We start from the raw sequence: 141,655 nt of genomic DNA on the forward strand, positions 1-141,655 counted from the left end.
GGAGAGCAGGCTGCCAGGGCACCCCAGTGACCTGTGTGGGGAGCTCTGAGGGCTTTAGTTAAAGATGGATGGGTGGAGACTTAGCAACCAGAATGAGACTGTCTTGGTAACACCAAGGGAGGGAACAGTCCGAGACCGCCACGGAGACGTCGTTAAGGGAGCTGGCTCTCCTCGGGGACAGCCCACGTCAGTGTTGACAAAATGAAGCTCCAAACAGTTATTGGGAAAATAAAACTATTTCATGTTTATACCTCGAGGGGCTGAGAGTCTTGGATCAAATCCATTATATTTAAATATTTACATGCACAAATATGCTTGTTTCTGCATAGATCTTTCTCAGAGGATGTGAGTGCCATGGCTGCCTCTGTGGGGGAGGGCGACGAGGGAGATCTGCTTTTCTTCTATGCTTTCATGCCTTTTGAAATTTTTATGCCATAGGCAAGTATTACAATATATTTTTAATTAAAGGGGGCAGCAGTGTTTTTAAAACTTTGTTAAAGGGAACTGGATGAGGCTTTCCTGTGTCCGACCTTAAACTAGAATTGCAATGGACTTTCTCTTCTTGAGGCCCCTGGTGGAGGAGGGGGCAGTGGGCTGCCCGCCCAGCAGCCCTCCACGGGCAACGGTGGGTACCCGGAGTTTGCCAGCTGTGCCGGGCCGGCCGACTGGGCGTGTGTGCCAGCTGTGTCACCTTCCTGGGCAGCAGCCACTTGGCCACAGGATAGGAACCAGCCCATCTTTTGCTCACAACTGGGTTTTCCTCACCTACTCCCGGGACTGTGAAAGAGGAGGGCCCACGGGGTGGGGCTGTCACAGCACCCCCTGCCCAGAACCAGCACCCCCCAGATGTTGGAACGCCAGCCAGAGGGCCCCTGCAGAGCTGCAGGTCTAAAGCCCACACTTACGGATGGGGAAACTGAGACCGAGGGAAGGACCGTGACCTGAACGGAATCAGGACTAGAACTTAGGTCCCTTGCTTCCCAGGCCAGAACTCTGAACACACTGCCCCCAAGGAACAGGTGACAAGGGAGGGTCCTCCAGCGCAGATGGTGGCAAAGGGGAGGGGGGTTTAAACGGGCACCTCTCACTCTGGGGAGGACCCGACGGCTGCCTGCCTGTGGGAGCTGCTCGTGTAAAATAACCGCCCCCTGGGCTGCTGCTCCCACCGCAGGCTCCGTCCCCCATGCTGGCCGTCACACTCGCGCACACTCTCACAGCTGCCCCTCCTCTGCACCCACGCTGCCTGACCCACTGGGATGCGGTGATGGCTGGAGACACTCGGGGTCCCCGGGGAACGATGACCATCCGAGCTGGTGCCGGTACAGGTGCAAGGGCCTTGCCTGCCCCACTAGGCCATGAGTTCCCAGAGGGCCTAGGCCACAGGTGCTCCCTACCCCCGGGGGGACAGTCAGGTGGTACCCGGTGTGCCCCCCGAGACACAGGCCCCGAAAGTCTGAGCTGGCAGGGCTCGTAGGCACCACACGCTGCAGAGCATAAAACGGTGGAAATGGGCTCCATGGCCAAATACATGTGGGGCACCCGTACAAGTACGAGGGAGCCAGCTTCTCAGTGGGGCCTCCCAGAGCCTTTCCCGTGCTAGCGAGCACTGTGGCTCTCCCTGACGGGGCCAGAGAGGGCTGTCGCCACAAACTGAGGCGACCAGGGAATCCACTCAGAGTGGGCAATGCATGCTGGGAAATGCTGGGACCAGGCCCACCTCACAGAGACCTGAGGTCCACAGGGCAGAAGGGCCAGCTGGAACAGGGCTGAGGACGGTCGTCTCGCACCTTTGTGCACTTAGAAATAGAAGACCCCTCAAGACACTTCCATCAGTGGGAAAACGAACACCTGTGGGATTTTATTAGAACAAGACCCCTTACTGCCACCTGCTGGACACATCTCACAGTAAACGCAGGGCTACCATGCATGTGGGAATGCACCCTCTCCCCCAACGTGCTCCTGTCCTGTGTGCCACCTGTCTGGCCGCCCAGGGGAGCCCTGGGCCCCTCTCCGCCTGCACGAGTTCTGCTGCCCCAGGGCAGTGGTCTGCACTGACCTCCCGGTATCACCCCGGCTGGGACACATGCTTCTGCACCTCTCACAGGCAGCCAGGGACATGGGGGCCTCACCTGCCACCCTGGCCGCACATCACCAAGCCCACAGGAGGCTCAAATGACTGGCCCCCAAACACGGCCCTCGCAGGCTTTTGCACTGAGAGCACTGACTTGGGAGCAGGGCCTGAGGTCCAGACCCAGCACGGGCCTGAACTTGCTGTGTGACCATGGGGAGTCCTCAGCCCTCTCGGGGCCAGCTTTCCCCTCTGCACAGTGAGGCAGCTGAGCTTGACCATTTCCAGGAGCTCAGAGTCCTGACAGGAGCCCTCCACCCCGCAAGCCCCTGGAATTTTGAAAAAAGCAGGAAGGTCACTCCCATTGGTTGACAGAAAGACAGTCCAGAAGACCACAGAATACAACCTGGAGTTTTTTATTAGACTAGGAAATATAATTTATTTCATAAAAATTAATCTTGTTACAATAGGAATGCTAAATGTTATTTACAGGTTGTAGTTTACAGAATCAACAGAGGTGGGACCAGGGCCATTCCCGCAGCCCTGCAGCCCTGGGACACGTAGCCACGCCCGTGGCCAGGCCGGGGGGCCAGCCCTTTGCCCCCAGGAGAGCTACTCCCTCACCCCAGGCTCCTGAGTCACCTCCCCTCAGAGGGCCTGCTCAGGGACCTGGCTCAGCTGCCTGGTTGCTGGGGGAAGGGGACAGGAGGCCCCATGTCGTCCTGGAGACAGGAGGGTTCTCACGCCCTCAGAAGGACCCCCGGCCGGGACTCTGGATCCTGGGCACTTCAAGAGAAGGCGGAGGGAGAGGCACGTAGAAGATACACTGACTGACCCTATGGACTCAGAGAGGGCAGAAAACAGGCAAGCCGACCTCTGGGTGTCCCAACTTGGGACTCAAGGATGGCACACTCTCACACAGGTGGAGACACGTTTCTGGAGGGGAGCCCTGACGCGCCCGCATGTGAATAAAAGCACACACACACAGAGCAGTGCACACGTGCGCATGCACCAACACACCCCGGAGACAGACATAAACACCCCAGGGAGGGCCACACAGGCGCGGCGTCGGTACGCAGGCCACGTGGGGCTGTAGTCACAGCACATGCGGTAGATTGATGGAGACACTAAACCCTCTCCTGGCTTTTCTTATAAAGCTGAACAGCCGGGACCATCCCAGGGGGCTCCCGCCAACTGGTCCTGTGCTCCAGGCCCTGGCGCACAATTCCGAGGAATCAGACTAGTCCTTGCAGGCACTGAGCAAGCAAGCTTCTGAGCATGGCAGGCAGACCGCAGGAATTTCTATCCACTGGGGTTCCCACCCAAAGCCTAGACCCACGGCGTGCCAGAACCCAGAGGGCTTCGGACAGCAGCTTTGAAGCCTTCTAGCGATAAAGAGGAAATGAGGCCGAGAAGGCCATCCTATGCCTGAGGTCACATAGTTTAATGGCAAAGCTGAAGACTGAGGTCTGGTCTTGGGACTCCAAGCTGCCTGTGGGCATTTCAGAGCCTGCGACAGGCATGGCACCAGCAGAGCCCCTGGTGGCACTGGTTCGACTGCCCTCGACTCCATGCTGCCTATCCCACAGCGGGGCAGGGACGCCGGCTGGGACTACAGCCCTGAGCCCTGCTCTCCTCTCAGGTGACCAGACTTTCAGAGGCTGGTGGTGCCCAGGCTGGTTCTGGAGGAGGTTTGTGGGCCTGCTGGGGCAAGCCCAGGGTCCGTGCCCAGGCCTGGCAGGGGAGCTGGCGTGAGCCTTGCCTGGGTGCCGTGGTGAGGCCTTTGATGAAATCTCTGTGCCAGAGGCCTGGTCCCACCCATTGTCGGACAGCTCAAAAGGGACGGGGATGTATCTCTCCCTGACTAGGGACCCTGCTGGCCCCTCAGAACATCCTGGAATAGGCTGCTGAGGGGTGCCAGCCCCTCCTCTCTGGCAACCCTTCCTGTTCAAAGGTTACCTACCACAGGAGCTCCCAGACTACAGAGGGGGGGAGGTGCCTGCAGAGATCAGAGCTGAAAAGATTGCCCTCCACCCTCCCTCCCCCACTCTGGGCAGGTGGGAGGGCATGTAAAGCTCAGCCAGGCCACCCACCTCCCAGCCTCCCAGGCGGCGAGGCTGCTGCTAACGCATTCCTCAAAGCCGCACCGAGGCCCAGCTCAGGCTTCTGCTGCTGAAGGGCCCCTCTTGTCCACCCCTTCTGTCTCGTGGAAAGAGACAGGTGGGGTAAGGGTGAGTCCTGGATTCCTGGGATTTAAAAGAATACCAACCTGCTCCAGCCTACCTGTTCTAGAGGCTCCTGGGAGGGGGTGTCCTGGTTGGCCCCACCTTAGGGTGAAGCAGAAGAAGTGTCCACAGGAGACTCTCATCTCCCACTTCTTTCTCTGCTAGGGCTCCGCTTCTGGGCCCTATCTCCTCCCAGGAGCCACCAGACCATGGTGCTGGGAACAGTCTCCCTGGCGCACGGCTGGCCCGGGCGGCCCTCGCGTCCCTCGCGTCCCTCCCAGGGCCCAGAGCAGTCTGGAAGGGAGGGAGAGCCCTGCTCACTCCAGCGCTCAGGGCTCCTTGGCTTTATGAATTCAGCGTCTCCTTAAGATTTTAGAGGGAATCATGTACCATGGCTAAATCCCCACCTGAGCCTGTACAACTGGGGAAACTGAGGACTTGTAAGAATTCAGTCTGAGATGGAATAATCATTAGCAGCAAAGTGTCCCTGTTCAGTCTCCCTCTCTCCCTAGTCTCACACGCACATGCACACGAGCACACACGGACACGCTCCTGGCCAGAACCGTGAATGCACCCACATTCATCCACACTCAAGAAAAGAGTTTTCTATATTTTTTGTGTTATTTTTCATTTTCTTCCTTTTTTTCTTAAAAAGACTTATCCAAATATCTGGATAATAAATCATTTGCGTTTCCTAAGAAACTGGGTTTTTCTTTTCCCTTGTGGTTTTGGTGTTTTTCTTCTTCCTCGAGCCTCACTAGCAGTGTGAAGCTTTCTTTCTTTCCTTTAGCTTTTGGACAGGAGAAAGCAGTCTGTCTGAACTGTACTCGACTCTTCAAAGAGGAAAACGGTGTGAAGACAGAGGGCTTAGGGAGGAGGGAGAAGCCAACAGCTGAGGAAGGAAATTAAGGACAAGACTGAAACAAAGTTAACCCAGCGGTCCCGGGGCTGCGTGTGGAGGGTGGAGGTGGAGGTGGAGGTGGGGGGGCCGCCCCTTGCTCCCCTCACTGCTTCTCGGCCCCTCTCTGGTTTCTGCACGAAGGTCTGAGGCCAGGAGAGACAGCAGGGGTGGGGACGGAACACTGGGTCCTCCTGACACCAGAGTACACGGAATTCCTAAGGCTGGTTGTGGTCCAGGGGTGGGCGAGGGAGGAGCAGGAGGGGTGACTCTGGCTGTGAGCTGGGGGGCCGTGGAGGCTGAGCATGGGGAGCTGCCTGGACTCCCCGTAACCACCTCCTGCCAGTCCCTGTGAGCCCGCGGTCTGGGGCAGCTCAGCAGTCCCCATCAGTGGCCATGGCCACCAGCATCTCACTCTTGCCCATCTCCTCCAAGGCACTGGCCAGGCTGTTGAGGTCCCCGTCATCCTGCTGCAGAGCTTCCCAGAGGTCCAGGATCACACCTGTGGGACTTGCTTTGGTGGCGAAGTAGTTCAGGTACCTGGCGGAGGGAAGAAGGACGCCAGGCTGCCCAAAAGCTCGACACCTCCCAGAAGCCTGGGCGTGCGGAGAGCACCCAAAGGTGGGAAGGCTGTGGACTCTGGGGTCCCACCGTCCTGGGTCTGAGTCTCAGGTCCTCTGCTTTCAGGCTGTGTGGCCTTGGGTAAGTTACCGCATCTCTCTGAGCCTCAGTCTCTTCAGCTTTAAAAGAGAAACTGTCTAGCTCACTGTCATTCATCATCTTATTATCATCACTGAAAGACACCGGCCCCAGGGGACACTGTCGAAACCTGGAACTCCATTCTCTGCTCCCCCTGCCTTCACTCCCTGCCCGCTCTCATCCCCGTGACTCTCTGAGAGCAGGAAGAATGCCTTAGACAGCTTCATGGATCCCACCCACTTCTAGTAAGGTGTCTTTTTTTAAGAAAAAAGATGTGTTTATTTATTCTTAGAGAGAGGGGAAGGGAGGGAGAAAGATCGATGTGAGAAGGAAACATTGAGATCAGCTGCCTCTCATATGCACCTCGGCCAGGGGAACCGGGGGATCGAACCCACAACCCAGGTATGTGCCCAGACCGGGAATCAAACTAGTGAGCTTTCACTTTGCAGGAGGGAGCCCAACCAACTAAGCCACACTAGTCAGCACTCTAAAAAGATGTCTTAAAAGTGGCATCTGCTCCATGCAGTTTTGTTAAATGGAGTCTCAATAAGCATAACATCATTAATAATGATTATTATTGCCATTGTATTTATCCAGCATTTTAAGTACTCCGGGAAATTTCTGATGCATCAACCTGCATTTCCAGGGCACCTGCTTTGTCCTGGGCACCGGGGTGCTGACGGCGAGCACACCTAGCTGGTGCCCAGCTTTGCCCGATGGTCGCAGGCCAGGACTATAAGCACACGCTTCTCGGGAAACGCATGTCTCAGACTCAGTGCACTGGAGGGGAGTGGAAGTGGGCTATGGTGTGGGCGGGCCAGGCCCGTGTCCCAGCACTCACCGGTCCATGGAGAGCTTCTTCGCCAAGAGGCGCCAGTCATTGCCCCGCGAGTTGGGGGCATCCAGGCTGTTGCATATCTTCTGGCGGATAGACAGTGGGATCTTGAAGGCATAGGGTCCCAGCTGGGTGGTGAGTGTGCTGCTGGGGGCAGAGCAGAGGGCGTCCAGGGAGCCAGCAGGTGTCTGGAAGGGCAGGGGTCAAGGGTGAGAGGGGCAGGGGTTCTCGCATGCACGGTGCTGGGCATCTCTCCCTGTAGCCTTCCTGCGTCGAAACTATGAGCTAATGGAGCCTCCATTCAGCCCCTCGCTCCCCTGGAGAGGCTCCAGCTGCTTAGTCCAAGGCTTTCCACCCTGGGGGTCAGATCCTGAGGGCCAGGGCTGTGAGCCTGACCCCCAGCCCTCAGGGGGTACACCAGGCTGATGGACTGCCCCGGGCGAATGGTGATGCAGCCTCAAGATTACGTGCTCCGAGGAGCCGAGCCAGTCCACACACATGGAAAATGAAGTCTAGAATGGGAGTGACTTGCCCACGATCACATGCCAAGTGGGTGGCACAGCTGGGGCTAGACCTGCATCTAGTGCTCTTGACCCTGCACAATCGGGAGGGTCCAGCACTGTCCCCCGAGTGGCCTGGGTTCTGTGGACCTCAATCCAGATTCACAGTGGTGGACAGTGGCAGGCTGGGGCTAAGCAATGGCCGGACACGGGGTCGATGGTACCTACCCTCCCTGAAACCTACTTCTCCACCTCCCAGGTGGGCTCACTGGACGTCTCCCTGCTGACTGTGAAGATCCAGTGGGATAACCTATGTCACTTGGCACAGAACACGTCACACACGGAGTCGGCACTCTACAAATGGCAGCTGTTAGCAAAACGTGACCGAGCCCCAGCTCAGACTTGGGGGCTGTGGGAGACAGCATTTCCACTGCGATGTGTGTGGGGTGAGCTGCAGGTCCGCGGGCTGCCCCCACCAGCCCTCACCTCTGCCAGTGTGGTGTGCAGCTGGAATATCTGGCCTTCCCCTTCCACCTGCCGCACGCAGATCTTACAGGCGAACTCGGTGGCGGCCAGGCTGTGTCTCTCCAGGGTGAAGGTGCAGTGAAGGGCCTTCTGGCTGCCACTCCAAATGTGATAGAAGGGGATCTCCTGGGGAAGGAGGGGAGCCCGGGTCAAGGAGACAAGGCCAGCCTGCCCCATGCTCAGGGTATGGAGGCGGAGGTAGGTAAAGGGCCCGGTGTCGGGGGAGGGGGCTGGGACCTCTCGATGGAGCAGTTCAGGCCTCTCCATCTAGATGGGCAGAGGAAGAGCTGGTCACGGACCCTTCGGCTGAGAAAGGGCAGGAAGAAGGCACAAGTCTGAATGTGTGAGTGTGTGCACATGTGTGTGTGCCTGGGGCTGGGAAGCCAAGGGACTCTGGTGTCACAGACGGGTGGGTGGAGGGATGTAACCATCGTAGATAAGTTTGGACAGTCTCCCAGGCGTAAGTGCTCTTAGAGGTGCTTGAAGATGATGTGGACAGACATCTGTGCGTGGGGGAGGGAGTGCGAGTGTGGCTGTCACGGTCCTGAATGTGGGATGTGCCTCAGGACGACTGGGGAGGGGGCGTGGCCAGCGTGTGCAAGGCAGATGGAGATGGAGAGGCAAGGCTGCAGGGCTGAGGAAGGAGCAGAGCCTGGGAGGGGAAATTGGTCTTCCCGGGGCAGATCCCCAAGTGTGCCCCGAACCCAGTGCCAGCCCTCCCCCTCCCTCAGCCCAGCCCTCACCTGGTACTTGGCCAGCAGCTTGCTCCTCCAGTGAGCATGGGGGATGTCATGCAGGGAGAGGCGCAGGTTGTGGTAACTGTTCTTGAAGAGCAGGGGTTTGGGCTCCTCCACCAGGTAGCCGCCCAGGGTCCGCTCCAGCTCCAGCACCTCCTGTGGGTCGGGCGGGGGCAACAGGAAGGGGGGGGGGCCATCATACTTGGCCAGTGGGCCTTTGCCTACTGTAAGCTTGTGAGCTGAGACAGGTTTGGGCACAGGGAACCAGGCTGTAACATTTCAGGCAGAGACCCACCTGAGCACAGGGCTGGGCATTTGGTAAGTACTCATCTTAGAAGGCTTATGTGGATACGTGGATGAACAGACAGAAAAAACACGGATAGGTAAATGGATGAATACTGGGATGGATGTGTGTAAATGGGCGGACAGTTGGACTGATGAACGAATGGACAGATGGATGGATGGATAAACAGAGATGAACAGAGAAACAAGAGACGGATGTGAAGTGAAGGCCCGATGGAAGGAGTGGTGAACCGGTGGGCGTGTGCGGGCTGGGCATATCAGGGGCTGTGGACTGAACGAGTACACGGACAGGTGAGCAGGAAGTTGGATGGATGGACGAGTGGACTGACAGACCGATGGATGGACAGACGGCCCAGGACTGAGTAAACAAAATGCCAGCATGCCAAAATGTGGCAGCTTCCCTCTCAATCTCCACTCCATCCTCTGACCAAAGCCGTTAGCCCGTGGCCCAGTACGAGGGCAGCCAGGCTGCAAGGCTGTTTCTCAGGAGTCTCCAGCCCATTACGGGCCCTCCGGGAATTCAGGCCCGCGTGGTCCCTGCAGGAGACACGCACTCTCCCTTGAGGCCTCCTCACCCCTGTTGCATCAGATGGCAACTTGTAGCTTGAGACAAGTTACAGGAGACTGGGGGCAAAGGAGCTGGAAGGGAGCACCTGTAAACAGGTGTCCTCCAGGTCTATGGCCCTGCCCACTGGACACGTTCCAAATTCCTTGGTGTGGCCCAGAGAGTGTTGGGATGCTGAGCTCTGTCTCTCCAGCCCCGTCTCTCTCCCTCACACGTCCCCTGCAGGCTTTGGTCGCACAGCAAGACACACGTGCTTTTGCATCAGCTGCTCTGTCTCCCGGAATGCCCTTCATCCTCTATCCAGCACACCTCCGTCTCCTTTGGAGCCTGCCAGCTCTGCTGGGAAGCCTTCTCAAAAACCCCTCCCCAGCAACCTGGGCTCTGAAAGCCCCTTCTGGGCTGGCGCTCCCTCAGCCCTCTGGAAGACCACCATAGGGACCACCTCTCTATAGCCCACCTCTAGCCTGGAGACTGGCGAGGACAGGACTTGTGCCTGACTCATCTATGTATCTCGAGACTGATGCCATTTCAATGTTTGAGGAATGCACGAATGACTGAGTGAGGCTGATGGTAGTGGAGGATTGCCTGGAAGGTACCACGGTCCTGGGGAGGGGGATACTAGAAGATACCATGCAGCTGGCTGGCTGGGGGTGATGTACCTAATAGCATTCCAGGGCTGTGTGGGTACCTGCGGCCTGGCCTTACCTTCAGTGCTACAGGGGTGTCCTCCAGGCAGTAGACCCTGAGGCTGTACTCCAGGGACGTGCAGAGGGCCGGGGCGAAGATGGCCAGCTGGAGCCGCTTGACTGCCGAGCGGGAATAGGACTCACCCGTGAAGACATAGGTGCCCAGCTGGTCTAACAGGGTGTGGCAGGACCTGGCCTCCAGCTGGCAGTAGCAAGGGGTGTCCAGGGTCTCCTCGTCCAGGGTCACCACCTCCTGCAAGGTGAGGATGGGGGTGGGGCAGACAGGTCGCAGTCAAGGCCCGGGAGGGGGTCCACCCAGGGTGGGCCAAGGGGAAAGAAGGCAGGTTCGGATAGTGGGCCCAGTCCCCCAGCTTTGGCTCCTCACCTCCCAATGGCCTTGGTGGGCCTGCGTCTTGAGCTGGAAGATCCAGTTGCTGGCACTGACTTCGGCACAGTGGGGCACCGTGAGAATGACAGGGCGGCAAAGCAGCAGGCCTGTGGGCCCACAGGTCACCGCAGGGCTCAATACTGTCTGGGTCCCTTCCAAAAGTGGGCTGGGGGAAGGCGGGAGGCAGTGAGGGGAGGGCTGCGGAGCTCAGCCAGGACTCAGTTAGATGAGTGTGGGGCCCCCACTTCTGTCCCTGCTCAACCCCTGGGGCTCCCAGAGGTTGGGGGTTAAGGGGAGGCAGAGAAATGGCGTAGATCTCCAGACTGTTTCCAGATTTTTGCTATCACACTATGACATCCTCACAGCCAAGTCTTTGCTCACATTTTCAAAGACTCTGTACTCTTTAAGTGTTTTTAAAAGGAGGTGCTAAACTGTCCTATGAAGCCCTGGCCCAGTGAGCTGAGTGCTGGCCTTTGAGCCAAAAGGCCGCCAGTTCGATCCCCAATCAGGGCACACGCCTGCATTGCGGGCCCGGTCCCTGGTTAGGGGTGCACAAGAGGGAACCAACTGATCGATGTTTCTCTCCCTCCCTTCTCTCTCTTAAAAAATAAATAAATAAAATATTTAAAAACCTCACAAAAACTGTCCTCTGGAAAGCTGATATCACTCTACACTTCCACCAGCACGCCACAGAGGGCTTTTGCCCGTATGAAGGCATTATTGTTTGAAAAAATCTTTACAAACTCACAAAGCAAAAAAAACTCCCAGTGTCTCACGGCTGTTTGAGTCACTATTTGACTACAAGGTAGGTTACACAGTTTGTCACACCTACTGGCCACTGTGTGTGTAAATCACTTGTTCATGTCATTTGCCCATGTTTGCACTGAGATGTTCAGTTTTTCTCATTGGTCTCCAAAACCTGTTTACATTGTAAGGAGATTAGACTTTTGTCTTATTGTGGCCAATCTGTAAACTGCCTTTCAAGTTATGAGGGGGGGCCTCAAAAACCCCTCTTGGAATTACCTTCTGGAGGGTGGGCCCCTTGTAGCACAGGCTTTGCCTGCTAGGTGAGTGTTCTAGGAACCCATCTGTACCAGCTGGAATTGTTGTGAGAGGCTGCATTCTGCTCCAGTGAAATTTTTTTGGGAAACTGTCAATGTGTTTGCCCATTTCATGACCAGTGATCTACCAGCGCACCTGCCCACACTGCGCTGTGTTCAGCAGTTTTTGCTCCAAAACAGCACAAAACCCGTGTCTCAATTTCCCTGTTCACTTGGTCCCCCTCAGAGTGACTTTATTTTGTTTCCCCAGATGAAAAAAACCCTCAAAGGGAAATGTTTTACTGATGTGGGTGGGGGGGAGTGAAATAGCAGAAGCACAAAAAGGCATCAAAACAACTAGTTCAAAAACCATTTTGAGTGGTGGGGAAAACATCTCGATAGGTATTATGCATCAAATGGCGAGTGTTTTGAAGGCGACTGAAGTTTAAACACATAACTACACAATTTTTATAAGTAAGTTCTGGTGTTTCTGGGTCCCCCCCCTCTGACATGATTTGTTGTGCTGGTTCGGCAAATTTTTTGAGTGGACACAGGAGATCTACCCGAGTTTTCCTCGAAGGACTAACGCAGGCCTCAGGGTCAGGTTGGAGAGGGAGAGGGTGCTGGTCCGAGCCCAGGGCAGGCAGGTGGGCAGCAGGGAGGGAGGAAGAGCGGGGTGAACCCGGGCTGGGGCCCCTCTACTCACAGGGTGCTTTCTGTCTTGTTGATAAGGAGGTACATTTCGTAGAACTTGCCCTGGGGGATGGCTCCATTGGGCACCAGCAGACTGACCCCTAGGAGGAGAAGGAGGTCAGCAGGGAGGGGCTGAAGGGAAACCAGGAACTCTGAACAGGAAATGGGGGGCTGGCCTCTGGCTTGGGGCAGGGAGAGAAAGACATCGCTTGAGTTCCAGGTGGCCACCAGCAGGGGCGGGGAGAGAAGGTCTGGGGACTGAGTGCAAGCGGAGGCCAGGCCACTGACCGCAGAGGGCCTGTTGGTGACACGGCGCCTCTGGCCCCGGGGTGGGGCGTAGAGACAGGACGCAGGCCTGGAGGCGGCAGGTCTCGGTGTGGCTCCAGCCTCGGGCATGGCGTTGGGTGACGGCTAACTGTGGGCTCGAAATGTGAGATGGGCACCTCTGCCCTTTCTGATGCCAAAACCTAGACAGCTCTATGGGTTAGCTGAACCCCAGGGGGCATTCTCCCCCAGCGATCAGATGAAGACACTGAGGTGTGGAGAGTGGCTGGGCCAAGGTCGCCCGCCAGCAGCGAGGCAGAGGCAGAGGCAGGCCTCAAGCCCAGACCTTCTATTTCATAGTCACGTCTTTCCCTGGGCCTCACTCTCCCCGAAATGGGACCAGGGACGTCCTATCTTCTGCCGGGGCTGCCCAGAGGATGTGCTGAGGCTGGGCTGACAGGCAAGCAGAGAGGGACCCACCTGTGCCAGGGACGCTGAGCCTCCCACCCAGGCAGCCAAAGGTGCCGCTGACACTGCTCCCCGGGTCACGGGGCAGGCCCAGGAGCTGCTGGGAGCTGAGGCTGGCACTGCGCAGGTGCAGGAAGTGTGTGTCCCGGGAGAAATCACCAGGGTATGTCCCAGGCGGCAGCACCCCCAGCAGGTCAGCCCCGTCTGGCAGGCCTGACCCGGAACCGGTGGTGCCGGAGTTGTAGACCTTGATCTTGAGGTTGGGCAGGGGGTCCAGCAGGGGCGAGTTGGTCATGGGGATCTTGTCAGCCGAGTCCTGCAGGGCGTACACCGGCCCCCGGTAGATGCCGGCACTGGCTGTGAGGTCCGGGGGCATGGAGGGGTGCAGGAGCTGCGGCTGGTCTGCGGGGTGGCAGCTGCGGTCAGGCCCAGGCACGCCTCACCGGCCTGGCCCTGTGTTCTGCTCCTGCCAAGGCCCCCGCTGGTGCAAACCCCCCACACTCCCCGCCAAACACCCAGCTGCAAATGTCTTCGGGGACTCACCACCCTTCCTTGCCTGCATCTCTCTAATCCGCACCAACCCACAGAGCTATCTCGAGGACTAACTTGGAAAAACCCGAGGCCGGAGTCAAGAGCCCCCACCCTGGTCTAGCTGGTCTCTCTGCCACGCCCCACTGGTGCCCTGTCCCCACCTGCCACCCCAGGTGTCCCAGGTTCTTACTGGGCCTTGCAGTCTTGAAGTTCATTGGGTGGAAGCCTCCAGTCAGGGCGGCGGACGAGTCGGTGATGTCGGTGTCCGCATCACGGCACTTGCGGCGGTACACCACCACCCCCACCACCATGAGGACGGCCACCACCACGAGTACGGACACCACGATGCCGGCGTACAATGCCACGTCCCCCGAGGACTCCAGGGCTGCAGGGACAGGAGGGCTGCGTGAGGGGCAGGAGCAGAGACCCAGGCCCTGGGGGAGCCGGGGAGGCCCAGGGTCCCTGGGGAAAAGCAGGGCCTGGTGCTAGTCTGACCCCTGCCACGACAGGCGGCAACCTCGGGCGAGGCTTGGACCTCTCTAAGCACCAGTCTCTACAGCTAAGATGGTTGCAAAACCTCTGCCCTGCTCCCCTCTTGGTGTGGCAAGGAGAGGCAAAGTGACTCTCGGTCCCTGTGGAGAGTAAACCATAGCCCACTGCTGAGGAGGGGTCAGATCTGTGGTTTGGTCACTGGGGCCGCAGCCTGTCCTGTCGGAGCCGGGGTCAAAACCGGTCTCACTTGCAGCCTGTGGCAACGTGCAGAGGACCAGAGAGCCATGCCTGCCTAGCGGTGTTCGCAGGTGGTGGCCCTGAACCCCGCCCCCATCTCCTGTTCTGTCCCGAGGGGTGGAAGGTGGAGGTGGAGGTGGAGAGGCAGGAGAGTGCAGGACGATGGGTGAAGGGGAGGTGAGCAGGTGGAGGGAGGGGGAGGAAGGTGCTCAGGGCGGCAGCCCTTGGCTGCAGGCCCCTCCCCCAGACGGGCCGCTGGGCTGCTGCATGTCTAGAAATCAATCGCCAGGTGGGAAGCGGCCAGGGCCAGGACTCAGAGGCCAGTGAGGCTGCCCAACAGGACTTCCTGCCATGACGGGAACATGCTATGTCCGTGCTGCCCCCACATGACCGCCTCCAGCCACAGGTGGCCACCAGACAACTGAACTGTGGCCGGTGAGACTTAGGAACTGAATTTTAAAATGTATTTAACTTCAATTAAGGCAAACGTAAGTTTAAGTAGGCACACATGGCTAGTGGCTAGCATGCCGGGCACAGCGGCACCTGTGTGCGCTCTCCCCTCCCTGGCCCTCAGGGAGGGGGGGCCTGCCTTCCCTGCCTGGACGCCCTCCAGCCCCACCCCCCAGGGCAGGCCCGAGCCTTTAACGAGGCAGGCAGGACAGCTGCCCAGTTCCTCAGCCTCTGGCCCCGCGCTGGCCCCAGCAGCTCCCAGGGCTGCATTCACACCTCTCTGGGGCATCTAGCTCCCTGGGCTGGGCTCTGCCCCTGATGTCCTTGCTAACCACTGGGGCCACTGGCCTGAAGATTTACCTTCTCTAATTAGTCAACAGCTTGGTCCCGCAGTGAGCTGGGCTGAGGGGCTCACTGCTGATTTTATGACTCCACAATTACTTGGAAATTGTGGTTTAATTACCACAGGACCATCTCCCTGAGCGGCTTTATTGCTCTAGTATTAGTGCAACACAGCCTCTGGGGGCTAGAGGCCGAGCCCCAGGAACGTGGGAGGCTTTGGCCCAGCTGCCGGGGGAACCATGCAGGGCAGGTGCCGAGACGGACAGGTGTGGGCCTGCCCCCGGCCCTGTCCCAGAGAGGGAAGGCCAAGGGCGTGGGGCTTAGAGCTCCAGGTTTGACCAGGATGACATTTCAGTTCAAACCCGGGCTGGATCCCTGGGTAGGTCCCTTCTCTCTGAGACTCAGTTTCTTCTCCTGTAACAGGAGGGTCAGGGTGATGCCCTAGGGCCTCTCTGTCAGCGAGGGTCTGCCTGTCTGCATGTAACGGAGGCCGTGACTCCCGTGGCATCGGGTCCTGGGAACCCCATGGGGGCTGGTGGAGAGGCGCCTCGAACCCCCTGCCCTGCCCCCCACCCCCCAAAAAGCCAGGCAGGGAGAAAGGAGAAAGGATGGCCATGAAATGGGACTTACGGTGGCTTTTGGGGTCACTTAGAGTTTTCTTATCTGTCGAGGGAAATAAAGGGAAAGACAATGACACAGGTGGCAGGCAAAGGTGGCAGAGAAGGTGACAGAGACTGGCACGGATGAGACAATGGAGGGGGAGGGTGGGCAGAGGCCCCGAGGGGCTGCTCTGCAGCAGGCTGGGCCCTGGGGCCTGAGCCGAGCCCAGGGGTCCCTCACCCAGCGCCCGGGGACTCACGTTGCAGGCACAGCCCCCCGGTGCAGTTCTGGGAGTCCAGCAGAGCCCCGCTGCAGTCCCGGCCTCCGTTCTGGGGTGGGGGCGCCACGCACTCCCGGCTGCGCCAGTGGGCGCACTCGGTGCCGCAGGCCGACCACTTGCTCCACTCTGTCCATGCTCCGTCCACTGCAGGGGCACAGCACACGCTCGTGGGAGCACATGGGTACCCACGGACATGCATGCACACACACACTTACGTGCGCAGAACACAACCGCGCACCGCACAGGCCGCAGAGGGAAACCCGTGCCACGCACGGCCAGGCACCTCGGGGGGCACAGGGAAGCCACGTCGATGCGCAGTGTCACTCATGCAGACGAGGCCCACCATGTGAGCGCACACGCAAGACCACAAACCCAGCCTGGAGACACTCCACCGCTCACAAAGACACGTAACCACGGAGGGCCCACAGCCAGACAAGCATGGACAGACACACGGAGGGAGAGGAGTCCGACAAAGACAAAAGGACAGAGCATCAGGGCCAGCAGCCACTGTGCGCTGAGGGTCGAGGGCAGGACCGCCACTCCGACCCCCACTCAGAGCCTAGGCCTCCGTCTCCCCAGCTACCCCGGGAGTTGCAGGCTGCCAGAGGTCGCAGTGCCTGCTCCAGCCTTTTCAGCCAGCCGTGGGCCCTGGGCCAAGCACCCACGGTCCCCACGACAGGGAGCGAATGGCTTTCCTCATGGGCAAGTACCATGGCACAGAAGGCAGGGCTGGGAGCGAGGCATGGGCCCAGCCGGGGGCCTTACCTGGGCACACGGTGGTGCAGGAAGTCTTCTGGGTGGCTTGGCCCTCACAGAAGGCTCCTCCGTTGAGTGGAGTGGGGTTGGTGCAGGTCCGCGTGCGCTTCTGCCAGCCGCGGCCACAGCGGTTGGAGCAGGGCGACCACTCTTCCCAGTTGGACCACCCGCCGTTCACTGCAGGGGCAGCTGGCGTCACCCTGATGGCCGGGCTCTGCGACCCCGTGGACCCCTGAACCCCATCCCTCCACCCCGGCGAGCCTTTTGCCGGGTCTGGCCCTTCCTCCTTAGACCCCTTCGGCCTGTAGGGCTGGGGACGCAGATGCCAGCAGGCAGACCTGGTTGCACAGAGGGGACCCATGAGCACATTGTCTATTCCCCACCCCACCGTACAACGGCAAATGGAAGTCCAGGGAGGGCCAACACCCAGGATCACCCTGTGCGTGATGGGGGACCTGGGACTGGAACCCACTGTAGGGGTCTTTCCACAACAGTCAAGGCATCCCGGCTGTGGCTCCACCACTTCCCACCTGAGGGGGCAGCAAGGAGCAGCCTGCAGGCCTGGCCAGCAGACACTAACTCTGCCAGGATGACAGGCGTGGGTATAGGGGTGCCGACTGGGCCTGCCCTGGCTCTGACCCCAAGAGAGCCGGGCCTTCTCCTTCAGGGACAGACAGGCGCAGGGTCCGAGGAGAGCAAAGACCCCTGGCTAGGGGCTCAGCAGCACCTGACGTGACTGCTAGTTTGCTGTGCAACCTCGGTGGAGGCGCCTCTCCTCTCAGGGCTTCATCCTCCCCACCCATTCCCCAGGGTCCTGCTGGTGTCCTGGGGGGAGTGGGGGGGTCTGGTGGCCATCTGGCCCGGGCGCTCCTCCCTCCCTCGGCCGTGCCTGACCCGCGCTCCGGCCCACACCGTAGACGATGACGGTGGCGGTGGTGCTGCGGCGCGTGGCCACCATGTTCCTGGCCACACAGGTGTAGTTGGCCGTGTCCGAAAGGCGGGCCTGGCGGATGATGAGGTTGTGGTCGATGGTGAGCAGGAAGTTGGTGTCCTGGGTGGGGTCGATGATATCCTCATTCTTGAGCCATTCCACCTGCAGGAACAGGGCGGGGGGGCATGAGGGCCCAGCGCCCGCTCCCCTGCGTCCCGGGAAGTGGGCCCTCTCAGGACGGGCGGGGAGGCCTGACCATAAGCAGGACAGCCGGTTCACCCACCTCACCCCCAGTGGTGACACAGAGGGGCCGGTGCTGTGCCACTCACTGCAGAACACGGTGGGTAAGACGGCCACCTGCCAGCTGGCGGCCTTGGGAAGGGACCCACACTCGGTCTCAACTTCATCAAATCTAAGAAGGAATTCAATGACGCCTAACCTGTACGGCTGTTGCGAGCATCAAGTGAGTTAGCGTGGCAAGTGCGGAGCAGAGGACCTGGCCCGAGGGAATATAAAATAAGTGCTGGCTAGGAGCACGTGCTTTCGGGAGTCTTCACATCGACTCCCTCCGCTGCGGTGAGAGGCCCGGCAGAGGTCAAGAACACGGTCCCTGGGTTCAAATGCCAGCTCCGGCACACACTGTCTGGGCCACCTGGGTGGCCACTGCGCCCCTCCCAGTGCTGCTTTCCCAGCCGTAACGTGGGAGGACGACATCCGCCGTGCAGGGCTGCTGTGAAGGCCTGCATGCCGAGGGCCCCACACACGTGGGAGCCCGGTGAGGGGTCTGTCTCACAGTATGTCTGTCTGAGCCCACTGTGCTGACAGGGGCATGACCTGGGGGCGGCTACATGGTCAGAGCAGAGTTCTGGGGTCAGGTGGGCAGATCCCAAGCTGGAAACGCAGGGCCCCGTGTTCCGCCGCTGTCCCCGGCGGCCGAGCGGAGCTGTCCCCACGCCCTGCTCTAAGCCCGGATCATCAGTGCAAGAAGTGGGAACACAGCAAGGGTGGCGAGAAGGGACAGGTGGGCACTGCACAGGGATGCAAACACCACATGGTAAGGGGAAGGGGTGGCCAGCTTGTGGGGTGAGCACACGCTTAGAACATGCATATGAGGCCCTTTGCTGCCCAGAAAGCTGGGCCTTGGGTGCTGGGTGGGGCAGGGGCAGAGGGGGTATATGGCCACTTCCTTGGAAGGAGTCGGAGCCTGCGGCCTACCCAAGGAGCCCCGGGGGATCCCGCCCCAGCTCTACTCTGTCCCATGGGGTTGTGCCAGCAGAGGGCGCGGCTGGGGTCTGCGCGTGCTGTGTTCTGTGGAGGCCGTAGCTCCTTCCTCTGTGAAACGGGGAGTGCTCTGGGGACCCGAGGCATCATGGCTGGTGGCAAATACCATGCCTGCTGGAACCCTGCCATGCCCAGGGTTCCCTGTGTCCCCACTCTCACCTCAGCCACAGGCACCCCCTCTGGTGGGCGGCATTGCAGGAGAACCTCGTGGTCATGGGGTACTTCCTTGCTCAGAGGCTCCTGGTCAAAGTTCTTGCGCAGGTCTGGGGAAAGGGAGAGGGCAAGGCACACTCAGGGAGGCCAGGCAGAGCTGGAGACTGAAGTGCCCCACTCTAGCCACAAGGTGGCAGTGCATACCCAGGGAACGTTCACGGGGACACACCTGACCTTTACCCGGGGAGTATCAGCCTCTCCAAGGTGAGACCTTATCAACTGAAGTTGCAGGAACAGGGCCCCCTCCCTGACTATGGGGATTCATGTCCAATGGACATGGTGGTCTGGGATGGTGAGGAAGCTGGCAGCTTCCTTAAATAGGTGTAGGTGAAAATGGGCCTTTACAGATCTGTGGGCCAGAGGTGGCCCAGGTTCTGGGTCTAGAAGCCCTCACTGAGCTGGCGTCCATGGGCCCCAGTGTCTCTGTGGTGGGCATCTTCAGCCAGATATCCCCACAGATGTGGGGTCCCCTCTCCTAGATCCACAGGGAAGGGGACAGGGTCTGGGGAATGGAGGGGGGCTGTCAGCGTGACCTACATGCGATGCGGACATAGGCCCGGCGACTCCTGGTGGTGCCCGCAGAACTCCAGGCCACGCACTGGCACCAGTAATCCTCCAGCCCGAACAGTTCCTCCACCTGCTGCCGAGACACCTCGATCTGCACCTCCCGCACCGGCAGGCCTGCAGGAGGAGAGAGACACCGCTGGGGCAGGCCCAGGACACGCAACGTAGGACAGAGCACCACGACACCTCTTTCCTTCCTACTCCCGGGGCCTTGTGGCTCTGCTGCCCAGGCCTCTCATCTCCACCTATTTCTCTCGTCTCCTCTGCCTCCACCCTGACCCTAGCCACCACTAGAAACTGCAATGGCTCGAACCAGCCATCTTTCTCCATCCAATGCACTTTCCACCCTGCAGCCAGTGAGCGCTCTCCAGAACACACAAATGCCATGTCATTCCCCTGGTTATGACCCTGGTCCTCTCAGCACGAAGACCCAGACCTTCCGCCTGGCTCACTACAGCTTCATCTTCCGGTCCTTCGTGCTACCGTTGCCCCTCTATCCATGGGCTCTTTGCACACCCAGTACCTCGCCTGGAGCTCTCTTCTGTCCTCTGTGTCCAGTGAACTCCCAGGCAGCTTTGGATTGGGCCTCTCTTCTGGAGGGAAGCCGCCTGACCCTGGGCCCCCAATGCTCCGCCCCCGCTCTGGTGCCCCTGACCTACACAGGCCATTGTTCTGTGAGTCACCACTGCTGCCCGTCCCACCAGCCACTGTCAGGAATGGGACTGATGGCTGGTGCACTCAGGTGCTGACTGCCTGTCTCCCACGGGGGAGAGAGCAGGGGCTCTGCCTGCTTACCGCAGGTCTGGAAGAGAGGCTTGACGCCCATCTGAAGAGTGCACACGGCCTCTCCCTGATCATGGCTCGGGAGCCTGTGGAGCTGGAGCTGAGGGGAAGGCCCTCCTCCTGGGAGCCCCCTGACCTCTCACTGGTTCCCTGCCAGGACCCAGAGGCCTCCCTGGCTAGCCACATCCACTCGCCCACAGAGGGAATCACTCACTCTTCTGCCGACTCCCCCTTGACAAAGCCTTCCATACTCAGGAAAAAGCGAGCTTTCCTGAACTAGGGCACTCATCTGAAGTTCTGCCCCAAAGCTTGTGGGAGAACTGTGAAGCCTCCTCCTCCAGGAAGTCCTCTCTGACTCCCCACCTCAGAATTCCTAAAACTGCTCCTCCTTGCCATGCCATGTCCCAGCCCACCCTGTCATGGCTGCACATGGGCTCTGATCAGCCCCTGGAGGGCAGGACTGTCGACTGTGCCCGTGCAGTGCTACGGCACGGTGGTTGAGTGTAAAGCTGGACACGTGGACAAGTCAGAATCCTAGCCTCCCTCTCTCTCCCCAGCTGTGTAACCTTCCCTAAGTTACTTAGCCTCTCTGAGCCTCCATTCCCTCCTCAGAGTAAAACACTCAGGGTAGACTCTAAAGGCGCCATGGCCCTCACTCTGTCTCTGCACACAGCTCAGGCCAGACACAAACCAGCTGTGAGAGCGTGTGCATCCCACCCAGCCCCTTCCCAGCCCCTTCCCTTCACATGTGGAGAAACTGAGAGTCACACAGGGCAGGTGGCAGTAGAAAAGTGCCATGGCAAGTTGCAAGCAGAGCAGAGGTCAGCTCTCTTGGTGTCTTGCCAGGTTAGAGCCCTGGCCCCAAACATGTGATGTCTCTCTGGAACTCTCCAATAAAGCCCTTGACTTCATTCTCCTGCATCATGGGGGCGGGCACACCCTGGGAGGCCCTCCTAATGTCCAGGGACATAAATGGCAGGCGGCTAGGGTTTGTTGTTAGGGAGCACTGAGGGAAGAAGCGGCTTCAGGGTAGGGGTGTGTTATGTCCACTTGCAGTGGCCCTGGCCCTTTTTGGCCAGGTGGTGAGCCTGGCACAGTGGTTCCCCTCAAGGGGACCATCCACCCAGAAGGTCTCAGCAACACCCACCAGCTGGAGAGATGGGCACCATCATCCTGGGGCTGATGGGGCCCTCGGCCCCTCAGACTGGGGCCCCAGCAACAGGTGTCCTCCCTAGCACGACGGCAACGCAGCAGGTGGTGCCCTTGGGCCAGGACACGGACCTGGGCTGCCTGCCCCGGCCTGGCACGAGCTGCCACTGGACCCGCCTGTCCTGGCCCACAGCTGCCATCCTCTGCACGTTCAGTGCCTCGGAGAGTGCCAGCGAAGGCCAGGGCTGGGGAGCTCGGTCAGAACCAGCCGCACTGCCGCCACGGAAGTCGCCCACAGGACCACCGTCCATCCTTTGTAGCAAACGGGGACAACGGTGCCCCAGTTTCTGGGGCTGGCAGGGCTTGTGCAGCTGGTAGTGGGGATTTAAGAGCCACACTGTGACTATTACTGATGATCACAGGGGCGATGAGGGTCTCTGGCAGGGCATACTGTCCCCTTGCTCTGCCTGGACCCCCACAGCTGACCTCTGATACAGGCCAGAGGGGCTCAGGAACACAGAGAAGTGAGGTCAGGTTTTTAAAGAAAAAGGACAAGCAAAACCCAGAGAGAGGATGGGGGGAATGGGCATTCACAGGTCCTGGCACTGTGCTCAGCGCTGTGCAGACACCACCGTGCTGCATCCTCAGCAGGACCTTCTAGCAACACCCCTGTTTATGAAGAAAGGAATGAGCTCAGAGAGGTTGAGTGACTTCCCCAGAGTCACACAGCCACAGAGTGGGGGCAGCTGGGATATGTATTTTTTTCTTTTAAAAATTCCTTTTTTATTTTTAGATTTTGGGTGAGAATTCGACTCCAAGTCTATTTTTAAAAGTTCCTTTAAAAGTTTGGTAAAATATACATGATATAAAACTTAGCATTTTAACCATTTTTAGTTCAGTGGTATTAAGTACAGCATGGGATATAGTGTTAAGCCTGGGTGGTTCTGAAATGTGTGAGCTTTTCATAGAAAAACAGAAGTTGGGGAAGGGAGGAAGAAGGAGGGAGAATAAGAGAGAATGTCAGGAGACACACGGCGTGAGGCTGAGAGAGAGAAAGGGAACGGAAGAGAGAGGCGAGTGGGGGTCGGGGGAGAGAGAGATGGGGGGAACACAAGGAGAAGACACGGCGGGGAGACAAGGACAGGAAGGGGAGGTGGGGGACAGAAGGAGAAATGAGGGAGCTGGAGACGCAGGAGGAAGGAAGGGTGAAGGGAGAGAGGGCAGACATGGAAGCCAAGGTAGGCAGTGGGGCAGGGGGCCTCCTGGAGCCCGCGGGTGGTGGGGCTGCCAGACACCCGGCGGCCAGCAGTGGGTGGGCCCGCCCGGGTGGGCCCACCCTGTCCTGAGCCCTGGGAAAGCCTTTGTAACCCATAAGGATTCCTATAGTGCAGCTGGGCCTGGGGACAGACAGGCCTCCCCCGCACTTGGCCTGGGCGGGGGGCGGGGGGGATGCCGCTGGAGCAGGCCAGGCTTGGGGAGGTATGAGGAGCCGGGGCTCTGCCTCCTGCTTCCCACCCCTCAGAAGGAGGGGTCTAACGCTTCGGACACTCTCCTCTGTCCCTCAGGATTTGGGTTCCGTCCTAGGGCCACCTCCACGATTATTTACTTAGTATTATTAACCTTTTTAGAACTAAAACAATCCATTTCTATGAAGGGAACATTGCATCATCATGGTGAGTGGGAACAGTGCCGCTCCCCCAAACAGAGAAGACCTGTAGAACAGCAATGGCCTGGCGCCCCGGCTGGGCGCTGCGAGGCCGGGGCGTCCGGGCAGGGCCGGCCCTTCTCTGTTCAACTGTGCGCACAGCCTGTGCTGGGGTGCTGGTGGAGAACCCGGTCCCCGCCTGGACTTGTCCCCAGGGACCGGCATGTAGGAAAGAAACTGGGAGAGGGGACAAGCACTCAGCCCGGCAAGGGACTGGGTGCTGTTTCACTTGAGAGCCCGAGGTCAGGTTGCGACATGTGCCAGCCCGTGGGGAAATGCTGATCCAGGCGGTGCCACAGAGGGGAAACTGAGGCCCAGGGGCTGCATCAAGTCTCACAGGGTCTAGGTGGAGCAAAGCCCAGGACCCAGCGTCCCTGGCACCCCTGGGTCTGGGTGTCCTGGGTGATCGGGAGAGTGGGGTGACTCACCAGTGGCCTCGTCCCGGCCTTCCTGCATGACGTGGTCATTCTGGCTGACCCACTCGCCGTTGCACTTGAAATAGATCTGTGTGGCAGGGAAGGCGCGGCAGCTCAGCTCCACAGGCTTGTTCTTCACGATGTAGGCATCTTGTGGCTCCTGGAGGAAGTGGGGGAGCGGCTCAGCCGGTGCTGACTGGTAGGAGTCAGGGAGCACCTCGCTGCCTGAATCAGTGCCTGTGGAGGGAGGGAGGGAGGGAGGGTTAGGGTTCTGTGAGGCCGCAAGCCACGGCGGCCCAGGTCACCCGCTGATCCCTCAGGGGCCCATGGCACAGAGAGGGGGCCACTGGAAGAGACCTGCTAGAGATGCGCTCTGTGACCCAGGCAAGGTCTGGCTCTCCTGGGCCTCAGTTTCCCCACCCTGCCCTGCAGGATGGCTCTGCTGTGGAGCCAGCCCCAGCTCTGTGATGTTGTGTATGATACTTCTTTACAGATGGAGAAATCTGGGTGGCCTGGGGAGGGGAGGCGACCCCTCAAGGCAAGGACCCCAAGGCCCTCCAGCCCTCCAGCCCTCCCCGACGTCCCCTGCACTAGCACTAGCCGGCCGGCCTCCCTCCCCGGTTGCCCGTGGCGATGCCATAGTTCGTTGGAGGCTGCCCGAAGCCTCAGCCACTCTTTGCAGTCCCAGCCAAGCAGGCTGATAGAAGTGGGGAGAAGGGCCAAGATCCGCAGGGGCATGGGGTGGGGGTGGGGTGGCGGCAGAACCAGGCCTGAGCTCCCGGGTGCAGAGCCCCCTGGCCTGGTGGCAGGCCACTTCCTCCCCCAGGAGGTCCCAGGCAGGTGGCAGCAAGGAGCAGGAGACAACCTTCCCAGCAGCCTCCACCCCGAGCCTCCCTCCTCTGGTCTGAGGCTCTGATCCACCCCCTAGCCTTTCTCACCTCAGCCAGATGCACACCCTCTGCCCTAAGGATGAGGAAAATCCAGAGGCTGGGAACACAATGAGGCTGTCAGTCTCCTCCCTGAAAGGGCCAGAGGAAACCCTGGCTGCCCACCTCCCTGGAAAGAACAGCACCTCGGGAGGTGAGACAAACAGGAAGGGAGCGCAGCAGCGCCCCCAGCGCTGGGAGGGGGGAACCAGGCTGGGCCAGGCTATTGGTTCACAATCCACTTAGGAAAATTGACTTTCCAATGCCAAGCACCGCACGATCAAGCGGTAGGGGACTTGCGGTAGGGAGCTTGTCCTCCTCTGCTAACTGCTCCAGAGGAAGCAACAAATTAAGCTGCAGGGGTGCCCGCATCTGCCCCGCCCTCACCCGCCGGCTAAGGCCCGTCCCTGTCCCATCCCTCCAGCGCCTCCAGTGTGGCTGGGGGCCTGGAGGCCCGTGAAGCCCCTGGGATCACGCCCTTGTCCTCCAGAGCAGGATGAACCCCACATGCCTGACACGCCCAGGCCCTGTTGTCTCTCTGTGCGCCAGCAGCTCCTGCTAACACTGGGGGTGCTTCAGGAGCTCTGAAAATGCATGGGTTGTCACCGGCTCCAGGCTCTGGGATGTGTGTGTGTGTGTGTGTGTGTGTGTGTGTGCGCGTGTGAGAGAGAGAGAGAGAGAGAGAGAGAGACAGAGAGAGAGAGAGAGTGAGAGACAGAGAGACAGAGAGAGAGACAGAGAGAGATCAACCCTTAGGGGGGAGAAGGAAAAGCCAGCAAGAAGGGGTGTGACTCCAGCTCCATCCACTGTGTTCCCTGTGGCCCAGGGACGGCCTCTTAACTCCAACCTAGTTCCTTCGTCTCAGAAGAGGGCAGAATCATATGAGATAAACATGCTTGAGCGCCTAGGAGGGGCCGAGCACATAGTAGGTACCAGTTACTGTATTAAAATGTCAACAAATGCTCACCTCACATTAGGTGCTTTGCTTACAATACTTTACTGAAAAATGTACCTAATTCTTGTGACGACTTGGTGAGGTGTTTCACATTAGCCCCCCAGTTTACTGATGGGGAAACTCAGGCCAGAGAGGGTAAGCGACTTGCCCACGAGCACATAGCTAGCAAGAGGCTGAACCAAGGTTTGAACCCAAGAAACAGACTTCAGCGTTTGGGACGTTGCCCAGGACTCCACACTTCACTGGAGTAGCTCCACATACTGTGGGTGTCCCCCGAGAATCCTAATGCACCCCGACACTGTCCAGGACTCTCTAACGATGCGGGCTCTCTCACCGAAGGTCCAGCGAGGCTAAAACCATCCTTTCTGTGTCAAGGCTGAGGAAACTGTCCATCCCAATGAGGCCAGTGAGTGATGGGAGGCCAGCTGCCAACAGGGCAGCGGACCTGGGAGAGCACCGGGGCTTCCTGAAGCCAGGCCAGGCTCCCTGATACTCGCTAGGGGAGGGGGACTTTGCTAGGCAGGGGGACTCCCTCTCTGTGGGGAAACTGGTAGCCCGGGGGCCCGGGAGCTTGGGCAGTTGGTACTGAGATGACACTGTGCCCAGGGAGCTGGACACTGGTCTCCCAGCGGCCCGAGAGCTGGTCATGGTGGCCTCTCCCCTAGGCCGGGCAGCCTCAGGGAGAGAACACTGGAGCTGAGGGGGCATGGGCAGCCGAGAGCCTGACAGGCCCCACGGCCCCCGCCCCCACCAGCTCCCCACCTCAGTCTCTGGCCGAGTCTCAGGCTTCAGACGCAGACACCCTGGGGTCTGGAGCAGGCCTCGCTGGCCTCTCCTCTGTGAAGTGGCGGGACTGGGCCTCCCTCTGAGGGCTGGTGACCACGCCGGAAGGTGAGTGGCAGCCCCTGGATACAGCTGTGTGCTCACCCTACCTGCTAACCACGTGGGCCCCAGCCCACCCGGCGGTGGCTCCCTGGCTCTCCGAGGCACTGCGGGCTGTATTTATGACTTTGTTTTATATCCCTAATGCGGCGTGTTTATAAAGCAGGCACAGACTCGACCGAGGAAAGTAAACATTAGACATCCATTAGTGCGGCAGGCCCCGCCCCCACCGCACCCCTCCTCCGGGCCCTGGCACAGACGCATCTCTGGCCTTGGCAGGATGTGCCTGAGCGTCCTCATCAGCGCCTCTCCATCACCGCAGCGCCGGTGGCTCTCGACGTAGCTGTTGCCCACTTGCCAGCATCCCCACCCCCTTCCTAGGCATCCTAGAGGCCAACGCTGCCAGCAGACAAGGGGAAGAACGAGGGGCCGACCTGAGATTCCTCCCCAGAGGAACCGCTGGCAGACGACAGGCTGGCCAGCACACAGTAGTTGCTCGGTGAGTGTGGATAAATAAAAGGGGGCTGGAAGCCGCTGCCAGGGCTTGGGCAGCAGCGGAGTTGGGCCCCTGCCCTAACCGCCGGACACGTCCTCTCCTCCTTGGCCTGGCTCCTGCCCGAGCAGCTGGGGGCGGCTCCACAGGTATCCTGGATGAGGGCTACCTGCGCCCGCCCCGTGGGAGCCAGCTTGGAGGGAGCAGAAAGACGGAGTCTCGGGTTCCTGGGTGCTAACTCCGCCAGATGCTTTCAGAAAGCGTTTCACATAAACTCACTGACCCCATAACCACCCTAGGCAGAGGCTCCCAAACCTTTTTGGTCTTTAGCATCTTGGTAGTTTTTATCCAGTAATTTTTCTTGGTATTTTTACTGCAAGGCCATAAGAAATTCCTAGTGGTCCTGTTTATTAAGTAGTTAAATCCAAAGAGTGTTTGTGTGTGTATTCTAACACCTTAGCAGCCATTTGAAAAAATAATGCACAAAAATCTAGAGAAAAAAAAACACATTTGCATTCCATCCCCAAGCAGCCACCCTGACTAATGGGGTGTGTACACCTGTTGGGCTCTGTGTAAGTCCCCAAATCTTGGAATCAGAGTGGACACCACTACCTGCACTGTTTGTCTCAGGGTGCTTCCGAAGGCCCAGGCCCCAGCTTGGCAGACACGAAGACCACGAAAGGAAAGGAGCGTGACGTAATGCTGAAGTTACGAGCTGTCTTGAGCTAGAAGTTGTCGCAGTGGCTGGCAGCTGTCCAGTGCTGCTGTGTTTCCTGGGAGATTAAAAATGCCTCTCGGCGCCCCTGTGAGTCTGCTGCGGCACCCTGGGGTGCCTCTGCGGACCGCTGGTACCACAGCCCTATCCACTAGCTATTATTTTACCCTCACAGTACAGACGAGAAAACTGAGCCCCAGAGGGTGTAAGTAACTGGGCAGAACCACAACGCAAGGACGGAGCAGGGCCAGGGATGGAGCGAACGTGGGGCGTCCGGCACCTGCACCTCACTCCTGGAGCAGGCACGGGCACTCACGGCCACCGTGTGCCGGTGCTTCAGACGCTGCGGCTGATTCACTCCCCATGGCCCGCACAGTGGGGATTATTACCTGTCTGTTTCACAGAAGATGCAGCCCGCCAAGGGGCTGGCCTGGGGTCGCCAGTCAGTGGGAGGAGGCCAGGCTCCCGGGCACCCAGCTCCATGGCCTCACTGCAGCGCTCCCCACTGCCCCTTCTTTCCAGAGGAAGGAAACCGCTGAGCAGAGCATCGCTGGGAGGGGCCCTGCCTTTGCCAGGCCACGTCGGAGTTTCCCGCTGTGGAAAATGTCCCACATAAAGGTGTGTTTTTCTACTAACCAGAACTCACGGAGATCTGTGGTCCAACACTGCAGCCTGCCTTTAAAGCTGCAAACACGAAGGGCCCGGCGAGCCCCAGATGAAGGTGCGGGAGCCGGAGCCGCACACGTTCACGGGCGGGGAAGGAACCGCCACCGAAGCCAGGAGCCCCGGGTTTGCGCCCGGCTGCGGACTGGCGTGGCGGTGGGGCCTTCCTCTCAGGCCCCGGGGAGCCCATCTGTGGCATCAGGGAGCTGGTTGAGTCCATCTCTCAAGCCCTGCTCTGCTTCTAACACTTTGAGATTTGGAGATTCCTTGTGGGGAATCTGTGTTGATGTATGACAACACCCCAATGTGTGAATTCTGTCTTCAGGAAGTTCATTTGTTTCAAGAGGGGTCACCTTTCTTGCCATTTTTATTCCTGGCTCAAAACCCAGCATGGCCTGTGGTCCTCAGACGCGGCGTGGGGGGCGACGGGGCGGCAGGAAGAGGAACTCCGAGCTGCTGGGCTCTCTCCATGCGCCAGCTCACACGCCCTCGGCTTCAGTTCAAAACGACCACCAGCGCCTCTGGGTGGGACCTCTCCTGGGCACCGGGCAAACCCTCGCCTCTAATTCACCCACACCTGCTTATACGAGGTCTCTTGTCAGCTAGTCCCTTGGCAGCAGATTCACAGGCACAGAGGTCGTGCTTCAAGGGCCAACCAGTACAACACTGCCCATCAGCTCCTCCAACCTTGACTCGCACACCCCCAGCACGGAGCTCCCCACTGCCTCTCTCAGCTCCACTCGTCTCGGGACACACCTAGCAGTGAAGTCTTCCTTACTCCCAGCTGGACTGTGCTGTCTGAAGTTGCAGCCATGGCTACAATTTTAACCTGAGGTGACACAGGACAGTGCACTCCCTCCTCCCCATGACAGCCTCCCAGCCTCTGGAGGCTGTGGCCTGCCCCCCTTGGCCTTCTCATCTTTCTTTTGAATATTCACAAGACACGGTTTTGCATCCCCTCACCACCAACCTGGCCTCCTCATGGACACGTTCAGGTTTGCTCACTGAAAAGCTGGGGAGGGCAGGTGGAAAGGGTGGGCCTGGCAGGCACCTCCCTGCTTCTGGCAGCTGCTCATGAAGGGCAGGGAGTACACCACACCCCCACCCGGTGCTCCCCACAGGGAGCCAGGACAGGGCACCTGTCCCCTGGGAAGGTAGTGGAGCTGGCAGGACAGAGCGGGGAGGCTGAGCCCAGTCTCCACCCGACAGCGGGCCTGTGCCGGGCCACGGGCTTCTTCCCCAGGGCTGGGCCGTGGTACCGCCCAGCGTGGAGGCCCAGGCTGCCACCTGGCAGGTGGGAGGCCCCGAGGCAGAGGAAGCTGAGCCCCCAGGCTTGTTTATGAGGTGCCGGCATCTAAGCCAATAGAGTAAGCAGGAGCCAGGGGCCTTGGAGGAGAGTGTGGCTTAAGGACAAAGGGAAGGAGAGCGTATTTCCCAGAGTTACTGGAGAGGAGGAAGAGGCTAAAAGGATAGTGTCCAGACGTTGCTTCATGGGAGACTGTCCGGGCTGCCAGGGGAAGCCAGAGAGCCAGCAGGCCTCATTCAGATCCTCAACCTGCCCCTGACAGAGACCTTGGAAAGTTGTTTTACTTCTCAGGGCCTTCGTTTCCCCGCCCATAAAACCAGGGACAACAGGTGCGGCCCTGCCAGTTTTGAGGTGCTGCTGCGAAGGTCAGCTGAGAAAACAGACGTGAGTGTGCTCTGCGGGCCGGGTGGTGCCGAGAGGAGGGGAGGCACCAGGCAAGAAGTCTCTGGCTGTGCTGTGTGTGGGAGACCCTGGGACCCTACGTGGGCAGGTTCCTCGGCCTGCAGCCTCCTGAGGCCCAGCAGGCTGGGAGCACAGAAAGCAGATGCTCAGATGGGCCTGGCACCCTCCATTCCCCCAGCTCAGAGAGGGGAAGAGACTGATGCAGCATCACACAGCACAGTGACTGCCAAGCTGGACCAGTGCCCAGTTCCTGACTCGGGGTGAGGAGGGGAGATAGCACAGCCACAACAGGGCTGTGGGGAACGGCTTGAGCTCTGTCCTTCCCACGCCTGGGACGAAAACGCACTGCCATGCCTCTCAGCCAGGTCCGCTCTGGTGAGCCCTGTTTCCCAGGGCCGAGACCTCAGCATGAGGCTGCAGTGGTTTGGTAGGGGGACCTTGACACCCCTGCCCACTGGTTTTTGTCCCAGGTGGGTGACAAGACCAGGCCTGGGTCTCCAGGCTCGACACCAGGGGGCAGGCGTCTGCAGCCGAGCGGGCCTGGTGTCTCTGGGGCTGGCTGGCATGAGGCGGTGCCCACACTGAGGGACAGGGCTGGGGGTGGGGGGCAGGCGGGAGGCGAGGGAGGGAAAGACGCCCCACGCTGGGCACATTTATCATCAGCAATCACAGTCTTTCTCTAGCCCCTGGACACCGGCTAATTCTCGCCAGACTTGACCTCCCACTGCATGGAAAATCTCTTCCATTCACTTTGAGGCTGATGTGCTCCATGGGGGGTGGGGGGAGTGGGGGGAGAGGGGCCCATTTATTATTATGTTTTAAAAACACACAAACCCTGCATGGAAGGACCCCTCCCTGGACACAAAGCCCTTCTTCCATCTGGCCCTGGCTCCTGGCGGCTGTGGGGTTCAGGCTGGGGCCCCCCTCAGCGGTGGTTACAATGGCCATTACCGATGACAAATGGGGGCTGGCGGGCTTGGGGGAGGCTGAGTTACTCCTGACAAAGGAGGCCCCTTGCACAGCCGCTTTCCCATACCCTCTGCAGACCTTCCCGTGCCGTGACATCACTTCCTGTGCAGGAAGTGGCCTCGGATGGCCAGCTAGGGCAGGCGCTGGCACCCTAAAGGGGACGTCCAGCTGGTCCTGAGAAATTCTCTTCTGGAAAGACTTAGGGGCAAGCGAAGGCGCTGATGGGAGGCTGGGGACGGGGCCCCATTCGAGAGGGGCCGAGCTACTTAGCAGTAGGAGGGACACTTCAGTTACTGCATCACAGGTCTACCCTCAGCTCTCCGCACCCATGGCCTAGACCCTCCCTCCAGTCCCTCTCTCTGGTCACTGGGCTCCCTCTGCCTGGGCCTCGGTCCCTCTGGGGCTAATTTTTGGTTCCCTTCCAAGTCCCAGGTCCCAGGGTGTCACTGTGTCTGCAGACATGGGCGGTGAGAAGGGAGGACTCATTGCGCTTCTCCTTCCACTCCCAGACAAGGAGCTCGAAGCCCTCGGTCATCTTTCATGCTCCAGATAGCAACATTTATCCAGCACACGATGATGTGTGGCATCATCATCGACACAGCAGTCCTGCAAAGTAGTTGTTCCATTTCACAGATAAGAAAACCAAGGCTCAATGAAGTGAAAAGACATGCTCAGGCTCATAGCGATCAAGAAACCCTAAACTCTTCCAATTAAACCACAATCCTTTAGCCAGCAATGCCCCTGGGGGACCATCAGGGGGCAGCTTTTTTCCTGCCCATTTTGCAGCTGAGCAAATGGAGTTTCTCAGAGTTCACTAGTTTGCTGGAGGGGAAGAGGGTCTCAGGTTCCTAAGTCTAGCACTTGGCTTCCCGTCCTCTGTGGCCCTGACAAGTCCTGGACTGGTTTGAGACACCCCAGAAAATAGATCCATCCTGGTCCGGTAGGGGCCCACTGCTAGCCTGATGCAGCCCCCAAGAAATCACCCTCCAACACACACACTCACACCCATACCCCACCCATACCCCACCCATACCCCAGCCAAGGTCACGATCCACGGCCATCTCCCCTGGACACCCAGAGCTCTAGCCAGGCTGGGACAGTGACTCTTCTCTTAGGGTTGCCTGTATCAATGCTGGGAGACAATGGCAGTGACTCAGGCCTATGGGGGACCCATCACTTCGTTTGGTTGTCTTTCCCCCATCCAGAGTCGGGGTGGGGCAAGTTTGAGTTGCAATTCTAGACGCCACCAAACACCCAGTTGCTAGGTCCTGCCTCGGGAGGCCCCCCTTGCCCGCCCCCGCATCCAGCCCGCGATGCTGCCAGGCAGACCTTCGAGCTACGGGACCACACACGCCGCCTCCTGCAGTCTCCAAGTCCAGGCCCTTCCACCCAGAGCCCTCCTCACTGTGCTCCCCCCGCCCCCATGCTCCTGACCTCCTGTCTCCTCATAGTAGGCCAGGCGACCTTGCCAAATGTAAATAAGTCATGCCCCTACTCGCATCCTCCAGCAGCTTCCATTCGCATCCGGGATGAAGCCCTAACCCCACCGAACCCTCAGACTCCGGGTCCTCCCTCATCACTCACTGTGTGCCATGCCACCCAGGAGTGTCTCCTGCCCCTTGAATATGAACCTGCCTTCTTATCCTTAACCTCAGGGCTGTTCTCTCCTTTCACAATGCACCCTCAACCATGCACCTGTATTCTGTGGCTGACATTCTGTCCCTGATATCTCAGCTCAAGTGCCACCTGCCACCTCCTCAGTGAGGCCTTCCCCGACCACTGAATGCAAATTCGTCATCCTCTACCTTCCCAGGTGCTCTCTCTACACCGTCTTGTTTTTTCTTTTTGTGAGTGTTTTGTCTTTTGTTGCTTTTGGTTTTGCTTGTGTGTGTGTGTGTGTGTTTTTAGACATTGCTCATCTCTTTGAAATTACCTTCTTCCTGTATTTGATTGTTTGCAGCCTGTGTCTGAACAGGTCCGCTCTCTGGAAGGCAAGCTCCTTGAGGGCCCGGGTGCTTGTTCATCTGGGCCTACTGGGGACACAGGACTTTCTCCAGCTGCACCACCCACCTCTCTGGAAATACCTGAGGTGGCAGGTGTTTGTACAGGGGAGCAGCCAGGGGCAGTGGGCACAGCCTAGACTGACCTGGGCCACAGGAACCTGTCCCTCTGGAAACTCCATCCTGTAGGATGCTACCAACTGATGGAACATCAGAGATTATCTAATTGCTGTCCGCTAGGATGGAGACCAGAGAGGGTGTGGCCTGGCCTCAGGTCACACAGTACCTGGGCAGCAGAGCTAGTAAGAGAAATGGCTCTAGAACCCTGGGGAAGGTAGGGAGACTTTGTTTTTAAAAAACCACCTTTTCCTTCTAATAAAAACAGCCTCTTTTTTGCCTTTTATCATTCTAATTTAGAGAAAAATAAAAATGAAAGTAAAAACCACCCATCTCCATCCCCAGTTTACCAGGATCACATTGGACATTGGTCCTCTCTGCCTTTTTTAGGGGCACACATATTTCGTTACTTAAAGGAGCCTCACTACATGCAGTGTGTGTTCTCTGCTTTCCTCTCAAGGCTGTTGTTAGCTGAGGCCTTTTAAAGATTTCATTTATTTATTTTAGAGAGATGGGGAAGGGAGGGAGAAAGAGAGGGAGTGAAACTCTAGCACAACCATACTGGGGATGTGGCCTGCAACCCAGGCATGTGGCCTGACTGGGAATTAAACCAGTGATGCTTTGGTTCGCAGCCCGTGCTCAATCCACTGAGCTATGCCAGCCAGGGCAAGCTGAGGCCTTTTACACCACAAGCAAAATGCACCAGGCGCCTCTCTCTGAGCACAGCATACATGTCAGACGGGCACAGGCCAGCTGAGCCGACTATCGGACAACAGTTTGGGTTGTGGGAGGTACTGTGGAATGCAGGGCAGGAAGACACCTGGTGTCCTGTCTGCCTCCCCAAAAAGTCAAAATGCATACGGGTACAGCCTCTGGCCCCAGAGCTGTCTGACCAGGCAGTGGTTCCGACCTGCTGCCCTCCCCGGCTCGCTGGCCCCACGCCACCCTGGGAAGTCCCAGGTCATTCCTGTACAGAGTGCCTCGTCTGCCTCCTCAGACTCACATGCCAAGGCAAAGCAGCCCCTCCTTGCGAAGTGAAGACAACTGCCAACACATTGCAAAGTGGAGAAACTATGGTCCTTGCCCACTATCGTCAGCATTGTCACCATGCCTGGCCAGCCCCTGCCCCGGTGCTGGCTAGGGCCACCTGGGAGGCCACTCGGACTCTGGGAAGTGGAGCCCTTAGACCTGAATCCAACCCTCCATGTCCACAGGGGATCCCGAGGCAAGAACGGGCACTAACTTGTCCATAGTCAAACAGCCGGTCAGGGGCTGCAGTGCCCCTCATATCTTGGCATCGTGTTGGCATAGAGAGAATCACAGCAGGGAGAAAAGGGGTACCCAGACAGGTCTTGGCCAGTCTGTGAAGTGGGGCATGGGACAAGTGGGGAGAGACAAAGAGAGGCCGAGATGGGAGTCATGGGGAGAGAGGCAGAGAAAGAGAAACCCAAGAGCACCAAGCAGTGGGTGGCGAGTAAAGCTGCATATGGGCATCTTTTGGTCTGTTCTGAGCCTGGAGTCCACTCAGGTTCCTGTTTAGGCCTTGGGGACAAGGGAGGAAGTTGGCCACCCATCACTGGCCTTCACGCCCACTCCTACTCTGGTCCTTGCACAAGGCCGGGAGGGCAGACCTTGTGGACTCGGGCTCTCGGGAACTCCCTGGGGGCCAGAGGTGAGCAGCAACTAGCCTCAGGTCACCACTAGGTCGGCAGAAAGCTAGGCCTGGAACGGGGCACCTGGCACTCAGCCTGACGCTCTGCCTTCGCCTCTCTCTGGTCCCCACGGTGGAGAAGACCCTGGCCCTGAGCTTGGGTGAGCTGTTGAGTTGGTGGTGGTGCAGGCGGCACTGGCCCTGGGGACGGCACAGCTGGCTCCTCTCTCTGGGGCACCTCGAGGGAGGCAGGGTGGCGGGCAGGGACTTGCCCCCATTCTTTAACCGGGCATTTCCTGAGTGCTTCCCCTCAGTCATGCCTATGGTAGGGCCCGGAGAGTAATGACTGCGTGTCAGTTCCACCAACGGGAAGCCCACGGCCAAGGTTCGAGGTTAAGGATCCAGAAACCTTGACTCTGACTTGTGCTCAGTGTGCCTCCAGCCTGGCTCTGCAGTCCTGTGATGATTCCTTTGCCTGCTGACCACCTCCAGGGCAAGAATAAATCTGCTGTTTGTCTACAGTGCCCTCCTTCTCGCCCAGGAGCCAGCCTACTTCCTCTGGAAGCAGGTGTGGACTGCTTGCACCTCGACCAATGCAGGGACGGCTCATCCAACAGGCTCCTGTAATCCTTCCTGTTTCTTGGGCTGAAACACACTGTCGCTGTCCTTGGCTCATGAGGTGAACTTGGGTAAGCCATCTCCCTCTGGGCCTCAGTATTCCCCTCAGGGAAATGGGGTCACTTTTACTTGCTTCAGCCCACGGTTGTTGGGAACATTTAGGTCAGAAGCATTAAACTATTTCGCCAGCTAGGCAAGCCCTATGCACTTGCTTACTTCTGATTATTGCTTTTCACAGTAAGAGACGGTGGGCATGCTTTCCTGGGGCTGCCAGGGCACGGCCTGACATCCGGACCACCAGCTCCAGGGTTTTCCTCTGGGTTACCCACTCCCACCCTGCCCCCACCACCCAGCTGCTGCCCCAGTCCACTCCGTGATGACTCGAAGCTGCAAAAGGCTGATGCAAGCTGGGAGGAGGGAATGAAACAGACTCGAGTGGGGCAGATGGAGCTCCGCCCTCCGCCCCGGGGGAATGTGGCCCTCCCCCTGCCGGCTTGTTTGCACCTGCTGATGTAACCAATGGGCCTCCTTGGCTCAGGGCTTGGCCTGTTCACCTCAGCCTCCGAGCTCGAGTCAGAGGAAGGGTTTGAGGGCAGGAGGATAGGCGTACAGCCGCGTGGCCCATGGGGTGGGGGCTCTGCCCCAGGGAGGGGCAGCTCGGTCCAGCAGAGGGGAGGACAGACCCTGAAAAGTGGCCTGAAGACCAGCAAGTGCCCTGCAGTAGCAGAACCTGGATCAAGCCCAGTATGCCGCTGGGTCACTTCAGGGACGCTGTCCCATGTCCCTGAGCCCGGTACATGACAGGCACTCGACTTGTCACTCCATGGATTTTTGAGGCAAACAAGGACGCCTGAGAGGGGAAAAGAAAGATGGAAGGAAGTGTGGCTCCACGGGAGAAAAATACCAGAATAGTACTGGGCTGGCCACGGCTCACTGGTGACTTTGGGCCAGCTGCCTCACCTCTGGGGGCCTTGGGCTGTCTGTGAGACAGGCACGGAGACGGGCATGGCATCACCGTGCCTGCCTCACAGGCAGTTGGGACCATAGGTGTGAAGATGCAACAGGACATGGAAGCATGTGGATGATTTGGGGGAGCCAGGGAGTGCCGGAGGGGGTGCTTCTCACCAGGAGCCTGGGAAGGGGAGGTGGGGACTGTCAGCCGTGTGCTGTCTGGCCTGGCCCCAGGAACCTCCCCTGGGGGAGGAAGGCTCGGAAGAGGAGTACATGCCTCCCCAGAGGCCTCCAAGGAGCCATCAAAAACACGCAGGTGAGGGACAAGAGCCAAGACACGCTCCTGGAAACTGCAAGGCCGCCTGCATGCAGCCGAGGGCCCTGACCGCAGGAGCCCAGGGTCTGGGGATCACTCTGTCTCCAGACTGTAATTCTCGAAGCTGGTTTCCAGGGAGACAATATTGCTCCTTCCCTGAGAAAGGGGAGGAGGAAAGCCCCTCACCTAGTTTATGCACTTCTTTGGTTGGCACTGAAGGCTCTAACGGACAGGAACCAGCCAGGTGGGGAGGCGCCCATCTAAGCCTTCCAGACCGCTCAGCCCTGGGGTGGGGTGGGGGGGCAGGGCAAAGTGGGGCCCTAGGTTCTGCTGGGCGCCTCTGGGAAGGGAGCCACATTCAGACTGGGGGGCACGGGCTCCCTGGGCCACAAAGATCCACCTTTCCCTTTAGTACAGCAGCTTGTGTCCCAGCAGGTCATGTGGGAAACCAGTCACGCCACCGGCTGACCTGGGCCCAGGCACTGCACAGAGCCCTGGTGTCCGCCATTCACCTGGAGTCTCTCAGCAACCTTCGGGGCACATAGTCTCATTATAACTCCCAGTGTGCAGGTGAGGAAACTGAGGCACAGAACTTGTTCAAGGTCACAGAATAGGGTTTGTCATACGGGCCTCCCTAATTCTAAGCCCATACCCACTAACCTCTACGCCAGTGGCTCTCAAACTGTAGTCTGTACCCAGATGGCCTGGAGGCAGGCAAGGCCCGGTGTGCTGTGGTCTCCCGCTTTGCAGACCTGTGGGGGGCCCAGGAGTGTGCATTTCTAACAAGTTCCCAGGTGCTGTGGTTGGCCCACTGCTTTATGCCAGGTGACAGTGCTAAACCCAGGCCAACTCCCTTTCCTTGAGTGCATCTATGACTCGAGGGGTTGGAGACCCTTCAAAGGGAAAGGAACTAAAGGGATTACCTGGGGGCACAGTGCCGGCTACCTGAGCCTGAATCAGGCCTGGTGAGCGGTAACTCCTAATGCCAACACCAACAGCATCACAGGCACCTGAGTTCTCGCAAATTACTCAGCCTCTCTGGGTCTCGGTTTCCTTATCTGCAAAATGGGGGCGATAGTATTTCTAGGAAGGATGGAACACATTACACACACACATTGCTTGGAGGACCGCTTGGCACCTCAACAGGGCTTATTGAGTATAAGCTGCCTTGTTATTGCTGCCACCGTTAATACCTACATCATCCGTATTATCTTTCTAACAACTTGGAAGGTTGGTGTCAATACTCCCCTCCACTGGCTACTGAAGTCCCTCAGGGGGTAAGCACCTCGCCCAAAGGAACTAGGTGGCGGGAAAGGATGGTAAGCCAGGTTTGGAACTCCAGGGGTGCAACTGTCCACCATAAGCAGAGACAGACGTCTACTCTGGCCGCTTCCTCTGGAAAGGACGAAGGGTTATTCCCTCCCTTATGTTTCCTGCGCTTCTTTCTAGACCCAGCTTAGCCCAGGGTGCAATGAGTGTCACTGGTGAGTGGAGAATGACTCCGACAGAGAACCAGAGGCTGTGTGGGCCGCCCACACGCGCTGACCTTGGGCAGCCAGGCCCCTTCCCTCCCTGTCTGTCCCTCTGTCCCCTGGTCCGCTCCTCCTTAACTGGGTACCCTTAAGGCTTGAGGGCTGGCTTGGTCCAGCCCCTGAAAGAGGGAAAGGTCACTTGCTTCCCCTGTGACCCCCTGTCCCCACATCCCCTGAGATCCCAAGTTCAAAACAATAGAGCCTTCGGGTTGCCCTTGATGTAAAGGTTTAGTAGGTGGCTAATTTTAGCTGAGAAATACTCGGCATTTTCCCAGCCGCTGTCACTGCCGCACTCTGAGCTGGACAAATGGCCTTGGTTTTCCTCCCCAATTGTTCTCAACTGGGGGGCTGGGAGCTGACTCCAGCTCGGGACAATGCCCTTTGTGTCTGCTTCCGGGTGGCTCCTAATAACTCAGCGAAGGGGATGGGACAGCCTGGAGCTAGCAGCTCCACCCCCATCCTGGCTGCCGGGCCCCTCCCTTCACAGAATCAGGGATCCCAAAATGCAGCACTTAATAGGGCTTGCCGGTCACAGCCTCCTCAAATCCTCTAGGTGAGGCAGAGAGGCAGGGCTTGTGGCCTGAAGGGGCCTCCCCGTAGACAGATGGGGACACCAAGGCCCAGAGAGGGTGTGCCTGGCCTAAGGTCATACAGCACTCTGACAGAGCTGGGCCTGGACTGCGGGTCTGCAGACTCACGGTCCAGTGCTCTTTGCACCACGTGCAGGAGAAATCCTACTGCTCTGTTTCCACCCAGCATGGGGGCACCTCGGAGGGCCAGACCCCAGACTGCAAGCCTCCCATTCTTCTCTCGGCCTCCAGGGGAGCCCCCTGGAGTGCTGCCCTACCTCCTGCGTCACTCCCCTCACCTGGCTGAATCCCTGTCTTCAGGTCTCCCCTTAAAGGTCACCTCCCTCCTCAGAGAGCCAGGTCCTCACTGTGCCCCTCCCAACTACACAGAGTCCCTGGCTCATCCTCCAGTATTTTTCTTCTTATGGCCCTTGTCACCTTCTTTGGTTATCTGTTCATTTGCATATTTCCTTGTTTAATGCCTGGGTCCCCACCGATCCTGGGCTCCCAGGGGGGCATGCGCATGGTGACAGTAACAACACGTGGCCATCTATCCGCCTGGGTTCTGGGGTGAGTCCGAGAGCTCCCGCTGTGCCAAGTGAGTCTGAGGGAGGGGATCCCAGGGGATTAACCCGGCAACTGGGGCCACTCAAAGCCTGGGACAGCGGCTATCTGCCACGCAGTGAGCATGTATTCAGATGTTTTCAGTAGCACGATGGCCTTCATGGAGCTTTCTGCCTGAACACCCATCGCTGGCTGATGGCATGTGTGTGCCCACTGCTCACCCCAGTGACAGCTTGGCACACATAAGATGCTTAATAGATGGTTCTTGCATGATGGATGAGCCTCTTGGGCTCTTCTGGGTGGATCTGCGCCCCACCCTGTTCACGGATGGCTCTGGAAGCAAGAGAAATGAAGGGCCCTGGGACAGGTCCTCAGAGCCCAGGGCAGGCCCACTCCACAGGGCTACTTGCTGGCCACACAGCTCCACGCTCTGCCTGGCCCCCGCTGCTACAGCGGGCCTAGCACGCTATAATTAGAGTCCTCCTTCCAGGCTCCGGTAATGAGGGGTGTCGGGTGCCAGCTGTAATTACAGCCTGGTTAAAATGAACAGGAGCCACCTCCAAGCCAAATTACAAAGTCTTCAGCCGGACTCCCTCCTGCCCCGTTCCCTTTTTATGGGGCTGGTTAGAGGGAGGGCGTGGGGAGTTTACAGAGAAGACAGCTCAGACTGGGGCTGCGGTCTTGGGAGAGTGGAGAGCTCACAGTATGAGCCTTTGTTGCTTTAAAAACTGTCCTCGCACCACCCTCTCTGCCCCACCCTCGTCCAAGTTCCCATCCAAAGCCAAGGTCAGGATGGGCAAAGAAACCAACTGAGGCTGCTCTTCCAATCCTTCCGTCAGAGCCCCACCTAAGCAGAGCACTCTGTCCAGGCCCATTGTCACGGGCTCTGTGCAGCTGTATTTCATGGGCACGACCGCCATCACCCCCGTCTGACGAACCAAGGTTCGGTGTGTAACTAATTTGCCCCACATCACAGTCAGTAAGAGGCAGACCAGGGCCTAAGCCAGGGCCACACAGGGAGCAGGTTCTGGAGTGCAGGAACACTCCCTTTCCAGCCCCTCACAGCACTGGGCACAAGGCGGGGCAAAAGGAAGGGCTCGGTGAGTCCAGAGAAAGATGTGTTTTGCAAGTCAAGGCCCAGGAGGCCAGCTTTCCCTTTTAGAGATGGAGAAACTGAGATTCCGACTTCCACTGGCAGGTCAGGATCTGGAAGTGGAGCCAGGACGTGGGAGGCCCCGGTGTCCTCAGAATCTCAGGGTGTCAGAAGGTGTAAGGGCTATTGAGAAAACCTGGTTCGGGGGCAAATACACAGCAGCCCGGTCCCCCCAAGGCTGTGGCAGACATCACTGGCTGATCAATGGTGGCCGTCATGACCAGTCTCCTTGGAGGCTAACCTACCGCTCTGCTGCACCCTCAGCCCAGCCCTGTCAACCCTGGGCTTCCTGTGTGGAGAAGACTCAGCCCTGCTCCCCACAGTACTGACCCAGCTGGCTGGTCTGCTGCCCTGACCAGAGAGAGGCCTTCATAAAGGACAGGGGGACAGGCTTGCGTGCCATGGAGGTGTCCTGGTGCAACAGAGGCAACCTCTCTCCCGGCCGAGCTGCCATCCCTTCCCGGGCCTCTTGGCTGAGCCCTCCTCCCAGCCAGAAAAGCTGGCTCCAGCCGCCCACTGCCCACTCACTAAAATTCGCCTGTGGTGACTCAGTCTTCTTGTTACCCACCCCCCTTCTCCTGCCCCTGGCGTCCCCCGCTCTGACAAGCCTCTTCAATGGTGCCTTTGATCAGGGCTCTCCCGGCTCCTGAAGACGGACAGCCTGCCGCCCTCAGCAAGGGGCACGGAAGAGTCAGGTCTTGGAAGACCTGACCACGACAGGATGGCACAACCCCAATGTCTGCACTTTTAAGTGACTCCCCCACCCTCACCCAATGACCAAAGGTCCTGGGTCCAGAACCTTCCAGCGAAGGTGCAAACGCCGCTGAGATTTCTGGGAGGTGCCTGCTTCCCTTGGCAGTGCCAGCCCGGGACCCGAGGGCATTTTCAAAAGGACACTTTAATTAGGAAACAGGGCGGCCAGCCAGCGGGATTGCAGGCCACACCCAGTGCCATCAGAGGCCTCCAGACTCCCAGGCCCAGCCCACTCTCGCCTCCCCTCCCTGCCACCTCTTCCCGGGGGTGTGGGACGGGGAGGTCCCCGGGCACCCCCGCTTACTGGCCCTACTGTGGGGCCCCTGAAAAGGATGTCTCAGGCGTGGTTTCTTGAGCTGAGTTTTGGATCGGACATGGAAATGAGCATGCTGGGGACGGCTGGCAGAAGCAGAGAAGCCGCTCTGGGGGCAGGAGGTGGGGAGCAGTGGCCACCCCTACGCTGGGCCATGCAAGGGTGTGGGCACCAGAGCCTCCACCCGAGCCCACGTGTCCCCCACTGTCTCCACCACAATGACAAAGGTTTGTCTCCTAGAGGCTCCGGCTGACACCCAAACCGCCCTGTGCCAGACGGCGTTCTCCCACACCCTAAACGGGCAGACTTGGCGCTGCCTGGGGCCGTCTGCCCCTAAATGTCAGGGGCCCAGGCCCACAGGTCTGTCCAAGCTTGGCTATGGCTGAGGCACTGTGCCCCGCATGTCCTCTCTGTGCCCCAATTTTCTCCTCTGTAAAACTGGGGAGACCCACATGAGTCCCCCTGGCCTGCTGTTCAGCTGAACAGTCACATATGTGAAAGGAGTCAGCACGGGGTCTGACTGGGCACTCGGAAAACTTGGCTTGGGTTCAGGTCCTGCCCACATACTCACTACCTGGCTGTGGGACCCTGGGCAAGCTACTTGCCCCTCTGAGCCTCAGTTTCCTTATCTTTGGATAAGGTAAATAGTACTCCTTATAGATGTGAAAGGGCTTTATAACCTCTAAAGGGCCATCCAGGTCTAAGATTAGTCAGTATCGTTTTTTCTAATGAATGGCTACACTTACTTCCTTCCACCCTGCCCATGAGGTGAGGCTGGGCCATTCCTAGACTAGTGACTTCTGCCTCCCAGGGTCCCTGCTCGGCTGCCCCAAGGCTCGGCCTATCTTCTGTTGCCTGCCAGCCGTCTCCTGGACAGAGAGGTGACGGGGCGTCCTTGGGCAGGGGGGAGAGGGTGGGGCTGTGGATGCTTAGTTCTCTGGGGAGGAATGGTGGATTCTCTGCTCAGCCGGTCATCCCCCTCAAGAGAAAAGGCAACGTGGGCATGGGAGTGGGCGGGAACGGGGCTGGGCACCTGAGAGGCCCTGGGAAGGTGGGCATGGGCAGAAGCCAACTGAGCAAAGCCTGTCCATGGTTCCTTGGGATGCCCCCAAGAAGTGTGACCCTTCATCTCTCTGGACCTTCTTCCTCTAAAAGGATGCTGTCCAAGTACCTGGCTTGTCCTGCTGCTCTTAGATGCTCGGGAGTGGAGGGTCTGGGAAAGGCACAGCCAGAGGCCAGGTGTGCTGGAGGTGTCTCAGGGCTCCCTTTGGAGAGAGGCGGGTGGCCGGCCTCCTGGGCACTCAAGAATCAAAGCGATTGGAACCGCCAGGCTTCGCCCCAGCTCCCAGTGGTAAAAGCCTCGCACATGCAGGGGAGAACCTCAGCGTTAACGGCTAAGGGACTGTAGGCAGGTGATTTTTACCTCTCTGGGCCTTGATTTCTTTCCCTGTAAAATGGGGCTGTTAACAGTCCCTAGCCTAGAGGAAAACTAGGAAGAATAAATGTGATCGAGTGTGGAAAACTGAGTCTGGTGCCCGGCTCAAGGGAAGCTCTCAACAACAGTTTCCAGTTCACGCAGTGCTGCCCCTGGGCGTGTGGCTTCAAGTCTCTGGGCCTCGGTCTTCTTGTCTGCGAAGTGGGTTATCAGGATATCACCTAACTCCACAAGATCCCACGTATGAAAGGCTTCAGCACAGGGCTGGTACATAGCAGGCACTCTAAGCATCCATGGAAGCCGTGGAAGCCAGGTGACCTGGCAGAGCTCCTCACGCACCTAACCCTAACCCTAACCCTAACCCATCCCAGTCCCAGGGAAGGGACACAGCCTGGCCTCTGGCCTACAAACAGGCTCAGTGGTCTTCTTGCTCATTCTGGCTCTCAGGCCCCAGATGGCTGCTGGCCCCCAGCCAGAGGCAACACCTTCCAAACCCACGCAGCACCTACATGCAGCCCCTCCTTGCAGCACCTGGCCTGAGGAGGCAGGAGCTTGCCGCCCAGTGGTGACTCCTAGACAGGGGCCGGGGAAGGCAGACCTGGTTCTGCCCATTTCACAGATGGGGTGTGTCAATGAGGCATTAGTGACCTGTGTGAATGATCTCAGTGGGCCTGGAGGGGGAGCGGCTCCAAGAGAGACACCAGAGGTCCTCAGACCCCTGCCCAGAGGCCAGAGCGCCCTCTCCACTCAGGCTTCCTCTCAGCCCAAAGCTCCAGACTCACCGTCTGAGGTACGTGGGCAGAATGGTCCCACTTCACAGGTGAGTAAAAAGGCTCAAGAGAGGTGCGTGGGAGGCCTGGCTCACGTGCTGAGCCGGGGGCGGAGGTGCGGTCTGACCCGGGGCTCTTCTGCCTCCACCGCAAGGCCAGGAACGCTGCGGAGAAGACACCTGCAGAGAGGAACTGGGCGAGGCCTAGGGCTGCTGTCGACTCTCCTCCCGCCTGCCCCTCGGCACCTGGCACAGAATGAGAGCGCACCTGCTGACGAACAGAGGGGATCCCTGGGGCTCGGCCTGCCAGGGCACCCCCTTCACTCGCCCCTGCCAGGGTGGTTTGCACTGGCTGCTGGACCCTCTTCCCCTCCCGCTTTTGGCCCGCCCCAGTTCTCCTCAGGAAACTTCCTTAATCCTGGTGCCCATCCTCCTCCCTGGATCCCAACTGCCTCCCCCATATACACAGCTCCACACTCTCTGGCTTCGTCGTAGTCTTCCTCTCCACCCCACTAGGCCGCACCATGGCTGGAGTGTGCTTGCGACACCCCAGGGAGACAGGGGACTTAAGCTGTTGCCTTAGCTCAGTAAACGACAAACTGCGTGACCTTGGACAAGATGCTGACCCTCCCTGGGCCCCTGCTTGCCCGTCTGTCATTGGAGGTTAGATGAGAAGTTCTGATGCTCTATGAATATCAAAGTCCGAGACGAAAGCACAGGGTGGTAGGCTGGTGGGCATCTGGAAGCTGAGACTCCTGGCTCACCTCTTGGCTCCCCATGGGGGCCTCGGACAAGCTAGTCCGGGGACTGGGCTGCCAGGCGGTGCCACCCTCTGGACCGCTGAGTCCCTGCGTGGGCTCCATCTGCTTTCTCAGAGCCATCAATGTGTCTCTGTCTCCGGCCTCTGCCCAAGTTCCCTCCACTCCCCGCTCCATCTTTGCCCGAGAGCAATAGTGGTTGCCCCTGTCACGGAAGCCAGATCCTGGCAGAATTATTTCCCTCTGTGCTGGGCTTCCATTAGTCAGTAAGCACACCGGGCCCGGGCGGGGTGCTGGGGGATGAAGTAACATAAATCACTGTGGCTCTCTCTCCCAGCCTGGCTGCCGACAGCCTGGGCGCTCTGCTGGCTCAGCGGTCTCTCTTCCTGGAGGGCCTGGGCCCAGGCCGGAGCGGCTGTGTATGGGGCAGTGGCACAAGGGTGTAGCAGGCACACAGCCCCTCACTCCACATCTCTGGGGTACATATGACACCGTGACAGCAGCACCCCAGCTCCCTACAAAGTGTCATCTGGTGATCACTCAAGGAAGGGGATGTGGTAGGGACTTTGGTAAGTCACTGACATTCAAAGCCTCAGTTTCCTGACTTACAAAATGGGGGTGATCATATGCCAACCCCCCAGAGTCCATAGGGGATTACCCGAGACCCCCACCCCCAAAACACACACACACATACACACACACACTAAGTGCCAGACCATGACTTGGGGAAAAATCGCTTGCCTTTTCCTGTGGGGGCTCAGGGTAGAGAGGCGGGGCCTGCTCCCCTTGGTTCAAAGCCGCACCTCATAAACTACACTCTTCCGTTTTGCAGACGGACAGGAACAGCTCCTTTACTTGGGACCCACACTGCTACGGGTGAAACAAGCCTCGGGACAGCTTTGGAGCCAGGCCCGTTACTTGGAAAGGGTGAGGGTTCAGCCCGGGCTGGTAGGTGCAGGAGCCTTTGGCATCCTCAGTGAGCAAAGTTTGGTTGAGAAAATTAAATGAGATCACAGGGGTGATATTAAAAGAGCAAATTGCTTTAAAGGGCTTCCGCTCGTTCCAGATCTCGCTGCAGATGGATGGCACTAATTACCAGCAAGGAGTGGCCAGCTTCGTGAAGCGGGTCCCTGGGGCCCCCCAGTGTTTCTAAGTCAGGGACTCCTCCGCCAGTGAGAGCCCTGAGCTCCTTTCGTCTCCGACTCGCATTCCCTTCCCCCAGAAGCCGTGGCGCCTCGTGAAGTCTGGGAGTGTGTGCTGCATGGGACACACTTTTTACCATCTCCTGGGCCCTCGCAGCTCTGCTGGGGCTTCTGAGAATGACAAATCAGGGCTGACTCTTGTTCCAAAATCACAAAACAACGTGGCCACACGTGTCAAGGAGGGTGTGTCTTCTCACCTAGTATTCCATTTCTGGGAAGCGCTCCCAAGCAGCTCCACTGAGCGGGGTGCATGGAGATGTTCAGTGCGGGGTAATTTACCAAGGTCAAAGGGCCGACAATGGGGACACTGAGTAAATGACAGTCCATCTCCAGTGTGGATGCTTCTCAGGTATTAATGGTGCTAATTACGAAGTCCACGTAATCAAGAGAGAAAGGTCCATGGAGTCACATTAAGTGAGGAACCAGAGTGTAAAATGAAACACGTGATTCACTGCTTGGACTACACCATAAAACCAACCTGGGCCACAGCCTGGAAGGAGACGCACTAATAAGCAAGCTGTGCTTGGGTCTGGGTGGTGAGGTTATGGCTGATTATTTTGCAGAACTTTATTTCCCATTATTTGGGGCACTATGGCAACATTGCCTGGACTGTATAAACAAATCAAGAGTTCTTGGACCCAGAGGTAAGGGGGGAAGGGGCAGAGCCTGATGATTTTTCAAAGGGCCCTGGGGATTCTAGCAAGTGACCCTCAGGCTGCTAGCTTGGAAGCAGAGTGAACGGTCTAGGTTCCTCCAGTGCTCAACACTCAGGGCTGGGAGCCCGAGGCCAGGGGCCATCCGGCTCCATGCACCTGCTGCCCCAGGAAGGCCTGTCTGGGGATGCCCCATTGTTCTCTGGCCGGGAGGAAGGTGGAGGACAAGGAGGATGGCTGTTCCAAAGCCAGGAAATAAATCCCCCCCCACCCAGCCTCTCCATTCAGTTGGGCTTATTGATGGAGGCCCGGGGGGCCTGGGGAGAGCAAGCAGCCTTCCCAGGACGCGTGAGAAAATTTCCCTGTGCTGGGCCCACGCCGCCTTGCAGACCCTGGGGGCCCATCCTAGAGGCTTCCTCTGGCTGTTTCCTGGCGTTGTCGGCCCCACGCCTCCACAGCAGCAGGATGCCAGGCGCCCACAGTCCCGGCGCTGCTTGCACTCCTCCCATATCACCACAGCGCCTCTGGACACTGGCCTTCAAGTGGGTAAGACCAGGGCCTTATAGAATCTGACAGTCTGTAAAGAGAGCCCCATGAGCTCCCCTGCTCCCCACACTCCCACCATGCTAGAAGCCATGGATAGTTGCATATAATTTACATTAATTTGCATAACTACCTGCTATAGTGCAAAGATCATTGAACCAAGAGTCAGAAGCCTTGGAGCCTAGTCCCAACAATACTACTAACGTGATGTGGCCTTGAGCAAATTTCTGCTGTCTCTAGGCACTGGTCCCTCATCTGCTACATCGGGGGCCAGGCTGCTGGTCTGTAAGTTGACATGACATGGTGGGCAGGAAGAAAGACACGCATGGAGCAAGGAGGGGGTCCCTGGGATCCCTCCCCTCCCAAGTGACCCCCACCTGGGACAGGTGCTCCCTGAATGCCTCCTGGAAGACGTCCCTGAGCCAGATACTCCTGGGGTTGTATCTGTGTCCTGGACTGCAGTGCTCACCCCTCACCCCAGGGGGTGTGGGTCCCTGGGGGACTGTGCCCACGGTTCTGTCCAGCTCTCCTACCCCACCTCCCCTTGGCAGCCCTGGGGAAGCCAGAAGCTTCTGAAATCCTGTGGGCCAGGTGCTAGAGAGCTTGCCAGGGCCCCGATGAGAGGGAGGCAAAGTTCTAGGCTGTCCAGAGACTGAGTGGACTCAGCAGACACACTCACAATCACACCCACCACCACTAACTGCTGCTGCCACCACTGTAGTCTGGACCAAATAGTGCCACTCCCAACAGGAGACTGCCAATCCCAACATCGGCCACCTTGGCCTTCCCTGCAAGCCCGCCCACCTGCTGCAGGCATTTCGTAGGCAACAGAAGAGGAGTCAGTAGAAGGAAACTTCCTTCCTGGGCAGGCCCCCACTGTTGTTGCTGGTCCTTGCATCAGGACCTCTGGGGCGCGGTGCTAGGGGAAGGGCAGGGTGCAGAAACTCAGGGGACTGTTTACTCACCACCCGGTCCCATGCCACAGGGAGGCCAGCACCACACCAGGCTATGGGGAAAGAGGCTATGGGCTACTTAATGGCAGGGCTGTGGCACCTGTGCTATGCAGTGCTGAGAAGGACTGGGAATTTAGGGGTCCCCTTGAGGCCTACAGCGAGCAAGTGTGGGGAATGGAGGGGACAGGCCCAGAGCCCACCGTTAATGAGGATGGATGGGGTGGGAGGGAGAAGGTAGAGGTTGGATTTATGAAGAAGCAAAGAGCTTAAGAGTGACAGGGTGGGAAATGCCCTGGGACCCTGGGACCTGTGCTCTGCCCTGCTCTGCCCACCCCTCGAGTTCTCCAGGGAAACCCTCTCCTCTCCACCTCTCCTCTCCCTTGACTCCTGACCCCCTTCCTCGCCTGCCCTGCACTTCCTTGGAGAGAACAGCCTGCCAGGGTCTGACTCAGGCCCTGCTGTCTCTGGCGCTCCCTCGGTCACTTCTTCCCGCCTCTGTCTCCAACGCCTCACTCTCCCTATAGCTGATGGGGGCTGTCTGGGGAAGTCCAATGAAGGGGGTCTAACCTTGGGGAAGTCCCTTTACCTCTCTGAGCCTGTTTCCCCCACTCCAAAACAGGAAAATGAGCCCTGGCTGGTTCAGCTCAGTGAATTGAGTGTGGGCTGCGAACCAAAAGGTCTCCGGTTCAATTCCCAGTCAGGTCACATGCCTGGGTTATGGGCCAGGTCCCCAGTAGAGGGCGCACGAGAGGCAACCACACATTGATGTTTCTCTTCCTCTCCTTCTCCTTCCCTTCCCCTCTTTCTAAACATAAATAAATAAAATCTTCAAAAATAAATATAAATCAAAGCATTATAACTACATATAAAATGGGAGAAATGATACCTATCTCGTGAAGCATTCTGAAGATGAAATGAGGCAATTTAATACAAGCTTAGCCCAGTGCCTGACACATCATAAAAGCTGGGAACTGCTAGTGTCTGTTATTAGCAACCTCCCTGAGCCTCAGTTTCCTCTTTTGTGCAATGCAGTCCAAGGCCCGCCTGCACAGGGCCATCCTGAGGCTTGGGGAGAGGAGAGGCTGCAGGTGGAGGCAGCAGCGCTCAGGGCCCCTCGGCAGGCAGCAGGGCACACCTGCCCTGCCTGGTACAGGGCTACAAAGGGAGTACTGCTGTAGCTGGTGCTCTATCAGGGTTCCTGCTGCCCCAGGCCCAAACATGTCCCACTTGACAAAGGCAAAAACTGAGACCCAGAGGGGACAACAGACCAGCCTACCCTCACACGGCGAGTGAGCAACTCTAAAGGAACTTGGCCAACTGACCAGGAAGGTAAAACTCAAGATTCAGACACCACAGAAGAGAGCATTAACTGTTTACCTACCCCGTCGCCTCCCTTTTTAAAGTGCAGACATTTGGGGAAATAGTGCAATATATACGACACTATAACTCAGATTTCAAGTCACTGTTCTCTTGTTGGAAGACTCCCCATACGTCATTTCAGTTACTTACAAAGCTGGCAGGCTGGTGCACTTAAAGACACAAAGTCCCGGAGAAATAAGGTCAATTCGAGAGCGAATGAAATGAGTGGCTTGAAATATACATCCCAGCCAGCAGGATTGTTTTCAAGGAGAAAAAACACTTGAAGAAAAATAAGTATCACCCCTGCCTCTTCCCACCTGTGCTTCTCGGTGCAGCTGTGAGCCTCGAGTGGGACAGGAGCCACTTTTCAGTCATTCACTCCTCTCTGCCCAGCACTGCCCGTGTGTGCAGCAGAGGGCTCAGATGGGGTTGGAGCTCAGGGTCTTCTCGGGGACCTTGTACCCTCTACGGCTTTATCATTCTGTCTGCGGATGAGCAAAATAATCTCGAGAGACAGATAGCATTTTAAAGCCAACTTATTAAAGTGTGGCCACCTTTGCGACACGACGGCACATGACGGATTTTCCTCTCCCACCGTGGGGCAAATGGAAAGTCACTCCCGCAGACAGGGAGGTGGGCTTGGTGGCCTGTGAGTCCCAAGTCCAGGGCAGCTGCCAGAAGAAAATCCAATTCGCCTTTACATGCCACTTACAGAGTGTTTCTGTTGCAACAACCACCACCGATACTAAAGGGTAAAAGGTGAAAGTTTAAAAGTTTAAAACCTGCACAAAGACTTACGAAGGCCACAGCTGCAGGGACCTACTTCAGACAGACACGTCATCAGTGTGTCTGTCCCAGCCTCCCTGAGTTGTCCCTGCATCCCACTGACCAGCTGAGGAAGGATGAGGTTTCCAGGGGTAAGGCCGAGTCAGGCGTGCATGTTTTGAGTGTGTATATGTGTGTGTTGCCTGTTTGCATATACTTGGGGCGTATGTGTGTAGCTGTATGTGTTTCAGCGAGAGTGTATGTACATGAACACCAGGGAAAATTCACGGGCACATGCTGGAAAACCCCCGCCTTCCTTGCCCACACTCCCTCAGCAGGAGCCGGTGTTTTCCAGGTGCTCAAACAAGTCCTGGAATAACCGCTGGCAGAGCACCCCTCTCTGGGTCCCAGTACCCACATCGATATGTTTGCAAGACCGAAATAAAACAGAGACAGCAATACCGTGCCGTCCAACTGCTGCCACGGCTGAGCCCATGACAGACATTACTAATCAATGATGGCTGTCTTTCCAACTGAACCATATCTTAGTCTCAGAACTGACACAGCTCCCGGAAGTCAGTAAGCAAGAGGACACCTGTTTGTCTTCCCTGAACTCGATGGTCTCGAGGCCCTTCCGTCTCCAGCATGCTAGCTAACAGTATCCCCTTCTTCCGTTCCTACCCTTTGTCTAGCCCCGTGCTGAGTCTGTGGGAGACAGAGAAGTATGTTCTGCTCACGAGAAGAGTTATCATCTATGTGGGGCCCTGGGCACCAGGAGGGGGATAACCCTTCATGGAACGACTAGAGCAATAACAGCTTTGTGATTTCGCCCTGGACCTGTGATGGCGAAGACCAGGCACCAGCGCCACCACATTCCGACCCCATGCCAACGGCAGACATGACGAACTGAGGTTGACCTTTACAAGTGAGTCCACATGTGGCTCCAGGACTCTTCTCAACACAACACACCAGGTAGTCACCCTCAGGCTTTCAAAACAGCCACCTGAGATAAACTGTTTTTGTCACTGGTGCCCTAGATTTTGAGGTATAGGCTAAACAGGCCTGGGGAGCCTGAGGTTATCAGGGAAGGCTTTCTGGGAGAGGCAAGGATTAAGCTGGGGCTTGAGTCATCACTCAAACATCCAACCCAGACCAGACGTATGAGGAAGAAGGAGAGGACAAAGCTGGGAGAGGGGCAATGCTGAGGTTTCCTGGGACGACAGGAGACACGCCAGCCAAGGCAGATAGCATCCTGTTTGGATCCAGCAGAACAGCTGGAGGGTCAGGGTCAGGGTTAGCCCTGGGGCCAGATACACGGGGCTCTGGTATCTGCCCCACTGGTACTGCCTCCCATTAAAGAGATCCTGAGGAGTCAGGCCCAGGGACCCCCATGGTAGGAGGCCTTCCACAGCTGGGAGGCCCAGGTCCAGTGGGGTGTATCATGGGCTCCCAGTGCCCACGCCCTGCTCAGGACAGAGTGGTAGGGTGCCTGTGCCATAGGAGTCCCCTGAGGGGCGGGGTGATGGGCACCTGTTGTCCACACACTTTCCATCTGGCTCCCTGAGCCTGGATGTGTGTTCAGGGAAGGGAGCCACATTACCCTGTCCCAGACAGCAGGGCCACAGCCTGAAGGCTAGTGAGGGAAGAGAGAAATCTGGGCTCCAAAAGGCATCTTATGAGGAACCTTATTAGAGAAGTCTCTAAGTACTCTTTCCTAACCTTCAGTCTTGGGTTTTCCCTCTGTGTAATGGATTACCCTATCAACTGGATGTTTGCACTGCTTACTACCTATCTCCTAGCCACCCTGTGTTTGGGGACCAGGGGGGAGAGATGAGGGGTGATAGAGGGAGGGGCCAGGAATCATGCCAGGGGGCTCTCCCAGAGTTAGGGATGACCACTGGGAAGCTACATCCTCAGGGACAGCTCCAGATCCAAAAAACCTCGTGGAGAGCAATGTCTCAACAAAGACCCACAGAACAAGGTGCATTCCCACGGGGATAGGGGCACACTGCAGCTGACACTGAACTTGTTAACACCCACTCACACACAGGGACACTGCTCTTTGTTACTGCTGTCCCCACTCCCTGGGATGCCCCCAGCCTCTGCAAGCTGGTGCTGGGACAGCTGGGCCAGAATTCAGGGGGCAGCCGGGAGCTGGCAATTCTGAATGGGCTCCCCTTGGCAGCCTGGCTGTGTCAGAGCAAGAGCTCCCCGGCTGCTGGTGCCCAGGCCGCTAAGCTCTGGTGCCAAGGCCGGTGGGCAGCACGCCTGGAATGCACAGAAGGAGTCTGCAGCTGGTGCCAGCTCGTGGCACGTGAGCAGGCTGGGGAGGCAGCCGTGAGCACGCTCTCCTGTGTGCGCTCAGCCCAGGGGTCAGTGAGGGGCCTGTGCGGCGCTGCTCAAGGAGGAACAGAAAACTAGGACACAGAATGGCCCGCCTGGATGTCTGCCAGAGACAGCTGTATCTGGGACCACCTGGCCGATGGATGGGAACACAAGCGTACGTGTGTACTGGTGCCCGTAGGGGTAAACAAGGGTGCACAGGTGGGAGTGGGGACTGCAGGTCAACGTGGTATGCAGTTCATATCCGAGTGTGCGTCTAACCTGTGTCCTCTGTCTCCGTGTGAGTGCACTCGAGGGGGTGCACGTCCACATTCACTCCAAGTGCAGGCGTCCCCCTTGCGCACACATGAACACGTGCACGCGTCCGTGTAAAGGTGCAAGTGTAGGAGGCGCTTTTCAAACAAAGACCTTGGGCTGCACAGGAAAAAGATGAGATTGAAGAACCTGGAGTGTAGCACATACTAGCCAGTCTACTGGGGGTTGTTACACTAACTGCGTGTCCATTCTGCCTAATACATAAATTACTAATGTAAATTAAAGGATAATTGAAGCCCTTTAGGCCCACATATTTAAATTATTTAGCAGGCAGTCAGGAATGGAAGAGAAAGGGAGGAAAAACTGAGATGAACACCCAGAGAAAAAAGTGCCAGCTCAGGGAAAGAAGGAGGGGACGGACCTTGCGGGGCCCACCCTTCCCGGGCGGGGTGAGGGTGCGCAGGTCCCAGGAAGAGCCCAGGGAGGGGTGGCCAGCAGCTCCAGCACTTCTCTCTCTGGCCCTGTCAGTACTGCCTCTTTCACTCTCCTTCCCTCCTCTCCGGCTGCTGCCTCCCAGAGCACTCCTGCTCGGGGAAGTGAATCTGAGGCCAGAGGCAAAGCTGCCTGCCTGGGCAGGGATGGTGCAAGGAGAGCCTGTCTTTGGCTCAGAGGTGCTGCCACCAGGAGATGAGAGCTGGACCAGGGGCCCAAGGACCTCAGACAGGTTCCCAGGGTGAAGGCGGCATCTCCTTCTCTGAAATGTTGTGTGCCTGGCAACTTTGGGGTCACTGAGTCCACCCCTCATTATTTAGAGGAAGATGAACGCGTGTAGGAGGAGGGGAATTGGCAGTGCGATGAAGGCAGGTATGATGTTCCCGCCCTCTTCCCTTTCCCCAAGGACTTTAGAGCGGTCTCCTGGAAACAAGTAAGGCCCCAGATCACTAGGGCACCTTACTTCCCATGGCATCAGACCCCAGGGCAAACCAAACGAGGAAGCATCCCATTCCTAAGGCTCTGTCTGCTGCCTATCAATTGCTGCCTGGTTTCTCATGGACTCCTACAGCACAGAGCTCCCAACTACGCACGGGTTCCAATTTGGGGGGCTGTGGTCACTGCTCACATCCTTGCCAGAGCCTGGGGGCTAGAGGCCAGAGGTGAGGAAGGCCCCGTCTCAGGTTCTTGAAACAGCTCCGCTGGGCTGGGGAGTGGGTATCAGGTTAGGTGCAGAAGGTCAGATGCGGGGAGTTCACAGAAGGCGAGGCCACCAGCTGACAGAGCAGAGCCCTCAGTGGGAGAGAAAGAAAGAAGCCAGGCCTGTTGATCCACCTCCCCTCTCCGGCCTGTTACCAGGCTGGGGAGGTGGGAATTGCTGGAGGGGCTGGCCAGATGGAACATGGGCCCTCACTGTCTCTTCAGGCCAAGGTCCAAGGACACCTGCTCCATGAAGCCCTCCACAAAGTGCTGGCAATGTTCATGCCACAATCTGAGCAACTGCCACCTCCCTGTAACCCCTGTGTTCTCAGGCGCTATGAGTGCTTTTGAAGAGAGAACTGACTTTTACTATCCTCACTGTCTCGAGGAACCATCACCAAACAGCTGGTGCTCAATAAATGTTTACTGATGAGCTTCCTGGACAACCCTGCTGGGCCTGGACATGCCTCTGATGGACAATTAGGGACATCGACGTTCTCATTTAGTTTATGTTGGAATCCGGGGTAAGACTGGAGGCTGAGACGCTGCTGGCGCCGGCGTTCTCCAAGCAGAAAGGACATGATCGGGCGGGTCCAGGCGGCTGTGGGGTGGGTCCCTGGTCACACAGGGAATGGGCAAGGGAGTGTGGATGACTCAATGCCAAGCCCTCCCCGCTGTGGAGCACAAGGGAACCGGAGGGTAAAGAGCACTCCTCACGGGAGGCTTCTGGCTGGTTGGCTGCCTGCTGGCTTCCCCCCTCTGGGTCTGGGTTAATCTTATTAATCCTACGGAGAAAGACTCTGGCTTAGTCTCCCTCAGAGGGCAAGTGTGGGATCAAAGAATGGGAGGTGGGGAAGGTTCTGACAAACTCAGAGTATTAGGATGACTATATTCATTCTTTCACCCTTCTCTCCTTCCTTCCACTCATCCATCCACTTGTCCCTCTCTCCCCTCTCTTCTCTCCATTCGGTCCCTCACCTAGTCATTCACCCACTGATTATTGATGAAGTACTTAATGTGTACCTACTTTGACATGTGACTTGGTCACCTTCTGTAGCACAGAAGCTCAAAATGCCCACAAGGACATTTCCTGCCTCAGCCCTACCTCCCTCAGAGAGGGCTCCCGCACTATCCTGGCCACTATCCCATTAGGACCTCCCTTCCCCCTGGGCTTGGAGAGCCAAAGCCATCCTTCCAGAAGGAAACTCTTGGGACTCTCTGACTCTGGGGTGTCCACCTTGCTAGGATCTCTCTACTCCCCTTTATAATCTCAACCTTCCAAGTCTGCAGCACCCCATCCCCAAAACCCCATCTTGTCCACGAAGGAACTCCCATCAGCTCTGTCCTTGTTTGAAGGGAATCCTTTGCCAACTGGTGGTCTCCTGCACTGGGGTCTGATCTTTCCTTAACCTTCCAAAGACAGGACTCTTGTTTCCCCAGCTAAGCCATCAGCTGCCGGAGTTCAAGGTCAAGCCAGGGTTTCAAACCTCTCAGAACACATCTACCCTGAGCCAGGTGTACAAGCCTGCCATAAGCCTTTGCTGAGAGATGGCGTAAACACTGGACATGTGCAGAGTTTGACAGTTTAGGGAGCAGCCAAAGCCCCAGGTTCCTCAGGTTGCCTAAGAAATTAGCAGAGTCAATATTATCTGCTCTGTTTTCAGAGGAGGCAGGACCACATACTAGGTGAGGCAGGGACAGGAGAACACAGACTCTGTGGCACCCCATCTGAGAGCCTAGATCTCCTAGGGAGAAGTGGGCCAGACCAAGCCCTAGGGGACAGCTGGGGCCAGGGCAGGGACTAAGAACCCAAGAAGAAGATGATAGGGCTGGCCCAAATCTCTTTACCATAATGGGTAGCCCGACTGGAATGGCACTTAGCCTGCTGCCCTACTGGCTGCCAGGGGTGGCATTCTTAGGATGTATCCACCCCTTAATTCCTACCACTAGCTGGGCTGCCTCTTCCCCCAGCCCACTCAGACTCCAATCCCTAGGGCCCAGGGCCTCCAATCTGCACCGCCGGGTCCTATCTGGGCTTTGCTAAGCAGGGTCTGCTGGCAGGGCCTTCCACCCCCACCTCCCACCCCCTGAGTCAGCCCCCATTATCTCTACAACGAGGCACAGCTGTCCCAGACCAGCAATTCTCAAAATTCAAGTAGGTATGAATCACTGGGGCACCTACAGAAACATTGACTCTGATGCAGGAGGTCTCAGGTAGGACTGAGACTTTACATTTCCAACAAGGTGCTGGGAGAGGCTGGTCTGGGGACCACACTTTGAGTAGCAAAACTCTAAAGGGTTCCCTCTTCTGAGCTCCAGCTTCACCCCCTCTTCAAAAACATCCAGCCCCAGCTTCCCAGAGAGCCAGTATCATGGAGAGAGGACATGTCATACAGAATAAAAGGAAATCTTTTCAAAAGTGGTCCCAAGGGTGGGGGGAGTGGAGGTCAAGAGAAGAGAGCCAGGGGACAATAGTGAATAGACTTGGGATTATTTCCTGAACTCTGACTCCTCGTGGGAACAAGGTTATGAAAAGCTTTTCTTAAAGTGGTTATTATTTAGTGGGCTGTCCAAAATAAACACACACATGCACAGCTCGGAGCCAGGCAGGAAGTGAGAAACATCTGGGAGACATCTGTCTGCCGGAAAACTGGGAAGCAAGTTAGGGAGAGCCAGACACAGCAGGGGGTGGTCTGTGTGCCACGACTGCCCAGGGACGCACACTGCCACGCCAGCACGCACTGCGCTCACTGGCACAGCTGCAGACACACAGACAGACACGCATGCACGCACACTCGGGCAGTCCCAGTGACCTGGCAGGACCCCTGTTCACAGCGGGCTGGGGACCCCGGGTTCTCGGAAGCGGACATCCTTGCTGTCAGCATCCGCCTTCCCTCCTCCCTCTTCTCCTTCTCTCGGATGTTATAATATTTATGGTTAGCCTCTCTGAATACGTAAGCTGAGTGTTTTCCTTCCATCCGCTCCCTGGTTGTCCTACAAAAGCAGCTGGGGGCGGTAGAACAGGCCCTGGAGCAGGTGACAAGAGAGCGGGGGCCCTCTGGGTCTGACCCGAGCAGGGGCAGGACTCAGGGCAAGTCCTGTGGGAGGCTCCTCCAGGCCTCAAGCTTTTCCTCCAAAAAACGAGATGTGATTCTCCTGCCTGGCTCACTGGAGAGAGAACACTAGAGAATATTCATCTAACTGATATTTACTGCAAGCCTTTTGCAGTGTCAGAAAACTGCTGGGTGGCTGAGTGTCAGGTGTCATTTATGAAATTAGGAATCAGCCTTCAGTATCTGGGCTTAGGGTGTAGCCATAAAGCCCGACTTGGTCCCAGGACAGGGAGCTACCCTCTCACTGCAAGCTTTGGCACAGGCTGCAGGGACCCACCAGCTGCACCCTGTGAAAGCTGGGGCTCAGGAACTCCTGCTGGCTGGGCACTGGGGTGTTCTTTACCATTTCTGTACAGGGGGTGATGTGGGAAGGAGGCTTGGAGGGCGGGGACCTTGCACTATGCAGTTCTGTGTCCCCAAAGATGCCTGGCATAGTACTGGCCACTGCAGAACAGGCGGAGAGTAAATAAGCGCAGAGCCCTGCGGGTGTGAAAAGGCACAGACTCTGGAGACAGACACACCCAGGAGCAGACTCTGGTGCTGTCGCACAATGGCTGTGCCACTTTGGGCAAGTTGCTTCACTCTCTGGGCCTCGGGGCCCTCAACTACGAAATGGGGAGAACACAGCTTTGCTCCAAAGGTTATGATGACATGTCGGGCTCTTCACCCAGTGCCTTGTCGGGTGTTTGGTTAGCAATGCAACAAATGTTATTACTATGAGTCACAGAAGAGATTTTAACAGCGACTGCCATCAAAGGTGGTCACCATTGCTGTGGCTGTTATGTTCCTCTCCGCTGCAGAAGGCCTTGAAAGAAGCAGAGAGCCCTCCAGCCCACTCACCCCCGCCCCTAACTCTCTGGTCTATCTGGCTTGGCCATTTAGGTGGAGGGGCTAGGGAACGGTCTGTGGGGAGCCCCTCCAGGAAGCACAGAAAGGGACTAACCCTGGCTGACTGCCCACACGACGGGTGGCATCTTTCCAGAACCTTCAGAGCTGTGCTATCCAACACAGTTTTCACCAGTCACACATGGCTGTTTAATCTTTAATGAGTTAAAATGAAATATTCAGTCACTTCATTGTACAGTCATATTTCCACTGCTCAACAGGCACGTGCAGTAGTGCTACCGCCTTAGACAGGACAGGCAGAGAACGCTCCACCCCCACAGGAAGTTCTGCTGAAGAGCGCTGCTCTAGAGGAGGGTGTGGGGGCCCACTACACAGATGGGGAGACTGAACCTGAAGCCCAGGCTCTTTCTGCTTGGCCCTGAAGCTGGTCCCCAGACTCTTCGGTGGAAGGCTGGGTCCTCATCAGGTGTCCCACGGTCCCGTCTGCTGCTCTGCTGCTGGCAGGCCAAGCCCAGGACAGAGTGGGTGGCACACCCAGCTGGCTCTCCCTCACCCAGGCCTCACTGAGGTGGCTCCTAGGCATGTGTGTGTGGTTCTAGGAGCCCCTGACAAAGAGCATAAATCCAGGGGTCTGCAGGGAACAGATGTGGCCTCAAGTACCCTTGGCCTGCCAGGCTAGAGCCCCAACCTTCTGCAGGGGTGGCTGGGTCTCAGAATGGCAGATGCATCATGTCCCAGTTGCAAAGCATTCCTTTTAGAAGCTTGGTGCCCATATGCACTGTCTCTGTCACTCTCAGAGGGTTGCAGAGGCAGACAGTAGTCCCTCTGCACCCACCCCTGCCCCCCAGGGAGAAGAGGGCCATCCTGACCTGGTGCTGGAGGAACCAGACGAAGAAGGCATTGACTGCCCACACAGGTGCCAATGCAATCTCTCCTCTCCCTCAGTGGGCTCCCCCCTTCTGGCTGGACTAGCTCAGGGACCTCTCAGCACCTCCCTTGAATTTCGCCACTCTCTGGCCTTGCCATTTTGGGCCCCTAGCCTCGGCTCCCTCATCTGCACAAAGGAGACCATCTCGCCCATGGCAGGGTCAGGGAAGCTCACGCGTGTCAGCACAGCCGGGTCCACGGTCGGGGGATGCCACACGGGAAGGGGGGTAGAGGGAAGGCCCACGGCGAACTGGCTGACTGAATCCTACTCCCCCCTCGCAGCCCCGTCCACAGTGGTTAGCTAAGGAAAGAGGGCCTGAGACCTCCAGTAAAGCAGATCACCACACGGCCTCTCTGCACCCTCGGAGCACCAAGCCACGCTCAAGCATTTCACTAGGAGCCAGAGATGGCCAGGCAATTCTCGCCTCCTCCTCACTTTGCCATTCCAGGCCAGCCCCACATCCTCTGGAAGCTGTAATCTCACCGGAGGTGATGTATAGGACAAGAGGGCAGTGGCCCGGGCTGTTGTTATGCCCCTTGTTAGAGGTTTATGATTAAGATTAACCTGGCTTTAATCCATTCAAATGGCCCAGGAAACACCATTATGATTTGCATCCCTGGGTGGCACTTAAGAGGCTGTGGGCCTCAACTCGGGCAATGGTAACAGAGGCTCCCTCCAGCTCTGAAAGCCTGTGATTTAAAGATAGGGATCTCCTGGTGAGGTGCCAGGCCAAGGAGATGTCGGGCCTTCTGTCTCGGTTCCGGTTACTCCTGTTGTTGTTCAAGTCCGGCCCTTGCTCCCAGGGGTGAAGCTGGATATTCCCGACCTCTCCCCTCCCTCCCTGCTCTCAGACAATACCGGGCTACCAGGGCAATGCTCAGCATCGGGGAGGACAGCTAAGCCATTCCCAAGGACAGCTCTTGGCCCTCGGACTCACAGGCTCACTGTGGCTTCTGGCTTGTTCCCTGGGCAGACCGGGACCTCTGGAGCCAGCACTAACCTTGGACTCGGTCGGACACCAGGTTCCATGATGCAAGCCAGTTCTGCAGTACACACATGGGGTATCTGAGGCCTTCACATGCCTTTGCAGCAAGCTGAGGTTCTGTTTAGGACATCTGTGTGTGTATGTGGGGGGCTCTTCTGTGGCCAGTTACAGTCTCTCTGGGGGCCCCTTGAGCAGCTGTGACCCACCAGGCTTCTCAGGGAGCCTTGAGCAACTTCTCCTCTAGCTGGAGTCAATCACAGCTAACTAGGCCTCACGATGCAGGCTCCGAGAGCCATAGATGGCGGCCGGGCGTGACCGAGGAAACGCTAGCGGAGCAGTGATTCCGAGTGTGGGGTCTGCGGCGTGCTGCCAGGGTGCGCAAACCCCAGCTGGTTACTGGGCTCGTCTAGAAGGTGGGGACAGAGTTCCTGCCTAAGGAGGCTTTCAGGATTAATGCAGTCGCCACAAGGGGGGCGTATAAGTGGAGGCTACCATGATGGTGGACTCTCAGAAACATGAAGTCTAAAACGAAAAGAATCATAGAATTGTGGACTCAAATGAAAAGAAGCTTCGTGGGCTTTCCCGAACTCCCCCCCCAGCCAAGGGATCCCACCAAAGTCTTCTTTGGCCCTTGGGGACGAAGTACTAAGGAGCCTGCCTCCTCTTACTTTTAAGGGCCGTCAAAGGAAACTTCTGGTTTCCCAGGCCATAGGCATTCCTGGGCCAGGTGGAAGGGTGGCCAGAAATATCAAATCTACTTCTGCTTTTCCCTGCCCCCGTCCTTCCCCTGATCTCTTAGCAATGAGACGACGGCATGGCGGAGGGTAGTGGGGGTGGGATACGGAGAGGTAAATGGAGGGTGTCTGTCTGGGTCAGAAAGGAGGCCCGCGTCTGATGGGCAGGAGGAAGTCATTGCTGCTGGCCTCTGCTTCGCCCTGACCCCAACAGGAAGCAACTGTGTGGGCCCCTGGGGATGCCAGAGTCTGAAGGAGCAGAAGGCAGACAAGGGATGGAGCCTGACCCTGTCAGGCCCACTACCTACGTCCACCCTGCTGGCCCTGTGCCCATTCTTGAGCCTACCAGAGGCAGGCCACACGTGTCACTTCCACAGCTGGGGCCACTGGTTCTCGGGGACGGGGCCCACACCCTGAGAGTTTGGCTTCCTCCCAGGAGAGGCGGGGAATTAGGGCCCAGGTTTCATGAGCAGAGGAACTATAGTGTCTTTAGTGGCAGCAGTTGGTCCCGGGCCAGCCGGTAGAAGGCAGAGGAGGCACAGTTGGGCTTGATACCAACATCGACCCAAGTTGTCCAAGAGTGAAGCAAGCCACAGGGCGAGTGGGTGAGAGTGCCACTTGGGGGCGGGGAGCAGAGGTTGGCATGTGAGAGGTGCAGGTCACAGTCTCTGGGGCTTTGGTGGGGGAGAGCTTCTAGGCGGTAGGAGAGACCTCGGGGCAGGAGGTAAGGACAGGGAGGGGAGGCCAGCTCAGCTGGGGTGGCATCGAACATGCCACGCCCTCTTGCCTGTCTAAAGCCCCCACAGCCTGGCCACCTGCCTCCAGGCACCCCGCATGAGGCATCTATTTACCTCTCCGAAAGCCTAAGGCCGGTCTCCTCCATGGGGCAGGCAGCTCCCTGGGAACGAACCCAGCAGTTTTTGTGTTTTTTTTTAATCCTCAACTAATAATATATCTGATCATCTTAGAAAGAGAAAGGGAGAGGAAGAAACACAGATGTGAAGAAACATCAATTGGTTGCCTCCCACAACCCAAGCATGGGCCCTGACCAGGAATCAAACCTGCAACATTTTGCTCTACAGGGCGACGCTCCAACCAACTGAGTCACCCGGCCAGGGCAGGCCCGCAGTTTACATGTACAGGGTGCACGTGGAGAAACAGGAGGGAACCCCATGATGCTGACCTGTGAACTCTAGACTTCAGGCCTACCCGAGAATCCTGTGGCACCAGATACCACACATGGCCCAGGAGCCTGCGGCCCGCGGCCCACCGCCCACCTGGGGGCCACCTGCTCCAACACTGCCGAGCAGAGAACACTGGTGGGCGTGTGCTACCGGACAGGGTCTGGGCCAGGAGTGGGTCTGCCGCCAGCAGTGTGTGGGCCCTTGATTTCGTGTAGGAGACATTTCACAACACAAGCCCAGGTGATTCTGGGAGTGTGTTCATTAGAGCTGGGGACCGTGTAACAAGGAACGGCTTAAGGTCAAAGAACCAACAGGAGAGAAAAAGTCAGAGAAAAGGGGGACCTTGGAGCCAGGTCAGGGGTGAGCCCGGGATGAGCTGCTGCTGCCCACCGCTCCCCTGGTGGCAAGTCCCCTGGGGCCCCGAAGAGTTCAGGAGAAGAACAGCAGAGTCACGAGGCGTGGGTGTGCTCTAGCACAATTGTGCTCTTTGTCTTTGGTCTCGAGGCTTTTTCTCTTTCTTTGGTCTGCCACAATCCTGGGGGATCTCAGGGAGGAGGATTCTTAACAGAATAGTCCTTAGCTTTTCAGGTGTGTCCTTCAATATGCTGACTCATCAAAATGTACACACAGTGGGGTCGGAGGTTATTTTCTGGTTAGTTTCACTTTTAAAGAACGTCATCAAGAATGTCGCTGAAGAGGGACCAGGACCTAGGCTGTTCCATCCTGGGAAGGTCTGGAATGTGTACACCATTTGCTCTTAAGTGTCCTTGGTTAGGGAAGATAAGACCTTGTGATTCCTTAGCCGACTGTAAATTGCTCAAATCGTTTGGCCTTGTTTAATTATTCTGTCTCAGTTTCCCTTACTGCACTTGTCTAGAAAATTTCCTTGCTTCTTACTGTCCTGCCTCTGGTAGAGCGGGCTGTCTCGGCGGGGCCCTGTCCAGCTCAGCACCGAATACTAACCGTGTACTTCTGAGCCCTTCTCCAGGATCCTCCCACTGACCCTCAGGACCTCCCATGAGGTGGGAACTACTAGTGAGGGGGAAATGGGCAGAGAAGTGAAGGGACCTACTTAGTGACGTGTGGGGGGCTCCTAACTGCTCAGTGGGGTGGGGAACCGCAGCCTGCCACCCAGGCGTCCCTTGTCCCACCCACCCCACAAATGAGATGACTACTACCAGTCTCTCAGCCATCAGTCCCACTCATGGGCTGTGCCTGGTCCCCCTGCTGCTTCGGCGACCCCACCCCCATTATCAGGCTCTCCTGGGGGAGGGGTCACTGTTGACCCTGCCTTATGGAAGACACTTCCTCTTCCCAAGGCTGATGCAAAATAAAGCCCACCCACTAGCCCCAGAGTCATTCACCTGTAAACCCCCGCTGCCAGGTGTTTGCAAGGTGGGGTGGTGGTAGTGGGGGTGGGGGTGGTAACTCGACCTCTCCCGGGTCACAGGCACCAGGAGCAGAGGATGGGTTTTGGGTAGCTAGAGGACAGGCCACTCAAGCCTGAACCCAGCCCCTCACCCACCATGCACGATCCGGGGCAACTCAAGGGCAGGGAAACTCGTGAGTCGTCAGGCCTCAGTCTCTAAGTGGGCGCTGCAGGGTGCCGCACAGGCGCGTGCAGACGCAGCGGGGAGGGGAACGCACAGCACGAGCCGGGCCCTTGTGCACCTGGCACATAGGGAGGACCCGGGGGACATCCGTGAGCGTGAGCAGTAAAGCCTGGGGTCACGGGATGCCTCGTGGATACCTGTCCCGGGCTGGCCCCGACCAAGCCTGCCCACCAGTGTCTTGGGCCCTCCCACCCGCTTTGGCAGCCACTGGCGCTCTCCGGAGGGGTTCACCCCCGAGCTCTCCATGCAACCCCTTCCTGGGGCTCAGGTTATAGGGAAACTGGTGTTTTCATCAGGAAGCAGGTTTTCCATGGCGGGTGGGGGCGGGGGACACACTGGGCAGGCTTAGTTTTAATGATCAGACTCCTGTTTATTTAGTTTCTGAATGTCCCCTGGATTTCTGCCTAAGGGAGTTACAGGCAGTCGGGCCATTTGTGGTGAAGTTAATGAGGCGACGCAGTAGAAACCACCTTCTCTACCGCCCCACGGTGGGAAGACAGAGGGGCCCCTCCATACCCAATTACCTGCCCTACAGGGGCCCCTCCCCACTTTCCTCATCTCTCCCAGCTGAGGCTGCCAGCCCTCCTCCCCCCACCCACCCGGCTCACCACAAACCAGGGAAATGGACTGGCTGGTGTTTTATTTTTACTAGCCTTAAGGTAAGCATTAAACGTTTTTAAGATTGAAAAATAAAAAGAATTTAAGGAGCCCTAAGAAAGACCATTCCTGCCCCCAGTAAAGCTGTCCGTTCCGGACCCTTCAGAGGCAGGCTGCGGGAGGAGGCAGGGGCTCCCGACGCAAACTTGCCCGTGCACCCACTCTTCGCCAGGCCAAGGGCCACGCACGCACTCTGTGCTCGGAGCTAACAGCGAGTCCTTACTTCTCTCACCCTCCTTTTACAGACGAGCGAGTTGGGGCCTGGAGAGGTGGAGTACTCACCCGAGGTCACGTGGTCAGTAAGAGGCAGAATGGAGTGTTGAACCTGGGCTACCAGACCCCAGACCTCTGAACCACTCAGCGACAACCCCCTCTCTGCACAGTCTCATTTAAACTCCACACTGACCGACGTTACGGGGGTTATGGGGTACGCTGCTATTCATTCCATTTTGAGGCTGAACACAAGTCTCAGATGGGATAACTAATTTGTCCAAGGAAGGGCACATGACCAAGGAGTGGGAAGGGAGTATTTGAACTCCTCCTATTGCCAAGAACTTGTCTACAAAGCATGAGTGTTGGTGACAGAGAGAAAGGGGGCCTTGTGGGGTGTGTTCATAAACCTCCATAGCTCACCAGCCCCCAAGTTCAGGTACTGGCTCCCTGGCCTCTGCCCTCCACACCCAGCCTGGGCTTCTAGCTGTCCTCCACCCCAGTCAGGCCCAGCGTGCCCACCCACCCCCACTTCTCACCCCCACGTCCCCAGTCCCCAGTCCTGCACACACTCTCCAGGAAGCTTTCCTCCATCCCAGTCTCGGAGACCCCTCTTCCTCTGAGCTAGAAAAAAATGTGAGCTCTTTCTTCACAGGCACCCATCCCCTCTCTCTAAACGCAACTTTGTGAGCTCCTTGGGGCAGGCTCCGGGCCCCCACGGGCTAGGCACAGAGAAGGGAATTGGAAACGACGGGGGCTTCGCCGTGCCGCTCGTGTGAATCCGGCCCACACCACCAGGTCCTCACCGTTCTCCTGAAATGAGGAGCAGAGCCCCTATAATGTCCGTGTGAAGCCTCCACTGGCTTTCAAAGAGCTCCAGGGACCCCCTGAGCCTGTGCCTTCCGACCCATCCCCCTTCCAGAGGGGGAGCTCAGCAGACTCGCTTTGCATCAGGAAACCAAGGCACAGCTCACGGTGAGAGTGGGGAGGGAGCAGGAGTGACTGGTGGTTAGAACGGGTGCTCAGGCAGAGGGAGCCCAGCACCCACTAGTGAGGAGGCCACTACCTGTGAGGGTGGGGTGGGAGAGCCCTGGGCCCAGCTCCGAGGAGCTCCGAGAAACGCTTTACGACTTTCTAAGTGGGCGCTCTGCTGACAGTTTAACGGCCAGCTCCCCCCAGCCCTGGGCTTCATATTTACGAGCTGAAGGCTCAGAGGGGGAGGCTCAGGAATCCAGCCCACACCACCAGATCCTCAGCCCTCTGGCTCCAGGGCCAGGAAGCCATAAAAAATGATCTTGCATTGCTTCCCCTCCCCCAAAATGGTTTTAGGGAGTGGGGGAGGAGATGGAGGGTGGAGGCTGGGGGCAGGAGCAAATACACAGGAGGGAAATGGCAGACCCCTCAGCCTCCTGCTACTCCACTGCCCAGGCTCCTGCAGGAGGGGCTGTTAACAGCTGCAGGTACCATATTTATAAGGCACCCAGACGGAGCCAGGGTATCAGCTCCAACACTGTGTATGATCTTCACAACACTGGGAAGTTTGACAAGGTTTGGGAAGGTGGTGTCTGGGGGCTCAGGTATCACCAGATGGCCCTCTTCCCATATGCCATACCAAGAGAGAGGTGTATGTCCTTATTCCACGCGAGATGCCTCTCCAGCTTGCAGCTCAAGAGTATAAGGCCCAGAGAGGGAAAGGAATTTACCCAAGGTTACACTGCATGTTGGGGTAAAGCATGAACCTGAATCTAGCACTCCCCCAGCTCCCAGTGGGGTGGGGACCAAGATGCAGACTCCTGACCCCGGGAAGGCAGAAGAGCATCCGACCTGCCAGCAGGAGAGAGGGACCGGACCCTACTTACGTTGGTCCAGTCTCCCCGTGTGTATGTTGCTTCAGTGTGCCCAGGTGCCGCCTGGGGGCAGCCCTGGCACTCCAAGGCTGTGGTTCTAGGATGGTGCCAGGTCCTAAGCCCAAGTGGTGAGGGGTGAGGAGTTACCTCTCCTTTTCAGGCTGAGGCTATGCCAGCCCTGGCCAGGCACTGAGACCAGTCCCCAGAGCTCAAGGCAGTTCTCTGGGAACCTTCTAGCACCCTCCCTCCCCTGTCCCTAAGTGTCCTCAGCCTCTGTCTGGCCTAGGAAGGGCCAGCGTCTCCCACAGGATGTGGCCGTCTGGCTGGCTACAGCCTCGACCACATCCCCCACTGGGCATGGTCCAGGTCCAAGGCTGAGGAATGCTGACCATGGAAGTGACCCCACCCCATCCCCTTCCCAGACCCCAGACCACATACCTCTTCTCCCACTAAGTGGGTCAGTTTACCAGGGAAACCAGTCCTCAGCTTTCTGCTAAGCTTGGGGCTCGGGCTACAGTGGGGGCTTAGGAAATGGCCCTCAAGCCCTTAGGTGGGGGAGGGGAGCTAGCAGGGCCTGTTAGTGGCTGCAGGTCTCCCATCCGGCCCCATCCCCCTCCTCTGTGGTCTGGACCCCTCTCTGGTGGCCCCCGAGTGAGGGGCTGTCTGTAGATAATCAGGGAACAGATTCGGAAAGAAGGAGGGAAAAAAGCACTCAGGCGCCAGACAGGATCCTTATCTTCTAGGGCGGAATGTCAGAGGCAGGAGTCCTGCAACAGAGGCCCCAGTCTGCAGCCAGGGAAGGGAGGAGGGGACCGCCCTGGGCAGTGCTAAAGAGGGAGGGGGACAGGATGGCCTGTTCTGGATCAGTGGAGCCCGAGGATGAATCTGGTCTGCCCAGGAGGGCGTCTAGATACCCAATCTTGCCCTCCCCAGTCCCTCAGGCCCCACATGTTTGCGCTGGCCCTAAGAACCTCCACAAAATAACAGGGGAGGAGGGGCAGAGGTCAGCCAAGACTCTGGCAAAGGTCCCTGACTAGCCGTTCCTCCCGCACTCACCTGTGGAATGGGAATTAAAACCCCCACTGCCTCTTGCCCAGAACTACTCCCAGAGATACCGTGTGAAATCCACCAGGGCCACACAAAGGGAGGGGCGAGGCTCCACCTGGTGCTCTGAGCCTCCCACACCGGGAGGCCTCCCTGCTGGTTCTTACACAGTCCGGACACCCAAAGGAAGGCCGTGTGAGGGGCTTCACTCCCTGGACTGCCCCCTCCCGACTTTCAGTGAAACCCCATATCATGGCAGTGACACCTTTCGCAGAGCAGAGAGGAAAGCAGGCTTTCTGATGGATGGGGCGCTGCTGCCCCAGGGTGACCCATAAACCAAGAATAGGGCCAGGGGGGCTTTGATCCCCTGGCCTGGATTTCCCTGGGGTTGGGATTATCCTGAAGATGAGGAGGGGTCGTCTCCGTGGGCCAGCAACGGCCCTGGAGGAGGGTACTGGCAGTGGGGTTAAGGGCTCAGGCATGAGACGTAGGTTCAAATCTAGACTCTGCCACTTCCCAGCTGTGTGACCCTGGGCAGATGCCCTTACACCCTCTCCCCAATCCCTATCCGAGGGCCTCAGTGTCCTCATCTGTAAAATGAAGATGTCTTGTCAGCTCTAACACTCTGTGACTTCATGCTCGACCTGACAGTTGGGTTTCTGCCCCTGAAAACTTGAGAAAGGAAACACTCATACACACATCGAAGAAACGCCAAACTTAAGTGTGACCCACACATCCTGGAGCACTCTGGGGCCACCTGTGTACACCCCTGGTCCTAATTTCCTGGTGGCCTCACTATAAGGTGTCCGGAGAAACAGAGTGGACAGTCTCCTGCTGGAGCTGGGCTAATTATTCATGTCCCAAGGACGGGCGGGAAATGGCAGTGAGTACCTGACAGAGACAGAGAGACTTCTGGGGATAAAGGCATGCTTCCCTGGGCCCGCCCCGCACTGCCAGCCCCATAAAGGCCAGGCGGCCTGCCCCCCAGCTGGCATCTGAAGGGACTGGTCCTCAATAGCCACATGGTACCTGGGTGGGGGAGGGAGGAGGCAGGCTGCAGAACTGTGCCGTGAACTAAAGCCAGTCTAGGACAGTGCTGGCTCGATTTTGGAGCTGGAGTGAGTGATGGACGGGGGACAGGGAGGGAGTTGGGAGGGGGCAGCAGGAGGAGGCACGAAGGCACAGCGGGAAGGGCCCTGGCACTTTCCGGGCTATTATTCTGGGCAACTTTTTATTTATGCAGAGGCCGGGGATGTGGCTTAGCGTCTGTCAGCTCAGTATTTATTACAAGCCCATCGGCCTTGGACCGAGGACCCTGTGAGGCAGCCACCGCAGACCCTCTTCCCTCACACCCGCACTGCCATTTGAAAACCTCCGGGGAAGAGCTGAAGGGGGTACCTTCCTAAAATACCACCTAATCCAACTCTTTGATTTACCTTTGGGGAAACTGAGGCCTGCAGAGAGAAACAGCCTCGCTCAAGGTAACAAAGCACTCTGGTATTTCATCCTTGACCTCCTGGTTTTCAGGCCACCACAAGAGACAAATGCCACTGGAGTATAGTACCGCAGATGATATTTGGGAGATGTGACAGTGACCTGACCTCCGATGCCCCATCAGGTAAAGGCAGAGTCAACAGAAATCTTGGCACAAAGTCGCAGCTCTGCCACAGCAGTCTTTTACGAGGTACTCAAATTCCCATGAGCCTCAGTTTCTTCCTCTGCAGGATCACAGAAGCGCTCACCCATGCCACAGAGCAGTCGGGAGGACTGTGTGTAAAGACCCCGTAACCGTGACGTCCTGGACAACTGGAATGTGTCTATTGCTTTAGAGGCCATATGGTCAGGGAGGCAGGGGAGAAATAAGGCAGAATGGTCGTGGGAGAGTGGTACCTGTCCACGGCCACCAGATCCCTTCCTTGCTGCGGCCTCCGAGGCAAGGCAGGAGGCACCTAGCAGATCGACAGCGAGAGCGTGGTCTTAACCAACTGGAGACACAGAAATGACCCAGAGCAGCACTGGGTGCCAGTTGGCAGAGGGGGCGGTGACATCACACTCCCACCCAGCTCCAAGCCTTCCAGCAGCCGTGAGGTCAGCTTGGAGAGTGGTGGCACCTCCCCCACCAGCCACGTGCTAAGCCAAGAGGAACATGGCGCTGCCAGGGCCGGGTGCCAGCTCAGATTCCACGGCTTCCTCCCGCACACCTCCCCTCTGCCGTTGCTTCTCCTGCGGCCCCCTGATCACGTCTCAGAGCATTTCCCCCATAAACACAAGATGGCTGTTCTCATATAACACATACGCTGCGGTGTGAACTTCTGGTAAATGAAGATTTTATTTAAAACTGTGTGCTATCAAGGGAAAGGGAGAGACAGGCTCCAACACAACTCAGTCATCTTGCCAGGAAAAGGAGGTACAGGGGCTTTGCGGAGAGCCACCAGTCCCTCCTGGGATGTCACTGGAGAGGGGCCGGAGGGACCTGGGCAACCCTTCCAACTCATCTGTGAGGGTCAACCAGGGCATCGCTTCATCAGCGCAGCAGGGTAGGGGAAAGAGCCGACCCCTCTTGGAGGTTCGGGTTTGCCGTGTGGAAGTAAGAGTGGCTTAATCTTGCAGGGCTTTCCGAGAACAGCAGAACTTTGGACCAGAGAGGCCTTGGAGATGACCTCGGTCCTGGGGCCCCTCTGCCTCAGCAGCACAACACAACCATCTGGGTTGCTGGTAAAGCTCCCGGTGCTCAGGGCAGACTCTAAAACCAAGGAGTCAGAGTCCCTGGCGGGACCTAGGCAGAGTTGATCCCACTGTTCGGCTACAGCTGAGAACCCCGAGCTCATCTCTTTTTAACAAGAAGAGGGGCGCATCTGAGTCACCTGGAGCGCTTTGCCCAGACTCAGGTGCCCAGACTTTCTAAACCAGAACCCGCAGCGGTGAAGACCAGGCATGTCAATCTTGAAACAATTCTGGGAGGCCCTTATGGATAGCCCTGACTGCCCAGTCAGGGAGCCCCTGCGCACCAAGAACCCCTGTGTGCCAGGAGGCACACTGTTCTGGGCACTGAGGGTGCCGTACTGAGTGAGCACCACAGCCTGGCGCTCGTGGAGCTTACATGCTGGTGGGCTGACAGACAGTAAACTATCAAGTACGTATGTGCACAAATAGTAATTCCAGGTGGTAACAGTGCTAAAAGAAAGGCAAAAGAGGTGCCCCGGCTGGTATGGCTCAGTGGATTGAGTGCCGATCTGCAAATCACAGGGTTGTTGGTTCAGTTCCCTGTTGGGGCACATGCCTGGGCTTGGGGTGTGAGAGAGGCAACCAATTGATGTTTTTCTCTCTCCCTTGCCCTCTCTGTAAAAATAAATAAATAAAACCTCTTTTAAAAATTAAAAAGTAAAAGAGGCACGGAGATCTCAGAGGGCTCTCTGAGGAAGGGACAGCTGGGCTGGATGACAGGAAGGGACCAGCCACACCAAGTTTAGTGGGAAGGACACTGGTATACAGGCATGTTTACTGACGTGGGAACTGCGGGCTCCTGTCAGCTGTGGAACCCACACTCTGGTCAACCCTCTGTTTACAGGGTCCAGCTAGACAGGAAATTCGGGGAGGGCATCAACAGCAATGGTGACACAGCTGCTTGTCTGGCGCTCAGGAAGTTTTACAGGGTGCTGGGCTAAGGGGATTTCAGAGGATGTACCACTGAAAGCTGCCAGGGACCTGAGTTCGCTATTCCAACCCCCTCGGTTAACAGATGGGGAAACTGAGGCTCGAGAAGAGCCAGTGATTTGCTTTGGTAAGGCATCTCATCTCTGAAAGGGCTGGAGAGGACAATGATTTCACTATGGAGCTTGCTTACTCTGCTCAGGCCCGTCTGCCTACTCCTGGCCTTCCCCAAGTACCCTGCTGGGTTTTGCTCTCTGCATAAACAACCTGTGCATCCAGCCCAGGTATAAGGCCAAGACACACCCAGGGACCTCTCCGAGGTGGGGGAGGTCCACAATCTCTCCGAGGGTGGGAGGTCCTTCCTCCCACACCAGGAAGCCCATCAAAGGCCAGACAGAATGGTGCCAGATAAGGCTGTGGAATTTGGAATTTAATGGGATCTGGGATTTCCCTTCTGGGGAAGGCAGGTCCCAGCTGTCCACCCACGATGAACATAAAGCTACATGTGTGATATGCTCTGGGGAGGGGACAGGTGGCCCGGGTACCCAGGGTCAGAAAGAAGGTGGCTGGTTGTCTCCGGGACATCCCTGCCCAGGAGAGGCAAGCTGAGGTGCTCAGTCACTCTGCGGACAGACAACTAAAAGTGGTCACTGGCTTGTTCTTGCTCAGCCCTGATTTCTGCCTCCAAATGCAGAGCAGCCAGGAGGCCTAGAGGCCTGGGGCTATGTGTTCTGGGGTTAGGAGCTTACTTCCCTGGCTTCAGAGTCGAGATCAGTTCCTGTTCAGTGAATAGGTGGACACTTACCCTCTCCGACCAATCAGAGCTAAAGCCCTGACTATTGCTCCAAATCTCCTGCGGAGTTCGCTGGAGGCAAGACAGGGTGCCCTGGAAGGACACTAGAATATCTAAAATGCTTCATCTCTTAATCTTTCTCAGCCACCCAAGAGCAGAGAGGCGCTGGAAGCGTGGGAAATCAGGCAGCCATAAAGCAAGTCCGGAGATAACTTCGGCAGGTCACCCCATTCGTAAAAGGGGTGTGAAAACACTACCCCTGGTGACCTCCTGGGCTCACTGAGAAGCTCAGATTTACACGCGAAAGCGCTTTTTGCACGAAGTGCTCCACACCTGTAAGCAACGAGCACCGCCCTGACTCTGGGGGGCAGAAAGCCAGAAATGGGATGGGGCTGATGCTCATGCCTGGCTCTCACCCAAGCGAAGGGGTCCTCGGGCCCCAGGCACCCCTTCCTAGGGCCTGCAGGCTGTGTGGAGTTTCTGAGAAGCTCTAAGGACTGCACTCCCTCTCCCCCATCAGCACTACGATTCCCTGGAAGGAACCTTGGAAAGAGAGTCCAGGGCAGTGAGACCGACTCTTCAGCAGTGACCAGGGCCCCAGGGGCTAGGGCAAGAGCTCTGGTCCAGTGGGCGGGGATGGGGTGGTGGGGAGGATGGCCTGCTTCGGGCTTCCAGTGGCCCCTCTCCCTGGAGAGGCCAGATCCTCAGCTGGCCCTGCCCTTTCACATCTGCAAGTTGTACAAGACCCAGTATGTGTCGGGAGGGGAAAGGGGGAGTTGGGACAGGGAGGACTCTGTTAGGGGTGTAATAAACAATTTACTGACTGGTAAGCAAAGTCAGGGCTTGGAACATGACCTTCCAGCAATTAAGCCCTCCACTGTCCGGCCCAGCCCCCGCTCCCCCCTCTGTGCAGGCTGAGGTCTAGCTCCGCCCCCTCCCCCAGACCAGTCTGACCTGCGGGGGCAAGGGGCATGCAGACGTGGCCCTGCGGCTGCCAGTGATCCTCCCTGTGCACCCATGTGAGCGTACACCCTCTGGGACCCATGCGCAAAATGGCACAAGCCAGGGAAAGAGGCCGACTGATTCTGGCTGTAATGGGCCTGTGGGAAAAACCCAGTTCTGTCCATCAATCAACGGCTCTTTATTGAGACCAGAATCACACTGTGGGGAGACCCTGCATTTTACAAAGCAGCTCCAGGTTCTCCTGTTCTCCCACCATGCAGTTACTCCACAGGTCATTACAGAGCAGCCAGCACTCACCCGGACATCCCGGGAGGCACAGGGCCAGGAAGCCCAGGTCCCAGCCCTGGGGAGTGGATGCTGATTGGCTCCTGGGAGGAGCACTGAATCTGGAGTCTAGGGACGAGGATTATACCTAGACTAGTCTCTGATACCAAAACTGGAAGATTAGGGTCCCCGAGCCCCACTCTGGTCCTCTTTAGGGCCTTTCTTACAGAGTCATTACCAGGAATAAGTGTGACGCTGTGTGCAATCTGAGGGCAGGCCCAGAGTCGCGGGCAGGCCCAGAGTCGCAGGCAGGCCAGGGGCTCAGAGCACCTGTACACAGCTGGCAGGCAGGTGGAGTGTATATCAATGGGACCCTCGTAAGTCAAGGTGACAGCAAATTAAGCAGCCACCTCAGCATCTTCTGCAGCTGTGTAGCTCTGTATAGAATGCAGGGGTGTAAGGGTGTGTAGGGGTGTGTGTGTGTGTGTGTGTGTGTGTGTGTGTGTGTGTGTGTGTGTGTGTGTGTGTGTGTGTGTTACAGGAACTGAAAGAGGAGGATCCAAGGCTTATCCCAGGCCCAGGAGCCAGCAAGCTGCAAACCCTGTAGGTAAATAAATGACATCATATCCCACATTATGCAAAGCCCTTTGCATACCACTTCCTCTCTGTTCAGGGAGGGGTGTGGGATGCATTGTCCCCTGTTTTACAGAAGAGGAAATCACATCCCAGGACCACATGGAGCCAGGAGTCACAGTAGTTCAAGACTGGGCAGGACCGCACTTTTGGGTCCCACCTCTCTCCACCTTACTTAGGGGCAGCACAGGGAATGTGCCCCCGCATGGGGCTCACTGCCTGCATCTACAAGCAGAGCGGGGAGGGGCCTCTGAGGAGGGAGCAGAAGGTATTCAAGAGGCCATGAACAGACAGGGAGACGGGCGGTCCGGGTCTGGCCTGGTCTCACACCCACTTCCTTCCTGCTTGACAGGCAGCATCCTATAGATACTATTTGGTGCTTTGCTCCTTTCACTTGCCAGTATGTCTTGGGAATCTTTCCATATCGGTTCACAGAGACCATCATCTTTTTCACAGCTGCACAGTACTCCAGGGCACAGCCACACTGTCGTTTATTCACCTCTGCTACCAGGGCATTCAGGCTATTTCCAACATTTTGCAATTACAAGCAATGCTGCAGTGAATCACCGGGTGCAGGAGGTAATATCATTTGCATCGATAAGGGGGTATCTTAAGGGAAGACTTCTAGATGTTATGATTGTTGGATGAAAAATAAAGCTGCATGGGAGCCGTTTTGTTAAGTACTGCCAAACCATCTGCCACACACAGGACAGTACCGACGTGCATTCCCACCAGCGGTGTCTGAAAGTGCGCACTTCCCACACCCCGTCAAAGTGGGGTGCGCTCATGACTCTCCGTTTTTCCTGGTCTTGTAGGTGAGCCACGGGATCTCAGCTGTTTTAATTGGTGTGTTTCTAATGACAAGTGAGTTTTAACATTTTTTCTTGTTATACCTTACTCTGTGAATTGTCTGTTCATGTCTTTCTTCCACCTTTTCATCAAGTGCTTAGCCCTCTGGCCCTCACTATTTTAGAGAGCTTTATACATCAGGGGTATTGGTTCACTGCTTGTTAACATTTTCCCTCTGTCTGTCAAATGCCCTGTCTTTTAACTTTCTTTAAGGTGTTTTATCAACAAAAAAAAGACTTTTTTACATTTTTATGTAAGAACATTATCAATTTTCTATTTTGTCTCCCCAGACTCTGCGCCACAGTCAGGCTGCTCTCTCCGCCCCAGCACTGCAGAGGACCCCCCAGGTTTCCATGCAGCACCCACTGCTGCCACCGTGTACTTTCAGATCCAGCCCATCTGGAGTTTAGTTTTCTGTATGGTGTGAAACGTGAAGCAAGTTTTATCTTTTCCGAATGGCTGCCTGGCTGTCCCAGCATGCTTACTATGAAGTCTGCCTTTGTCCCAGGGACCTGAGGGGCCACCTTCATCACCTACAGTGAGTTCCACGTGCGCTCAGGCCTGGCTCTGACTTGCTCTGATCTTTAGCCAACCTGTTTTCCAGTTCGCACACCAGTTCCACACTGTCTTAATTATAGAGGGGTTATAGCATGTTTTCATATCTGGTAGAGAGAGTTTTACTTTTTCTTTACCCATTCTTATGCCTCTAATTGATTTCTCTTGATTAATCCCATTGGGTAATGGCTCTAGCACAGTGCTGAATGGCAGAAGAGATGATGGGTCTCCGTGCTTTATTACTGATATTAATAGAAATGTCTTTAGTGTTTCCCCATTAGAAAAGACACTGGCTTTAGGACTAGGATGTATCTAGTTCAAACTACATAACAAGTATCCCTTAAGTCCTAGGTTCCTGAGTGCTTATGCCATGAATGGGTGCTGCATTTTGTCCAAGCTTTTGTATATCATTTACAGAGATAAACACATGATTTTGTTCACTTAGATTCATTAATATGATGTATGATACTAATTTGGCATGCTATTAATAATACATAAAGTAGTTTTAACAGATCAATATTAATGGATTAATTTTGAACCAACTTTGAATTCCTAGGATAAAACAGATTTGGTCATTGTGTATTCTTTTCTTTTTTTTAAAGCTCATTTTCTTTTTCTTTTTTTTTTAAAAAGATTTTATTTATTTATTTTTAGAGAGGGAAGGGAGGGAGAAAGAGAGAGAGAGAGAGAGAGAGAGAGAAACATCAATGTGCGGTTGCTGGGGGCCGTGGCCTGCAACCCAGGCATGTGCCCTGACTGGGAATCGAACCTGTGATGCTTTGGTTCACAGCCTGAGCTCAATCCACTGAGCTATGCCAGCCAGGGCTGTGTATTATTTTCTTTAGAAAAGAAAAAAGAAAATGGAATTGGATACCAGTGATGACAGCTACCATTTATTGAACAGTTTCTCTGTCCTCTCTGTATATTATTATCTGATTCAAGTCTCAAGATAACTATGTGAACCAGGCGTTATTATTCCCATTTCACTGAGGGGGATACCGAGACTAACAATGGGGAGGTGGCCTGGCTAACACCACACAGCTAGCAAATAACGGGACAGGGTTGGATCTTGGATCTCAGTCATATGTGGGTACCATTACTTGGCTGTTATTTCTCTATATTAAAATGCTTACTGTTTGCTAAGATGTTGGATGGGGAATATCTCTGTAGGAACCAGAGTGAGGGTCTACGTACCCCTACTTCCCAAAAGCTGTCCTCCTGAACCCACTCCCCCCACTCCGGCTTGGCAGAAGAACGGTGTGAGGAGCTGGTGAGCACTGCCGGCGGGTGCGGTCAGCAAGCAGTCTGCAAGATGCCCCGGAGTCTGCAAAGCAAGGTGGCAAGCAGTCCTCCAGGCCCGCCCCGTCCCCTCCTAGCCTCGACCTCACTCCATCTTGGCATTTATGTCTCAGGCTGCACACAGTGGGGGAACCACCCGGAGAAAGGAGATCGATCCAGGGTGGTGGTGGGCTGCAAGGGAACAAAGTACAGAGAAGAAAAGCCTAACCCTCCACTCCCTGCTGGTCCCGCCTGCCCTGTTTTCTAAGAACGGGCAGCCGGCCGAGGGATTATGTAACTTCTGGTGGGCATGGCAGATGGTGTGCTGGCTTGGACACATCAAACCCGGCACCGACACTAACCTTCCTTGACGTGGCACCCCGGCCTCCTCTGCTCTGGAGTGTGGAGCATGGAGAGGGATGGGAAGTGACCCAAACTGTTGTCATCTACCTCAACAGCCACGGCCAGTCAGGCCATGAAGAGATGCCAGGGCCCACACAGCAGCGGGAGGTTCCAGCCAGGGAAATGGAAGTGTGGACTCTCCCCTCATTGCCCCACAGCGAACAGCTCTCGGGACACACTGCATAGTCCCGGGGGTAACAGACCTCACTCTGCCAGCCTCCTTCTGCCTCAGATCAGCGGCCCCTGGGGGCCAGAGAAAGTTTCCAAAGCACCTCTCTGGGTGTTTTCTCCCTTAGTCCTACCCAGCATTCAACTGCTTTTATTCCTCTCACTGATGGGTAAACTGAGACTCAAAGATGAGTGATTTGCCTGTCACAGAGTTGGCCTCACAGCTAAAGCTTCCAGACACGCCTATCCCAGCACTCGTTCCAAATATATATGACAACGCAGGCTTCACCCGTCACTGTAACCCCCTGACTGATCACCAAGTCACTCGTGGGCCATCCTGAACCTTACGTTTCAAATACTCCCTGTGTCAAGAAGGAAATCTAGGAAATAAAGAGGGTGTAACCAGCCATCTGTGGACAGCTTTCCTACCAGGCGGCAAGAAAAGGAAACTGCCCTTCAGGACCATGTCCCCTCTTGTTCTTGCACCACTGGTGTGACCACCCCATCAATCAATCAGGGCCCCATTTTACAGAGAGGACATGCAGGCTCAGGGAACTGCAGTTAGTGACAGCCAGCGCTTAACTCAGTTTCTGAGCTCCAGCGTGGCCTCCCTTTGTTTGGACAGGTGAGGGGACTGAAGTCCAGAGAGGGAAGGGAACTATCTCTCCGTCACACGGCAGTAGGGCTGGGCTGGAATCCAGGTCTCCCAATCTTCAGCTCAGCGCCCTTTTCGCTGTTGTCTCTTCTGTGTGCGTGTCTACATCAGTGAAGTGTAGCAGCAGGAAAATGTGGGGTCAGATTAAATTTGTGGCAGGGATCACTGGGCCCAGCAGCCCCAGCTGTCTCAGACTGCCGGGCAGGAATTCCAGATCAGCCTGTGGAAGGCGCTCCTGGCAAGGCCCAGCAGGCGCCCAGCTGCGAGGGTGGTGGCTGGGCCAGGCATGCTGCTGCCTCAGCCCAGGGCCGGGGAGGGGGCTAATCTCCCAAGGATGCTCTGTGAATCTTAGCACTGGATAGTGGGCCAGGGAGAGCCTGGCTCAGCCAGACTCTGCAGTCCAAATTGTTCCCTTGCACCAAACCCAGCTCCTGCTGAGAAGATGGTGGCAGTTACTCTGGAGGGCTGAGGCCTGCGGTCAGACCCTGCCTGTGAACCTTCAAGTATATCCTCTCAGCCCCCACGGGCTGCTAGGCATCAAGGCCAGTGTCCATGCAACGGGCATTTTCTTGAGCCACAAGAAGGCAAGGGGGAAGGGAATGATCAGTGGGCTTGGGAATATGAGTAGGGAACACGGTAAAAGGGCCTGGACCAGCTGTGCCACGTGATGGCCACCTTGCAGGTACGCTCATAGTTCACCAGCCCAGTACGTGTCTGCCAGTCTGCTTTGACTACACAAAGGGGCCAAGGTCATTTGACTAGAGTATTTGATTAATTCTTTGTGGCTCCACTGGATTTAGTGAAAAAATTCTTTCCTACCTAGAGGCTCTGACCACCGAAGACTTAGTTGTGACTTCTGTCATGCCTGGTATATAGTAAGTGCTTGAAGACAAAAAGCAGGAGAGAATGAAGGAAGAGGGAAGGCAAAGAGGAAGACAGTCTGTAAGCAAAGCAGTAAGAATCTTCCAATTCTTTGGTTATTCATTCACGGTTGCAAGTCTAACACAATTAGGGACTGAATGACAGCAACCTCTTGGGTGAATGAGGTCTGACCGTGAGTTCCTCAGTCACCCATCCTACAATATTTACAGAGCACCTTCTCCGGGCTGGGGACTGTGCTGGGCACCAGCAACGTGCAGGTGAGCAAAATCAGACAAATCAGACCCAGTCTCCCTGGTCACCTGGTGTCACAGCTGCTCTCCCGTCTCTAGTTGTTTTCACCCCATCCAGCTTCCAGCCACTGACCCTGCCTTCCATCCCCAGGACCCTGGCTCCTTGATGGGACAGGGAAGGGTGAAAGGCTGCCCCCAGGACATAACCTCCCCACGCCCCCCAAATCACTGATCATGCTCTCTGAGTCTCGCTCTGCCCTGCTGAGTCAGAGAATGACCAAAGGAGGGTGGGGGAAGTACCAGGAACAACTTCCCTGATTTCCTGACTCAACTTCTTGTAAGCTCTGCATGTTCCCTGGGTGCTCAAGCCCCAGACTAGGCAGGCAGGCACCTCTGATCACATTACAGAGATGCCTTCCTTCAGCTCTGTCTCCTGGCCAGCAATGCCTCCAGACACCCTCGGGGCCTCTGGGGGTTGCAGGCTCCTATGTGACCTCAGCAGCAGGCACTCTTCCCAGACCTTGGCGATGCCTTCTGGTATCCACCAGGCCCAAGTGGGCGCCGGGGACCAGAAAAGGCAGTCTCCCTCCTCCTGCCCTCTCCCTGGCTCTCCACTCAACCTGGAAGCTGCCACTTGGGACTCTGTCCCCTTGGTCTCCTGCCCAGAGATGTACAGAGAGAGAAGCAGGGCCCAGCCCAACCCAGGGGTGAGCCAGACTGAAAGAGGGGAGAGGCAGGAAGGAGGGAGGGCAATGGAAATCGATGCGAGCTTCTCTGTGCCAGAACTCTGCGTGCTGTTCCATATCACATCTCCGTGTGGTGAAGGCGGCGGGGCTGTCCCTGCCTCACAGGTGGAGACACTGAGTTTCAGAGAGGTTGTGCCTCCTAGCCCAGGCACTCAGCAAGGGCCAAATCCTCTTAAATCCGAAGCCTTGGTCTTTCCACTGTACTAACAAGGAATCCCTGGCTCCAGAAGTCTTGTTTTACCAGATGATCAGATATGAGTCAGTGGCTGAATTTGGAATTCGCTTCCTTGGGAGGATGTGCCAGCACTTCGCATCCAGTACCTTCACATACGCATCCCCTGCCAGGAACGCCCTCCCCGTTTACCCAAACTCCTTCAAAAGCCAAGTGTCACTCTTCTCTTCTCCAGGAAGCTTTCCCTGACCAGCCACCCAGGCCCACAGGAGCTTTCTCTTAAGAGCTTAAGCATTTTCTGTCGAGTCACCCCATATTTGGCATGAATGATGATGATGATGACGATCACAATGAATGTTACTGAGCAGTGCAGAATGTGCAAAGCACGTGTATGCGTGATCTCACTCATCCTCCCAACAATCTGATGAGACTGGTGCCACTACCACTTTGATTTTACAAATAAAGAAACTAAAGCTCAGAGAAGGCAGGCAACGTGCTCTAGGACGCACAGGCAGATGGCGGCACAGCCAGGATAGGAAGCCGAGCAGCTGGATTGCACAGCCTGCCCTCTGAGCCCCGCGCCAAGTCTCTCCCCAGACTCGCACGGTTTGGCCTGTCCTTGAAGGGGCTCCTCTCTGTTGAACCATCACACACTCCTCTTGCACGCCAGCATCGCAGGCCCGGCACACGGCTCATGCTTCAAGAAGCAACACAAAGCCCGTCAATTCAAGGGTCAGGCCTGTGCTTTGCTCAACTCTGACCCCAGAGCCTAGTACTTACTCAGAGTTGTAGGGCTGGGCTGGGCTGGGGTTCTAATACCCCATGTGGGGACAGGGCTGCTCAATCCCACCCCCAAGTTCAGCCACCCTCACCCCTGAGGGATGAAACACTAAATGCAATGGCCAGGTCTGTGCAACCTGTTCTGCCACAGCCTCCAAGGGCCCCCCTGGTGAGGGTGACAGGGTGAAGGGAGCAAGTGCCTCTTCTCTCACGTGTCCAGACTCGTTCTGCTGGTGGGGTTCTTCTCTGCCTCCTGGGCCCTGCTTGGTATCTGGGGCTGTCTGCGGCAGGAGATGCTTATAGAGCAGGAGAAGGGGACCGAGGTCCCGGAGGGTGATTTATGACTTCAGAGAAAGAGAGAGAGACACACACATACCCAGGGCTGCATAATGCTCGCAAGGGCATTCCAGTCGATATATTGACTTTCTGGAGGGGCCTCTGTAAACACAAGTGGTTCTGAGCCTCAGCTACTGTGTCTCTTGCTGGCTACTGGGGTCTCTTCAGATGAAACCAGACCAAAAATCCCAAATAACCCCAAACACCTATAGCTCTTGAGGGTCATCCTTCCACCTTTCCCCTATCCCAAACACATAGGTGGGGAGACCAACCAGAGGTAAAGGCACTTGCCCAAGGTCACACAGCAGAAGAAAGCAAGAAACAGTCTCAGAATTCCCAGGTCCGGGGCTGCGGGGCCTCCAGGCCCTGAGCCTTCTGGTTTCCCGCCCCATGCCGCTCCCCCTGGAAGGAAGATGTCTGAGGTGCCACAGGGCTCTTCTGGGAGGCTGTGTCTCAGGGCCCCCTGTGCCTCACTGCGTGCGGGCACCATGCGAAGTGCTTTATTGTACATCAGGTCGTGTGATGCTCAAAACAACCCTGTGAGAGCGATATTATTATCCTCATTCACAGACGAGGAAACTGAGTGCAGTTAGGTGAGCTGCCCAAGGCCACAGAGTTAGTGAGCGGCAAGGCTGGGGGCTAGGTTAGCCTCCTCCAAATTCCAGTTGGCTAAGCCAGGTCTTCTCTGCACCCGAAGCTGAGGCCCTGGGGAGAGGCTGTTGTGAGCAGGGGTGTGTAGAGGGGCCAGGGGCCCTAGAGGCGGTGTAACAATGAGCCTTCTCTTTCTAACTGGCTCACGGGCGTGGCTAGGCTGCAGCCTCGGTCCTTTCCTTCTCACCCACTCTGCGCCTCCAACGGGAGCACAGCAGAGGGCAGAGAAGCCTACACCCCCATGCCCCCACCTCCCATGTAACCCCTTTCAAGGCCTTGCCCAGGTCCCAGCCCGCATTCAGAGGTAGCTGAGGCAGGTCCCCAAGGTATACCCCTTCAGTCGAGTCTCCAGGGCCCAGGGGCGGAAACATGGCCCAGGGCTGGCCCACCAAGGGTTGGGGCCCACCCACAATGGTGGCCAAGCAGATGCTGATGGGTCTCCCGAGTGTGGGTCTGAGGGCAAGCGCTCCTGCTCGGGTGCCTAGCTAGCGCGCCCTCAGCCCCATCTTCTCTTCAGAACACACTCTTGGAAAAGGAGACAGGCAAAATCCAGCTCACATCACCGCCCCCAGGAAGCCCAAGGCTTAGCAGGTTCACTCTTTGCTGTGCTCTTCCCTGCATATTTTGTTGCCTTCACTTGGCATACCATTTCTGGACCAGGCATCAGTATCCTGCAGACAGGGACCTCTGGGAGGGATGGGGTCAGGGGTGCTCTGGCTCTGATCCGGGACATTGGTCAGCTTCCTAAGCAGCCACCTATCTCCTTGTGGGGCTCTTACAGGGACCAAGTGAGTTCCCCCCCCCGCACCCCAAGAGGGTTTGATAAGCTGTAGAACAATATGCACACTGGCAGTCCATCACTTCCTATAGGCCTCTCCACTCCATAGCAGCACGTCTCATCCTGGAGTCAAGGGTGGCAGTCCTCGGTGTAGGCAGAAATCAGAAAATAGGGGAACCCTTTGTGACCGAGGACAGTGAAGTCCGGTGTGTGCGTGTGCGTGTGTGTGTGTGTGTGCGCGCGCGCCCTTTCATTGCTTCCAGGAAGAGCCCCAGCCCTGCCATGCCTGCCCGGGTTGCTCTTCTTGAGGGCTACCACTCATTCAAGTTCAGCCCGACTCTTCTCCAGCAAATCTAGGAGACTGCACTCCTCTCAGAGGCTGAAGTGAACTCTGCCAATACTCTGGGTAGGCTGTGAGCTGACAGCAGCAGGCCCTAGGGCTCCCTGTCCTCCTGAGGGCAGTTAGTTGCCCGAGCTCCCAAGCTGGTTTTAGGGCCAATCTATGGCCAACCTGCCTCTCTGTGGAGCAGCAGAGCACACGTCAGGCAGGCCTGTCCCATCTGCCCTCCATAGGAAAGCTGGCCTCCATCCTTCCAATTCTAGAACCTGGCATTGGGACCAAATCCTGCTCGTAGTCCACAGCGCGGGACAAATGTGGTCTCATTAGTGCTGAAGGGACAAAGAGCCTGGGTCCCATCTCCAACCGGTGTCCCCCAAAACAGAAAACAATGCATGGAGCTTCCCCTGCCTGGGTCACTCACTGTCCTCACTACACAAACCTGTTTCTATTAATACACAAACACCACAGCTGTGCCCATGTGCACATTACACACACCGCACACACCGAAAAACACACACACAGCCACCTATCTACATTGCACACCCTGTATATAAAAGGCATAATCTCAGCGCACACTTCTACTCTGCCCGCACATATCACCTCCACACACACTGAGCACCCCAGCGCAACGCTACACCCTCACCTCCCACTGCACACTCCCACCTCCACCCACCTCCTTAATACATACTCTCGCCTCCCCCACACATACTCCTTAATACACACTCTCATACCCACAGCTCGCCTTCCTACAGAAATGAGCCGAGAAGCGATGGGGAAGTTGTGAGGCGCTGGGGGCAGCCTGTTCTGGGAGGTGAGAAGGAGGGTGGCTCAGTGCTCTTACTCCTTTGGCAGTGGTGTGAGAGCTCCCCCAGCTCCAGCTGAAAAATTTAGCTCAGCAAGAGAGGGGGGGTGAGGGGGGTGGGGGGGGCACAGGAGAGGAGGGGGAGGAGGTGGTACCAAGGTGTGCAGCTGGTACCGCAGCAGCAGTGAATGAGCTATGGAGATGCCAATCAGGCTGCCAGGTCGGCGAGGGTAAATTCTGGAACTCCCAGCAACCTGGTGCTTTTGGCAGAAAGAAGAGAAACAAAAGGGGTAGGGGGCTGTGGGGGGGCAGTGGGGAGGCGGCTGATTTATGCCTGCACTTCGGCAAACCGGTTTCCGCAGCCATTAGCATCTCGGAAGCTGAGGATCAGAGATAGAGGGACGCCGCTGGAAACCTGTGGATTGACCTCACTGGAGCTGGTGTGCCCTGCGGGGGCGGGGGTGTGCATCCGCTGCAGCAGCACTGGAAAGGAGTTCAAATCCAGTGTGCTGCCCCCCACCACAACTGACAGCGAGAAGTTAGGCCAGCTACAGGATGCCATACTTCTCCCAAAAAGCCAAGGGGGGCTTGCCTGGCTCCCTCCAGCTCAGGAGCACCAAAATGCACCTATAAGGGAGAAATTCCTGGGGCTGGGGGTGGGGCACCTGGCAGAGTGCAGGCCCCAAGGGGGCAGGAGGTGGCCTCCAGCCCCAAATTCAAAAGCAAGGAGTGCAGATTCCCTCCATCTTCCAGAAAGTGCCCTTCCTTGTATTATTCTAATCACGGAATTTTAAATTTTCCCTTTAAAAAATCCCAAATAACAGAAAAGCACAGAATGCACTTGTTTGGTTTCATTTTGCCTTCACAGCTTTAATGACTCCCTTTGTGGAAGCTGTTTAAGAAACTGGTGAGGAAGAGGAGGAGGAGGCCAGGAGAAACACCAGCTTGGGCCTCCACTGCTCTGCTCGCTCCTTTCCCTACCCCCACCCCCACCCCCAGCCAGCCCAGGCAGTTCTCTTGCTCCCAGCCCCAGCCACACTGGGCAAGGGCCAAGTCCCAGCCTATGACCTGGCTTCTCCTCCCTTTCCTACAGGCCCTGGTGGCCCCAACCCGGTCCTGAGGTTGAAAAGACCACGTCTAGCCAGCAGGCCCCCGGGGGAGGCTCCAGGGTAGGCCCCAGGGTAGGCCATTCAGAATGGCCAGCCTTGCTGTTTAAGCACTGGGAAGGAAAGGGCACGGGGGAGGCGGCCTCAGCTCAGGCCTAACCGCCAGAAACAAGTTCAAAGTACCTTCAATCCAGCAGAAACTCAGCAAAGTGGGGTGCACAGGGAGATGGGCCCAGGGGAGCTTGGCTTGGGATTTATTTTATCAATACCTGGGGCAGGGTGGGGCAGTTGCTGAGAAGACAGGTGCTGGGGGAGCCGGGGTGAAGCCATCTTTGGGCACCAGCCTCAGCTCAGGGCCTCACCTCTGACCTTGGTCCTGCCCTGTTCCACCGCCCCAGGGTCCACACTCCCACCTCTCCCTCTCTCCCACATCCTGCGACAAGTCTGTCTAACACAGCTAACCAACCCTCTCTTAGGTGGCAACTGAATTTCAGAACCTCAGTCCCAGCCCCAATGGTGGGCCTACTACCCGGGGGAACGAAGGAGCCGGAAGGACCAGACTGAGGTTTGCGAGGACCGAGTTCCAATGCCAGCTCTGTCCCCAAGCCCCAGGGCAACCCTGGGCAAGTCGGGGCCTGTCCCAACGCTTCGGTAGTTAAATAAGTGGGCTGGAAAAGGGGGAGTTGTTTTGTCCTGCAGAATTCCCAGTTGGGGGGTGGGAATGGAAGAGAGGAGAGATCACATCAGAAATTCCTCTGCTGTAGTGGAACTTTCACTTTAATGAGCAACCCATTAAGGCACTTTTAAAAAATGAATGTTTGGGGTGACATTAGTTAGTAAAATTATATTGGTTTAAGGTGTACAACCCTATAGCACATCATCTGTGTATCGTATTCTATGTTCACCACCCCAAGTCATGCCTCCATCCGGCACCATTTATGCCCCTCTACCCTCTGCTGCCCCATCCCCCGCCATCTCCCTCTGGTAATGACCCAACTATTGTCTGTCTATGAGGTTTTTGTGAGTTTTTGTGAGTTTTTTTTTTTGTTTAATCCCTTCACCTTTTCACCCATCCCCCATACCCCCTTCCCCTCTGACAGCTATAAATCTGTTTCTATTTTGTTTGTTAGATAACTTTGTTCATTAGATTCCACATATAAGTGAAATCATATGGTATTTGTCTTTCTCTGACTAGCTTATTTCCATTAAGACACTCTTGATTTTCCATTTGTTTAAGTGAGATGGGTGTTTGGTACACTGCAGAGGGAGCCAAAGACGACCATCTCTCCCTCCCTCTCTCTCTCTGTCTCTCTCTCTCTGTCTCTCTCTCTCTCTCTCACACACACACACACACACGCATGGGCACGCACACCAGCCACACTAGGAAAACTCTGATTTTAATTGCACCTTAAAAAGAAGTGTTATCATGGCACCTCAGTTCCTTCTTAGCCACCCCAGCCAGAGGCCAAGGAAAGGCTCATTAAAAGCTCCAGGAAAGGCTGAGGGGTGGGGTGGGAGGAGACTCCCGAGCCAGCCCAGCTTTGAAGTGGCCTCTCCTGGTCAGTCCCTTGCTGACATGTCTTTCTAAGGGTCTGCGGTTTTACGGTTCCTGGTTTGATTTCTGCACTATCAAACTTCATGCCTTGAAAACCATTCTCATATCCACTGGGGGTGGGGGCAGGGAAAGGAGGTGCCTGCCACTTGAGGGGAGGGGGACACCACCAAGATAAAGTGCCCTCTGTGGGGATAGCCTTCTCTGCCTCAGCTTCATCTCAGGCTCATGGCAGAGAAACGGGTGGGGCCACGAGGAAGAGGCCAGTGTGGCCTGAATCAGCATGGCCACTGGACAGGAGCCCTGCATACAAGCCTGCGATCTGGATCTGCGGGCAAGGGAAGACAAGACGTAAAGAAAGCCAACAAACACTCTGGCCTTCGTTTTCCTCATCCGTGAAATGGGGCTCATGAGGGATTCACTGGGAAGACCCAAAGAACATTCTGAAAGACGCTCTGAGCCTGTGGCATTGGGGTTGTAGAGGAGGAAGGGACACATTCTCCCTCCTGAAGTCAGGTTTCTAAGGGCCGCACTTTCTGAGCAAAGGGAAGGCTGCAGGCCAACCCCAGCACTTGGCCCCTCTCCAGGCTGGTGGGCAGGCAGCCCCTGCCGTGCTAAGTAATGAGCACAATTCCAGCACCGGTTCTGCTTGCTAGTGAGAAATCAAAGCCCAGTATTAGAGGCCATTCTGGCTCAGCACCATTCATGCCCAAATCCATCACAGCCCTGGGCTGGGGTTCCTTCTGGGGAAAGTGGGGGCTGGAAGCTTTGTTAAGTGGGAAAGGCAGTCCACCCCCAGCTTCCCCAGCTGAGAGTACTCTGCAGCTCCAGAGAACTGGAGGCCAACCAGTCTTTCTCCTGCCTCCCAGAACTCGCTACCCCCAGTAACCTCAGTATTTATTCCTGCTCTCATTGCCCCGCTGCTACAAAATCAGCTTCCCAAGACCCAACCCTGCCCATGTGCCATTTACAGAAACTTCACCCTACCCTTCAATCATTCCCCTCAAACACCCTCAAACCAGAAACCAACAACCCAGCCCAGCACCTCCCACATCCAACTGTACTCTTTGTAACAAGGTTGGTCATTCAGCAGCCTGCCCCTCACCCCCGTCATTACCTTCCAACTTCAAAACACTGCTTTAAATACCAGAGGCTGCCCAAATCATAATTAAGTTGGATCAAATGATTATGTTGTAACTTTACAACACAGGGCTGGAAAAAAATAGTGTGTGGGGCGGGAGGAGGGGCGCGCTAAAACCAAGCCCTTACTCCTGGGCCGTGGGAATCATTAATTCCAAAGTGAGGACTCTCTGAACCGCTGTTTATTGGGTGGGGTGAGGGGTGGCGGATGTTAACATCCCAGCGGAAGGTGGAGGAGGGAGGCTTTCGTCATCCCGTCCACTTTCTGCACCAGTTTTCCTGCCCCATACTCAGCCTCAAATCAGAGGACTCCGTACAGGACGCCCCCGCCCCAGGAGCCGGGGCGCCCCGCGGCCCCGGCCCCGGCCCCGGCCAGCCCACCTGCTTGGGTTCCGACAGCAGAGAGGTGGGTTCCCGCTCACTCGCAGGCTCCCGGGGAAGACGCAGCCCAGTCAGCGACGCTGGGCCCAGCTACAGACGAGCGAGACGTGCACCCATCCACGGCGGGGGTGTGCTGGGGTAGGGGTGAGGATAGGGACTTGATTTTAGGAGCCCACCAACCCCTTTAGGACGTCTTGATGGGTCCAGAGTAGGAGCTGTAGGAAGGCGAGCGCACCTTGTTTGCTCTCCCGCCGGGGAGAATGTCAATGACCCATTAAAAAACAAAACAAAAAAAAGCAGAATCATTACGTACTCACCCCCGCCCCCATACACACATAATCTCCAGAAAAGAAAAGAAAAGAAAAAGTCCTTCCAGACCTGTGGGTCGCCGATCTCGGGGTAAGATGTACCTGCAGAATTCAGCCCTATCCCCTCCAATAGCCAAAGCCCTTCAATCCGCCACCATGGCTGGCGGAGCGGCTGTGCGCTTCGCGTGCTTCGCGGGTCCTCTCCCTCCTTCTCGCCTGGGAGAGCCGGGACCCGGGCTAGGAAGTTGCCGGCGAAACACAAGCAAGCGTACACCTGGCCGAGGCAGAAATAGTTTTTCTGAGGCGACGCCGCCTGGCGCGCAGAGAGCCAGGGTCCCCTGGAGGCGGATCCTCCTGGCTGCGCAGACCCCGACTCGGGACACCGTTCCAAGTAAAAGAAGCTATCCCTTCCCGGTGCAAGCAGGAGGTTTCCGGCTTACTTTGAACTTACGTGTATTAAGCTCTATGGCCTGGGCCAGCCCTTCACCCCCTACCCAACGAGGTGGCTGGGTGGGGCAAAGAAATACACCTTCTAACTTGGGGGCCCTAGCTGCTTCCACTGCGAGAACCTTCGCCGGCGACCTACCACCTCAACTTCGGACCAGAGTGAGAAGCGAGGGTCCCCTCATCCCCCGCCCCTATGCCCGAGATCGCTCCTCGCTCCTTACCTGCTTGGCTCAGCCTCGGGTCCCAGCAGAGGAGCAGCGCCAACAGCAGCGCACCCCGCGCTCCGCTCTGGGCCCACATGCTCCCGTGGCCCGGCTCGGGCGCCTCTACCCCGGGGCTCTCTCCCTGGCCCCAGACTCGCCGCCGCCGTCTCCTCCGCCGCCGCCGCCTCCACGCCGTCCTCCCCGGCGCCCGGCCGCGCCAGCCCGTGCCCTCCGTTGGGGCAGCGGCAGCCACGCTGCACAGAGGGCCGCCTGGCGCTCGGAGCGCGCCGGGTGCTGGGCGCCCGCCCTGGACCCAGGCTCCGACGCGCCCCTCTCTTCGCTCCTCTGCCTCCCGGGATCCGAGCGCTCTCCGAGCTCCCACCCTCTGGCTCCGAAGTTGGGCGCCGAAGGTGGGTGCGCTCTGCCGCGCTCACAGCTGCCTTTGGCGCGCTGTCCGAGCCCCCGTGTGGTGCGCCTCTCTGCGCCCCGCCGCAGCCCGCGGCACCGGCGCCCTCACGGGTCCTCGCCGCCTGCCACAATGCTGAGCGCTGCGGCTCGATAGTCCTAGTAAGTCTGCCAGCCCAGGGGTACCGCGCCGCGGGGCGGAGCCTGGGCGTGAGTGGGCGGGGCCGGAGGGGGGCCTTAAAGGGGGGAACCGACGGCCTCTTGGGCGCGGCCTTGACAGTATTGGGGGGCCTTTTGGGGGGACCTCGAGAAACGCTGCGCCCAGGGCGTTGAAAAACCTGGCGGCTGGATTATAGCTGGAAGTGGAGTCTGCTTAATTTTGTTTTCCAAAAATTAAGAAAATGTGCCTTTGTGCTCTCCTTTGTGCTCTCAGCTTTCTTCTGTGAACTCAGGACTTTTACTTTTAGTTTCCCGGCGTGTATTAAGCTCTATGCCTTCCACATGTGGGGTCTTTCCAAAAAGCCTTCATAAATGAGACAGCCTCTAACACTCATCATGTTCTGGTTAAGCTGGGGTTTACAGCTATGTGAACTTGGGCGCAGACTTGTATTATCCTGGTTGGTCCTACTTGTCTGTATGACCTTGGGCAGAACTGTTTACCAGACCTCTCTGGACCTTTGCAGCCCTCAGGTCCTAAGATGTTAAAAACCCAGCCCCAAAAGGACAGTGGGACGGAGGGGAGAGGGCAGCCATTTTTGGCTCAGTGTACACTTGGGCTCTGTCCCTTACTTGCTATGTGACCCTGAACAAATTACTTAACCATTTGGATACTCCTTTTGTCACTATCTGTAAAGGGGAGAGTAATGACAATAGCTATTTTCATAAGGAGATGTAGAATGGAATGAAAAAAAAAAGTATGAAAACTGCCGCACAAATGTCAGTAATCTCTCCCCTCCCAGGGAGTCTGATTCCTGGGGGGGAGTTCTGGCCACCCGAGGCAGGCTAAGGGGTATATGGGGCTAGGTGGAGTTTGGGGATGGGTGTCTTGAGACCGAAACCCGGAGACATCAGAAAGGGTGAGTCAGCAGAGACTTCTAGGTGCCAGGCATGAGGTTAGGTACTTTATATGCCTTACGTCAACGAATCTTCACAACTGTCTGAGATAAGTACCATTTGCACCCCCATTTTACAGATGAAGGACCTGAAGCACAGAGATGTAAAGTTATTTGCCCAAGAACACACAGCTTTGAGTGCATGAGTAAGTGAGTGAAAGGACAGGAGAAGTAGGACTGAAAAAAAAACCCCTCTGAGCTGGGGAGCCCCCACAGCCATGCCTCCTCTGGGGCTGGACCGAGCTGTGAGAGGGGGCTGGCAGCCAGGAGGACTGCCTCTTTCACCAAGCCCTGATCTGTTCACTACTTGGGATTTTCCCAGAGCTGGGTCTGGAATCACCCCTCAAATACAGATATTCTGGGGCCACTTCAGGAAAGGATGAAGGAAATTAGAGAGGGGTCCTGCCAGGCCCAGGAGCCAGTAGAGGGTGTGCTGGAATAGGGCGAAGTGTCCCCGGGGTGCTTCCTTGGTTGGAGGAGAAAGGATTCAGGGGCAGACCTGTAGGCTGGAAGGGAATTTTGTGGGTGCAGAGAAGCAACGAGGACTTGCCTCAACTGTTTCCTCCAAGGAGAGATAAAGGCAGGACTTCCCAGTACCCCCCCTTCATAACACTCCCTTGCAGGTTGGGGTCTGGAGCATTGGGGGGAGTGTGTATGTAATCAGTCCACCTCCCCAGCCCTCTCCAGCTGGCATCCATGGTCAGGAGGGTGGACATGGGTAGAGTGGGACTCCCTGGGGAAGAACTCTGGCCAACTGAGAAAAGTCCGTATGGGCAAAGGTAGGTAGGCTGTTTTTAGCGTGGCCCAGGACAGCCCAGGCAAGGGCAGTGGATGAGAGAGTCAGCAGCTTATCGTACCAGCCAGCTCCACCCGTCCACATAGCTGCAATCACCTACACACACACCTCCATGCCCCCAGACACAGCCACAGGGCACAGCTGGCTGATACATACCTGCAAAGGTACACACAAGTAAATATACAATAAAGACACACAGGTGAAGAATGACTCTCCCAGAAACATCAGTGTACAAACAGGTACACTGCAGAGACAACCACATACCAAAAACACAGGATTAAAAAAAGCACACACACCCCCCTCATCAGAGACACAAACACATACACAGGCACGCACATCCAAAAGCACTAATACACTCTAAGGCAGAAAACACCAAAGATAAATAGATATTTAGATACTTAACGATCACCAGGAAGTGCATCCAGGGGCATAGGTACCAAGATTCACCTTCCCAACCTGTGAGACTAGCTCTTCCTTGCAAAAGGCTGATGGCTCTCTTGCCCACAGGGCTGCCTCCCAGACCTGCTGGCCCAGACTCTAGGACTTGCATTTGTTATCGCCATCGATTGCTGTATGTGTGTTATATTCCTCCTAGATTGTTAGAGTGTGAGTAGGATATTAATGTATGTTGATGTTTTACCTTGAGTGAACCTGCATTCAATAAAAGCTGAGCGAATTGCATAGTAACCTGGTGTGACTCTTGTCTATTTCTTGATGCTGGGTTGCTCAGCAGCTAGCTGAGCAGTCGCCTAGCCGACTTATAGGAAAGACTGTATCTTGAAACATAACGTTCTCGCAACATTCAGGCAGTAATTGCACCAGGTAGATCTCTAGTCCGAGTGTCAGGTTTCATGACTTTGTTTAATTTCTGGCTGGAGAAATGAGAGATTGTGGGAGGGGAGCAAGTAAAAGGAGAGTGGTCATTTCTCCCTCTCCTGTGGGTCCTGGCCCCACTTCCCTCTCTAGCCTAAAAACTCTTTCAATTCTTGAAATACACCCATGGGAGGTTCTGGACCCTGTCTTCCCCCAGAACTCCAGCATCAGGGTCGGGCACTTACCACATGGAGGATCCCTCCCATGTTGTTCAAGTATCTAGGAGAATGCCCCTTCCCCAGCCACTGCAGCTAAGCAAACCACTGAAGATGGGATTGCTCCACAGCCTGGGCATCTCCTGGGCCCAGCGAGAGGACTTCAGAGGGAGTCAGTTTGCCCCTGAGCCCACACCTTTCCCTGGGATGGGTAAAGAATAACAAGGCCCAACTCTGGGGGACCACATGGGAGTAGCTGGATTAAGACTTGTTCCAGGATGTTCCTAAGCCCAAAGCCATCAGACTCACAGCAAAGGGGTCCTGCTGTGAGTTAAGGAAGAAGATGATACAGTAAGCTGCTCAGAGGGAGAGGTACCCCCCTTTCTCATTCACCGTTATGTAAGCAGCACCTAAGACAGTGTGTTACAGGCATATATTAATATTCACTGTGGATACATCAGTGATGCTAGAAGGGAGGAGTTACTGGTCAAAGGGCCCACAGCATTGCCAAGAGGTACTAGAAAGAGCCTCTCACCTCCCCCCCATTTCCTAGGCGACTGGGCAGGGGGGCCTGAGACTGGAGGTAGGGCAGCTTTTGTGCAGTATAACTGCTCTGAAATCAGTCACATTTTTTACAAACTGGACAGTGACTCTTTGCATTTCCTCTTCCCAGCCGGCACCAAGCCACAGGCATCTCTCAGCACAACTGGTGCAAGCGCCCTAAGACCGGGGGCAAGAGAAAGCCCTGCCACAAGAAGTGAAACTACCGGCTGGGACACCCTGCTGCCCACTAAGAGCACCCCGACTGCAGACATGGTCCGTGTGTGGGGAGGCGGCAGGAAGTACTGAGCCTTGAGGTTGGACAAGGGCAACTTCTTCTGGGGTTCGGGGCGCTGCACGCGCAGAACAGGGATTACTGATGTCTACAACACACCCGGCAAAGGGCTGGTCCGCACTGAGACCCTGGTAACGAGCTGCACGGTGCTCACCGACAGCGGTACAAGTCCCACTATGTGCTGGCCCTGGGCCGCAAGACAGAGGCCAAGCTGACTCCTGAGGGGGAAGAGATTTTAAACAAAAAATGATCAAAGAAAATTCAGAAGAAATATGATGAAGGGAAAAAGAACGCGACAATCAGCCGCCTTCTTGAGGAGCAGTTCCAGCAGGGCATGCTTCTTGCGTGCCTCGCCTCAAGGCCAGGCTGGTGTGGCCACGCAGATGGCTCTGTGCTAGGGGCCTAGGGGCTGGAGTTCTAGCTGAGGAAAACCAAGGCCCGGAAAGGCAGAGAAATCCTCCTCCCTCCTTTCCTAAAAGCTTATGTAAAAACAACAACAACAACAACAACAACAACAACAACAACCACCACCACCAAAAAACTTCATGTAATAAAGGTGTTTATTGTTGGAAGAAAGAGAGAGAGTGGGGGAGGGAAGGAAAGAAGGGGAGAGAGAGAGAGAAAGTCACAGAGCCAATTTTGACCCTCGGTGGAGACTGCAAATGCTTCCATGGGCTCCATCATTTCTCCCAAACTCGAAGAGTGTGTTGGAGCCAGAGTTCTGGAATCCAGAGTCTATGGGTGACCCAGACCCAGGGGGTGCCCTTACCTGCTGAGAGAGCTTGGGCTGGCTGCTGAGCCTTTCCAAGCAGCACTTTCCTCAATCGTAAAATGGGAGCAATAACTAGCTCACAGGATTAAAAAGAATATACAGGAATCCCCTGCTTTATCTGAATACAAACTACTAATGAAGATTTAAAGGCAGCTGCAGGGGTCCCGGCAGGCTCGGCTGGAAGCTTTGTGTGGTTGGTGCCTCCCTCTGCGGCCGGTACCCTTGTGCTCACTGGTGCCACTAGGCGGCGCGCTGCACCTCACGCCTCCTGGGTGGCGGCTTCAACCTCCATCCTGAGGCTGTGGGTAGGAAAGGAAGAGCCCCCTGTTGGCTTCTACCTGGGGGCCCCCTGGAGTGGGTCTCAGCCCCCAGATTGTCATGGGGAGGAGCTTCTCAGACTACTGGGTTTGCAGGATCTTGGGTGGGAAGGTTTGGGGATGAGTTCACAATCCTCCCCCCCACCCCCACGCCCGCCCCCAACCTGTCCAGTCCAGATAGGACTCCAAAAGCCTGGACCCTGGGGAAGGAGGCATGTCAGGTTGAAGTTCTCGATGCTCTACCACCTTTTTGTAATAATATTATTATGGCTAATGTGGAGCGCTGTCTGTGTGCCCCGTGCTTTCCTGGTCCTTTACGTGCTGACAACAACCTTATAAAATAAGTAAGCACTGTTATTACTCCTATTTACCGGATGAGGGAATTGAGGCAGAGAGGGAGCTTGCCTGAGGTCACACATGGCTCGTAAATGGTGCGGTGGAGACTCGGACACAGACAGACTGGGTCTCAAGCTTGTACTGTAATTTTTAATCGAGACTAAATGTACATAACATTTACCATCTTAACTACTTAAAAGCATATAATTTGGTGTTTTTTGTATATCCATGATGTTGTGCAATCATCACTACTAATTTGATAGCATCTCATCACCCCAAAAAGAAACCCCATTCCATTAAGCAGCCACTGGCCTTTCCCCACTCCCCCAGCCCCTGGCAACCAGGAGTCTACTCTCCATCTCTATGGCTTTGTCTGTTCTGGGAATTTCATATGAATGGAATCATACACTCTGTGGCCTGGACATGAAGCTTGGGATCACAGCTTCTACTAAATACCCTGACGAATTGCTTCTTCCTGTTCCCCACCCCCACACACGTGTTTCCTCTTCCCTGGTGGGAGGGCCTTCTCCCTGGAGTGTAAGAGCCTTGGGGTCCTGTACAGTAGGCCTAGGATCAAATCCTGACTCTGTCTTAGACAATACACTGTGCTGTCTGTCACCTTCTTGGGGAACAAAAAGGGTATTTTCTGTTGTTAATTTTCAAAAATAAACTTTTCACTTTAGAAAAGTTTTAGATTTACAGAAAAACTGCAAATATACAGTGTCCAGCACAAACAACACCCCTTTTTTATTACAAAGTGATAAGCATGTAATTCTGTAACATAACAATATCACACTCAAGCACACCATATGATGTTTTAGGTGAGATGTTCGAATTGAAACTATACACTAGTACACCCATATTATTACCCTACCAACCACACTCAAGCAGGCGTTACTTCCACCGGACCCTGTAGAAGTCAGGATACCAAAGGCTTCTCGTGGCGCTGACAGCTTCTCAGATTTGACAGTTTAATGACCTTGACCATATTGAGGACTATCAGTCAGGCACTTCATAGGATGTCCCTCAATTGGAATTTGTCTGTCTTAAAGTTTTGAATGAAGGGCCCCGTTAAAAAATAATTTTGCACTGGGTCCCACAAGTTATGGGGCACAGAAAAGGCAGGTGGAGCCAAGCCCAGGACCTGCTGCTGCCTGGCCCACCTACCTCTGTACTGAGGCGGGGGAGGGGAGAGTTCTGTGCTCTGAAGAGGGAGCTGGGAGCCAGACCCAGGGGAGGGAAGGAAGCCATAAACACGGAAGAGGGTGCATCCCAGGCACACAGAACAGTGTGAGGAAACCTAGGGTCAGGGATGTGGATGGTGTGGTCAGGGGGTAGCCAGGTCCTGGTCCTTCCACTCCAAGAGCATACCCACCCTGGGATAAAATGGTTGAGAATCTCTCCAGGAGGGCACAGACTGCCGTGCTAGAGCTTGATTCTGTGGTGAATGGGGAGTCATGGGTGCTGACTGAGTCAGAGAGAGGCCTCATGGGAGCTGCGCTTCGGGAGGTATTTCAGGCTGGGGTGTGGGACAGACCAAGGAGGGCAGTTCAGAGCACAGCGGGAGGTCAGTGAGATTTCTTCTGGCCTCCCAGAGACCCTGGGCCAGAGCTGCAAATAGTGGTGCCTGGGGACTCTGGGGGAGAGGAAGAAGTCTCTGGACTTTGAGCCTCATTGAGAGTGAGGATTTGGGGATGGGGTATAGAAGGGGAACAGAGGAAGAGGGGCTGCAATGGAAGAAATAGTGAGATGAGCAGGAGGGGCGGGTGAGGGAGAAGGTGGGGGATGTGGGCTTGGACATGGTGCATTAGAGGCGACTGTGGAATTCGCAGCACACAGGTGGGAACATAGGACTGACCGGTATTTGCAGGGGTGGTCACTGTTTTGAAAAAACAGCAAGGCCAGCTAATGTATACTGAGCAATTACAGTGAGCCAGACACCATACCAAAAGCTCTTTGTGAATTAGCTGCTCAACCTCCATTATAACCCAGGAGGTAGACTCTGTGATCATCCCCATTTGAAAAATAGGAAAACTGTACCTCTGCTTTCCCTGCCTCCTAGCTGGAGACAGCTGGCAGGTTCGAATCCTGGGTATGCTTAGTTCTTTCAACTCCACTCAATTTTCCATTGTTCATCTTCATTGTTCTTGGAGGTAGGTGTTAATCACAGACCCATGAAAGTGGAACCTGAGGCTCCCAGAGGGACAGGGACAGCTGTCAAGTACTGACTCTCAGCTTTGAGCCCACGTTCTTATGCTCCACACCTCCAGCCTGTCCCAGGCCCTGCCTGGGGTTGTGGGTGGGGGTTTATCAGTACAGGGATGAGGGGAGAGGAGACAGAACAGTCTGACGAGGTTTAAAGTAGCAACAGGGATCTTTCAAACATTCTCCTACTTTATTGTTTTAAACCTTTCAATTTAAATGTATTCAGGTAAACATCAGGTCACTCTGTCTGGTAAAAACATCCAGGCATGTCACATTTGTCTTTAAACTATAATAATACAGACCTTGGCATATAAAAAGTGCCTTTGCCATTTCAAATAGGTCCAGTTTCAGAATTGCTTTTGTGATGCTCCCCGTCATGTAATAATGGACTGTTAATCAAATTAAATACAATATTTATACTATTCAGAGAGTACAAGATAATGTCAGTAATTCACTCAATGAGATTCATATTTAAATCAACTTTATTTACAAAACACTATCTTGATCATTATAATTCTATAAAGCTTTCATTTGGGCAAAAGTATAATCACTTAAGTTAAAGCAGTTCCTTAAACTAAAAATGGGAGATCATTCAGAATTAATTTGAAAGAGAGACAGAATTCCTATTCTGTCTGGACTCCTACTCTGTCTGGGTCTGGGTTTCCAGTGGCAGGTTCTTGTGGATGATGGGCAACAAAGATCTTCACTGGAGGAATAGGCAGGGGAAGAAACCTGATAGCAAAGTGGGGTGTGTGTGTGTTTTTGTGTGTACGTGTGTAGGGTGCGGAGTGAAAAACTGCCTTCTTAGTACTGACTCCTGAGGAAGGGCCAGATGGGGAGCGCCCCTTGTGAGATCCTCTGCTCTGTCTTCCTTGTAACATCAGCAGCCACTTCATCTGGTTCTGAATATTCAGATTTCTTTGTTTAGCTCTTTTGCTATAAATCGATTCCACCCTGAACTATGAAGCTGGACCTACCTAGCTCTGCATTGGTTGTTTCTGGATCTGCTGTTCCTGATGACTCTCATTGCCGGCATCTTTGAAGTAGAACTCGAGGCCGTCAGTCTGAATGTGTATACAGAGATATATATTTCCTCTTAACATAGCTACGTTTTTTGAGACTTTTGCCTATTCCTTCAAGTTGTTGGGTAAGTTGTACAGTGAGCAATTTTTAAACAAGTGAAAATTTCTGCTCTAAATTAAGAGAGCTATAAAAGATCCCAGCGATTGCTGCCCGGAACATCATCACCCAAGGTCATGTGCAGAAATCGGGATTTAGACCGATGTTGCCTCGCTGGTGTCTGTCGCCTGCTGGAACCAGGAGAGCCCAGTGGCGAAGTTGCGGTGGGAGGAGGAAGCTCAAAGAACTAGCACACCCTTGTTCCTGCCCAGCGGGGCTTCTTTCTTTTTTACACACGGAAGGTGTAATTTACATATGGGGAAATGTACCGATCATACATTTTAAGAAATATAACATTTGATAAGTGACCCCAATCCCAATCAAGATACAAACATATCCATCACCTCAGAAAATTCCCTCCTGCTTCTCCCCAGTTAGTCCCCCACCCTGCAGAGGCAGCTGCTGCTCTGAATTGCAACACCATAGGTTTGTTTCACACGGTCCTGAATGCCACATATGTGGACTCAGAGAGTATTTGGTCTTCTGTGACTGGCTTCTTTTGCTCAGCCTAATGACTGACATTCCAGGTTGTTGTGTTCTGGTAATAGAAGTTTGTTCCTTGTTATTACCAAATAGTATTATTTGAATACACTGTAATTTGTTTATTCATTCTCTCCTAATGGGCATGTGGGTCGTTTCCCATTGTAGTCTGGAATGAATAAAGCTGCCAGGACTATTCTTGAACAAAATTTGTGTGTGCATGTGCATGTTTTCATTTCTCGATAGTAAACACCTAGGGGTAAAATTACTGGGTCATCAGGTAAGGAGAAGTATATGTCTAATTTCATGGAAAACTGCCCAAGCTGTTTTCCAAAGTTACTGTAACGTTTTTAGATTCCCACCTTCACGATATGAGAATTCCAGTGGTTCCGCACCCTCACGGACTGTCAGCTTCGTTCATGTCAGCCAGTGGGTGTGAAGTGCTATCTCAATTTAGTTTTAATTAGCACTTTCCTGATGACTAGTGATGCCGATCACCTTTTTATATGCTTCTTAGCCATTTGTATATCTTCTCTGCTGAAGGATCTGTTCAAACCTATTGTCCAATTTTTATTGAGATGTCTGCCTTTTCATTATTGATCGCCAGGAGTTCCTTAAACACTCTGATTGCATGCCCTTTGCGGACATGGATTGCCAATATTTTCTCCCCATCTATAGTTGGCTTTTTCATTTTGTTAGTGGTGTTTCAAAGAGCCAATGTTTTAATTTTTAAATTGATAAAAATCAATTCTACAGTTCTTCTTTTATGGTTATTGCATTTTGTGTCATTAAGATATTCTCCTGTTTCCTTCTAAACATTTTATAGTAATTAGCCTTTATGTTTAAGTCTACCCATCTTTTTTTATTGAGGTATAATTGACATTTAACATTATATTAGTTTCATGTGTACAACATAATGATTCTATATTTGTATACACTGCCAAATAATGACTCTATACGTCTAGTTACCATCCATCACTATACAAAGTTACAAGTTTTTTTTCATGTGATGAGAACTTTTAATATCTACTCTCTTAGCAACTTTCAAATATACAATACAACATTATTGGCTACAGTCACCATGCTGACATTGCGTCCACATGACTTACTTATTTTATAGCTGGAAGTTTGTACCTCCTGACCTCTGTAAGTCTACTCGTGTGTAGTTACTTTTCATGTACAGTGTGAGGTAGAAGTTAGAGTTATTTTTTCCCACATGATTACCTAGTTGTTCCAGCATCTTTTCTTTTAAAGACTTTCCTCCCATTTAGTAGGTTTTTGTTTTGTAAATGGTTTCCTTTGCTGTGCAAAATTTTTTAGTTTGATGTAGCCCCATTTGCTTATTTTTTCTTTTGTTTCCCTTGTCCAAGGAGATGTGTCAGAAAAAATATTGCTGAGAGAAGTGTCAGAGATTTTACTGCCTAAGTTTTCTTCTAGGAGTTTTATGGTTTTAAGTCTTACATTTGTCTTTAATCCATTTGGAGTTTTTTATACTCATATATGGTGTAAGAAGGTGGTCTAGTTTCATTTTTCTGTACATATCTGTCCAATTTTCTCAATGCCATTTATTGAATAGACTGTCTTTACCTCACTGTATGTTCTTGCCTCCTTTGTCATATATTAATTGGCCATACAGGCTTGGGCTTATCTCTGAGCCTCTATTTTGTTGTAAGGTACAGCAAAGGAAATACAGTCAATAATATTGTCATAACTGGTATGGTGCCAGGCAGGTACTTGAAATATCAGGGGGATACTTTGTAAAACATATGATTGTCTAACCACGTTGTTGTACGTCTAAAACTAATGCAAAATAATATTGAATGCAAACTATAATGGAGGCATAATTTTTTAAAAAGGAAAGAAAATACTTTCCTTTCCCATTGAAATATTTGGCTACCTTTATTCAAAACCAGTGGACTGTATAAGCATGGATCTGTTTCTGGATACAGAACAGAGATTCTGTTTCACTAATCTGTTTGTCTGCCCCTACCCCAATACCACACCACCTTTAACACCACAAGTTTATAGTTCATTTTTAAGTCCTCTAACCCTATTTATCTTTTCCAATATTATTTTGGGCCAGCCAGATAACTTGGGTAAAGCATTGTCCCCGATACGCCAAGATTGCGGGTTAGATCCTTTTTATATATTTCTAGTAGGTTTGATTTGATTTGATTGGGGATGTTTGCGTCGATGTTTTGAGAGACTTTAGTCTGTAATTTTATTTTTTGTAATTGTTTGAGGTTTTGGTGTAGGGTCACGCTGGTATCGTAACCTGAGTAGGGAAGTGTTGCCTCCTTTTCTAGTTTTGAAAGGAGTGTGTGTAAGACTGGTATTATGGTATTCTTTCTTTCTTTTTACATATTTGATGGAATTTAGCAGTGAAGCCACTTGGGCCCAGTATGTTTTTGTTGGAAGTTTCTTAATGTTTCTTCAGTGTTTATTGCTATGCTTCCCTCTTAGAGCTGCTTTTGCAGTGCCCCATAGGTCTGGGGATGCTGTATTTCCATTTTCATTTGTGTCAAAATATTTTTTGATATCCTTTTTCATTTATTTTTTTGTATATTGGTTAGCAGGAATATATTGTTTAATTTCCAAATATTTCTGAATTTTTCATCTTTCCTCCTGTTATTGATGTCTAACTTCATGCTGTTGTGGACAACAAAGGTACTCACAGTGATTTCAGTCTTCTTCAATTTGCTAGGACTCCTTTTGTGACCTGCCACACGATCTGTTGCGCAGAATGGCCCATGTGCACAGGAAGACAATGTGCATTCTACTGCTGGGGGATGGAACGTTCTTCATACGCGTGGGGTCTTTCCAAGTCCAATGTCTGGCTCAAGTCCAGTGTTTCCTTGTTGTTTTTCTGTCTGGATGGTTGAGCAAATAAAGCAAAATTATATTTCACTCCTCATATTTTTTGTCTAGATAGTAATCATAAAAATTTAAGAAATATTTAAATACATATTAGGAGGTAGAAAAATAGAAACATGTCCATCTGTCTTATGATAAGGAAAAGATCAATCAGATTCTTCCCAGGCTGAGAGGACTGGTGTTCGGCTTCAGTTTTAATTAGATTGAGTTCACCTGCGATTAGCTCTATTTCCAACCTCAAGTGCAATGAGCAGCTTTTTGATCTTGTTATTGAGCTGGAAAAGGGTTTGGCTGAAGTTTCAGATGGTCTTTTTGTTTACTTTCAGATTTGACTCTGGCAGAACCACGGAACTGAAGGGCTGGGAGAAGACCCAGCACCACGCGATCCCCTTGTGGACGCTGTCAGACCACGGAGGAGTCCGACCGCGGAGGAGTCCGGCTCCTGGGACTGGGCTCTGAGCTCCTCTCCCAGAGAGTCTTGGGTGAGACTCTCACCTGTCTCACCCTCAGTTTCCTGTCTTGAGAATGGGCTTCATGCCTACCCTGTGGGATTATAATGAGGAGGAAATGAGATGAGGTCTGTGATAGGAACAGCGCCATGACTGCCACACAGTAGCTCCCTTTCATGTTACTCTAGTCCTCTGGGGTCCGAGCACTCGTCTCTCCTGAAGGGGTTGCATTAGCACCGCCTCTTACCAGTGGCAACAACAAAGGGGACCTTGTAAGGGCTTTAGTCCCCCCGTAATTGCTACCTGTCCCTCCTTCAAGCTATCACCCAAAATAATATTGCTTGATATGAACACTTGGCACTTTTTATCAAGCTATATAAAAGTATGTCTAAGAGTACTGTTCTGGGTTGAATTACGTCTGCCTCTCAAGATGCATTGAAGTCCTAACCCCAAGCACCTCAAATGTGACCTTATTTGGAAATAGAATCTTGGCAGATTTAACCAAGTTAGGATGAGGGCATTTAGGTGGGCCCTCGTCCAAGATGACTGGTGCCCTTAGAAAAGAAGAATCTGGACACAGACGCAGACAGAGGGAAGATGACATGAAGACACACGAGGAGAATGCCATGTGAAGACGGAGGGCTGGAGAGAGGCAGCCCAGCCAAGAAACCCCGAGGACTACTGGCTGCACCACAGGCTAAAAAGAGGCAAAGAGGGTTTCTCTTCGGTCTCAGAGGGAGCACAGTCCTGGTGACACCTCGCTCTCAGACTTGGAGCCTCCAGAACTACAAGACAGTAAATGTCTGTTTTTTAAGCCACCCAGTGTGTGGCACTTTGTTGTGGCAGGCCTAGGAAAAAAAAATCCAAGCACCTTTAGAAGTGTTACTCCATTGACCCTACATAGAACCAAGTATAATCCCCACCTAACCCCTCTCTGTATCCCTTAATATCAGAGTTTCTTCCTCTGAGTCCCTCCTAGTTGGGGCTCTGGAGCAATACCTTTGCCCCACCTGGAGAAGAAGCTACTGGTTCTCCCTCTTCTTTTGCACTGCCCCCCCCCATCTCATTCTGCTCTCATCTTCCACCTCTCTGCTCACTCTCCAAAGGAGGCACCTGGACCCACAGGGAAGCAAACATATCTCGAGTCCCTCCTGAGCTCTTGAGCTCTCCAGTACATGGTCCCATGGGGTCTTGCAGCCCCACCTTCCCAAGGAGGGTGCCACCAGCCTGTTTACCTGTGAAGACATTGAGGCTCGCAGTGGTTGGGGAACCTGCTCAACACCACATGGGGAATGTCAGGAACCAGACTGTTGCTCTGGAGCCCCCTCTTTTCCCTGCCGCAGGCTGGCCCGTGCTGAGTCCTGTTCTCTCTGAGGCTGTCCCGGCAGGCCTGTCTGGTCTGGCTGAAGGGCTCTCTGCAGTCTGCACTCGCTCTTGCTAGGGAAGCAGGTTCCCTTCCTGGTTGCTCTGGTTGGGCAGGACAGCTCCCCTGGCCTGGACGGTCTTTTCCTGTTGACTAGTAACTTCCTGTGTCTCCCATTGATCCTACTTCAGGCAAAACTGTGCTGGGAAACGGAGAGTAGCAGCCTGTGTGTGTTCTCTTAAGCACTTTCCTTTCTTCTTTTAAATCACTTAACCGAATGCTAGACAATTGTGTAACATTGTGTTAATTTTTTCATCCTCCATTATCTGACCTGGAAACTCCTCCGATCATCGGTTGGGCCTTGGTGAGGTGGATGGGGCACTAGAGGCCTGAGGTCCAGTTTTGTCCCCTCACTCCCTATGTGACCCTGATGCTGAGGGCAATAATAATGGCTCTGTCTACTGAGCACCTGCTGTGCCCTGGGCTCTTTGCACAAGTGACCTCATCCTCGCTCAAAGACCCTCACGAGGTAGGATGGTGGAGGCACTACCAGGTGCCAGGGCGAGGCTCAGAGAGGCTGAGTAACTTGAGCAAGGACGCCCAGTGAACAACGGCAAACCTGGGGTTTAAGATGAGGCCAATGAACCTGAATGTTCCCACCACACTGCTGCCACTTCTCCCTTCTGGGTCTGTTTCTCCAGTGGTGAATGAGGGACTGGACTAGATGGTCATTTGTCCCTTTCCAGCTTCGTGAGCAGGTGGCTTTATTCTCATTCCCTAAAAATCCCTTCTCCATCCAGTAGCCCGTGACCCTTTAAATGATAGACCAGATCATACCACTTGCACAGCCTGCAGGGGCTCTGTGATTTGTTTCCTTGTTTCTTGTGTGCCTTCCCTTGAGGACAGAGTCCTTGCCTGTCCTCTCTTGGCTGATCCCTGGCACAGAGCACAGCGCCTGGTGAACAGCAGGTGCTCGGGCAGTAGCTGTTGAGGAAGCAGAATCAGTGAAGCACGGTGGCTGGGCCAAGAGGCAGGGATGGGGCGGGTGGGAGGTGAGCTTGTAGGGGAAGCTTGGCTGCATCAGGTTGGTCCTGCAGCTGGTTAGAATCTCAAGCTTTTCTACCTGAGTATCCATTGCAGAAAGTGATGACTTTGGTGAAGCTGGTCTTTTGTTCTTGGGCTGAGTCCCTCGACTGTCATCCCAATCCCAACACTTCCAGATGCCAGCTCACTGTCAACAAGGTCTTATTTGATGAGCTGTTTTTGTCTTGTATAGAGCTACCTGTGTTTTCACAAGATCTGAGACCATAAAGTGCTGGCGATCCGGAGGAGCGAAGTACTAATGGTAAAATTTTAGACGTGGTGAAAGACTGGAGGAGACATATTTCGGGGCAGTTAGTGACTCCGCAGGACCTCCAAGCCTTCCTGGTGTGCAGTGACTCGCTCGGGAGGGGCGCCACCACCTGAAGTGATGCAGCTGCTCCCAGGTCTTGGAAAGTGTGGGGCAGTGGTCTCCCCCATACTGATGGTAACTCTCCCCTTCCTCCCCACAGTAGATTGTGGTCATCTCTTCAGCCTCCCCCAACCCTACCTCCTCATTCAATCAAAATGGACTTGGAGCCCAGAGAGGGTAGTAACTTGCCTGAAGTCACACAGTAAGATAATGGCCTGTGCTATAGTGCCCAATCCTTCTGACTCCCAGGCTTTTCTCCTCCTCAGTGATTTCCATCTGTTTGCAGGGAGTCCCAGGGTTCTGCAGAGGGAGCTGCCACAGAGTGGGATGGTACAGGGGTTGTTGAGTAGGATTTCAGAATTCCACTCCCTCCTTAAGGGTAGCTGGTTTATAGATGAGGGGTCTGTTTAAAGAAACAGATCCACTACTAAAAGAAACACGTTTTGAAACCACTGACCCTGGTAAGGGGTGTGAGTGGGTGGAGATTTTGGCAAGCCAGAGGCAGGAGGCTGGCCCCTTCATGAGGCTGGGCAGGCACCTGCAGCCCCATCCCTGGGTTTGGCGCCAGAAGAGAATATCTGGTTGGTGATTGTCCTCAGGGGAGCCCATGACCTCCAGGGAAAGAGCGTGTTAGCACCTGGTATAGAAGAAGAAGGTGATTGTAATAATAAGGCATTTTAGTGCGTTTTCAGCATTGTAACAGGCATTTTTCATAGTGCACACTAAATTGATGTTTGTTGGTGGGAAAAATGAACAAGATGGACCTGTTCCTGTAGAGAGAGGTGGGCAAGGTGTCCGAAGTGTCCAGAGGAACATTCGAAGAGAAATGGAAGCAGGATGTTTGCAGCCTTCACTTAACTCCTCGATTGCAAAGCCAGCTCTCCGTGGGGCAGCTGCTTCCTCTTGGGTTTGGGTCCGCACCTGGGTTTCCCGTCTCCACATGTTTGCAGGTGCGGGACTCCTGCCCCAGCCTCCCTTCCCTCCGTAAAGGTCTGATCAGCACCAGGTGTAGGGTACGAGGGGATTCCAGGAGAGTCTTCTCACTTGGGAAAACAGGCACAGAGAAGCAAAGTGACTCTCCCAAGACCACACCGCAATTCCAGTCTAGCCCTGCAGCCTCCAGAAACTGCCTTATCTGAAATTTCGGCCTCTAGATTCTCCCCCTGTGACAAGGACCAGATCAAAGGTGATTTCAAGGACTAAGTGAAAACCTGTTCCCTGAAAAGGATCCAGAGAAACCAGGGACAGAGAAAAATGTCACAGGACAGGTAAGTCAGTCTGGTTCCTCCCTTGGCTTGGGGAAGACTGGCCCAGCCCCCTCTCCCTATGGGTAGATCTGTGATGAGCTAGGGAGTCTCTGGCAGGCCTGGGTCCCCGGGTGGCCCTGCACACTGGTGACCCAAGCCCAGGCTTGGGCAATGGAAGCAGGAACTGGGGTTATAGTTCACTGGCCTGTGTACCCGTCTACAGCATCAGAGCTGACAGGTCTGACGTGCGCCACCATGTGCTCCCCCGGGAACCGCTGCCAGCACCTAGCAGAGGAAGCCTGCAGAGGCTGGGACTGATAATGCCGCCCTGGGCCTGTCTGTGCTGTGACTAAGTGGCAGACAGAGAGGCAGAGGGGGCAGATGAGGCCTGCTTTTCATGCCTGGCTGGATCGAGGACACTCTGGGCAGGAGCCTGCTGACAGCTCAGGGTGGTGGCGTGGGGCGCCAGAGCCTAGAACCAGACCCCAATTCACATGCTGCAGCCACAGGCTCTGGGGCTCTTGACTAAAATACATGTACGAAGTCCTTCCTGTCACTGCTTTTTAAAAAATGTTGAGATGAAAATGGGGTACTCTGAAAGCACACAGAAAGGACCCCACTCACTCCTGGGGAGCAAGGAAGACTTCCCAGGGCCACTTATGCCTGAGTCATTTAAAGGCTATTGCAGGTTCCAATGCTAAATTTAGGCCGGCGTCCAAGACCCCTGGCTCTGCCTAGTTGAAATATAACACAAGTCACATGTAATGTAAAATTTGCTAGCAACTATCTTAAAAAAGGTAAAAAGAAACAAAGTGGAGTTAATTTTTGTTTTCATCCTCACCTGAGGATATAGTCACTGATTTTGGAGAGAGGGAAATGGAGAGAGACAAAGAGAGAGAGGGAAACATTGATGTGAGAGAGAAACATCAATCCATTGCCTCCCGTGCACACCTGACCAGGGACGGAACCTGCGACCAAGGTGTGTGCCCCAACCGGGGATCAAACCCGCAACATTTTGGTGTGTGGGATGACGCTCCAACCCACTGAGACACCCAGCCAGGGCTCAAAGTGGAACTAATTTTGGTATATTCTATTTCACTCAAATACCCACCATATTATTTCAACATACAATCAATATAAAATTATTTATAGTTATTATGTTCCTTTTTTAAATACCAAATCTTCAAAGTATGGTGAGTATTTTACTCCTAAGCACTCCTCAATTTGAATGTTACATTTCATCAGAAACACTTATCAGTGTTTAGATTTCATACAATTTACAGTGGAAAATTACCTGTGTTGTTCTGAATATACCCAAAAGTTGTCCAATGGTATCAGTTTTAAATTTAAAAAAATGTTTTTAGTGAATTAAAATTTAAAAAATTAAAACTGACATTTAGACTCCTTAGTCACTCCAGCCACACTTCAAGTGCTCAGCAGCCATGTGGGCCCGCCCGCGGCCGCCACGGTGGGTGGCACAGATACAGACGTCCGCCTGCAGCTTCGTCTCCGGCCCCTCTCGTGCTGCCCTTCCCTCCAGCCTCTGCTGAGTGGGCCCAGGCACCCCCTGCCTGTCCCTTCACACAGGTCGCTCTGCAAGATGCCCTCCCCTCTTCTCCATGCCTCAAGCCCTGTCCCTGCCCCAGACCCCACATTGTTCACCGCCCCCAGCAGGGGTGTCAGGAATGAACACTCCTACCCTGAGGGTCCCGTACTCTCACAGTGGCCTGTCATTTCCTGTCCCTACCACCTGTGAGGGCTGTCTGTCACCACATGGAAAGTTGACAGTAGAGCTGGAACCAAGACCCTACCTTCCCTTTTCCCAGATCCCTCCCTCTGCCTCTGCCCCTCGTGCCCCTGGAGCCGGGCCAGGCGAGTAGGGAGGCAGACACAGCCATGATGCTCTGAGGCCTGATGCTGGTGCCCTCTCGGACTCCCTCCTTTGGGGCTGTGGCTTGTTTTCATCCTCACCTGAGGATATAGTCACTGATTTTGGAGAGAGGGAAATGGAGAGAGACAAAGAGAGAGAGGGCCTTGCCTGTGGGAGCTGCGGGGCCTGCACAGCCTTGCTCCCCTGCTTCCAGAAGCTGAACTCAGGAGCAGGGAGAGGAGCAACTGGGGAGGGGTTGAGGGGAGTTACAGGGGGCTCACTCAGAGAGGGTGTGGTAGTTCCCCAAGTTCGCCTCTGCACCCACTCTAACTCTGGCCGCCCAGCCTCTCTGGGCCTCACCCATTGGGATCCCCTTATTTTTTGAAGATGGTAACCTCTGGGAGGACAGCTGGGTGGACTTGACAAATCCAGCACACACCTGCAACCGCCTCTGTTAACTCCAGGAGCATTTGCTCAGCTATGCCCCCGGGCATACTCCTATAGAGATTATGTTCAAGCCAGAGTGGATCTGAGGGCCCTTGAATCACATGTGTGGGCCCCCATATCACCACGAGCTCCTCCCCTGTCAATTTCCCACCAAAAGAAGGTCGAGCTCTCTCTGTCCCTCAGTTTCTTCCTCTTGGGAGACTTTCTGCCTCATTCTGGCCCATGAGCTCGGATGGTGTCCTGTGAGCTTCAAACATTGAATGGATCAGCCTCTCCAGCCCTTTCGAGTGAACGCTCCCGCCAGCCCAGATGTCTGTCCTTGAACCTAACATTGTGCAGTTGTTATTGCAAAAACAATAGATAGGTATGTTATGAGTGTGTTTCCAGATTAGACTGGTCTCTCCCACCCCTGGTGGTTCCTATACCCATCTGTCCTTCCACCCAGAGACGTTACACAACCATGTCAACACGAGGAAGCGGGTCATCTAGCGTGATGCCTGGCACACACTGGGGGGCTTGCTAAGTGGAAAGAAGGCATGGACTTAGTCTCCTGCAAGGAGTCAGTCAGAGGGCCCTCTCTTCAGCATGGGTCATTGGGGAACAGAATGGAAATGTGATGGAAGGGTACAGAGATGGGGGCAGTCACACAGGAGGTGCCTGACACAGTTGTTGAATGAATGACTGGATCTTCCCAGAGCTGAGACTGGTCCTGCAAAGGGGCCCAGAGCCACCTGGCCACAGTGCCTGCTGGTCAGCAGTTGCCACGGTTGTGCCCAGCACGCCCTGGTGAGGACTCCGCTCTGAAGCAAGAACACCCAGCACTCACTCCCCGGCCAGTACTGTGCGGTGGTTGCTGGAGTCTGAAGGCATGAATGTGCCCACCATGTGCAGTTCTTTCCAGGTGCTATTTGTTACGGAGAAGGAAAAACAACCCACAGTGGCATCATTTTCTTGGTGTGTGGACCATACAAAACAAGTTACGTCAGTTTCCTCCGGGTCTGCCCTTATCAGCGCAGACAACTAACCTCCTAACCTCTGTGAGCAGTTTCCGGGTACGTTTCTCAATCCATTCCTAACGTTGTGCAGATGTCAGCTTATGTCAGCACAGCTGAAATATCTATTTTTTTAAAGATTTTATTTATTTATTTTTAGAGAGGGAAGGAAGGGAGATAGAGAAAGAGAGAGAAACATCAATGTGCAGTTGCTGGGGGTCATGGCCTACAACCCAGGCATGTAGCCTGACTGGGAATTGAACCTGCGACACTTTGGTTCACAGCCTGAGCTCAATCCACTGAGCTATGCCAGCCAGGGCTTGAAATATCTATTTTTAAAAACAAGAATGAGGTGTGCTTTATACTGGGGTACCCCTTGCTTCTCTGCTTGATGTGATCACATTGATGTTATCAGAGGCCGACACACACAGACGTACCTCCTTCTGTTCAGTGCCTACGTCAAGTTCCAAGGGCTGGGTGCAATGCAATCTGGTTAGCCAGTCGTCCCTCAGTGGACACTTCAGCTGTTTTCAGGGGTGTGTGTGTGTGTGTGTGTGTGTGTGTGTACACAAGCTGTACTTTGAGCCTACCTAGGCCAGTTGGCCTCACAAAAGGCTCTCTCCTGGCTGTACTTGGTGTCCCTGCCAGCAGCCTTGTAAGGCGCGCTGTAAGTCCCCGGGATGCTGGAGGCCCCGGGTGAGAGTGTGGATGGTGCAGCACGTTGTGCACACATGCAGACTGGCAGCAGCCCCAGCCTCCCTCCTGAGGTGCTTCCCCCTGTCACGGGCTTTGGCTCCCTCCTGGACCCCTTCCAGTCTTTCCTCAGGAGAGCCAGGAGTGGTGAGGTGTATGAGAATGTCCTAGCTGGAATTGTGAGGATGAAAGCAGAGCAGCATCCCTGTGGCCCCAGTCCAGGGCACTTGGTACCAAGAGATGGAGATGCTGCTCTCTAAGGCACAGGAAGGGCAGGGAATGGCTTACGGAGAGTCCCTTCCATAGCACTGGCCTGGCCCTGGGCCCAGCCGCCAGCCCAGCTGCTGTGGGCTGATAGAACTGAAGTGAGAGTGGCTTAGAACTGACCCCCAGGCCTTGAGGAGCTGAAAGAGAAGCTGCCAATACTATCAGAGAGGTTGGAGGGAGCTCCAACCCAGTGCCTGTGGCTGCAGCTCTGGACTTGGCTGAGTGGATGGAAGAGGCGGCCCCATGTCGACATCCCCTGCCCTCCAGCAGTGGGGAGTGTGTGTGGGGTCAGCTGCCCTCTTCCTTCTCCCTCCTGCTTGGAGGATGGTGCTGGGCTGCCATGGGTTGGAGCAGGGGTGGGGAGGAGTGGGCGATAGGTTAGAGGCATCTGGGGACTTAGGAGGAGGGGAGATGCTATTAAAAAAGTAATTTGTTGTGTGTGTTTTTTTCTGATTACAAAAGCAATGAATATTCATTGTAGAAAATTTGGAAAATTGAGATAAGAATAAAAAGCAAATAAAACCCCTCCTAATCTCCCCATTCAGGGACACTCACATATCCAGTGTGGTGGTTAAGTGCCCAGGCTTGGGGCCTGACTACCTGGACTTGAATCCTGGTTCAGCCACTAACTAGCTGTGCGGCCTTGGACAAGTGCCTTAACCCATCGGTACTTTACTCCTGACATTGCTAGGAGGACAGAGGGAACATGCCTAAAGCTCTTGGTGTATAGAAAGGTGCCCACTAAGTGTTAGACATTGCTATGATAACGACCCCCATACTCTTTCCTTATGTCTGACAATTTTCTCAAACTTAACCTGCCTAAGACAGAACTATTGGCTCCACCCCACCCAAACATCTGCTCCTCTCAGCTTTCCTCCTTCTCAAGATACCGTCCCCATAGCACTTGGGCGTGTGGCACTTGGAGCTGTCTTTGAGGCCTCTTTTGGATGTCAGTCAGTCTACCAGAGGTCAGAGAGCAGGAAGAGGACAAGGAGGAGGAAGGGGCAGGAGGGAGGAGATGCTGGCATCTAGGAAGAGGGAAGTCGGGGACAGATGGAGGAGCAGTGAGAGAAAGAGACTCCCGTCACTGTCTTGCCTGGGAGTGAACAGTGACACCCTTCCCTCCAGCTTGGGTTCTCTGCCCAAACCCACTGCCCCACCCCGGCAGGCACTCTGCATGCTGGCCCCTGGCCCCTCCCCTTGGCCGCAGTCCCCACCTCTCCATTCTCTGTCCTGTTGATAATTCATGGCTTGCAGGGTACAGTAACTATCAGTACCACACAAGCAATAATGTTCTCGAGCTCTCTGCACAACTGTGTCACTCCTAACGTGTGCAGCCCTGGGCCCTGGCCCTTGGCCTGCTGACTGTTCCTCCCAGCAAACCCCCAGCGCCTCAGAGGAGCTGGGCCGGTCAGGGTGGGGAGAAAGGGTGTCAGGCTGGGGTGCCAGCTCTGCCCACCTCACAGAGCTGCCTCTTCCAAACACTAGGCCTCAGAGTCCCCAGGGGGGCCTGCCTTTCCGTCTAATACTCAAATAGGTAGGGAGTGCCTCCAGAGCCCACCCCAGTGGGCAACTATTAGTGACCCTACACCCACTTGGTAATCAGTTTTCTCACCTGTAAAATGGGGGCTACTGGTACTCAGTCTCCCCTCTCCCACCACACTTCATGGTGGTCTGGGAAGAGGCATGATACTGCCTCGGAAAGTTGGGAGGCATTTTGCCAACCAAGACCCACATACAGGACTAATGTCTGAGGGTGTCATTACTGCTATTTGGGCAGCACGTCTGCCCTACGCTTTGGGGGCTGGAGAGAAAAGGGTGAAACGCAGGGGACGCATGGAGCCTGCCTTCCAAGGGCTTCCTTTGGGGAAGGGCAGGTAATGCACAGTGAGCGAAGCTAGCTGGGTGCGGGGCTGGAGGGCATGGTGGGGATTGTGGCGAATTGGAGAAGCATGTCCTATCTAAAATAGGGGGCTGCCGCTCAGCCACAGCAAGTGATACCACGTGGGTACATCGGTCTAGCATTACCATGTTCGCTTAGCTATCAGGAGAAATGGGAATGTGGATTTTATGGAAAATCTGATTTATACATTAAAAATTTTAAGTATTGAAAGGAAGGGAACTGGCTAAATAAATCCATGAGTGAGCAAATCTGGTCCCACCTACTAGTTAGGCCTACAAAGTGGTTGCTTTTTTTGTTTTCCCAAGAAAAGAACAATACTAGCCAGCACAGAGCAACCAACAACCTTTGCTACAGGAGTCGGGGAAGCTGGGCCTGGTCCTGGCTGCACCTGCGTGCATGGATGGCGAGATGTCTCTTCTCTGAACTGCCCCTCAGCCCCACCCCACAACAGGAGAGCGGAACTCAGCGGAAGGTGAGGCTCCTCCTGGCTCGAAGGCCAGTGCCACATTGTCTCAATGCCTGGGGGCTCGGCTTTTGGCAGGTGTCATAGGCCAGGCCCTTTGGGGTGGGAGAGGCTTGGAGGCACCCCTCAGAAGTAAAGATGGGGCAGCAACCCCACCCCCAAGGCTTCACAAGGCTCTGTGGGCCATAGCCCTTGGGTCACCCTTTGGAAGCCCCTCATAGGGAGACCACCTGGGTATGGCTTGCTCTGGTCTTTGGTAATTAGACCCCCAGGCAGGGCCACGTCAGCCTCTCTACAGCCACCCTCCGTCTGTGGCAGATCGCTGCTGCCCGCACGGACGTCGGCAGTGGGCCTGCTGCCTGCCGAGCTCGTGGTTTCACATGCACGTCAAAGCCTCACAGCAATCCTGTGAGGTGGTGCGATGTCCACTTAAGAGAGTAAAATAAAATAAAATAAAATAAAATAAAATAAACCACTAAGGCTCAGAGAAGTTAAGCAACTTACCCAAGGCCACACAGACTGTGGCAGACCATGAGTGTGAGAGCCATAACTCAGACCGAAGTGCACCGAGCTCCGAATCTCAGTCCCTCGCTGTATTCTCCTGCACCAAAGCGGATTTGAGGTGCTCATGCTGTCTGGGGCGGGACCCATTTCTGTGGGTGGGGAAGGAGTGGGGGAGCCGTGGAGAGAAGACCATCCACCATCTTCAAAGCTGGGATGAAGCCACAGGGAGGTCTAGGGGGTCTCAGGGCCACTGCCCCCCACCCCTCAGCTCCTTACAACCACCCCAAGTGGGGGCAGGGCAGAGCAAACTCTACCCGGGAGTCCAGAGGGGCATGTCAAGGCCACAGTGGAGCTTTTCCCTGACAGTGGCAGGGCCACTGGCCAACAGCACAGCTCTGAGGGTGGGGGTCCCGGCTCTGCCAGTGCCGTGGCTCTCAGAGCCCATGTCTCCTGCTCCCTGCTGGGGCTGTTGGGAGAGTCCGGGCAGATGGCACCCCGGGAAGTGCCCAGCTCACAGCAGGCACTGAATAAGCATTTGTGTAAAAACAAAAATAGAAAGAGAAGACAAACTTTTAAATTTCCACTGCCCTGGTGTCTTGGTTGGGAACAGGAACATGGCGGTTGTTAAAATAGGGTGACCTCTGTTGCATCCTACTAGGTTGTTGGATGTGACACACTGGTTAAAAACCAACTTTGTAAAAGAAAAGGGAAACAAGAGGAAGTTGAGGTGAAGCTGTGGTTCCCAGACTCTCAGTGGTAGATGAAGGGTGGGGATTGAGTAGGGAGCAGGGAGGGTTGGGGGATACCGAGGCCAGCAGCTGGCTGGCTCCCTGGCTGTGTAATCTGCAATCACAGGTGAGCCCTTCCTGGGGACAAAACTTCTACTTGGGGACAGCCAGTCAGTCACTGGAGCGAGGGCTCGAGGGACTCATTCCAGGCCAGGAATCGGGCAGGTCCCACAGGACCTGGGCCCAGCTGCCCAGGGCTGGCCACCTGGGGAGGGGCTTGCTGACAGGGTCTCAGGGGCCAGGGCCCCTGGGGTGCCAGGAGGTGGACCCAAGTGAATTGCTTTGAAGGATTCTGGTCATTTAAATTGCTCTTTTATTTCTCATCACTCAATTTAGACTCACCTTACCACCGCACACCACTCGGTCCCGTACTGATGCCAACACAGTCAGAGCAATGTGTTAGTGACCTGAGCAAGGGTTTGAGCTCTAGACTAATTAGGGGGAGCAGGTAAGTTAGCACTAATGAAGCCCAGAGAGGTGGCACTATGTATCCAAGTTACACAGCAAAACTGGGGCTTAACTTTTGAATAGGAAACTTCTCATCATAATTCCGGACCCTGCCCTTTGCCCCTGCCCCAGACCCATGGTTCTCAGGAGTTTCCTTTAAAGCCATGGGTACCATTGCATTTTCCAGGTCAGCTGTGTCGGGAGGGGTGCCCTAGGGTCCTGTCTCCACACCTGCAGCCTGCCCCCTTCTGCAATATTAATCTGGCTCTTATCAACATTTCATCTGCTTTCTATCCCATATCACCCCACCACCGTCTTCCCACATTCGAGCTTCAGATCATGAAAAATGTGCTCACTCCATGTGCCCTTACACTTTTTCCAGGTATGGGACTTAACAGCAGTGATCTCGCTCAAATGCTCTCCCATTCGTCTGATTCCCTGGCCTCTCAGCCTCTCCTGCCCCAGCTGGGTTCCACAAAGGATGCTAATGAATCTTGCTTCCAGCTCTGGCCTTCACCTTTCAAAGCACGCTTCTGCACGTAGCCTGTGAATTCCTGGGCAGGCAGGAGGAGCCATCTTTGACCACTGGGGCTCAGAGATGCTAGTCCACTTGCATAAGGCCACACAGGAAAAATTTTCATGGTTGCACAGGGGCAGGCATCAGCTCTGACAGTGTCATTCTCTGATCTCTCAGTTTTGGGGGCCTACCACCAACGTCCCCTCAAAGCTGTATCCTCTAACATAACGGGCTCCGGAGGCCCAAGACCTTTCCTTTTTATCGCATAATTGGAACAGTAAAATCTAGGAGGTCTGGAAGAGGCAGGAGGAAGCTGAGGCTGGCACTCAGCTTCCATGGCACCATGCCCCCATTTGCCTCAAAGGAAAAGCTTAATCCCTTAGTTTTCGAGGAAGGTCCTTTTGGCAAAACTGGACATGTTTTTTCCATCACCTTTCCAGCCTCTGTCACTGCCCCTCCAGCAGTCACACGGGGAGCTTTATCTCCTGAACCCTGCCTGCCCTGCCTCCTCTCTGCTGGAACTGTCCACCCTGCTGGTCTCCGGAAATCTTTTTCCTCCTACCTAGACCAGTGATTCTCCAACCAACTGACCAGTCAACCAACCAGAGACGTTGCACAGAGAACCTCCAATGCCTGGGTCTTGCCCCCAGAGTCTGTTTAACTTGCTCTGGGATGGAGCCTGGGCATCAATATCTTAACCCGTGTGACACTCGGTAAGCTATAACCGCAATATAAACAACAAAGCACATCGGCTCCCATAGGCCTGCAGTCTGCCTCAGAATGAGCTCTGCAGGGGAAAGGAGGATACATTTTAAAAGCTTGTTTTTGCATTAATTTTAATATACTTTTCCCGCTGAAAGCTTCTTTTCTGGAGATGGGGAGACTGCTTGCCCCCAAATGATGGGGTGGACCTTCCCATCTGGCTGCCTTTCCTTCTCTTCGGGGCCTAGGTGAAAGGTAGCATGGAGGGTGATAGGAGGGGCCCCCACTGCCATCTGCACTCACTCCTGTTTTCCTGTCCCTCCCCCATCAGGTTGCAGACTCCTCCAGGCAAAGGGCAGCATCTTTCATGGCCCCTCCCAGCACCTCCCCCAGTGCCCACACACAGCAGGCCCTTGGTAAATACTGACTGCACTATAGGACCAGCCCCAGCAAGTGACTCTGGGGGACTCATCTGCTCTAACTTCCCAAATGCACTCGCCATACTTTCCACACCCTCTTCTTCCGCCTGTGTTCCCCACCTGCCATGACCCTGCTCCGGGAAGCCCAGAGTGGGCCTCCCATTTCCAGGAGGCATCTGTACCCCCTGGGGTTGGCTGTAATTAGGGACCCCAAAGCCCTTCAAAACTAAGACAGGGGACTGTCCTCATCAATCCCGAGGAATCAGTCCCCATAAAACACCCCAGAAAAATCCACCTGTACCTTCAGTAAAGGGGGAGGCACAGGCCCTTTACAGCTCTGGAGACTCAAGAACAGTGGCTCTCAGTGAGTGGGCCTCACACTAGCAATATTGGAACCACCTGGAAACACGTCTGAAGCGCAGATTCCCCAGTCTTACCCGGGACCTACTGAATCAGAAACTCTGAGCACAGGGCCCAAAGATCTTGTTCTAACAAGCCTTCCAGGTGGTTCTAGTGTATTTGAAGGTTTGAGAACTGCTGTTCTAGAAGCAACAGCAGGATCGGCGCCTTATAAAACCTTCATGCAGAGCCTTGGTTGGGCTGACAGGTGGGCCTGCCCCTGTGGCCTGGGCTGGACGGGAGCCTGACATTGGCTATGGAGTGTGTGGCTGGAACAGAACCCAGAGAGGGAGGGGCTACTGTAGGGAGCAGTCTGCTCAGCCCTGGACTCTGGGTGCCTGGGGACGATTCACTCTGAATGAGATGGGGCCTGCCGGAGTTCCTGAGCTGGGAAGTTCTTAAACAATTGGCTGGGAAAGGAGGCCTTGCCACTGACATGAGACTGATGCCCCCAGGCTGTGCATTTCTGCCCTTCAAAGGGCTGTCATTACTTGCCTGAATGTCTCGGGTCTCTGGGCCAGTCACAGGCTGGATCCCAGAGGAGACCACTGTAAGACCTGGGATCACATGCTCTGGGCTGTGCTGTGGGGCTAAAGACCTGCTCTGAGCAGGCCTGGGGTCTGAAGAGGAGGTTGGGGTCTCCTCTTCAGGAGAGCTGCCTGGCTCGTTAGGGAGCCAGTGGTTGGGTGGCCAAAACAGTCCCCAGTGTCCTCTGTCACCTGATCCCCTGGGGTGTGTCATGAAGCCCCAGATCTGGCACCAGTCTTGGCTTGGTCTGTGGCTCAGAAAGGAGCTGACAAGCAAAAGCACAGGGCGCCTGTGTGGGTGTCGTGAGCTCGGTGCTTGATTTAAGAGCCCAGGGAAAGCCCAGGTCCCAGGTGCAAGTCTCCCGTGTGGGGGTCCTGGTCTGGGCTTCCCAGTGCTCCAACACGGAGGCTTAGCCGGGTGGTCCCTGGTGCATAAGGGCAGGCAGAACCTTTGTATCTGCTCTCAGCTGCCACATGGGGAAGATGAGTTTGTGGTCATAGAGGCCCCAAAGCCTGGAAATTTAGATTGGTGGCCTGAGGATTTCCTACTCCGTCTGTGGCTAGGACCTGCTCGGCCATGTTCTTGAGCTGCAGCTCCTGGTGAAGAAATGGGCTTGGAGATTTAGAGCCGGAGGGCTTGAGAGAGAGGAGGCCAGGCCTCAGGATCCCCATCGCTGATGCTTGTTTTAGCAATGCCTGGTCACAGCCCCAGGCTGCGCTGCCGAATACATGCCTTCTTGGCAGGAGAACCCTCCAATGCTGCTTGGGGTTCTCTGTTGCTCACACCACACTGTCCCCAGTACCGAGCAGGCCCTCTGGCTGTTGGGAAGTAGCAAATGCCTCCAGGTTTCTTGGGCACGCCATGTGATGCAGTTGTGGCTGGGTGGGTAATGAATGGGCGAGGCTCACAGGCTGAGCTCCAGATCCTAGGCAGATCCTCCTCCACCTCCTTAGGGGGCCTGGCCCCGGCCTCCTCCCTCCGGTGAGGGCCACATGGCTGCAATATTACTAATCCAAAGTCTGGGTGCCCGGTGCTTTGAAAGGCCCAAACTCAAAACGTCAGAGTTTGTTGATTGAGAAGGTGCCAACCAAAAATATGGGAAACCTAGTCCTCAAAGCTGTCTTAAGAAAGTGCGCAGTTGGGGCTTCTTTTATGTCAAGGGAAGAGGGGATGAGAAGGGCAAGAGGCAACTGACCGCAGACCTCTGGGCGCCAGGGTCCGAGGAAAACTGCGCTTAGTGTGTTGACCGTAGTTGACGTGAGTCTGGTCACGAGGTTCTGGCAAATATTTGATAAACAATACATACTTCTCTTATCTCCTCCAGCCGCAAGCAGAATTCCTCTAATAATTAGTGTGTCTGTGTGTAAGACTAAGCAGAAGCTATTAGCCTGAAGGCCATGGGAACAAAGCAGGCTTGAACAAGATAGAGAGATGAGGCATTTCACTGGTACAGGAACACATCTTTCTAGCTACCCCGCTGGACCTCCGAGGCTCCCCCTGTGTAGTAGGATCCTGGCTTTGTGCCAGGATGCACGGATGGGCGCGCTCTGCCCCCAGGCCTGAGTTCAGAATCCTGGGGGAGGCTATTCCCCAGCGGTCTGGCCGGTCCCTAGGGAAAGGAGGCTCAAGGGTCCTTGCTACGAAGTTGACAGAAGGTAGGTAGCAGCAGGAATGGGCTACAGGTAGGAAAAAATATGTTCTCTCCCTTAGAGCGATGAAGGGTGTTAACTCTTCCCCTCTCTGTAAAAAAGAGGCCAGCCTGTGGCGAAGACTAGACCAAAGGCTGCAGTGCAGCTGGGTGAGCTGGGGTCTGTCTAGAGCAAGAGCTAAGGGCTGGGACAGTGGATAGACCATCTAGGGAAGCACAAGTTTCCCAAGAGAGACTAGAGTGAACCCGGCACCAAATTAAGTGGAAGCAGCTGGTTAAATGGCAACAAATGCCTTTTTAAAGAAAATTTATTTATTTGTTTGTTTATTTATTCATTCATTTTTAGAGAGTGGGGGGCAAAGGGAGAAAGAGCAAGAGTAACATGGATGTGCAAGAGAAACATCGATTGGTTGCCTCTGACATGCCCCCAACTGGGAACCTGGCCTGCAGCCCAGGTATGTGCCCTGACTGGGAATAGAATGGTTTGAGGGACGACCCCCAAGCCACTGAGCCTCACCAGTCAGGGCTGTGTCAAATGTCTTGAAGGCACTCTTCCTCAGCCAGCTACTCCTCAGCTGGGCAGCCCTGGGCCTCCCAGGCCCCAGGCCTGCTGCTGGGGCTCCAATGGCCAGGCTGCTCTGCTTATCCCACTGCCCCCAGCCGTCCCTGTGGCTGTTCCAGGGAGCCAGGTGCTGCCGCCCTGGCCCAGGATGAGCCCTTCTGCACCCTTGCATGGCTGTGACGCGCCCTCACTCAGGTGTCTGCATGTTGTCTCAACTGTTCCCTGGACTGCACACCAGAGCCAATGGCTCAGGCAGGGGCAGCTTTCTGTGTACCCTGGGTACCACCTCCCCGCTCTGTTCTCTGGAGGGGTGCCTCATTTAAAGGGCCCAGTCTCGCCCCACTACCCAGAGCTGCTGTGGCTGTGGCTGTCTCTGTTTCTGTGTGTGACCTGCCTTCTCCCACTTCTGACTTTCCCTTCCAAGTGAGGTGCAGGAATATGGGAGCCAGCTCAGGGAGGACTGGGATCTTCTCACCTCTCCCCTCTCCGTGGGCCTTCTTCTCATTCTGCGTCTCCCACCTCTGACCTTGAGGTGTTTCCCTTCAGACACTTGAGTTTTCTCTAAGACTCCTCTCTGGGTGTTGGCGTGAGCATCCTCCATGCCTTAGCTTTCCTTTATGTCTACTTTTGCCCTAGCAGCAGGAATACAGGCTGAGAGATCCTTCTGAGAGATTCTTCAATCTGGACTTCAAGTAAGTTAGTTTGTTCCTTAGCCAAGTTCATTGTCTCAGATCTATTGTATTCTTTGTTTTAACTTATTTCACGCCTAATTTAGTATTGCTAATACTGTTGACAGCCTTAGTCTGTCCTAACACTTGTACTGCTGGACTCTATGATCTGGCTGACCATCACGAAGCACTTGTACTCCTGACGTCTCACTTGGCCTGAGCTCACTTTCCCAGGGGTGTTAACCTACTTTCAGGGATGCCTGTGGGGGTGGCCCCACCCCAGTCCCCAAGGGATTCAAAGCTTGGCGTAGGGAGATCACCCCACAAAAGGCCTTCAGGCAGGGACTTTCTTTGCCTGCCAGGCGGAAGACGGTAGCTCCCAGCCACGGAGGGAGGGTGGCAGAGGTGGGATGTTTTCTTGCCAAGAAAATGCCAAGAAATTTCCCATCTGTATTTCCTTACCTCAGGGCTTCTTCCAGGTCCTGATTTTATTGCTGTGCCAGGTCCTGGCACAGATGGCTACGTTGCTGCAAGTGGGAGGCAGGCCCTCTCCCAACGTCATAGGGGAGAAACAGGCACAGAATCCAACCTACCTTGATTCCTAATTCCTTCTGCACAGCCAGGCAGCTGCCTCCTATCCCAGAAGAAAGCCACCTGCCCCCTTACTAGGTCGAGACAGCCCCTACCCTGGAGGCTGCTCTTTTCTCCAGTTTATTGTCATCTTAGTCTCTCAGGGCGATCCTGGTGGAGGAACCAGCAATTGTGATCAGCACCTGTAGAGTGGGAATTAGACCCAATCTCCTTGTTTCCCAAAGGAGTTCAATAGAAGCACTAATAGATGACAAATCTGACTGTATCGGTTCTGACAGTCACAGCAAACAGAAACTAACCATGTGCTTAAGGTTAAAACACACCAAGAAGTCCATTGTAGAATTCCTAGATTCTCGCTGCTTTTCTGTATTATTTTATTTTTTCTGATATCTGATATTTTCCCATTTCTAGTCTCAGATCCCTTTGATTTTTTTTAAAAAAGATTTTATTTATTTTTTTTTAGAGAGAGGGGAAGGGTGGGAGAAAAAGAGGAAGAGAAACATCAATGTGTGGTTGCCTCTCATACAGCCCCTACTGGGGACCTGGCCTGCAACTCAGGCATGTGCCCTGACTGGGAATAGAACCAGTGACCCTTTGGTTCACAGGCTGGCACTCAATCCACTGAGCCACATAAGCCAGGGTCACCTCTGCTTTTTTGCAACACTTTCTCAATGATATTTAATGATCTCAGTGTGGTGAACAGAGCTTAAAGTAGAGATATATGTCATCTGTAGAGAGGGTTGCATAAATCTGACATTTCAAAACATTTACTTTTTGAGATTATACTTTGCTGTGTCCAAAGACCTAAAATAGAGTGCTCATTCTGAAAACTAAATTTTTTTTATTCCTTATCTTATTCAATCTCTATGAATGTGATACAATATAACTATCTTTAATTTGTGGAGTGATGGGAAGGGGAGGTGGCATGGAACTGAATCTACTTTTTTAAGCCGTCAATGCCATAGTATTAAGACAAACATCCAGTCTCATGGAGAAAGTCTGATCTGTTGGTTTCTTAAAGATATTACATTTGCTTTTAGTCACTAAGAACATCTTTTCATGCAACTCTTTTTTCAATGTATATTTTATTGATTATTTTATTATAGTTGTCCCAATTTTTCCCCCTTTGCCCCTCTCTTCCCAGTACCTCCTTTCCCTCCAGCAATAAGGGAGGGATCCCTTATTTCATGTCCATGGGTCAGGCATATAAGTTCTTTGGCTTCTCCACTTCCTATACTATTCTTAACATCCCCTGTCCATTTTGTACCTACCAATTATGCTTCTTGATCCCTGAACCTTTTCCCCCTTTCTCCCCCTTCCCCCTCCCAGCTGATTGCCCTCCCAATGATCTCCATAGCTATGATTTTGTTCCTGTTCTAGTTGACTTAATTTTTTTTTAGAATTAGTTGTTGATAGTTGTGAATTTGTTGGCTTTTTAATGTTCATAATGTTTGATCTTCTTCTTTTTCTTAAATAAATCCCTTTAACATTTCATGTAATAATGGCTTGGTAATGATGAACTTCTTCAGCTTTACCTTGTCTGGGAAACACTTTATCTATCTTTCCATTTTAGATGAAAGCTTTGCTGGATAGAGTAATCTAGGTTGTAGATCCTCTTTTCATTACTTTGAATACTTCTTGCCTGCAAAGTTACTTTTGATAAATCAGCTAATAGCCTTATGGGAACTCCTTTGTAGGTAACTCTCTGCTTTTCTCTTGCTGCTTTTAAGATTCTCTCCTTATCTTTAACTGCAGTGGGTCCTGGCTGGCAGGATCCGTGTATGTTGTGGCTGCTAGAGAACAAATACACACAGACAACAGGAGTCCCGTGGAGAAAAAGGGATGGCATGGCCACACTCTGAGAAAGAGGGGGCGATAGGGCCAGAGAGCTCAGTCCCTGCCTGGACAGGCTTTTATTGCTTCTCTGGGTACATTACATGAAGGGTAGTCCTCATTTACTATGCACAGGTTCACTGCAGGGGACTACCTTTACAGATAACAAAGGAATGATTGTTGCTAATTACTTCAAAGAGAAGGATGTTGCAGACCAACTAGAAAAGTGGTTGAGCCTGTCACACTCCATACTTGGGAGGTTTAGCACAGACTTTAGGAAGTTACAGTAAGCACTTGCTGCCTCAGTTCAGGGTGGGGGAGTTTTAGCAAAAGCAAGTCTCATAGCAGTCAGGGTACAATGCAGGCCTGATTCCCCACGGGAAAACCTCTCTGTGGGTGTGGTCTTCTGTGCCCCTCGCTCCCCACTGGTTTTTCATGTGAGTGCTGAGCTACATTTCCATGCCACGTAATGGACACGTGAAACGGTTCCCCTCATTTAACCTTTGGATTTTAATTATGATGTGTATTGGTTTGGTCCTGTTTGCATCCAATTTGTTTGGGACTCTCTGTGCTTCCTGGACTCGTATGTCTATTTCCTTCACCAAATTAGGGAAGTTTTCTTTTATTACTTTTTCAAATAAGTTGTCAATTTCTTACCCTTACTCTTCTCCTTCTGGCATCCATGTGATTCAGATGTTGGAATGTTTGGAGATATCCCAGAGTCTTCTTATGCTATCCTTGTTCTTTTTGAATTTTATTTCTTCTTTTTGTTCTGGTTGAGTGTTTACTTCTTCCTTATGTTCCAAATCGTTGATGTGAATCCCAGCTTCCTTCCCTTCACTGTGGGTTCCCTGTGGATTTTTCTCTATTTCAGTTACTGTAAACTTTATTTCTTTCTTTATATTGTTGCCATACTCAAAAAGTTCTTTGAGCACCTTGATCACCAGTATTTTGAACTCGGCATCTGATAGGTTGGCTATCTTTGTTTTGTTTAGTTCTTTTTGTAGGGTTTTGTTCTGTTCTTTCATTTGGGCCATATTTCTTTGTCTCCTCAGTTTGGCAGCCTCGTCATGTTGGTTTCTGTGTATTAGGTAGAGCTGCTTTGACTCCCTGTAAAAGGCACCCGTCTGGATGATTGTGGCTTCTTTAAATCCTTGGTTGTCAGACTTCCATACAGTTTGATTTTCTGACAGTTCTAGGTGTTATCATTTTGAGATTAAATTGTAATTCTTTTTGTGGTTGTGTGAGGAGGTGAAGTGTGTCTACCTATGCTTCCATCTCGACAAGAATTCTGATGTATTGTCTTTCCACTCAGCTCTTAACTTCTACCACTTGATTTGTCAGTTCTCAAGTAAGCTAATCTTGTAAGTAACCAGCAGTAGCTAACTTTTGGAATTAACACCTAAGTTTAAAATACAATTGCTCTAGTGAATAAGGCTGCAGGGGCTGTGATGTGGCAACACCTTTCATGCCTATCTGTTCACTCACATGTGAAATCTTCACAACCTGTTTAACGACTGAGACTTTTCTCCATTTTGGAAATGCTTAGTGATGAGGGGCTTAGGAAAGCCAATAGAACCCTTAATAGCAAATGAAGGCCACCAATCAGCTAAGGATGTTGAGGTTTGAGCTCACAACTCCTTTCAGCCTGAATTAGTTGTTATCCAGTTTCTGCTCCTTGTCAGCCAAACCCAAAGTGAGACCACTGGACTTGTGTGTAGTCACATTTTCAAATGCAATATCCTACCTACTGGGGGTTAGGTGAAGTCTTACACTGCCTTGTAGAGGTGAAAATTAGATAACCAAAATTAATATTGATGAAATACACTGCTAATATCATAGAGCAGGCTAGAAGCTATATTATGGTGTTTTCCCTCTTAAAATGACCTTTTCTATAAAGGCCCAGGTAGCAAATATATTAAATTTTGTGGGCCAAGAGGCAAAATTGAGTATATTATGAAGGTACTAGTGGTACTAATGACAAGAGAACTTTACAAGATGTACTTATAAAATTAAAAATATATATTACAACTTGTCATACAGGTTTATTAATGAAAAAAATGGAACATGTTTTTCAAAAGTATTTGAGGTTCAAAGTTAGTATTCCCCAACCAAACTGATCACAAAAGTTGAATTGTCAATGCCAATTTATAATGAAATTTTTTTTCATTTTGGAAAATCCTCAGGTAGAAAGGTATTGCCAGGTGCTGATATCTTGTTAGTAAAACTGCATTACAAGGTTGTACTTTAGCTTTATTAGCTTTCATTTTTACCAATGAAAGCATCAGCTGAACTCTTCTTTTAGGAGCAGGGTCCAGCGGTAGGTTTGGTGGAGGCAGTAAAGACAGGGATAGGGACAGAAATAGAGGACACACATGCCATCGAAGGACCCAGAATGGATCAACATAGGCGGCCTGCGAATACCGTGTCACTCACCACGTTGACTATAATAAAGACAGGTGATAACAGGTGTTGGTGAGGGTACAGAGCAATTGGAACCCTCATCCCCTGCTGGTGAGAATAGGAAAGGGTGCAGCTGATGTTAAACAGTTTGGCAGTTTCTCAAAATGTTAAACAGAGTTACCACATGACTAGAAAGCATCTGTGTGTCTCTGGTGTGAGGGTGAAGTCTCTGGTTATCTCCTCTACCCTAGAGAGTAACAAAACTACAACTTCCCTGGGTCATAGAGCAAATATTGGAGCTTCTAGGGTATAGAAGATCAATCTAGACATACTAAGACCTTCTGTTCTTTGACTTAGCCTGCAAGTGAGTCCTGAAGTATATCTGGGAAGTCTTAGATACCTCCAGTGCCCATCTTCCAGTTTGGGCCAGTCACTGATTAAATTCAAAACCCAACCTAATTTTACTTGATGTTTGGGGTTTGAAGGTGGGAGGGAGGGAGAGCAGGGGGTGGTGCTAGACAATGTAACTAAAATCTTAGATAAGAAAAAGGCATAACATGGGGCTAAAAGGCAGATAAGGACAAGGCCAGATTATGTAGTAAGTATGGTAGATCCATCTTCCTTCCTGGCCATTCCACCTTCTTCCTGTACTGCAAAAACATGAAAATCTTCTCAGACTTCTTTATTTTCCCACATTCTATTTACCAAGATTTGAGATGCAGTCAGATTCTGCCAACTAGAGGTACTTGAGGCTGCCTTCTCTTGGCATGGGAGCATCTGGGGAGAGCCTGTCCTTAAAGGTGTTCTAGTATTTGCCTCTAGCTTCATAGGTGTCAAGGAAGTTGAGGAGTGGTCGGCTCAAAAAGATCAGATTCAAGTTTACTTCCTGGCAAGACTACTTCTTAGCTTCTTAGGTACCTGTATAAACCATCAAGAGGTATGTACCCTCTGCTGTTACTTCTTTTAATTTAATTTAATTTATTTTTAGAGAGAGAGGAAAGGAGGGAGCCAATGTGTGGTTGCCTCTCATGCACCCCCCACTGGGGACCTGGCCTACAATCCAGGCATGTACCCTGACTGGGAATCGAACCAACGACCCTTTCATTCTCAGGTCAGCACTGAATCCACTGAGCCACACCAGCCAAGGCCTGCTGTTACGTTTTGAGGTTGACAGGCACTCACTCACCAGTCCTACTTATTAGTTTCATACTTGTTCTGATTGGATCAGACTAGCTGTTTAAAAGTATTCTACAGATACTGTCAGTAAAACTCATGTTTCTTCTAAACACCCTAGATTCCATGACTCTTAAACAAAACCTGTTGTTTGTTAAATAGGAATTAGAGTAATATGTCAGAGATACTTGGCTTGGAGAAGACATTAGATATGATTATCTTACACGCCTTGAGGGTACATACTTGTGGTAGAGACTGACTAGCTTCTAGCCTCCCTTACATCTAAGTTATGGTCATGGGCTGGGTTCTAGCCAGTAGGACACGACCAGAAATGTGCACAACATGTAAGTGTAGCCCATGATCTTTATTTCTGTATTCACTGGTTTGATGGAGAAGACTCTGAGGAGGGTCAGCCACAATTTGGAAGGATCCCCAGCCCCTGAATAGGTCCAAGGGAGGTCTGACCAGGAATGCCCACATTAAGTAGATAAGTAAATGAGAAACTTCTCAGGCACTTAAAATGGCTTGTGCTGCTTACTAATACCACCCACCACAGCTCTAAACATGAAGTGCTTCTTACCTTCCTCTAAGTTTTTTAAATTTCTTCTTTCTAAGCTGACTATCTGAATCTTAGACATTAGTTGCTAAAGTAATTTAGATATCTTAAAGCCTTAAACTAGCTGAGCGACCTTTTAAAGGGAGGGATTCAAAATCTAATCCATGTGGAAGTGTCTCAGTGTGTGGAGTTCACTTGTGGGAAGTAGCTGGTAGGGAAGTGCTATGGCAGTTGTGAGCTGCTTCGCTTTGCCTAAAGCAGGAAGGAAGAGCTAGACCATGATGGCCCGTCTCACACCCATCGGCCCTTTCACGGGCCCGGAGCCCCAGTGTGATGCAGTCCTGGAACCATGGGGGAGGTATAAAGAACCCCGTGGCGTTACTCTTCTTCAGTAAACAGAAGAAAAGTATATTATAACTTAAATTGTCTATAAATACACTTAAATCTAACAAAACTAACACCTGTGTGACTACCACCAGAGTGAAAGGATAGAATTCTCAGTACCCTGGACTTCCTCCTCATTCCTTCATCTGTCAGTGGGAACACTTAGCCTGACTCTTTAGAAAACTACTTCCTGCAATAACAAGGGTGGGAGAGATTGTGGAGAAAGGGGACCTTCTTTCACTGCTGGTGAGAATGTAGACTGGTACAGCCACTATGGATAACAGTCTGGTGGTTCCTCAAAAAATTCCACAAATCCAGTACACAGCTGGATGAACTTCTGAAGTAAACATTCACGCAACTGGCAGTCAGAGCAAACAATCCTTGCCTGCATCCCCAGAATCCCCTCCCCGCAAAGTCCTCTCCGGAGCCATAGTCTCTGCCCTAGGCTCCAAGCATCCTGACTCCTATGGCGATAACATTAATCATGCTCATTTCCTTTGTGCTGGTATGTCAGGGGAATATCCTTCTTGCTTCGTAGAGTTAATATTTATGGAGCTCTCCCATGCCAGGTGTTAACTAGCATCTGAATGCATATTATGTGCTAGAGAGAGTACTAAACAATTCACATGTCTAACTGCCTATTCTCACCGCTCTAAAAGTGGATGCTACAACTCACACGTGAAAATGGAGGCAGAGAAGTGTCTCAGACATGTTTTAAGATGAACTGGATTAACACATCCCAGGGACACCGAACATATGCATATGTATCACTCTTTACAGTTAAAGAATCTGAAGTGCAAAGGTTACCCCCTTCACTGCTCTTGCTGCCCTACTTCCGCCCGTCAAGGGCCACACCCTGTGGCTCCAAGGCCCGCCAGCCTTCGTGGCGGCCACGGTGCTGCCACCTCCGACATGGAAGTCTAAAGCTTTGTAGTTTCTTCCCAGAGGGCTGAGCTACTTTTATGTACACGTTCTGTGGAGGAAAGTACCTGATGATGAGTGACTGAGAGCCTGCAGTGAAATGTACAGGTAAACCAGGTGTCTTCCTGGCTACTCAGGACTAAGCTTAGGAAGCAGGTATAACACGAAAGAACCCTGCTCACGGGCTTAGCCCTGTGCTGGACTGAGAATTCACATGTAGTCAAAATGATACCCTAACCATACTAGTTTAGATTTTTAAAAATAGTATCTTAATCCATTAAATGCTGATGGAGTTTTTACTTGATGTGACAACTACTTTTTTTAAGCACTGACAATATGCCTTCTCTGTTCTTGTTACCTGCAGAGAAGAAGGCTCCCCTGTCTTGACCCTGGTGCCAGCTGTGCAGAACTGTTACTGTTTGGGAAACTAGAAGAATGCAGGTTTGGAGATTAAGAGGAGAGATTATCACATGTATGCGTGTTTGTCCTCTTCTTCACTTTTGCTTAGAATCCAGCAGTTCAGTGATGCAAACCATATCCCAGTGAGAAGGAGCAGCTCCTGCAGTGGAATGCTTTCTGAGCAGGAAAACAAAGAAGAAAGCCCCAGGTCTTTCTCCCAGTTCCTTGATGATGCTCAGTTGGGGATCTTTCCATTTAAGAGCTACCACATTTGACTCTGCTTCAGAGAAGCAGTTAAGATGTAAGAGATGGAGTCTGTGCACCCAGCTTAAACCAGAATGAAGGGCTAAGTGCAGTCTGAAAAACAGTTTTCGATTTAGTATCTGCTGTATACCAGCTCACAGAGTGGCAGTCACCCCCGAGAACTTGAAGTTGAGAGCCCAGAGGACAGCACCATCTGTTACCTGTCTGTGGCTGGCGGGTCAGAGGCAGGAGTGGGAGCGGTGCCTTGACATCGGTTCTTCACCATCTGTGTGAGCCAAGAAGGGGCCCTGGCCATCTTTCCCTGGTGTCCTGTGTTCACTGGAAGACTTTCATCAAGTTCATATATTCTGAGTATGTTCAAGGGACCGCATCTTACCTTCTGAGTTAAGGTGTGGCAGACTATAGGCAGGTCATGGATGTTTCTTTTCCCATGATTTCTTGGGTTTGTCAAGCAAGAAACCACTAGTGACTATTAATTTGTCAAAGTATAGGGGTAGCAGATGAAATGCAGGATATCTGTATGGGACAGGATTATACTAAAACATTATTGGCTGTTCTTCTGAAACTCAAACATTGGCCTCCTTTTCTCTGTAGTCTGGCAACGCTAGCAGAGAGACTTCCCCTTGTTACTCACTACTCACCACCTGACACTTGCTTTGTCTCAGGAACAAAACCCATGTTGGGAGAGTTGCTTAGACTTCTGACTTCATGCCATGGATGCTCAGCTGGAGTTGCTAGCACCAGCCTGTGCAACAGGCTGTACCTGATGTACAGAGCTGGCTGGGGGCAAAGGACATTAGTGTTTTTAGGTCTGGGCATTCTTTGAACCTCTTGTGAGGACAGAGAGCTTTGCAGTTTTTTGTAGATCATCTCACCTGCCCCCAGGCTGAGCCACTTGGTGAGGCTGATGTACTCAGCTAGCTCTATACTTGGCCCACCCTGACCTTCAGGTTCTGTTGTGACAAATCTGGGGATAATGGAGGTGGGGTGGGGATCTTTCCTGCTTCCTCCAGAGTCCTGCTCCTTTTGTCTGAGCCCTCATGCCCAGGCAGGAAGTTCAAATGATACTAAGAAAACATAGCTCATTTCAATCTTGCCTCTGTCTTTGAATGTTATAAAAGCATCATAGTATTTAATTATTTTTCAATACTTGAGGCTTTATCTATGATACAAATAGCAGTAATAGTTCATGTGTACTGCTGTGGACTACTCTATAGTCAACAATTAGAATAGCCAATCTATTGTTGATGGACTCGAGTTTCCTATTTTGGGCTGTTACAGACAAATGCATGAGGACTGGCTGAGGCTTGTTGAATAGGCAGTGGTACATTACTGCCTGGAAGGAGGCAGGGGTACTTTTGTAATAGCAGAAAATTGTAATGGTGGGAAATTGTAACCCACCCCACCATTCTTTTGACATAGTTTCTGTAAGTGCTGACTCTGACTGATATGTAGCTTGTAGATGAAGAGCATGTTTGTGTAAGAATCCTAGGCATTAACTCCAGAGGATACAGACTCCGACCTTCAGGCATCCCAGCTGCGGGAGATTTGCTGACCTTCAGCTGTGGAGCGAGGATGATGGAAAGCCAGGGTGACGAGGAGCCAGGACAATGCACACTGGCCTGTTACTTGTCTTATCGGACAGTGCTCGTCTGCATGTAGAGACTTTCCAACCACCTTCCTTGATCTCTTTGTTCTGTTCCCCTCTCCCTCCTTACAAAAACTTCTGCCTCCACTGAGAGGTGGAGTTGGACTTTGAGACATGAGTCCCCCATCATCCCAGGAGATGGGCTTTGTGACACGAGTCTCCCATCTTCCAGGTTGCCAGCACCTGACAATAAACCACTTTCCTTTACATCACTCCTGCCTCTCGAATATTGGCTTTCATAGCGGCAGACAGCTGGACCTGCATTCAGTTACACTTTCCTGACACCCTAGGAAGAACAGGTATGAAGCAGGTCCTCAAGATCAGATGGAGACTCTGCTAATGCCTGTGTTTCAGTGGCCAGGTGTGTTCAGAGATGACCCCTGTGGACTCTGTTTGATTCCTGTGTCTCTACTGCAAATAGAGACCTGTTCCTAAAGGCCATGCTGGTGGCTTCCTCTCCCCTAAATGTCTCGCCTCCTCCAGAGCTGTTCTTTTCCTGTGGAAGGTTGCAGGCTGCCTTGGTAGGGGGTGGGACTCACTGTTCACCCTCAGCAACTTCTAGGCTGTGGATTCTTGCCTGCTGAGCTCTTCTGTCCCTTTGTTCCTATTCCTGAATCTTCTAGTGGGGCTGCTTATTGCCCTTAGTCCCAGAGTAGCTGGCACAGCAGCCACAGTCCATGGTACCTGGCTGGGCTGTGGGCAGGTAACTGGCCTGGGTGTGAGTCAGGTTTTCAGTGAAGATTTATGTAGGTGGGATACATCAAGTGCTGTTTCTGGTCACCTGTCTCCATGGGCATTAAGCTCTTCATGCTACAGACTCTTCATATCCAAGGCCTGGCAGTAAGATGGGTTTGGTGCCTACTTTCTCCATATGGGCTGATGTTCCTGCTGGTGCATTCTGATGTGGAGAGCTTTCCTGGCCAACAATAATAGTCCTTCTCTCTTGGCACTTCTGCCTGCATGTTGGTCTAGCCTAATTCTCAGTTGCATTTGGCTATGAAGGCAATGTCCTGCAGGCCTCCAAACAGAGAGTTTAGGCGGGAACTTCTCTGACTACTGGTCTTTACTCACTCTTAGGTAGTCACAGATAGTCCTCCTGGGATCTGTCTTGTTCTGTTCCCCTCTGCTGGGGCCCATGTGGCAAGGTCCCCTGAGTTCAGTAGCATGTTCTGACTCTTCAGCTGGGCCCATGTCCAGACTCCTCTGGATACAAGACAATGTTGTGGTTTTCTCATATTTTCACTGCATGTGGCAGTATCTGCTTTGCAGGGGTTTGCATGGCCCGTAGCATTCCCCTTGCCTTAGGGTCACTGGTTTTCTTTGCCTTGTTTCATAAAGCCAGTCTCTTGGCCTTCCCCTTGGCCATGGCTTCTCTGTGCAGGTGTAGGCCTCAGGTAACTAGGCCACCACCCTCTCTCTACCTGGAGCTCTGGTTCCTATAAAGAGAATGGCTTCCAGCATGTGTTCTGGTGCTCTTCACCCTGGGACCCTCCTCATTCCATCCCTTGGGTCACCTCCATTCGTCTCTTCTCATTCTCTGTGTCTGACTTGTGGGGCTATCACCTCGGCTGGGATTATTACATCCGGGGCCCAACCTCCATCCTGGTCTCCCGGAATCCTAGCAGCTTCCCTTCAGAATCTCCATTTCTATCTGCTTCACTCAGGCCACCTGCTGCTTTCCACAGTCAGTTGAATGTCCCCAAGCTGTCTTCCCTTCCCCTAGCCACAGGGTCTCTATTTTCAGGGTGTAGTTTTGGAATCTTGCTCTTAGTTCTTAAGAATAAATTTAGTTTCGGAAATTTTAGAAAAGCCTATAGAAGAAAATAACACAAATAATTATTACTGTATTATAACTTCAAGTCCAATCCTAGGCCTACCCTAGTATATACCTTACTTAGGCATATATGTGCATCTACTTAGGCATATATAATAATCAGATTGGATCTGATTATTGTCAGATGATTTGTTTATTGGCCACATGAATCTCAAGGTTCCAGGTGCCACTTTTCCCAGGTATGCTGGTGTTGGTGGAACTGGTAGTGTTACCTGTAGTGTTATCTTTGATCAATGTTCACACCTGCATGGATGGCCTAAGAGCTAGCTGGCTGTGCATCTCCCTTGTGCTGAACAATGCTGGGATTTGTTTTTTCGAGAGTGTCTGGCTGAGGATGGCCATTTGGGAGATCCAGTGCAGTGAACCTTGAGATGAACACCTATCTTGAGACTGTGATCTGTTGTAGAGGAAATTCTATTGCTCCATGACATGACTGGATCTGGGCCAGAATGGAGATTGCTTCTGTAAATCCCCTCAGAGACTGTCTGAGTAACCCCCTCCTATGCTGCAAGGCTGCTGGCTCCTTGAACCGGCCATGGCCCTGTCCCTGGCATGCATGTAAGGCATTTTCTCTTTATACAGGCAGGTCACACCCCACTATCCCTGTGCATCTTGCCCTAGTTTATATATTGAGTTGGCCAAAAAATTCATTTTTTTGTCTTCACTAGATGACTCTAGTAGTACTTAGTTGTCTTTAACGTCATCTGAAACAATTTTGTTAGATTGTGTTGTGACAGTTGTCACATATGAATGCATTAAAAAAACTTATGAAAATTGGTCAAATTTTGTGTAGCCATTTTAATATTAAAGATGGAGGAAAATACGCAACATCTTTGGCATGTTATGCTTTATTATTTCAAGAAAGTTCAAGATACAACTGAAATACAAAAAAAGATTTGTGCAGTGGATGGAGAAGGTGCTGTGACTGATCGAACATGTCAAAAGTGGTTTGTGAAGTTTTGTTGGAGATTTCTCACTAGATGATGCTCCACAGTTTGGTAGACCAGTTGAAGTTGATAGCGATCAAATAGAGATATTGAGAACAATCAATATTATACTGTGCAGGAAATAGCTGATATACTCAAAATATTCAAGTCAAAAAATTACTGGTAACAATGAAAAGTGTGTCTTTTATTTTATGGAAAAAACTAAATGAACTTTTTGGCCAACCCAATAATTCTTTAGCACCTGCCATGTGGTGCAGAGGATATCCACATCACCATCTTGCTGCCACCCAAGATATGCCTGGCATGTAAGTCCCGTAATAAACTCTTTGGTCTAGTTCTGGAGTTGTCAGGCCCATCCTCTCACCTCTCAGCCCTGGGACACTTCACATAACAATGGGTGAGCCAGCCAGAAGACTGAAGAAATGGGCCTTGGTTACTTCTGAATGAGTAAGAAGAGACAGATTAAAAGGGACAAAAAATTGTAGACGGTTTGTGGAAAAGGCATCTTTGGAAGGAAAGTTCTATGTGGTCAAAATAAGATTGAAATGAATTTAATTAGTACATTAGTTTGAGTATCAAAAGTAAGCTGATGTAAAATTAGAGTTTGGTTCTCTTTCACTTTATGCTAAAAGTTTCCTGTATTATGGGTCTGCTCCTGGCAAGACATCATTATGAAAGTTATCTGCCTCGATTCCTTATTAAAATAATTTTCTGTGTTTTATGTTGTCTTAATCAGGTCCTTAATTACATAAGAAACCTGAATCTTTTTTTTAACTGAATCTTAAGTAAAGTCTAACCTGTGTTTGAAATGACCTGGCTGACTTCTATGAAAATTTAGCAGCAACAAAATATATAAAGATTGTAGTAAATATGGAAGAAGTCCATTCTGCTTCAGCAAAAATGACCCCTCATTGTCAGACTTTTGCCATCTTGATGTCCCTGTAACATGGCAACATTCAGCTCCTGAATTAGAAATTAAGATGGGTAAACAATAGCTATGAATTAGATGAATAGTCAGAGCTATGAGAAACCCAAGAAAGATGCTTGGTTCTTCCAGGCTCCCTGGCAAGTCCCATTTTTGGCTTTTGCATTTCTCATACACCATAGTGCATTTAGTCTGGACATCATTCAACTGCCACTTAGCATGGGTTCAATATGTTCTTGCTGTTGTATGTATATGTTCTGGGTGGATCGAAGCCTTTTCCTGCCATAAGGCTGGTGGCCTCACAGTGGCAAAGAAAATGTTAGAAAATGTGTTTCCCACTTGGGGCATGCCTTCCAGGTGCTCCCCCGTGGCACACAGCCCACTATATGCCACAGGATGGTGGAGTGGGACCTGTCACTATTTTTCTTTACTACCTCTATGAAATGGGCTTATTATACCATGACATGTTAACCTGTGAAGATTGCCTCTGGGACAGAAAGTCTTGTAGGCTTTACTGAACCACTCACAACAGAAGCTGGGCAGCAAATCTGCAGAAAAGTCAATGTCTGGGCACTGCAGTAAGTTTTGGGGAGTCATATGGTTGGGTAAGAACTGTGGTGTTCCCAGGGCTATCACAGACAAAGTACAAGGCTACCCTATACCAAAGGAGGTTGTGGTAATTATGGGGTATTGGTGAATTTTTATACTCCATTTAGCACAATGTCTCTCTCCAGTATATCACCTACTTAAGAAGGGATATATATAGGACTGGGGAGTTGAACTGACTGCCTTTGAGAAAACAAAAATACTGGTCAAACAGACTAAAGCTCTTAGAATCTCACAGGCAGGGTTGCCATTTGAATTAGTTGTGAAACTGGAAAAGCTGGCATTCATGCTGCCTGTCACTACCAGAACCAATAAGTAGACACAAGGATTGAATCTTTATGGGTGTTTCATTCAGATGCCAGTGATCTGAGAAGACATTGGGTTATGTGTCCTCAAAAACCACTTAATATCTGATCTCAAGCCAACCTTTTTATAAGGAGAAAAAAGGGTAGGTAAGGGGTTTGGGAAAAAGAGTTGCAGTCTGGGGGCAATTTTCCTAGTACTTCTTATCTGTTGATAAACAACTCAGAGACCATTTGCATCTGTTGCAGAGCCCCTAGGGCACAAAGACTGGCAGGTACGTCAGGTATTCCAGTTCCTGGGATAACAGCTATGCAAGTGAACTAATCACTTGAGCCTATCAGTTAAGGCTAAAATCGTTAACTCTTGAGTTCTCCTATCAGTTATTTCAGTAACTGAGAAACCTCAAAAGCATGGGCATCATGGCAAAAACAACAAAAGGAGTGAGTGCCCTTTAGACTTTTGGTCCCAACTGTGGGAGAAAGTGAAAATCAGATACACCCTGATAGAACAACTAGTTACAGTGAGAACTTCCCTTATCAACAAGGGGTGGGTTGTCAGCGAAGACATCTCTGTAATTGGATTATATGATAGTTAACAAGATGATGTGCTTCCTTGAGGGTGGCTATGACTCCAAGGTGTCTGAGAAAGAGGATTACTCTGACTCTTCAAAGGTGTCAACAGAGAAGCACAAGAACAATGGGGAGGGCTTGATTATCACAAAGATAAACTTTTTACTAGGGAAGTTATGTGCCTGAGATGTGGGCCCAGTGACCTATCCAGTTATAAGTTTGGGGTCAGATCACCCTGTCAGGTTACTTTCAGTCACTGAGCTTTGTCAGAGTTATTATGGAGCCTCATTTTGTTCACATTTCCCCCTTCTGGTCATAAAGCAGTCTGAAGGATGCATTGGTGGACTAACCTTTTGGTTGGATAATATGGTCTCACAGTTTTGGGAAGCCCCATTCCTTGGAAGTCTCAGTATCAACATCACATTGTTGAAAATGATGGACCATTAGGAATGAGGAAATACCATCATGAGATGTGAGTTGAGGCCAAATTTTCCTAAAAGGGAAAAGCAGGTAAATGGAAAGTAACCAGATTTATGGACTTCATTGTGTAACTGAAACACACGTTCAGCTCTGGTGGCAACAAAATCCAAACTCCTGAGACATGTTCTGGTACAAAAGGAAAGAGGTTTATTCAGGTGCCGTGACCTGGGAGAATGGTAGACTCTTATATCAAAGACCATCTCACCTTGCTTAAGCCTGTGATTTGTATAGGGATAAGGATGGGAGACTTTTTTTTTCTATCCAATTATCTTGCTAGCTTTGGTGTACTTGAGCTCTATCCATTCATCTTTCTAGCTTTTGGTGTGCTCAGTGTAAGAACCTCCCTCCCACACCCTGCACCATCTTAGCAAATGGGGGAGACTCCCTGTTGATCCCTGACTATTTGTAGTATGAGGGTCAGTGGGGAGATGGTTGCTGCAGGACCCACCATCAGGAAGTCTGTAGGTGCTGCATGCCTCAGTCCTTAACCCAATGCTGGACCTAGTACTCCACATTTGGAAAAGCCAGCTGGAGTCTGTGGGGCACCCCTGGATCTTGTGGCTCCTGCACCCCCTGCACAACCTCTACATGGCATACCCCTCTGAAATGTCCAGCTAAGCCCATTCTCACCTTGCTACTGGCTTCCCACACTTCCACTGACTGTCTACAGCAACAATTGCAAAAAACAGTCTGGATCATTTCTATTCTGTGAACTATCATCATCTGAGTTTTGCTGTCTCATTTTTTTTTGTATTTTGCAGGTAATATAACATTTACATAAGCCATAAAAAGTATTAAAAGTTATTCTATATATCTCCAGTAATCCTTAACAGTAGGGCTATAAAAAAACCCCAAAGAATAAGTATAACTATTATTATGAATAGTACCATACCAATCAAACAATTGGTTTCTGACTTCAGCGTTGATCTGCTGATGAACACACATTGTCAATGTCTTGGGAGAGCTGCCTGCCTCTGATGTCGGTTGCTTCTTATTCTTGAGGAATCTTTGGTGTCTGTTGTAGACAGGGGCAAGTTTCAGATAGGAGTAGATATTCATTCATGTTTAGCTGTCTTTTTTAGATGAGAAATGTGAATCTATGAGTTTACTCTTTTCATTTTAGCTGCACATGGGTTAGTTAGTAATACCTAGTAAAGTCCCTTTTGATAAAGTTGGAGAGAGTCTTTTATTTGATGTCTCAATAGACAAAAATCTCCTAGTTATAAACCATCATCTTTTAAGTCTTCATACAAAATGAGTCAGTTGCTAATTTATCAGTTTCTTTAAGCCGGTTAATAAGTCCTTGACAATAATGCAGAATGTCTCCTTTCAGTAAGGCTGATTCACATGCCCTCTCATCCAGATGTATAAGGCATCCAGAGACTATTTTATAAGTAGAATGGCTGTTTTCCAAAGGAGTATATCCTCAAAGGAGGAGTAGGTTGAAGAGCACTACAGGGAGAACTTTTAGCCAAGGGAGATTAAAAGTTTCTGAAATTTTAGCTAGTTGAATTTTAATTGTACCGTTGGTATATTGCAGCAACCCAGAGGACTGGGGGTAATAAGCACAGTGAAAATGCTGTATGCTAAGCCAAATGTTACAATTGGATCACATTATTTCCCCACTGAAGTGAGTCCTTCAGTCACTGTGTAACTCAAAGGAAATTTCCCATTTGGGAATTACTTTTTCCCATAAAAATTTACCTATCATTAAGGTGGTTGTTCTCCTACAAGGGAATGCCTCAACCCAATGAGAGAACAGACAAATCATAACTAACACATATTTGTGTCTTTGCGTTGGTGGCATTTGGATAAAATCCAATTGCCTTCCCTCCAATGGATCTAAAGGGAACAGGATATGTCAGTGGGATTCACAGAGTGGTTTTCCAGGATTATATTTTGGATAAATGGAGCATCTGTTTTATGTTTTATGAGCTACAGCTGGAGAAGGTTTCCAGTAATATTGTTCACTCCCTGAAATTATCTTTTCAGGACCCCAATGTGTTAGTTCACGTACATGTTGAAGGATAAGCAATTGAGTCCCTCTAGGTAAGATTGTTTTTCCATTGGGTTCAAGCCATATCGCTTTGTCTGGGTCAAAGATTCCCCTTTGTGTTGCCATATTTTCTTTTTTCTCTAGTTATCTTTTGGAACTGTAAAAGGGCTTATATTGATTTATCAGGGAGCAAAGAATATTCTGGATGGATCTGGATCATTTGATTGCTTAGTGCTGCTTGTTTAGCAGCAGCAGCAGCTAAATGAATCCCTTTTGCTTCCACGGTGGTAACTTCAGAATGCCATGGAATTTTGATAATTACCAATTGTCCCAGTTGCTGTGTGGCATTTTATAATTCTGCAACCTGTTTTTCATTCTTTACAGACTGCCTTGGGGAAGTTAAGAAGCCTTGCTCTTTCCATAACATTTCAAAGTCATGAGTTACACCAAAAACATCGTAACTATCAGTGTAAGTATTGGCTCTTTAATCTTTGGCCATTTGGCAAGCTTGGATTAGAGCAATTAATTTGGGTTTGGGCTGATCTTATTTCAGTTAAATAAGACCTTTCGATACATACACCATGGGAGTTATTGTATATCCAGCTTGGTAATATTCCTGTTCATTTTTAAGATAAGATCAATCTGCCAACTAAATTAAGTCAGCATCATCAATAGAATTTCCTATAAATCTTTCCTAGGAGCAAGAAGGTGGTCAGTAAGTAAAGCGCAATTGTGGGTGTCCTTATCCTGTAAAGAAGGCGGAAAAGTTGCTGGATTAAGGCTTAGATCAGGCTGAAGTAATATTAGGTGTGGAAAGCAGGAGTACTTCATAAGGAGCCAGTTGGCTGGCTGATAAATGCTGAGTATGGTGAGAGTTTAGCAAAACCTCAACAGAATGAAGAACATGAGTTCTTAAGAGAGTCCATAACCACTTCTTCTGTTTGTTTGCATCACATGGCTGTGATGGCCCTTATACAGGGAGGGAGCCTTTTTGCTACGGAGTCTAATTGCTGGCTGTTATATCCCATAGGTCTATGGTGATCTCCATGTCACTGAATTAGAACTCCTAAAGCATTGCCTTATATTTTCATGCATGAAAAGGAAGAAAGGAAGTTTATAATTAGAATGTCCTAAAGTGGGAACTTTAGATAAATCTTCCTTAGAGCTTCTTCAGCTTGTTCTCACTTCCCCTTGGGGGTTCCCTAGGATTTATCAGGTCCATCTAATTTTAATAAGACACATAGAGGCTGAGCCATAAATGAAAAATTTGGAAGCCAGTTGTGACAGTATTCAGTCAGTCCTAGAAGTACCATAATCTGTTCCTTAGTTCTTGAAGGAGGAAAGGATAAGATTCCTCTGAGTCTTTCAGGATTAATTAGAATTGAAGCTTGTCTTTTGAGACTTTCTGTCCTTTGATAGCTCGCTGTTGTAATGGATAAATTGTATCCTTTTGGGAATCTAGCAATGTCCTAGAGCACAAAAGTAAATTATCACCATATTGGATTATAGTGGAATCTCTGGGAAATTCAACATCATTTAAAATCAGCATTTAGTATCTGAGAGAAATAGTGGGACTTTTTGTATAACCTTGGGGCATTACGAGCCACAGTAATGGCTGATAATGGGGTGTGTAAATTTGGAGCCACAGAATGTCTGGGAATAACTACTTATTTATAGCTCTGAGATCCTGTACAAATCTCTATTTTTTTCCACTGGGCTTCTTTGCTGGAATGATAGGAGAATTACAGGGGCTCATGCATGGAATCATAAGGCTCCCTTTAAAGTAATCTTGTATCATGGGCCTAATTCCAGCTAGTGCATCAGATATTAAAGGATATTTATGAATACTAGGTAGAGGCAAAGTGTTGTCAATAGTTCTTTTGATAGGAGTGGCTGATTTAATCTTGTCAATATCTGTGCTGAAAAGAACACAGAGTTCCACAGGAATGTTCTACAACAAATGTTTAGCCTGGAGATTAATTTCTGCTTGTGAAGCTTCCTTTAAAATCATTGTTTTCTCAGTAGGTTCAGCATCTAATTCATACAGTTCTAAATACATTTCACCCTTCTGAGAAAAGGATACGTGGGCATTATGGGTTTCAAGAAAGTCTCACCCTATCAGGGCAGATTTGATTAGTAAAAATATATTTGCCCTGTACCATTCCCTGGCTGAAAGAGAATAGATTCTGATTTGAAATCAACATTGGTTGATTAGATATCCCTACCATTTGGACAGAAGCTTTACTCTGAGGGAGAGGGCAACTTAGTTGGGTAGGATTAAGAAAAGATAAACTAGTTCCAGTATCTACAACAAACTTAGTGGTTTTTCCTTTTATGGTAATTTCAATTTCTCCAAAAGTATTGGCAAGGAGGAGAGGAAATGCCCCCTAATATTCCTCAGATCTACTCTGTGCTTTCTCCTGTTCCTTTTCTTTTTCTAAATCATATTTCAGTTTTTTTTTCTGCAATCCTCCTTAACAGGACCTGGATTTTTACAGTAAAAGCAGACTCACCTTTCCCCTCATAGAAAAAATTTCAGGGAGGTTTGACCTGATTGCTTAACTGCTGGACCGTAAATTCATGATACAAGTAGCTTTATTTTTTAATTTCTTTTCAATAGTTTTAAATAATTGTTTGACCAGAATTGCTAGTATGTTAGTATGTGTGGTTGGCCAGTTTAATTCATGTTGTTTAATGAGTTAAAAGCTCCTCATCTAATCCTTCCAAAAATGCTGAATTGAGCAATGGATCATTTTAAAGATCCTTAAAACTGTCTGAAGATAGTCCTAAATATTGTTTGAAAGTTTTTCTCAAAATATTAAAAAAAGAATTAAGTATGATTTCATCAAGTTTTTGTTTATATTGCTGGATTTTTGTTCAGTCTATTTTCTGGAGAAATATCTCAAGGATGGGTTGAAGCTGGTGGGCTAATTACTTGCATTTTTCCAGGTCTGTTTCTCTTTGTTTTAAAATGTCCTCTGTAGGAGTTTTGCAGCAAACCTCATTTAACCATTCTGTTGCTTTGCTCTCAGAAACCACTGGTTGTATTAGTTGAAACAGGTCAGAAAAGCCAGGATCATATATTCTAACAAATCAAATTCCTTTGCAAACCCATAAGGGACTTGAATAGGATTAGGAAAATCTTTAGTTAGACTTCTTAATTCTATTTTAGTCCAGGGAGAGTCAATTAATACTGGTTTCCCCTCATCCTGAGACCAGATTTTCTCTGAAGGCAGCTGCCAGAATTTCTGGTTGTTTTAGCCTATCCTTGTCTGGCTTTCTATTCTTAGTTTCCCCTCAGTCAGTAGAGGGTGGTGGTGGAAAAGATGTTGAGGAGAGAAAAGGAGGGGGAGGAAGGGAGGACGAGTCTGCACAAGGAGCTCAGGAAGTAGTGGGGCGGCTGGGGAGTAGGGGGACCTGGGATACTGGCCTTGAGCTGTTTCAGAAGACTCCTTTAGTTCAGAGCCAGTCTCTAAAAGTTTCTGACTAACTTCCCAAAGAGAAGAAATTTTATCTGAGCTCAAACCCAGCCTTTAAAAGTTTCTTCTTAACTTCCTGAAGAGGAGAAAATTTATCTGCATTCCTTGGAGGCTTCTCTTTTCCAGTCAAGGTAAGCATCCCATTCACTGAGCTCAGTTTTAGAGCCAGTTTTTCCCAAATGAGTTCATGAAAAAGGTTAATTTATGGGTATCAAAAGTGCCCTATTTTGGCCATTTTAAGCTGATATCACTTTTGATGAAATATTCCCATTTTGTAGATACTTGTAAATTGTGCCTCCGTATGAATTTGTTACTGAGCAAGGGCTCACTGCCCAACACAGAGAAGCCAATGCGATGGCACTGGATTTTGAGAAAAGAAAAAGCATTATTGTGAAGTCACCCAGCAAGGCTCAAATCTGTCTTCCTGGTACAAGGTTTGGGGCGAGAGTCAAGGGATTTCAGCACTGTATCTTCTGGACAGCAGAGCTTTTGCTTCTTGTCCCTGCCCTTGTTTCCAGCGAGGGGGCGAAGCCTCTCCTCTGTGCATACTGGAGCTACGTGGCTTGCAGTTCGTTCTCTGGTCTCTGGAAAACAACTCAGTATCCTGTGAGAAACAGGATAAGGCCTCTTTGAGCTAGATCCGCAGTGACAATTACCCCCTTTTTGTTGTTTATTCTTCAATCTTGGGGACTATTGGCCACGACTGCTCTTGCTACTTCCTATAGATAAGGGGACAGAGTAAGCCAGGAAGAGTGTAAGAGAGCATAAAAAGTAGACCACCCTGTAGGACTACACAAGCAAATATCACAACCAGGAAAGTAAAACACGCTGGCTTTTCTTTTTTTAAGTTTAGATGCATTTCATTTTTAGAAAACCTATATGACATGTTTTTCTTTTCTTAAAAACAATGCCTCTGCTCCAAAAAAAAATCAGGGTCAAAATAAATGACGAGCTCAAGATAACATCAGTCCCATTTGCCCTAGTCCTGGCGTGAAGATGAAAAGCAGCAGCCAGTTATGACAGCTGACTGATCCAAACTGCCAAATTTGCTAACATTTTTCCATTTATAAACCATCCTTAAAGAAAATCGTATATGGGTTCCACCATCTTCATGGTAGTCCAGCAGAGAACCATGGCATCTAGATTCATGTTTTCAGCAAAAACTACTGGTAGTTTTTGAAATTAGCCAGGATGTGCTTGATTTGTTCTGCAGCCCCTGTTGTAAAAAGCTTTACTCTTAAAAATATGGAACGCTTCATGAATTTGCATGTTATCCTTGCATAGGGGCCACACTAATCTCTGTATCATTTCAGTTTTAGTATATGCACTGCCAAAGCAAGCACAGATATCATTTAAACCAAAACAATAACAAGTTAAGATGGGGTGTTTAATATAGAATATTTTACTCTTGGGCAGAAGCAGGCTACTTACCAGATGTTCACATCTCTTCTTCCTGACCAAGCCAGGACTCAGTTTTCCTGCTTTGTTTGCAAAGTAATTTCAGATATCCAAGCTTTATCAGTTAAGTGTTCACAAATGTTCCTTGTGAATGGTGTATATGAGGTTTAACTAGAACTTCATAGGGTCCATTCCACTTAGGTTGTAGCTGACCCTCAGGGTGTTGATTTTTTCCAAGTTAGGAGGAAGCTCTAATCCCTGGGCTCATGCAATGTGAGGACATGTCATGGGAAACATTAATAGGCTAGAAGCATATTTATGTATAACAGATAAAGTAGCACCTACAAACTACAC

At 53.1% G+C, this 141,655-nt stretch overlaps 1 protein-coding gene and 1 non-coding gene across 3 annotated transcripts; both read right to left on the bottom strand.

Moving 5' to 3' along the window:
* Nucleotides 1-2,468: 2,468 nt before the first annotated feature.
* Nucleotides 2,469-88,484, bottom strand: UNC5B (unc-5 netrin receptor B). Of its 2 annotated transcripts, XM_045842083.1 has the most exons (17): nucleotides 87,943-88,483; nucleotides 23,637-23,861; nucleotides 19,545-19,688; nucleotides 18,954-19,057; nucleotides 17,495-17,675; nucleotides 16,592-16,759; nucleotides 15,806-15,970; nucleotides 15,577-15,609; nucleotides 13,616-13,810; nucleotides 12,907-13,296; nucleotides 12,176-12,263; nucleotides 10,427-10,595; nucleotides 10,061-10,294; nucleotides 8,494-8,643; nucleotides 7,712-7,876; nucleotides 6,732-6,913; nucleotides 2,469-5,731 (listed from the first exon to the last, which is right to left on the bottom strand). In XM_045842083.1, exons 1-17 carry the CDS (start codon nucleotides 88,019-88,021, stop codon nucleotides 5,566-5,568), a joined length of 2,838 nt encoding a protein of 945 aa, XP_045698039.1. In that variant the 5' UTR covers nucleotides 88,022-88,483; the 3' UTR covers nucleotides 2,469-5,565. The 2 variants fall into 2 exon arrangements, with proteins under 2 accessions (XP_045698039.1, XP_045698040.1); XM_045842084.1 differs by lacking the exon at nucleotides 15,577-15,609 and having other exon boundaries at nucleotides 87,943-88,484.
* Nucleotides 88,485-141,142: 52,658 nt separating this feature from the next.
* LOC123821238 lies at nucleotides 141,143-141,244 on the bottom strand. The gene has a single exon (XR_006786088.1). It is a non-coding gene; the product is annotated as a U6 spliceosomal RNA (small nuclear RNA).
* Nucleotides 141,245-141,655: the final 411 nt, after the last annotated feature.

This window comes from Phyllostomus hastatus, unplaced genomic scaffold, assembly GCF_019186645.2.
Source record: "Phyllostomus hastatus isolate PE091 unplaced genomic scaffold, TTU_PhHast_1.1 phas_contig_38, whole genome shotgun sequence".
NCBI lineage: Eukaryota > Metazoa > Chordata > Mammalia > Chiroptera > Phyllostomidae > Phyllostomus > Phyllostomus hastatus.

Bases quoted from the DNA above. Each gene is read 5' to 3' on its own strand.
- UNC5B (XM_045842083.1), bottom strand. From the start codon at position 88,021: ATGTGGGCCCAGAGCGGAGCGCGGGGTGCGCTGCTGTTGGCGCTGCTC. The intron at 16,760-17,494 runs GTGTGGGCCGGA...CTGCCCCTGCAG, and splicing joins CGCCACCGTCATCGTCTACG to TGAACGGCGGGTGGTCCAAC. The intron at 7,877-8,493 runs GTGAGGGCTGGG...CTCCTTCCCCAG, and splicing joins AGCTGCTGGCCAAGTACCAG to GAGATCCCCTTCTATCACAT.